The 112,877-nt window shown below is 37.0% G+C and overlaps 11 protein-coding genes, 1 non-coding gene and 1 pseudogene across 12 annotated transcripts; 6 read left to right on the top strand and 7 right to left on the bottom strand.

Moving 5' to 3' along the window:
• The first annotated feature begins 8,876 nt into the window (after positions 1 to 8,876).
• On the top strand, positions 8,877 to 9,935 carry LOC119990416 (transcription factor SKN7-like). The gene has a single exon (XM_038836318.1). The coding sequence runs from the start codon at positions 8,897 to 8,899 to the stop codon at positions 9,338 to 9,340; it is 444 nt and encodes a 147-aa protein (XP_038692246.1). The 5' UTR covers positions 8,877 to 8,896; the 3' UTR covers positions 9,341 to 9,935.
• LOC119990410 (protease Do-like 7) lies at positions 9,639 to 34,646 on the bottom strand. The gene is made up of 24 exons (XM_038836305.1): positions 34,169 to 34,646; positions 32,364 to 32,434; positions 30,496 to 30,630; positions 28,988 to 29,046; positions 25,679 to 25,715; positions 23,147 to 23,272; positions 22,722 to 22,811; positions 21,820 to 21,885; positions 21,658 to 21,714; positions 21,494 to 21,559; positions 21,290 to 21,397; positions 20,774 to 20,854; positions 16,822 to 16,871; positions 16,208 to 16,373; positions 14,383 to 14,895; positions 13,553 to 13,735; positions 13,373 to 13,478; positions 12,863 to 13,033; positions 12,708 to 12,787; positions 12,407 to 12,631; positions 11,677 to 11,892; positions 11,374 to 11,531; positions 11,106 to 11,217; positions 9,639 to 10,171 (listed from the first exon to the last, which is right to left on the bottom strand). The coding sequence occupies exons 1-24, from the start codon at positions 34,455 to 34,457 to the stop codon at positions 9,995 to 9,997; spliced, it is 3,342 nt and encodes a 1,113-aa protein (XP_038692233.1). The 5' UTR covers positions 34,458 to 34,646; the 3' UTR covers positions 9,639 to 9,994.
• Positions 26,528 to 27,400, bottom strand: LOC119990425. Its single transcript, XM_038836330.1, has 2 exons — positions 26,922 to 27,400; positions 26,528 to 26,815 (listed from the first exon to the last, which is right to left on the bottom strand). The coding sequence occupies exons 1-2, from the start codon at positions 27,222 to 27,224 to the stop codon at positions 26,771 to 26,773; spliced, it is 348 nt and encodes a 115-aa protein (XP_038692258.1). The 5' UTR covers positions 27,225 to 27,400; the 3' UTR covers positions 26,528 to 26,770.
• Positions 34,647 to 35,352: 706 nt separating the features above from the next.
• On the top strand, positions 35,353 to 37,851 carry LOC119993305 (annotated as a pseudogene).
• Positions 37,852 to 38,158: 307 nt separating this feature from the next.
• LOC119986082 (ATP-dependent DNA helicase RecQ-like) lies at positions 38,159 to 49,209 on the bottom strand. Its single transcript, XM_038830634.1, has 20 exons — positions 48,971 to 49,209; positions 48,751 to 48,863; positions 48,569 to 48,644; positions 48,341 to 48,483; positions 47,445 to 47,531; positions 46,785 to 46,868; positions 46,412 to 46,619; positions 45,810 to 45,895; positions 45,474 to 45,705; positions 44,366 to 44,489; positions 43,402 to 43,538; positions 42,713 to 42,821; positions 42,442 to 42,484; positions 42,035 to 42,206; positions 40,872 to 40,942; positions 40,660 to 40,753; positions 39,379 to 39,591; positions 39,074 to 39,295; positions 38,555 to 38,914; positions 38,159 to 38,474 (listed from the first exon to the last, which is right to left on the bottom strand). The coding sequence occupies exons 1-20, from the start codon at positions 48,986 to 48,988 to the stop codon at positions 38,349 to 38,351; spliced, it is 2,718 nt and encodes a 905-aa protein (XP_038686562.1). The 5' UTR covers positions 48,989 to 49,209; the 3' UTR covers positions 38,159 to 38,348.
• Positions 49,210 to 51,087: 1,878 nt separating this feature from the next.
• LOC119993310 (putative transcription factor bHLH086) lies at positions 51,088 to 52,928 on the top strand. The gene is made up of 6 exons (XM_038840381.1): positions 51,088 to 51,190; positions 51,298 to 51,380; positions 51,710 to 52,228; positions 52,314 to 52,415; positions 52,564 to 52,695; positions 52,806 to 52,928. The coding sequence occupies exons 1-6, from the start codon at positions 51,088 to 51,090 to the stop codon at positions 52,926 to 52,928; spliced, it is 1,062 nt and encodes a 353-aa protein (XP_038696309.1).
• A 10,808-nt stretch (positions 52,929 to 63,736) lies between these two features.
• LOC119995202 (probable serine/threonine-protein kinase PBL7) lies at positions 63,737 to 66,932 on the top strand. The gene is made up of 6 exons (XM_038841630.1): positions 63,737 to 64,520; positions 64,612 to 64,869; positions 64,956 to 65,128; positions 65,244 to 65,323; positions 65,410 to 65,557; positions 66,324 to 66,932. Exons 1-6 carry the CDS (start codon positions 63,935 to 63,937, stop codon positions 66,666 to 66,668), a joined length of 1,590 nt encoding a protein of 529 aa, XP_038697558.1. The 5' UTR covers positions 63,737 to 63,934; the 3' UTR covers positions 66,669 to 66,932.
• Positions 66,711 to 68,855, bottom strand: LOC119995205 (polcalcin Syr v 3-like). The gene is made up of 2 exons (XM_038841632.1): positions 68,719 to 68,855; positions 66,711 to 67,567 (listed from the first exon to the last, which is right to left on the bottom strand). The coding sequence occupies exon 2, from the start codon at positions 67,463 to 67,465 to the stop codon at positions 67,214 to 67,216; it is 252 nt and encodes an 83-aa protein (XP_038697560.1). The 5' UTR covers positions 67,466 to 67,567; positions 68,719 to 68,855; the 3' UTR covers positions 66,711 to 67,213.
• Positions 68,856 to 68,917: 62 nt separating this feature from the next.
• On the bottom strand, positions 68,918 to 76,062 carry LOC119995203 (probable fructokinase-6, chloroplastic). The gene is made up of 7 exons (XM_038841631.1): positions 75,600 to 76,062; positions 74,138 to 74,346; positions 71,926 to 72,138; positions 71,199 to 71,396; positions 70,946 to 71,083; positions 70,154 to 70,270; positions 68,918 to 69,328 (listed from the first exon to the last, which is right to left on the bottom strand). Exons 1-7 carry the CDS (start codon positions 75,742 to 75,744, stop codon positions 69,194 to 69,196), a joined length of 1,155 nt encoding a protein of 384 aa, XP_038697559.1. The 5' UTR covers positions 75,745 to 76,062; the 3' UTR covers positions 68,918 to 69,193.
• Positions 76,063 to 82,239: 6,177 nt separating this feature from the next.
• LOC119995738 lies at positions 82,240 to 82,344 on the top strand. Its single transcript, XR_005467699.1, has one exon. It is a non-coding gene; the product is annotated as a small nucleolar RNA R71 (small nucleolar RNA).
• A 4,219-nt stretch (positions 82,345 to 86,563) lies between these two features.
• Positions 86,564 to 87,437, top strand: LOC119985986 (calcium-binding protein CML24-like). Its single transcript, XM_038830498.1, has one exon. It carries the CDS (start codon positions 86,622 to 86,624, stop codon positions 87,063 to 87,065), a length of 444 nt encoding a protein of 147 aa, XP_038686426.1. The 5' UTR covers positions 86,564 to 86,621; the 3' UTR covers positions 87,066 to 87,437.
• Positions 87,438 to 88,616: 1,179 nt separating this feature from the next.
• Positions 88,617 to 91,544, bottom strand: LOC119985996 (GDP-L-galactose phosphorylase 1-like). The gene is made up of 4 exons (XM_038830509.1): positions 91,254 to 91,544; positions 89,969 to 90,396; positions 89,402 to 89,860; positions 88,617 to 89,271 (listed from the first exon to the last, which is right to left on the bottom strand). The coding sequence occupies exons 1-4, from the start codon at positions 91,363 to 91,365 to the stop codon at positions 88,936 to 88,938; spliced, it is 1,335 nt and encodes a 444-aa protein (XP_038686437.1). The 5' UTR covers positions 91,366 to 91,544; the 3' UTR covers positions 88,617 to 88,935.
• Positions 91,545 to 101,460: 9,916 nt separating this feature from the next.
• On the bottom strand, positions 101,461 to 103,489 carry LOC119986460 (DELLA protein GAI-like). Its single transcript, XM_038831021.1, has one exon. It carries the CDS (start codon positions 103,336 to 103,338, stop codon positions 101,569 to 101,571), a length of 1,770 nt encoding a protein of 589 aa, XP_038686949.1. The 5' UTR covers positions 103,339 to 103,489; the 3' UTR covers positions 101,461 to 101,568.
• Between the last annotated feature and the right edge of the window lie 9,388 nt (positions 103,490 to 112,877).

The raw sequence follows: 112,877 nt of genomic DNA on the forward strand, positions 1-112,877 counted from the left end.
CATGACAAACTACTTGATCTCTAACGGCATATCACATCAGACTAGCTGTGTTAGTACACCTCAACAAAATGGGGTTGTAAAACGTAAAAATCGTGATTTGCTAGAGAAAACTCGTGATAATGCTTCAAATGAATGTTCCAAAACATTTTTGGTCTTATGGAGTTCTTACTGCCACTTATCTTGTCAATCACTTACCCAACCGAGTGCCGGATTTTAAATGTCCTCTCGAAGTATTGCAGGACAAAGAGCTGGATATATCTCATCTTAAGATTTTTGGCTGTACTTGCTTTGTGCACTTATCGGCAACTCACCGTGACAAGCTTGATCCTCGAGCAGTTAAGTGTATATTTCTTGGCTATTCTCAAACACAAAAAGGGTACAAGTGTTATGATTCTATCTCCAAGAAACTATATGTCACTAGAGATGTTCGTTTTGTTGAAACAAGTCCCTATTTTGTGGCTTCTAGTCAGGGGGAGATACTGCTTGAGCAATTTCCTTTAGCCAGCATCGACTCTTGTCATGAACGTCCTACTGACTCGCTTACTAGCCAGGCTACAAAAATTCAGGATTCAACTGAAAATGCTTCACCTTTTGTGAGTACTTCTGATGACCACTCAGATATTGTTGGTGGTGTATCCCAGCACGCTATTATCGAATCCAATGAGCAAGAATTCTCTAATGAAAAAGGCACATCATTATCTCCTCGATGTAATCCTCCCCGGACTCGTCACCCTCCAACAAAGTTGCAAGATTATGTTGCTCATACAGTCAGGTATCCAATTACTAAATGTTTTTTATCAAAGACTATCACCTTTGCACACAGCTTTTCTTACAGCTATCTCCAATGTTCATGAGCCCAAGAATTTTCAAGAAGCTCAATCTCAAGCTGTCTGGAAGAAAGCTATGGATGAAAAGTTGACAGCTCTTGCGGAGAATAAAACTTGGAGTATAGTTCCTCCCACACGGCAAACATGCAGTTGGTAGTCGATGGGTGTTTAAAACTAAATTCAACTCCGATGGATCTATTGATCGACATAAAGCACGCCTTGTTGCTCAAGGCTTTACTCAGCAGTACGGTGTTGATTACAAGGAGACATTCGCCCCAGTTGCCAAGATGACCACTGTCAGAGTCCTCTTATCTCTTGCTATTAATAATGGGTGGTCCCTGTCTCAAATGGACGTAAAAAAATGCGTTTTTGCATGGAGATCTCACAGAAGAAGTATTTATGAAGCTTCCTCCTGGACACCCTCAAAGTGGAATGGTTTGAAACAAAGTCCTCGTGCATGGCATGCGAAGTTGAGCTCTGCCCTTGAAGCTCTTGGTTTTTCTAGGAGTTCGGCTGATTTTTCACTCTATGTCCGACTTGATACGGTTGACAAATTGATGGTGCTTATTTACGTGGATGATCTCATTAATATCGGAAATAATATTGCTTCTATTGCTCAGTTGAAGAAGAACCTACAGCACCAATTTCCAATCAAGGATCTTGGTCCTTTGAAGTTTTTTCTTGGTATTGAAATGGCAACTTCCAGCAGAGGGAGATTCCTTAATCAGCGTAAATACATTATGGATTTACTTCAAGATGCTGACATGTTATACACGAAATCCACTGCTACTCCACTAGATAGCAAATTAAAGCTTGACTCTACAGGAGAACCCCTTGATTCACCAAGTTACTATCAAAAGCTTGTTGGCAAGCTTATCTATTTGACTATCACGCGACCTGATATTACATTTGCGGTTAGTCTTGTTAGTCAACACATGCATGCTCCAACCATTCAACATTTGAGTATGGTGAAACGCATCTTGCGGTATTTGAAGGGCACGATTGGCCGTGGAATAGTTTTCACCAGAAACGGGCACACTAATATTATGGGATATACGGATTCTGATTGGGTCGGAAATGCACTTGATTGTCGATCTACTACCGGCTATTGTATGTTTGTTGGTGGCAATCTAGTTTTGTGGAAAATTAAAAAACAGCATGTGGTAGCTTGTTCAAGTGCCGAAGCCGAATACCGCGCTATGGCCTCCGCAGCTTATGAGCTCATATGGCTTAAAAGTCTTCTTGCTGACTTAGGTTGCCGGTGCATTGTTCCAATGGCACTTTTTTGTGATAATCAAACCGCCATGCACATTGCTTCTAATCCCGTGTTCCACGAAAGGACAAAACACATTGAAGTGGATTGTCACTACATTCGTCAGCAAGTTCAATCTAAGCTTATTGAAACTTATTATGTTCGTACACATGACCAACTAGCATATGTGTTCACCAAAGTTCTGTCGTCTACTCAGTTTCACCGGCTATTAAGCAAGCTTGGATCCATCAATCCTCTGGATCCAGCTTGAGGGGGAGTATTGGAGAATATTCTGTGTATATATGTCATTATTAGTTACCTAGATTAGTGATGGTAATTAAGGATAATTTATGGATATACGTGAGTCTAGGAGCTACTGGTTGTATAGACATATATTTAGGCTAATTACGTGAGACATAATCAATTACGTGATAGACAGAATCAATAGTTGTAGCCAATCGTCCATATATACTTGTACTCTGTATGTATGAGATTAATATGAATGAAAGTTCTTCTCTCTATTAAATTTCTTCACTGTGTTGTTTTTCTTATGTATATCCACTTGTATTTGGATACCCATTCCATTCAGTTACTGTGGAGGTGGGAAAATGCTGGAACTTGAAACCTTGTTGATTCTCATTAGGTTCAAGGCAACATACCAGGGGCAACAGATTTTCTTGTAGTAAGAGTGTAAGGCTTGACAGTAAAAATATTGTTATTAGACAGCCTCCAACTTAGCTTGCCTTCCTATGATCTAATAATATTCGAACCATACACAACATCCCAGAACTTAGTAAAAGATTATTCTAACTCCCAATCTTGAGCTGCTCTGCACCTGAAAATCGAACCAGGTCTTGTATCGTTGCCCCTTTTTGAGTGCCATCACCTACAAATTTTGAAATGCTTCTTTCAGTGGAGATTTCCCTATCCAATGATCCTCCCAGGATCTAATAGATCTTCCTTCCCCAACTCTGAAATAAGTCAAGGAGAACCAATCAACCTTCTTCTCTTTTTTCCCCAAGAGAGAGTATCCCCCCCTAGAGAGAGTATCCCTAAACTTCCAAGTTACCTAGGAACTTAACAAGTTTTTAGTTGTGATGGAGATGCCATTTCTTCTTCTTTTTTTCAGGGTGAGGGGCATTTTGAACACTGCAAATCCTCGTGATTCAACATTTATCACTATTTTTGTTCTACTTTATATCCAGTATCTTGCCATTGTCGCTCAGTCTGTATGTCAGCTTATGAATTTGTAAATATGGTCTGAGAGTACTATTTGAATGTCGACGTACGAAAGCAGCTCCTCTTGGAAACATTTTATGTAGGATATTTTGTTGATATTAATAGAGAGGATAATTCCATATGACATGATGACTATTAATTTATTTTAGAGACATATCCTTTGGTGTCGATAATTAATTGTCTTTGCACTTATTTGTCAATGGTTATCTCTTCCTCTAAAATATTGGAATAAACTGTTTTGACAGTTAACTTCTAAGAGTCACCATTAATGAAGAGTTGCAATCTTTTAGATTTTGAACTGCACATCACACCCCTACAGGCTCTATAAATTATCCAGGATGGAGAGTTGAGGTTATCTAATATTCCTCTCATTTTCTATTGTCAGTTTTGTTTTACAAAGAGAAATCCAAGAAACATTCAGAATTGCTATTTAAATGTTTATAGCTTGGTTGTATCCTGGAGGGGATTTGCTAGCTAGAAACCTATTAGCAAACTAATTTCAAGTAGGGGCAAATATCTCCTTAAAGAAAACGATATTCACGCCTCAAAGCTGTGCTCTTTTTCGCTTCCGTCATCCAATTTTCTAACATTTTATACATGACATCTTTAGCAAGCAAGATCTTGTGAGTCTGGAAATTAATTAGGCACAGTACATTGTCCAATGATTTCAACTAGTAGAGAAAGAAAAATACAAGTGTGCAGTTTATGAAATATTGTACTGTTGCGAGACCCTATATCTTATTCATGATTTACCAAAGACAAAAGTGAGAAGCAGTATAAAAGAAAAACAAAAGGAAAATCCTTGTAAGATTTAGACAATGGAAGGGAACTCTATGATCCTTTCAAAATCCTACAATGGAAGGGAATTTTATCTTTTCAAAATCCTGGCAGCGAGAAGACTCAGTTGAGCATGATATATGCAAATCTTCATGAGAGAAGCATACTGCAAACTCTTAGAATTGTAGTTTGTTTCTATGGTTTCTGCTACAAAATATTTGGACCCTTTTTCCCACAGCATTGCTTAGCGCATTAGAAATGCGGTATGCTCGATATCCTGTCTTAGGCTTAGGGACGATACCAGCTGTATCATATTATAAAAGAAAGATCGTGTAAAAATGTCTTCTTCTTTGATGTGTAGGACAAACGTGGTGTCGTGTTTCAACTAGAACAAATTTGAGAGAAATCAGGAACGTTCAACTAACAGACTCCCGTTTCTCTTGGACTCTCTCGGAGATAACATTGTTGAAATATCGGTTGTTACTCAATGAATCACTTTTAAAAGGAATTATCCATTAAGACCATAATTCCCTGATTTGTAACTTTTTGGACAATGAATCTTGGATAACCTTGATTTATGAGAACTAATTGTTGGATTTCAAGTCAACAACTAATTAAAATCCTGCAAAATGAGTAATGGCTAGTATACAACATCCTTTGCCTCTGCCATGTGTCATCAGGAGATTGGCTACTTTTACAAACTGCGGGACCCGCCTTACCACGTGTCAACTGACATGTACAGTTTAGTTTTGTTACAAATAGTTCCAAAACAATCGAGTATGATGTGAGATCTATACAAGAGGTTGAGTGAGATCTATACAAGAGGTTGAACAAAAGCCAACAAAAGCCATTCATATCTCAATAACTGAACAAAAGCTACTGATATCACTCATATCAAGAATCAGAGAATCAGAGAACTGAGTGAGAGAAGCAGAGAGGGAAAGAGAACAAGAGCTTTGAAAGCAACAACTTCCGCGAAGGCAGATAGAGGAATGAAACTATTTCAACTTGATCCCCCACTGCACTGGCTACAAAGTGAATCAGTCAAGGAGTAGATATTCCAAGGAAAGAAGAATTTTGCTTTGAAAGACAAGGAAATCACTCAAAGGGCTATTGGGTTTAGTTTTTTAGTTTTTTAATTTTCTTTAATCTCAGTCGTTGATGAGATCAACAGCTGAAATTATGGGGTGCAGACTGCAAAATTGAAAAAAATTTGAAATTGGAGTGTACTCATAAATGTTATATTTTTTACTAGGATTTATTTAGAATGGGGTGTACTTAATTAAATAGGGGGTGTAAATAGTCCTCATCTATAATCAATTAATAGTTTTTACTTTACACAAATATCTCAAAAATTTTGTGTAAAACTTGATTTGAAATTTAGTAAGCTTTTTATCCAAAAAGAATGTAGTAAACTTGGCGATAATTCGAGAGTTCAATTTAGAGTCTTATAGAGAAAATATTCATGATTGAATGCTAATCATAAAGTTTAGGTTCTTCTAAAACTGATTGTTACCATTGAAAATATTCATAATCATACTAATCATAATAATGTTACCATCGAAAAGATGGCAATTAGGGCAAGAAAAAGTATGATGATGGGTGTAAATGGGGATTGAAGGTGGTTTAGGTTTGCAATTAGAGGCCTTGCCATGCCAAGAATCAAGAGATAGTTGTATGAAGAGAAAGTAGAGGATTTGATGAAGGGAGTGAGAGCCTTGTTTTGTATATTAAAATATAAATCTTTCATTTTAATAAATAAAAATACTTGGGGTGTGTCATCTTCCCCTACTCGTGGAAATTATCAAATAAACCATTTGAAGGTATAGGCGAGTTGACTGAACCAAATTTTTTCAAATTCTAAATTTTAATTCTTCACACTAACAACTCGCGACTCGTGGATATAATTAGAAAAAAAATGAGCCAATCCAAATTATCTAGAGATATATTCAATAATCATAGAAAATTACAAAAAATATTCTTAAATGGAATTAGCTAGGGGTGATTGAAGTCTCATTTTTGGTGGTGACATGGCAAAATCCATAGATTGGGTTGAACCCACCAACCGTGAAGAATAGGGTGACATTGGCTTGACCATAATAAGACATGGGTGTTTTGGTACAACTTGAAATTAGCCCCAATTTCTTATAGAAGAGTACACGAGACGTTGAAAATTAAGAATATTAACTCTTGACGAATCAATTCCTAATTAGAAAGGAGTTTTCCCTCAAACTTTCATATATAGATATACACCAATATTGGCATTATATATAGTTCATGGGTTTGCCAACCAATACAAAGAATTGACAAAAATTCCATCATCTCTCAAGTATTCACTCTCTCTATACTCCTCTCTAAAGACAACACAAAATTTTAATGCTTCATAAAAGCATCAAAATTCCGATTCTTCTTTTTCCACGTTTTAAATGTTTCATTTTTAATAGTACAAACGCAAGTGAAAAACAAGATTCATTATATCTTAAAGGAAATTAGCCGGTATCATGTTGTACTGTCACTACAATAGGAAACATTTTTACTGACATTTATTTTGACCTTTAACGGCGATTATATTAGTCACAAACAGTTTTACCTACAAATAAGCTTTCGTCGGTAACGATAATTGCTAATGTCAGGAATAATCATCTCATAATGAATTAAAAAAATCTTATAGTGGCGAATGACTAAAACGTCGGTAAATAATTGTCGATAGAAGGTTATTCTGGTGTAGTGTGTTGAATAGGTAGAGATTAATTTACTCTTAAAGAGATCAACATTGTAACGTGCCTCAAGTTTTCATCTCTACTAAATCTATCTTCCAACTATATTATCCCCAATTTTTCCTAACAGTTGAGGAGCATGAAGTTTCAGAGTCATGTCCCATATATTGGGTTGATAACTAAATAAAGACAAAAACTTGAATGAAAGAAAAACAAAAATAATGAATTTCAAGGGTTAATTTTTTTCTTCAATATACTTCAACTATTGATATTATTAATATTTAATAACATAAGCCTCTGGTAAATATTAGTAAAAATTTTGAAGATCCAAGTCCTCCCATACATGCATTTCTATTTTAATTTGTACATTTAATTTTCATATCCGTGTTTGACATGCATGATTTGCAAACTATTACACAGACTTATGAATTCATTAAACGCTTACTCAAAAGATAATCCGTGGGAATTTCTATAAATTAAAAATGTATTTATAAGGAGTACCTTAAAGACACTTGTTAAAGATTAATTACAACATATCACAAAATATCATGTGTGTTAAACACTCTCTCACCTAATTTTTTAAACCTAAAATACATATATTTTTCAGATTTGAATGCATATATTTTTTTATTCTTATCTAGTACGCTGAGCGCACTCATTATCATTTTCCAATAATTTAAAAAGAGAAACACACAAATAGTGAATTCAGTTGGCTAAGAATTGATTGTGCTAAACAACATAACATTCATTTCAAAAGAGTAGTGTTGCTGTTGCATGCTACTTCATCTTTTGACGAAGAATAGGATTCTCTTTTAGGGTATACTTTCCCAACATGTCGGTTGCACCATCAAAATTTCTCTCTTTTTAACTTTATGGTTTAGGGAATATGAAGTGAAGAATACTATTCTTTACTTTATTCTTCTCACAAATGTACCACTAGTGGTGCAAACACTATATACATCTCTTTCGCACTCTTTATAAATAACTTTATTTTTTTTTCATATGAGGCTCCCTGTTACTATCTTTTGGATGTGCATTCGATAAACTTTGGATCTGCGTAATTATTTACGGACCACACGTAGGAAGAAAATATGTACAAATTTGAGATATAAATCGAACCCACAACAGAATAGACTTTCTCCGAACATATTAGGTTAAGAATGATTCCCAAACGAAGAGTAAGTTATAGAAAAAAAGAATAATGCCAGCGTTTGCACTTTAGGGAAGGTGAAGGGTGCATTCACTAGTTGGAGAGATGTACAGAAAAGCAATCCTAACAAGCTGTTTCTAAGATAAAAGAAGATCAAATGATCAATTAACAAGTCTTGTTAACAAAATTACACTTTTCTTTTTCTTCTAACAAAATGGTACTTTTGTTGTGTCTTGCTTGTTACCAGCTCGACCATATAGAAATGTAGATTATTTATATTAAGTTATTCAACACTTTATCTTTTTGTAGGGTTTAACAATTTTTATTCCTCTCTTTTGATTTTAAATGTATAGAAAAGGAGATCCAAATCATTGCAAATATGTTTTCAATACTTTCATTTTGTTTGATGAAAACTAGCCCTAGTGATGCATTCAATACTTGGAAATAAAATCATTCTAACTTTCTATACTTATACTTTACTACTTAATTTGAGTAGAGCGACGCGATCTAAATTGCAATTTATGCAAAACTAAAATAATTAAGATCCTCACTCAGAATGATTAGCATTTATAAAAACACTTAAACAGTTACACTTTTGCACTACATAGGCAGAACATAGGCAGACTCACTGTAGCCTAAATCAAACGGTGCGATACACATACGTTTAGCGCAACACTTTCTTTGTAGTTTATAAGCTAGCATTGAAAATGACAAAATAAGCTCATACCAAAACGGGATCCACAGAGTAAAGTCGATTTTTATCACCCATTCACCCGAGAATTCACTCATGCATAATACTTTTACTCACTTGTAAGTTGTATCCCTCTTTAACACTTTCTGAAATTCTCTTCATCTATATATGTGGCATTATATGATCCTCTCTACCTCTCTCTATCTTTCCCTCTTCGTCTCTACTCCCTCCTCAACAAAGAAAATGTCATGGCCAAAACACCAATGGAGTATCTCAAGTACTCTTCTTCTGATCAGTTCCATTCTTTTGTTCATTTCATTTTCATCACCGATTAGAGCTAACTTGACAGATAAACTGGACCAAACATTGGTGCCAGAAGAACCAGATACTGAAATAAAGTGTGAAACATACCCTTGTATGAACCCGTGCGCCCAGCAGCAGCCTCCTCCACCACCACCACCACCACCTCCTCCTCCTCCTCCGCCACCACCAATGAATCCTTGTTGTACTATTCCATTACCCCCACCTCCTCCGAGGTTCACTTACGTGACAAGCGAGCCCGGGGAAGTGTATGATACAGAAACAACCACATGGTTCTATGCTGGTGCCAAAAAGAATGTAGCTCTAATTACAGGGCCGCTTTTGGTTTCTTCTGCATTACTCCAACTGATGCTGTTGTTCAGGTGAACTCATATAGTGTAATCTCATATGCTCCCTAAATTAGGAACACAGAATCAACATTTCACTGCTACAACACTCTAGTTTTTTAATTGACCTAATCATCGAAGCGATATTGATCTTTAAAGCATGGTTTACCTTTTTTGGGTATTTTTCATAAATCCATAGCCTTTTTTACCTGCTGGAGAAATATATTAAGGAAATAGAACAACATCATACTTAGCAAGCTATTTCATCATCATTTAAACATCTTTAACACAAAAATTGACAAACATGATACAGATTGCAAAGAATGAAAAAGATGCAGAGCCAAAAGAGAGAATTTATATTAGCACAGTTAATTCACATAACAATTCTGTCTTATTTGTCTCTCAATGTACACTCCGACTCAAAGCATGAAAACACTTGAGTCTTTGCAATAACTTAATTTCCCATCAAATTTCCAAGTATGGCTCCATTTGAAGATATCCAATGACGAGAGAGCAATGACAGTTATTTGATCCAGGTATGTATAACCCGCCTGTCCATCAATACCATATCTTCCACTCAAATTATCATAACACAACGTAACCAATAAGCAGGCATCTGTAATGAACTGGCGGAATAATATGATACTATTCAATGTGTATGCTACTTCTTTCGAAGCCAAGAGTGAATCCTAGTTCAGATATTAGTGCAATCCAATCCCTTGATTATTTCTCTACGCCATATTGCAGTATCGCGATCAAGTTTGAGCTCCCATGTAGGCCAGTAGTGTAAATCCTGCTTCAATGACATCACTCGGGGCTTCCCATTAAGGTGGATGGTCTTCACCCGGACAAATTCTCCATGTTCTAGACCCTGGAAAGTATTCAGGGATGAATGTAAGTAATCACGTCACTTTAAAATGAAACAAACTCACATGTACAAAAGGAGGGCAATTTTAACTAGATGGGTAGAACAATGTGTATGCACTAGTTAGTACAACATCCACTATTAGCACAGACAAGATTCCCTTAGTCCCACTACCCCATACCACTAGTCTTAGTGTTGTGATTGATAAGATTATGAAGTTCTTTTGTTTTTTGAATACAAAAGAAATCTTATTAACGGGAAGCACCAAGTAGATGGGATTACAAAGCTAAGGAGCTTATTAAGGGAATGAGGGAAATTTCTTGGTCATAATAGATTTTGCAACTCCTTTCCTTCCACACTAGCCAACAAGTAGCTAAGGTAGTGAACTGCAAGATCTTCCTACTTGATTTGTTCTTACCAAACAATTTCCAAGCACAAGCTCTAAGCACAAATCCAAGCTCATCTCAATACCACATTTTGTGATTACCAATGGTCAAAATTTTCCCACATTGATTCCCATAGAAAAAAGCCACTTTAGGAGGGACTTTTAACCTTCCCAATGGATTATTGCCAAGGGAAAAGAGAGTTTCCTAGATGGTGCTCAACTTCGTAAGGTAATGGATATTTGAAAGTTAAAATCTTAACCTCTATGACAAACACAAGGCATACTTCATAAAATAAGTGCCGAATCCCAGCTGATGTTCTTTAATATTATAGCTTAAATATCTTACGAACATATCTACAGCTATAACAGGAGCTTCATGCATATAACATTAAAAACCTTAGCAAAAGGTTCTAGCGACCGAACATCCAATATCCAGAAAATATGAAATCTTGGTAATAATAATAGTAAGTAAAGAAACTGAACTAAACATATTTTGATAAGTGTCAAATGGTATCAACAAATCAATATTAATATTCTCACAGGGAGTGGATATACCTTTGTAACATTAACAAAGGCATCTAAATCAGGAGTTGGTCTTCCATTAACTTCGACAATCCACTGAAGACCGTAGAGACCATATCTATGTACGGGACTTCCATGAGACCACCTGAATCAACAAAATGTCACATAAAAATCAGTAAGATAAACTCCGAAAGCATGAACTTCCATTATCAAGTATGTTAATGAAATGTTCCACACTCAGTCAACTGCCAAAATTTATTGATCACCCTGAGCTGCGCATAACACAGCCCAAAAAGCTTACCTTGCCACATACACGCCATGACCTTCTTCGGGAAGAAATCCAAGAGCACGAACGGCTGGATGAGGATCCTGGATAATGGCTCCACACCAATTTATTGCATGATTTGTGCCATTGCCATCCCTTACATCTGTTCCCACAAGGAGATCAATCTCACGTCCCTGGAAAATCATGCAAATCAAATATCAATTCAATGCAATTATACAACATATTTTTAACTTATGCAAGCAAACAAGAAATGATTGTTATAACGGAGAGTAGAAAATGAAAGAATAAATCTGCATTTGTACAAGAGCATTTTCCTACCTGCCGAAAAATGGTCAAGTTAAGCCTCCCATCAGCATCCTCAAACTTGTCTAACGTTTGGCAAGCATTTTCAATGTCACGGAAGCAAGTAACAGGTTCTTTGTTGATTGCCAACACCATGTCACCCTGTTCTAATAAATTCTCAGCCTTTGATCCAGCCAAACAACCTTTTACACGCAAAACTTGCCGTCTAATTGGGTCTTTCTTGACAAGAGCCTACAAAATGCAAACCAGCAGTCAATTACAAAAATTAAAATACAGTCATGGTATGTATGCATTAATTGGGGGGGAAGCTTAAAAAAGAATCAAGAACAGAATTGAATGTATTAAGGTGTAGTTTACATTTTCTGCAATTTTGATTAAAATTAAGTGACCGGATGAGTTACAGTGAGTATTCAGTCACTACTGCTATGGGAGCAACCAAAGCTGTAAACTTTATTGAGCTAAGTAGCTAACCAAGCTTTGAACTACCAAAGAGTCAAAGAACATAAGTTCACTGCTATATGTATCATATTGTTTTAGGTTAGGAATTAAAATTTCTATTGATACTACCTAAGGTTGAAGGTTTGAGTCATCAGCATTTAAGATGGCCCAAGCTTATGCACCATCACATAGATAAAAGCACTTCAAAGGCTAAATACATAATACATTGATACTAAAGATTAAAAGAATAAAGTAAGGACAGTGCTTTAATGGAAAAAAAGAAGAAGAAGAAGAAAAAAAAACGTACCTTAACCCAATCATCATTCAGGCCAAAGCTTCTAGCTTTTGAAAGCAATGTAGGATAGAGTTCAACCTCTAAGATCCTAACAAGCGGCATTGGCTTTTTGATGCAATTTATGAGAAGGGAAGGTCCTTTTGCACCAGAAATGATTTTGTCAAGAACTAGACTGATTGCATATATTGGAAGGCCTCTAACAAATTGATGATCTTCAGATGTATTACCAAATTTTAACTGAAACGAGAATACATGAATCAGAATGTAGTACTAGCATAAAAAATATCCCAAGAAGTAAAATGACTTCACAAACCTGAGTTGAAAAGCTTCCCCAAATAGCTTGAACCCTACCTCGCTCGTCAGTAAGTACACCCGAAAATGTACTGCCAAAATCTGTCAGGTAAAATTTTGTGCACAGCCATCATGTATTAGAAATTAGAACTTAACCAATACGAAATTCTCCCTTACCAGTATCAAGTTCAATTACTTCCATATTTGTTGCTCTGTACCGTGGAGAATCAGCTGAGTCGATATTCAAAGCAGCACAAGGGTTGGTCACAATGGATTTTCTTGACGTTGCTTGGAGACTTCTACTTAAACCCACAAGACAGACAGAATCCCCGCGACGTAATGCAGGCTCTGAATTAGTTATAAAACATTTTTGTAACATTGGAAGCATGGACCATGTGCATGAAGGTAGAAAGGAACAAGAAAATGGCATAAGAATATAGAACAAACAACCCCCCACCCCAGCGCATACATCACAGTCAAACATGCCCATACAGAGGAACACATTTACCACCATGACAAAATGTTTTCTTTCTATGTGATTGAGGTTGAAACAAACACATGATCAAAATTAACCATTCAATCAAATCATTAATGGCAATGCTGATGCACATACATAAAGGATAAAAAAGACAAACTATCAGACCCACCCAAACACAATTTTGAGGTAATACAAACATTCAAGCATACCAGGAACTAATTCTGCAGCACGAACAACAGATGCACCAATAGAACCGAGAGCAGAGGGGTTATAAGCAACAAGAGCATAATTGTGCACAGGATGGAGGAAAACCACCTACAATTAACCATTGGAACTTAATCTTGAGAGTTCACAAAGGGTACAGTACCATTTATGTCTCAGAAGTTTACCTCCCCAGGAATTTCAATAGGAAAAGCAGCAAATGAAAGCATCACATCCGATGCAGTTATTGCAACAGTATTCTTGTCAACTGCCACCAATCCCATGTCTTGAGAATGATAGATAATTACACCAGTCCCAAAAAAATGTTGTGAATGGACACCATCAACCATGCATGATTGTGGTATATGCACCTGCAAGCATAGTGTTAAGATTAGTTACTTTGCCAGTCAACACAATAAGTTAACTTGTTAGATTGGGGCATTTCACATCAGTTGTATATATTCTAACACTCCCCCTCACATGTGGGTTGGAAAATCCAACAGCCCAATTCATGCACAACAAACGAGGCCCAACACTAGGGTTATTCTCACAAAGGCCCACACTTGGACAACAATGTATGGGGGGGGGGGGGGGGTTAAGTTGCAGAAGCTAAGGTTTGAACCCAAGACCAACCGCTCCGATACCATGTTAAGATTAGTTACTTTACCATTCAACCCAATAAGTTAACTTGTTAGGTTGGGACATTTCACATCACTTATATATATTCTAACACATAGGAATGAAACATATTTTTCAACTGACAAGAATACGTTCACATGCGTTGTTCAGTCGACACAATATATATGAATTCAGCAACTCAGCATATAGTAGGGGAGTACAAAAGTTGGGAGGTTTTGCACCTCCACTAAGATGTAGTAAATTAACAATAGCCTTTAGCTGTGTATAAAGAGTAACATGTTAACAGAAAACTTAGCAAAAGAAAATTCACAAAGACATCCAATTAAAAGAGGGTGGTTTATTTTGAATCAATAACGATTAAAAAGCTCTCAGATTATACCTCGAGCATTACAAGAGTGGGCTCTATCACACGTTCTGCCAATGAAGCATTAGCAACTGCAGTTGTTGCACCCTGATAATCTCTTAGAAGTCCATTTTCCACAGAATTTGGATCATCCAACTTAAGTTCCACTGATTCATCTAGGGAACAATCAGTAATAAGTCCATCAGCAGATAAATTCTCCTCTACCCATCGTTTCTTTGTCTCGATATCAGTCTTGTCCCGGGAAGAGATTTCCTCAGAACCATGTTCATAACTCGTTTCCATACTAGTAATACCATCAGTCAACTCATGGATGTTACTATAATGGATATGTTCAACACAAGAAGCCCCACCACTGGATGGAACTGTTTGGCTTGTTAGGTGATGTCCAACATCAATGACAACAGATGGTTGCCAAACAGATGAGTGTTTATAAGCAGGTGTTGGTACCCATAAACCAGAACTATCATCACGAGCGAATATTTGAGGAGCAGCATACCATTCATGACGATCAACAGTGACTAGAACAGACTGCAAAAATTAGGTGGTCAACAAAAGTGAGCCAACAAAATTAGTTACAAGAAAAAAAAAATACTAAACTGAGAGAGATGAAAAACTTGCATGCAAAATTGAGGACAATTACGCATAAAGAGGGAGTACAGTGCACAAGGTTACATCGAATAAAAAGAAAACATAGGACCAGTAATCGATCAGACAAAAGAATACAATTAAGTCAATCAGGGCTAACATAATTCTTCATCTGACAATCAGGGCTTACAAGGATTTTTCAAACTATATTCTTCATCTGACATGACAGCAGAAACCTCCACCCACTCTTAAGTTCAGTAATTCCTCCCCTTCTCAACATTTTCAGAGTTTTAAATTGTTGAGCAAAGTTGCTTATTACAGTCAGCCACCTTTACCTCAAATTAAGCGAGCATAAAAAAAATTTTGAAACATAAACACTCATTTATAAAAGCCAATGAGCCATAGAAATCAAGTGTAGAGAGAGGGAAATAAATTTTGAATGAGAAGGGGAGGTTCATGAGAGGAGTGCCGAGTAGTGAAGAGTGTGAGAGGTGAAGGCATCTAAAATCATTGGACATGCAATTACGGTCTTCAAGAGAGAATATATCAACTACCAATCATTAGAAGATTCAAATTTTTAGATGGTAAGAAAACGTTAACGCAAGGTCTTTGAATCCAGTTACCCAGGCCATTTGTCAACTTCGAAGCCTAAACTGAAATGAGATGCACAAGTATCAAGGGAACAGTTGGCATGACATTTTGACATGGCCAAATACCCTCACTTCTGTTTTGGAATCCCCCTGCCACCCAAGTGCTCTTCAAGTGCAATAAACCTCTGATCATTTGAGGAAACAAAAATGAAGAAAAGGAAAACGAAAGGTCATCTACTAAGGTCCAAGAATATTAAAATAATGTCTTGCAACTTATTTCCCAGCCGTGGAAGCATCACCAGCCATCGCCATATCTCAGTAGTTCATCATCAGGAGCACTAAGCTGTTGTGCAACCCATGTCACACGTGTTGGTTGTATGTCAATATCAGTACTGGTTGGCATTTGGCAAGTCCATGAGAAACACTAAGGATCAGCGCATCTTAAAATAGAACTCATCAACTCACCCAATTTTCATCACCTCCAACAAAATGAATGATCCAGAGTTGAAAAGGAAAATATAAGAAAAACTTTCTTTTAATGAAAGTCTAAAAAAATATTAAAAAAATACAAATTAGTTATTTACATATCATATGACAAACTACAACAAGGAAATGACAATCATCAACATAATAACTTCCAGTTTGCCTGCCAACACCAATCATACCTTTCTTCGATGCCGATCCATGTAGCTGATGTATTCTAAAGGTACTCGAGCACCCCGTGACATCTTAGATAGAACCAAAATTAGCTCCTCAATTTTTGATATTTCTTCACCAGCAAACTTCTTAATTATGGCATACCGAGGAACTCCAGCTCTAAACAGCATATATCTGCAATAGAACAATAAGATTACCTTACCTCTATCATAGAACTACTTTGTAATCTAGTAGAATTGTTCTCTGGATTATGATGAATTAGTTTGGCTTCAAGAAAGAAAAAAAAAAAAACAGAAAAAGAAAGTACAGTCACCAACAATATCAGGCAATACAATATAAGACCAAGCAATAATAGTCGAAAATCATAGCAGATCTCTTCATTTCAGCTAAAATGCCAAAGCATATGTGAATATCATTTTGTGCCTCTCTATCATTTTTTTTTTCTTTTTTTGAATTAAAGGGTATCTATTTATCATAGATTCACATAAGCTTTCATCATAAAAAGATCAACTATTTCAAGCAAATGGTTGTGAGAGCAGAGAATACATGACAATATATCGCCAAACAATCCAAATATCCAATCAAATATGAAAACTTTGAGGTTGGCTCCAAATGAACTTACCCAGGATCCGCAACATACACAAGGCCACAGTGGAAACGGAAATTTCTTGCCTGCCGGAAAGAAAATTAAAGAAGCGTTTAGGAAGCCACAATCATCAGCTGAGTAAGTGGTCAAAAAAAAAGATTCTGCAACATCATCAAAGTTCAGAAGATCACCTTAAGGACTGGTATGTGATAAGATTCAAGTCCGAAGATAAAGGAAATATAGTAAATAACTGGACTACTAGCAAAAGATGTAGCACCAACAACCCAATATGGACCCTCTCAGAGAAGCGCCCACCCCAAAACCCTTACACCACAATTCACTACTCTTTCGATAAAAACCCCCTTTACAGAACCCTTACTCCTTTATTCTAGCCCTAAACTTAACAAGGATAAAAAGACATAACTATCCTCATAATAAAAAGACATAACTACCCTCTATTCTTTCTTGTAAAGACCTGCAAGTCCTTATCATTACCCTCCGCCAGAAGAGCCACCTTGTCCTCAAGGTGGAATTGGGGAAACTGTTGAGTTAAATCTTCAACATCCTCCCAAGTATTCTCACAAGCTGGAAGATCCTTCCACTGCACCAACACTTCAGTCCTACCATTGATCAACCTCCGTTTACGCAATATAGCCACTGGTTGTACAGCCAGTTCAATGTCAGAAGTGAGCATGGGGGGAAGAGGTTGGCTGTTAATGTGGGCAGCCGGGGCTCGTTTCAACTGAGAAATGTGGAAAACAGGATGTAGCCTAGCCGTGGATGGCAATTTCAGACGATAAGCAACCTTACCAACTTGCTCCAACACCTCGAAGGGACCATAAAAACGCGGGCTTAATTTCTCATTAGCCTTCGCCCCCAAAGACTTAAGTCTATAGGGTTGGAGTTTGAGATACACCCAATCACCAACCATAAAAGAAAGATCTCTGCGCTTACCATCAGCCACTAATTTCATATAATTTTGGGCCGCTGTCAACTGCTGTTTCAACTCCTCTAGTAATGCCTCACGTTCCTTCACTTGCTGGTTCACTTCTTCCACTGGGGATTCCTCAGAATATTTCAATAACACAGGGGGGTCGCGCCCGTATAAAGCTTTAAATGGAGTCATGTGTGCCGAACTATGATAAGACGTATTGTACCAATACTCAGCCCATGATAAGCACTTTAACCAGCGTGTTGGACAGCCCATAACGAAACAGCGTAAATATGTCTCCAAACATCGGTTGACCACTTCCGTTTGACCATCCGTTTGTGGATGATACGCAGAACTCATGTTCAATTGTGTTCCTGCCAGTTTAAACAACTCCTTCCAGAAATGACTCACAAAAATAGGATCTCGATCCGTCACAATAGAGCGAGGAAACCCATGTAACTTGACAATTTCCCTAGCAAAAACCCCTGCCACTTCTGTTGCACTGTAAGGGTGTCCTAGAGGAATAAAATGGCTGTATTTTGTTAACCGATCAACCACAACCAAAATAGTATCCATCCTTTGTACCCGAGGTAACCCACTAATAAAATCCATCGATACATCCTCCCATGATTGTTGTGGGATAGGTAATGGTTGCAATAACCCTGTTGGCTGTAGAGTAGAATGCTTCCCCTGAATGCAAACGGCACAATCCGAGACATACTTCTGGATATCTTTCTTCATCCCCTCCCAATACAGCACGTTTGAGACTCTTTTCCAAGTCCTAAGGGAACCAGAATGGCCCCCACAGGGCGTTTCATGAAATTCTTTTAACAACAGTGGGATACGAGCGGAAGACTTGGAAATCACTAACCTGTCTTGGAAGAATAGAACTCCACGTTTAAGAGAAAATTGGGGGTGGCTATCAGCAGATACAAGCAGATCTTGTATAATGACACGTAAATGTGGATCCCTTTGAGCTTCTTCTGCCAATCCAGACATATCCGCACAGTGAATCTGCGAGAGAGAATTCAATTCCAAGAGCAGACTTGTCAGCTGAGTCTCGGATTCTGTTAAGAAGTGGGCAGCAAAGTGCTGAGTCTTGCGTGACAGCGCGTCCGCTACTCTGTTGCTCTGCCCCGTTTTATATTGTATATCAAAAGTGTACCCCATCAACTTGGATAACCACTTTTGCTGGTCAGAAGTAAGCACCCTTTGTTCCATAAGATACTTAATACTTTTTTGATCTGTTCGAATCACAAATCGCTTGCCCAGTAGGTAGTGTCTCCACTTTTGCGTAGCAAATACTACCGCCATCAATTCCCTCTCATACACAGACTTCAATTGAGCTTTCTCTGAAAACGATTGACTCAGGAACGCAATAGGTCTTCCTTCTTGCATTAAGACTGCTCCAAAACCCTTCCCAGAAGCATCAGTCTCCACCACAAAGGACTTGGAAAAATCAGGGGCTGCTAAAACAGGTGCGGACACCATTTGTTCTTTCAACTGTTCAAAAGCATTATTCGCAGCCCCGTCCCAATGAAAGGCATTTTTCTTCAAGAGATTAGTAAGAGGTCGAGCAATAACCCCATAACCACCAACACATGACACCCAAGGCCCAACTCCCACCCACTCATGGGTTGAGCTGTCCCAAAGGCCCACAGGCCCAACCTGGGTATACCCTGGTCCAATCCTCCTTAAAAACCTTGGGTACCATGTGAAGGGGTGGGCACACTTATAAAGTGCACCCTCATGCCCACATCTTTCAATGTGGTATTTATCAATACCACCCCCTTCGAGACCAACGCCCACGTTGGTCGAGCACCATGGCCGACATTGGGGCGCACCCCGTCGAACACCATGGCCGGCCACTCCGCAGGGGCCGCCTCGAAGGTGAGGATCGACATGCTCCGATACCACTGATAAGATTCAAGTCCGAAGATAAAGGAAATATAGTAAATAACTGGATTACTAGCAAAAGATGTAGCACCAACAACCCAATATGGACCCTCTCAGAGAAGCGCCCACCCCAAAACCCTTACACCACAATTCACTACTCTTTCGATAAAAACCCCCTTTACAGAACCCTTACTCCTTTATTCTAGCCCTAAACTTAACAAGGATAAAAAGACATAACTATCCTCATAATAAAAAGACATAACTACCCTCTATTCTTTCTTGTAAAGACCTGCAAGTCCTTATCAGTATGCAACAGAATTCAATAAAGTAATTTCAAGCACGTATAGCTAGAAAGTGTACTTTGATAGAAAATATACCAAACAGTATGATGACATGATCTTGTCTACATTATACTACAATTTAAAATATTTTAATAATCAAGGAATCAGATTTTCCATTAAGGTTATAACCGAATATTTTCTAGAAGATATAATAGCAATGGGATCTTAGGTGTTTAGTTCTGGATTTTTACTTCAAAGGCATAGCACTAAAACTAACTTCCTTGGGACTACGTGGAGTTTCACAAGACATTATATGCTATATCTGGATTTCAGTTTTCATTTTCACGCAACTATGTGATTGCTTCAGAAAAATAAAAAAATTAATGTGTAAAGAACATGTATAGGCACCAGTCCAATTGAACATGTTGGGAATGGTGAACCTGTGGGACAATCATAAAATGCCTACTATGTGCCATATTTCATATGTTGATGCATCATCAATAGGCTGTAGTGTGCACAAAAAAGGTCTTAAAACATCCGTAAGGACTGGCAGATCTTAAAGCAGAAGGTAAATAAATACAAGGACCATCAAGAAGAAGGCTGATGTCTAAGAAAGAAAAATATAAGCTTTGAAAGCATCAAAGTAAACTGGAATTTCAGGAGCATGACCCAAGCAAGCTGAAGTTATGGACTGCTATTACTATTTAACACAAACATCTTATTAAATGTCAAAGAAAATTTAGTGGAGATATCGTAGACATGCAAGGCATTGAATACATATTAATGATGCTTCTTCCTGGGAGAACAATATATGCATGATGTTAGGCTTAAATGAATAGTGACCCTTATATATTAAGCAGAAGCTGCCAAAGCAACCTACCTGTTGATAAGAGAGAGGGTGTATGACTGCACCGCTTACTTCTAAGAAATAATCTGGAGTAATTGAGTGTAGATTCTGAACCTGAATAACAAAAGGGAGCATCCTATGAGCAATTCTTTACGTTCAATGAATGCACAAAAGATTGGTTCACTTGTTTGAGGGTGCATTCACTTGTTTCTTCTTGCTGCTGTGTGAAAATTGGTTCGGTATATGAAATTCCTTTGCCTAAATAGTTACTGCTATGATATGCAGCCATCATGAACGCACAAAAGATTCGAATTTTCATCTGACCTGTACCTCTTGGTCTACAACTTTGGAAATTTGAGAGCTAGAGTTTGAAGAAAAAAAGAAAGAAGCCCCCTAGTGATTGGGTAAGTTTGTAGGTATAAATTGGTTATGATCTAATTGCAAAAATAGTGCTTTGTATTTCAAACGAGTATCAAGTTATCTAGTTCGAGTTATAAACCAGAAGACCTAAACAATCAACAAAAAAGCTTCGAAAAACAAAGTTCATACAAGTAAGATTATGTTAAATGACGTGCCACCCCTTTCAATCTGCAATTCAATCTTCTGGTCAACACTGTCATCTAGCAAAATCTCCAAGGTCAGAAATTGTGTAACCACCTGCAATATGATTCCAGTTAATCAAAAAAGTTATGTAAGCCATGTCTAAATATTACAGACTTCACTAAAAAACATCAGCCTTAAGTAAGAACTCACTTCTCCATTCACCTTCACAAGAATATCACCTGGCTCCAGCTTCATATGAGCCGGGCCACCTGGCACCTGGTAAATTATTTATATTACGGAAATGGGCAGAAAATAGTACAGGATGAACATAAATATACAATCCCTACTCACAATCACAACAGAGATACACTCACCACTGAGTCGACAACAAGCATTCCAGTTTCCCCTAGTTGAGATGCATGTCGTACGATCTGAAACATCAAAAGCATAATATATCATGAATGAGAACCAACACTCATCGTTATAGTTAGTTACCCATAAAATTGACGCAATGCTGATAATAAACAACTAAATACCTGCTCTGTTTCACTTTGCAGACCAAGCCGGCGTGTTTCATCAAATCCTTTGTGAAGAAATGTGGACTACATTGCAAAATAATAAACACCAAAAAAAGTAATAAATTCTCAAGAATTTTGCATTGTACAAAACAGCAAGAACCTTCATTTTCTTTCTGAGGCACGAACCATTCATATGCCAAAATGAATCACGTGAATGATATATAAAACTACTTTTAAAACGTAAAGACAACCATCCCCATTCACTCATGTTGGAAGACCACCATTTTATAGTACTAACTTTCAAATCATAATTCACATCTTCACATTGCTTTGAACGAAATGGAGACATCTATCTATATCCTCCGAAAAGGATAGCCAATAGTGCAACGAACATTCTATGAGATTTTGGGTTTCTATGATTTTTTCTTTCTTTTGGGAATTAATTGGGTCACTAGCAACGACCCATCCTACTCAGGACTGTTAGCTTAGGCTGGTTTGTTATGAACAGGAGTTTGGTATGAACAGGAGTAAAGGAAAGCTGAGGGTTAGTTTAATTATAATGACTTGTTGGGTTTTTTCCATTGAGATAAGCAACAAGATCTTCTCTCGCAAATGAGCTTCTCTGGACAACTTAATCGAGAATCGGTTTTTCAATTGAGTAACTCTGGTTAGTTAGATACTGCATTTATTTTTTTTACAGGATTACTCTAGATGTACCTTAATCGGGTTTATTGGCCCGTTAGACAGCATTTTTGTATTTTCCTTTTGTTGACTTTTGTCAAGTTGCAGTCTTGTTCCCGCTTTTATGGCACTATATTTGTGCTCCTTAATATTGTTCTTTACAGTAAAAAAAAGTTTTTAAATGCTAAAGAAAATAGAAAGAAGAATGACGCTTGATTGTAATAACATCAAAAACAAACCTGAAGCGTACCACGAGGTATGGAAACAGCCTCCCACTTCTCTATATTAGAATCTTTACCCTTCTGGAGAAATTTTAATGCCCTAACAACCTGCAAATTGAGTAATAGCACTCAGTATGCAGATAACACTTCTATTGCAATATCAAAATTAAATATTCCCAATGTCCAAAACCGACACAATGACTAAACTTGAACAACATAATAAGGAGAATAGGATTCAGCTTTACAATTGAAGAAAATAGCCTAAGTGATATGATGTGTTGTTTTCTGCCAAACATATGCACTATAGATAAACTAAATAAACTAACAATGACTGGTATAAGTGAGGGAAAAACATTTCCTATAGGAGAATCTTCATTCCATTTCAGACAGTACTAAAGGCACAGATGAAGGTTAATTATATTAACACAAAAGGATATACCCACACGTTCTAATGGCAAAAAGAAGGCAGATGCACTAGATGACTTGCTTCCAGCATTCAAGGCCACTGCCCTGCCTTGCCAATCAATTACAGGGGAACCACTAGAACCACCCTTAGTACCAGATGCTGCCTGAAAGTAAAGTATAAGTCAGAACAATTAACTTGATACAGACAAACCTGAATGTAAGCGGGACAAATGCTGCTAAGCGAATATATCAATAGAAGGCATTAATGGCATACCAATAGAAGTATAAATTTCAAAGACACGAAACAGGGACACTAAAAACATCTATCAATTCCAATTTTCCATGAAAACTCACACAGCATATTCTATAGTGCACTGTTTTAGTAAGTACGATTAAAGCGTGTAAAACCTCTACTCTTTTCCATAATCATGCTTGTAGTCAAACCTCCCCTCTTGTTCGAATTCATTTCTTGTTTGCCCAAGATAAATGAGTTTTGAAGTGAAGTTGTATGGAGAAGAAACAAGCTGCTGACAGAGAATATCAATGTTCTAGGGCAAGCATAGAAATGAAGTGGTTTATTGGCGCCAGGGAGAAACTACAGAGTGATGTAGGCAAGGAAACAACTAGCAATAAGTGGAGATCTCCAGATAGATGCTTTGATTTTCAGTTGAAGAATAATAGGAATGGTTGTAGGTAACCTGCTGACAGAGATTATTTGGGGCAGGAAAGAGATTGGTAATTTTCCCAAGAGGTTCAGAGGCTAGCAGATGGCGGAAGGTCTTGAATGGTGTTGATACTCATAAGATATTAAAAACCGATGATACCAGCTAGAAGTTGACGTGATACCCAGGGCAAAATTTCAAGAATCCAGAAAAATAACAAGGAACTTATGTGGCAGCCTGTAAGAGGTGGGGCACATTGGTGTTTGACAGAGCGAATGATATTGAAAGAATGGGACGTGGGTGGTAGTGTGGCACTGTGATATAGATACAAGTGGTACAGAAGCTGTGTTCTGGATGTTGCGCAATACAGGAAGTAATGGACAAAGGAAAATAATCAGGGAGGAAGAGCTGAAAAGGGGGGGCAAAGGGTCATGGATCACCCTGGAATCAAAGGGTGATACTCTCAATGACAGCTTGGGGTTCAAAGTTCAAACACAATGTACAGGTAAATCAAATCTCACAAAACGCATGCGGAGAAGCTGCAGTGTTCTCAACTGATAAGTACCGCAAACCCTGCAGGGTACGTTGCCATGAGAAGCAATGGGCCACATTGTTCAAATTTTGAATTTACCATTACATGTCATACATTGATTTTGGCCCAGACCTAACAGGCGGGAAGTGGGCCCAAAAAAATGGTGAAGACAAGAAACTAGCAAAAATCAATTAAGAGCCAGACCGGCCAGAAATAAAACTAGAGAAGCAAAGCAGGAAAAATAGCCTAAGTCAGAATCATGAGGAAGCACAGAAATTGATAACAGTGAGAAAAGAATTTAGGGTTACGATACAGGAGAAGAAAGATAAAGAAAGACTGGCTGAGGAAAAGAAAGGATTTTCTGGTGGGATTTTGATGTGAGAACCTGATGATGAAGAGCTAATGGCAAGGAGGAAAAGGGCAAATAGAATATTTAGTCGAGGCTTCAATGAAAGAAAAAGATAATGGATTAAGGTAAGAAAAAAGGCGAAACTGTAAAAAGCTCATCTCAGAGAATGACAAAACTTATTTGGAGTAATTTCCGTTGGCGATGAAATTACCATAGGAGGAAGAAAAATGTGTTGTAGACACTATCAGCGTGGTGTCTGAACTCTGAAGGTCACACTTCGAAGTGGGTGGTGCAAAATATCAATAAATACGGAGGAGAATGGAAAATAGCTTGGGCGAAATGGAATATAAAGTGCTTGATTTGCTTCTGAAGTTGGAAAAATGTCAAAAGGATGAGAGAACTAAAGAAAGGATGAGAAGAAGAGTGGTAAAAGTACACACAGGGAGAGACTAGAAGACGATCAGAGGTTTTACCACATTTATGTTCTATGAAGTCAATTTCATGAAATGTGAGGGGTTTGAATGGCAGGGATAAAAGGAGCATAATCAACTACTTTCTCAAAGAACGGAAACCTGATATGATGTCTCTCCTGGAAACCAAAATGAAGAGGTAAATATCAAGGGATATTTGGTTTTCTCATGGGGATAAGTACACTTCTTTCTTCCACAGGATAGCAACTATTCATTGAAACTGTAACAAAATATCAAAGGTGTTTGGACGGAAGGAAGTGGAAGATCCTAAGGAGCTTGAAAAAGAAATTTGCACTTTCTACAAAGATTTTTTAGCACAAAATTTTCAACGAGACCAAAACTGGAAGGCATGCATTTTGATACCATTACAGAGGGTGACCAACACTCAAAACATTTTATGAGGGGATGCTATGCATGTTTCCAGTAAAAAATACAAAGTTAGACGCAATAATCTCACAAAAAGGTACAAAAGTAAGATTAGTGACTACAAAAAAACTCAATAATGACTCAAAGTAACATTAGTTCTTCAATCTTAGGTAAAGAACAAAGCTACTTACTTGCATGTAGAAAGTATTGAAATCGTTATACCCATCCCTGCACCAATCACACAATCAGTTACAGAACAGACCAAGACCAAGCCTAGAAATCCCAACAGTAATTGGCATGGCTAAAATGCACTTTCAATAGGATACTTGTTTGCAAGTTCAATTAAGCGCAGAGGCTACCAGAAACATAGCATGAACATTAAAACAAAGGTAGCCATTAGGATAAATGGAGACAAGTTGTGGCAAAGAGGAAGATTGATGCAGCAAAGATGCACATAACCCCAATGACCGTACTAAAATTCATCAGCTACAGAAATTCTATTTTATTTGAATGACAGGGCAAGAATTCCTGAAGAAAGAATCATAGAGATGAAAGATCCAAAAGCAGCGTTAACGAACAATTAATTAAGCTGATAAATTGCACAATGAAAGTGGGGGCTTAAGTATTATTTACCTTATCCTATTTAACAGAGCACTTCTGGGTAAATGGCTCTGGCGATTTAATAGTTGTAAAAACTATCCATGAAGAAATTAATTATGGCCAGATATAGGTTTGCTCATAACAGTTTGATAACAAGTTGGTGCAGAGAATCTCATTGTCGTGGCTTTTGGCTATCGGGAATATCAGGTATTTGTGGAAACAGTATACAACCTTCAAGCCAAGCCTCAAGGTAGGGAGAGCAAATAGTGTCAGCTTGTGAATTTATATTTGGAAAGGCAACTTACGTCTAAAAATGAAATTCCCTGGCCTTTACTGATTGGCAAGCGATAGGGAGGCCATGATTAGTGAGCAGGTCATCGGCTCAGAGACTGGCAATTCTTGGAATATATTTTTTTTGAATGAAAAAATTTATTAAAGCACCAAGAAAGTGCAAACCAAAAATTACAGGGAGGATAACTTCATAAGGTCAAAAATGTTCCCTGAGAAAGAAAAACACCATGATTTAAGGCATTCAAACCAGCAGTCTATGAAACTATCTAAATTAGTTTCGATGTTGTTGAAAGTCCTATTATTTCTTTCGATCCAGATCAGCCACATCACAGACATCGGGATCAGCTTAACAACACTCCTTTGATGCTTGTCATTGCCTATAGAGATCCAAGCTAACAACTCTTTGTCCACAGAGGAGTGCGAAACCCAGCAGATGCCTAATAACGACAGAGCATTAGCCCAAACCTTTGTGGACCAGGAGCAGTGCAAAAGAAGGTGATTTATAGATTCCAAGGCATCTTTGCAAAAGCAGCATCTATTTACCAGAGTAATGCCCCTCCTTTGTAAATTGTCCATTGTTAAAATTCTTCCCCAAACAACCTCCCAACAGAAGAAGGTGACTCTAGGAGGAGCCTTTGACTTCCAGATCCACCGCCAAGGAAAACCAGAGTTACCTAAATGAAGCTTGTCTTTAAGGAGCTCATTATAGAAGGAACTCACTGAGAAGAGTTTGTTACTAGTCAAATTCCAGCATATTTTATCTTCTGTTGAGGGATTAACCTTTGTACTGTAAACAAACTTCCAGAAATTGTTAAAATTCTTGGAATATAACATGATAGCCTTCATTATGGCGAAACAAGACTGGGAATTAGACTCATTCCTGACTTTCTGGTAGGGTTATATGCTCATCTCCCAAAAAGAACTCAAGAAGATAGGCTATGCAGATCCAATTGTGCAGGTTATATAGTTAACTTTCAGCATGGACCCTTCTAGCCAAGGACAAAACCAAAAGATCTGTCACTCAGCCGGTTCCGGTTCCTCTTGGAGCTTAGAGTTTTTAGACACACATGAGACTGGGAAATGAGCTCTTTACTCAATTTCCTGAACCAGATCTATGAACATCTTCCCATCTCCAACCTGGGCAATAAGAGTTCTAAGTCTTTAAGCACAGGGAAGCAATTCACTGTGAGGTCTTACTACAACCAGCTACTCAGAAGCAACTCTCAATTGGAAAATCAAAATTTTCCTTGGCAGAGGATTTGGAAAGCTAAATTCCACTAAGAGTACCATTTTTCATGATGGGAATCAATTTGCTCGAGGACAAGGAAAGTTTGGAAAGCAATATTGAAGGTTATTGGAATTAATTGGGTTATGAGCCTACCAACTTAACTTTCAGCATGGACCCTTCTAGCCGAGGACCAAAACAAAAGATCTGTCATTCAGCCGGTTTCTCTTGGAGCATAGAGTTTTTAGACACGCACGCGACTGGGAAATGAGCTCTTTAGTCAATTTCCTGAACCTGGTCTATGAACATCTTCCCATCTCCTACCAGGACTTTTAACTAGGAAGCACAGACACGAGACACAACATGGACACTCAGACACAGGAATTTCAAAATTTGCAAGCACGGGGGAAGGACACGTATACAAAAATATAAATAAAATATATATAAATCAGATAGATACTAACATAAACAAATAGTTGTCTACTGTCTCAATATTACAATAAAATCCAAAAACAAAGTCAAAATAGAATTAGAAAACTCACCACTTGTGTATTGCAAAAGAAAACCAACTGTGTGCATAAAAATGCTACATTAAGCGTGGATTTTTAAATAAGCTATAATTTTGGTTGTTCTATTTATTTTTGTAATTGAGTTTCAATGGGCTAAAACTTTGGGAAACAAATTTGCAATTCAAATCTTTTTGACTTTACTGTAAATGTGTGGTCCTAGGTCTTTAAGCACAGGAAAGCACTGTGAGGTCTTACTACAACCAGCTACTCGGAAGCAACTCTCAATTGGGCAATAAAAATTTTCCTTGTCAGAGGATTTGGAAAGCTAAAATTCCTCCAAGAGTACCATTTTCATGATGGGAATCAATTTGGGAAAATATTCTAATGATGGATAATTTGAAAAGAAGAGGACTCCCTCTTGTGAATAGATGCTACTTGTGCAAAAAGGAAGAAGAATCTATCAATCACTTAATGCTGAATTGCCCTGAACTAGGAAAGTTTGGGAATCAGTCTCTTTTCTCTTGGGAATAAGCTGGGTTATGACTTATGAGTGACAATCTTGTCTCCAAGCTAGTGACATGGAAATTTTGGTCTAGAAACAAGTGCAGCAGATCTTTTATACAGCTTATTCCAATGGGTATCAGTTGGCTAGTCTTTAAAGAGAGGAACAACAGGGTCTTTTGAGACCAAAAAAAACCTTCTTTTGATCACTTAATAGATAATTTCCTTAGTACTGTAAAATCTTGGAGTAATGCTTCAGATAGGAACTTCTTTGATAGCAATAGTTATATATCTTGCTCAACTGATTAGCAAGAGAATATGCAGCAATTAATTTATAGGTGCCAATGTCCAAATTATCCAATAGAAATACATACTTTTTATAATGTGGAGCATCTCTATCTAAACGAGCCAGTGTGCCAGCCAAAATGGAAACCTGCAAATTCAGGTTCAAATCAACAATAAAACAACGATATTACACAGACAGATCATGCTAAGAAGAGCGTTAAAAGAACTGATGTCTGGAAGCAGGACATTAAAAAAAGGAGCAGAAAAAAAGGGGGCAAAAACTAGAGAATGACATACCGCAGCATAACAATTTTCACGTTTAGCCAACAAGTTGACTACATATTAACAGCAATTCTCTACATACCCAGATTTTAAACTCAAAGCAATAGTAATTTTTTAGTTCTAGAACACACAGTTTCTAGCATCATAATCTTTCAGTATCTAGTTATCTACACCTAATTTTAAAGTCAACTGCATTGCTCTGGAAATTTATTAATAGCCAACAGATATGCTTCCAGCAAGGTTTATTCCATTCTACAGGTGTAACAACTCTTCGAGTCCCGAGAATTTTCATTTCCAATCTGCTGGCCTCAATTGCAACACCACACCCAGCCTTACGTATGATTTGCACTTGAATGGAACTTCTATCTTTTCGAATGAAAAAGAAGAATATTATTAAAAAAGGCACCCAGAAAGCCATGTTTAGACAAAAACAATTCTGCGCAAAATAGTCATCTTAGACACCCAAAACTAATCTTTACAGGGACAAAAGCTTTATTCTACCACCATGACCATCCAAAGACATTCTCTTTACAGTAAAATACTGCTATAATGAGCTACTACTTAAAGAGAATTATCATCTTGGAAACATTTATCCATTGCAAATTTTCAATTTATCTCTCCAAGGCTTTTCTTTTTCTGCTGGGAAGCAGTCAGGAATAATTCTGACTTGACACGATCTCTAGATAAGAGTTGTTGCTTACTCAACTGGTGTCACGGATGAGTTTTCTACTTAGCTTTGCTTCGATGAGAACATGCACGAACATAGTCGTATACTCATTTCCAGTTTTGACATTCCAAAGAAATTGTTAACCATAATCCATATTAGTTTACATTGACTTTGCTTCAATGATATAAAAGCATTTGAAGCTTTTCATATTTTATAATTCTACTCCATTTAAACACACCAAATTGGCATAATATGTAACTTATCAGTGGCATGATAACTCCAACTTTTTAAACTGCCAGCAAAAGGCTAACTGAAATAAACCACAGCTGGCACCAACAAATTGGAGTTATATAAGAGAAGAAAATTAGTCGCAAGCATACATAACTGGTTACCAACAACTTCATAGTTCATAGCTCTAAAGAAGCAATGATATTCACATATAAAACAAACTAAAATTTTCATTCTTTTATTGAGTGGTTAAAGAAAAATGCAATTATTAACATAACACTAACTAAAACAAGTACCAAGACTTCAGCAAAGAATAATGATTCAACCTTGAAATAAAAAAAGCATACATGTATATATAGCCCATGCAGTAAGGAGTAAAGAACAAGACCAATGTAAAGAGTACAAACTACATAACAGTACCTTCTCACCACTATCATTACCAACAACCCTAATTTCTAGTCCCACGCATGCAGCCTCAGGAGCAAGAGGGATTTCCTCATAGTTAAGAAATTGTATTGCACCCGGATCATAACGGAAGAAGCCAAAATCATGAACCTAAGAAACATCAACAGCAATTCAGAAGAAGAGAGAAAAATGGACACGCATGAGTCTCAGAATTGTATAGACAGCATACTATATTTAGGATAATAGAATTGCATCACATAGTCGATCCTCTTTATGGAAAAGAAATTCCAGTTAAGTTCACTTTTAATTTGTTTCATCTATCCTTACGTGATTGGAAGCCAAATATCAACATTAGAAACCAATCTTTATAGTTACGTATATAAAAGTATCTTTCATTACCAAAAATTAATCCATACATATATGGGTCCACTTTCGAATTACAGGATAAGCATTCCAAAGATCATATAACTAAAAAAATATAAAAAAAAAAGCGTAAACAACACCCATTCACAAGGCTCCCGCAATGGGCGGGTCGGGCACATGCAGGATGTACGTAGTCCTTAACCCCACATAATTTTTTTTTTGATTGGAAAAGAATTTTATTCAAGCACCAAGGGGGTGCAACCCAACAGAAATTACTAGGGAACCCCACATAATATGTGGAGAGATTGTTTCCAGAAATTCAACTGTGACCTCTAGGTTGCAACACTGTAACTCTACCATGGGCCATATGTTTGCCTATATTTTTCCGTCTTTCACAAGATTATTGTCGTCACTATCAATGTAATTTCGCTAAGCACCAAGATAAACCACCAATATGATTTCTACATGTGCTGCTATCTCCTCCATTACAACTAGTACCAACCACCACTCCATCATCTTAAGGCACTCACAACTACCAGATGACCTCCGCTCTACAAATCATTCAATTGCCCCAGTAGCTTCCTAATCAACATCTAAAGTTCTTCGTATCAGAATTCCGCGGCAGAGAAGGAGTACACTTTTTTTGTATTCCTTTTGTCTTGAAATATAACCCAATCTTAGGTAAATATAGAGCCATAAGGCACTAAGTAAAAGTACACTTTTAACACTATAAAGAGGTACACTTTTGAGTCAATAGAACCATGTTTCTAAGGCAGTAAGGCTCATCGGATCTTTTTTTTTTTTATAAGGTAAAATTATAGAGAATATCAGAGCCTAAGCCCTGGTAAACAAGTACATAAAGATTGCATGAAAAAATAATAATAGAGAAAGAAGCAAAAAGAAATTCTTAGAACTTCATTTTTAAGCCAAAACATCAAAAGTTCCATGATTTAAAAAGTTCAAGGATTAATGACGAGGTTAGCCCAAATCATCACCCAAGGGAAATTTAATTTTTGTAAAGTTAACAGTGCAACTTTTGTTGATAAAAGTTTCAACATTGATGTTCTTTGATATAAGATGAATTTACATTGCATTTCTAGGGATGCAACGCAAAAACATCTAGGGTAATAAAAATGAGAGACTCAACTTTTAGTAAACTCTTAATTTAAACATTTTGAGTTCAAATATACAATAGAGCAGCGTAACCTCCTTGGTTCTACTTAAGTCATCATCAGAGCTCCTTAGGCAACAATAATAGGGACTAACTACAACCAGTAATGCCAAAGATAAAAACTACGACTAGTAATGAAAGAATATTAGTTTCATTCCAAAGTTATGAATTCTAATTCAAACAGATAACTCCTGCTTTCTATCCATTTGTTTGAAAGCACATACTTCCTCTAAAAGTTGAACCGCACAAGTTCTTTCCCAATTCTAAGCCATTTATTCTTACGTATTTCTGTGTAGTGCCCATTATAATAACTACATGACCACATTGAATTCCAAAAAGAAGCACTTACAGGATCTCTATATATGGGGTGTACAGGGATTTCTTCACGGTTTACAAACATAGCCTCTGCAACCACAGGTCCTTCAAAACAAGTAACATAGAACTTAATTAATAAAGTATGTCATAGAATGCCACAACCATATATATAAAGATATTCAATAAGGGATATTAAACCTTTAGTTTGATTTGCCTACAAAAGTAAGCAGAAAATTCTTAGGAAGATCAAGAAAAGTCATAATTCATCGAACTCAAAACAATTGAAAATTCTTTTCTAAAACGAAAAATAGGATTTTAATTTCCTTTTTGAACAGAGAAAGAATGTCACCAACCAAGGGGGTGCAACTGAGTACGATCAAATACAAGAAATTAGATTTATCACATTGAGGATAATGCTTTCCTCAATGTTACAAGACCCACTGTAAAGGGGACCAAAAAATAGGAAAACAATCAATTATATAGAATATCAAAGAGACTCTCTACTCTCTAGTCAATCAAAAGCCCTGTTGTAATTCTCTTTCCAAATAAACCAAGCTACGAATAGCGAAATGGCTGGAAAAAAAGTCCAACCACAGTTTAATCCATTCAGAAACACCAAGCTTTTGGCTCACTATTGACAGATCCTGTTACTTCCCAGTTCACAACCATTAATTTCGATGCCATGTTTCTCAAATTACAGCGAAGAAAACATCTGCTGGCCAGAACAACTCTTGCTGAAAGTTATCGCATGTCAAGAACTCAAGATTCTCTTCCATGCCATTTCCCAAGCAAAGAAAACAAAAGTTTGGAGGCATTTCGTCTTCCAAATCTCCTACCATGAAAAACCAAACATTCCACCACCTCCCTCGGCTTTGCGAAGTGGAGAGAAAAAAGGCTTTACTCTGTAAGTCCCACCCCTACAAATCAGATTGTGCTCCTCCCTCCTCATGATTGTAACTTTGTCAATGGTCTCAAAAAAATTAAGTGAATGAATTTACCTCCCAATCCATTCCTTATTAAAGGAGATATCTAAAAAATTATAATATGGTCTTTGATGATAAGGGAATCTCCTTTTTGACATTTCCACCGATAATTGGCTTAGTAATTTGAAATTCCACCTCTCAAACAACTGCAACAACTTTCTAGATGCTAGAATTTGGGCTCATTGCAGCCATTGCTTCTTTGGCTTGCAACCCTTTGGTGTTGCTTCAATAAAACACAACCCAATATTTAAATTCCAAATATCATGTCTTTAGGTTTCGAATTCACGGAAGCAGTTGGCGGGCTCCTACAAGTACTAATTCCTAATTTTATGCTCAATTGAAAATCACAAGGGCATGAGTAATTTTAAAGGTTAAGACTTAAGAGGTGCAATAATAAGCTGGACATAAATAGGCAAGGTCTTAACCATTTCTAAAGAAAATTTTAGCTATTTCAATTCCCCTATAATGCCCATGTACTTTCACAATGTGCATTGAATTCTTTGGCAGAGTTTCTGGATGTAAACTAACCCCTGACCACCACCTGATGCATACTCACCAAGAAATATGTCACCGGACCTCACAAAGTCAGTTTGTCTCAGCCAAGGTCCATTCATCCTAACATCTCCAAGCATGAAGAGAAGGGAGAAGCAGAAGGCAGGTCCATTGATATTGATTTCTCTCTATGTTTTTCTTTCTTCTCTTTTAAGCATTAATTTCTAAGCCGCAATTTCACAACCAGCAAAAGCAAATGTCTTACCTTGCATCACTGTTTTCACACTGATCATAAGCCCATACAACCAATAAAGACAAAAGAACAAATCAAATAAAAGAAGGTTCAGATGAAGAATAATAGTACCAGGCTTAACAACATGGCGATTGGTCAAGATGATCCCGCGGCGCTTGTCGACAACGAAGCCAGTAGCATAGCTGGCGCCAGCGGACTCGGTGTCGAAGGCCCGACAAGCCGTAGTCCTGAGCACCACTACGGCGGGGACCACGTTGTTGAGGGCCTTCCTCCAGTCCTCAGCGGTGGCGAAGTTATCTTGAAGCGGCGGATCGATCTCCATAGACAATTCCTCCTTCATGCTCGTATCCACACCTACCATCGTCTCCTCCGATCCCAGCCTCTCCAACGCATCTCCCATATTAATCCCTCGCTCTTCACTTCCCTGGATTTTGTTCTCCGGGAACCTAATGTTTGGTAGGAACTAGCAAGTCGATTCGGGTGTGAGCTGTGTGCTGCAACTACTACAAGACTAGACAGTTGGATTTTGCGGCACAATCCAAACAAAAGAGGATTCAACTCTATGAATTTTGCCGTCTCTGTCTGTGCCTCTGTGGCATACTCTTAAATCTTAATTTCTCATCTCGGCGAATCATGGTGGACCAAGGTTTTGAAACCGGACCGGACATTGAACAGGAGAATTCTTTCGTTCACGGTTTAATGGTTCAATCAGATTCAAACCGAGTTTAATATAATAAATTATTATATATATTAAAAATATTTCATATTTTATAAAACTCACAATATTATAGAAATACATCAATAATTAAAAGTATTCATATTTTATAATGCTCAAAATAATATAAAAGAGAAACACGCAATCCAACCTCATACAACGAATATTTTGTTAAAATATATGACTAAGTATATCTCAAAAACTCAAAAAAAACTTCAATCTAACAATACCTTAGGGCTAGCCCGTTTGAGGTATTCAGGTGTGTTGGGTTGGGAAATGTTCATTCTGAACACCTCTCAACCCTTGACCGTTTCAGGCGTTTGAGAATGTTGGAACAAAACCTCTCTATAAGGTTATATATAAAAATCTCAATCCCAACCCAACACCTCCCAACCAACACCCTCCAACCCTCCAAATGGACAAACCCTAATTGACCCTATCATTTGCCCCAAATTCTTTCCCACCTCATCTCTCCCATCTCGCCTTCTCTTCTATCATATCTATGCTTCATGAACTGTTCAGAATTGGCTGGTATAATTAAATTGACCTCCATTGTTGGCACCAATGTGGCGAATGTCATATGTCCTTGTCGTTTCTGACCATCAAATGTGTTATATCTCCAATCATCCCTTCTTGGAGTGACAGGCAACTACTTTGCCAATTGCCATCCACTGACCGATGTGAACAATTCAACCTTGTGTACACTCACAACTACCTGTCTCTATTTCTATAGCCTACTGCCTCTATCGTTATTCATCAGTGCCTGTCTCTATCGTTATTTCAAAGCAACCTTCACTCTATAGACATCAACTTCATTGCTCTGAGCACTGATTTCCTCTCTAATGCAGCTCTGTTGGAGGTGTGAGAGGATTACTTTATTATTGCTGGGTTCATGATTGTGTGGCTAAAGCATTGGAGAATTTGGGCCAATTTGGTACAAATCTAAGTTGCATGTAAGATGTTTGATAAAATGCTTGAGAGGCTTATGCATTGGGGTGTAGAGCGTGATTTTTCACAAAACACAATGTACTCATAAATGTTATATTTTTTGTTGGGATGTGTTTAGTTAAGTAAGGGGTGCAAATAGTGCTCATCATTTGAAGGAAACTCTAGCATACATGTAAATTTAACATTCTATCATATTTTGTATGAAATATTTTTTGCAAAATGAAATATATACCAATTGTAAAGAACACAATTTCCCAAGGACAAATGGTGTGTATATTCTCATGAAAAGTTCCTACCAAATGTGAGACTTACTCACAATTTAAAGTAACAGCTCTAATGACAAATACCTAATTAAAAATTGATAATCTAATTCCATTTAGAGAAGTGTGGTATTATACTTGTCATAAGCTAAGTGGAATTCATCTTGCATAATAAATTGGTAATTCTTCCAAAACACACACCAAAAGACCCACTAATGAAGCAGGACAAAAGCCATCCTGATGGCTTCTCCGTATACGCAAACTGTGCGAAACAAAGCATCTAAAAGGTACCCACAGCGAAATTTATAGTAATAAAAAAAATAACACAAATTGATGAACATGAATTCTTAAGAAGACATGGTTAGTGCTGCCTCTAAATATCTGAAAATTTATAGTCTCTTGTCGATCATTACATATGGAAATGGTGTCTCTGTTCTTCTGTAACTTGGACTACTATTAGGAAATGATTTAAGAAAGCAACCTATGGGACTCATGTCTTGATGATCATTAAGGGTGGTGACTAGCCAGGCTCTATGTGGCTTTACTAGTATAGGTTGTAATTGTTACTTCTCTATCTGTCTCTCCATATCAAGTTTCATCTCTTTTTGATTTTCTGTTCATGTGATCCTAAATTGAGGCAGATGCTGAAACGTTGATGCAGCTTTAATACTGAAATTTACAAATTTATCATTTTTTTTTTATTTGTGTTTGCAGGAATAGGATTAACATAATTGAAGCCGGTGCCTTAGAACCAATTATTAGCTTCCTTCAGTCACGTAATACAAACCTGCAGGAGTATGCAGCTTCCTCTTTGCTCACATTGTCAGCAACGACCTTTAACAAATCGATAATAAGTTCTTCTGGTACCATCTCCTTGCGGAAATCCTTAGACATGGAAGTGCACAAGCTAAGGTGGATGTTGTTATGGCTCTTTCGAATCTCTCAACACACCTAGAAAATCTCTCACTGGTTCTTGAAACAAAGCCAATTTCTGCATTAGTTAACTTACTCAAAACATGTAAGAAATCTTCAAAAACAGCTAAGAAATGCTGTGCTCTTATAGAATATCTCTAGTGAGCTTTGATGAGTGCAGAACAACATTGAATTCTGAAGAAGGTGGAGTGCTTGCAGTTGTTGAAGTTCTTGAAAACGGCTCTCCCCAAAGTAGGGAGCATGCAGTCGGGGCACTACTAACTATGTGCCAGAGTGACAGATGTAAATATAGAGAGCCAATTCTCGGGGAAGGTGTAATTCCTGGTCTTCTTGAGCTCACCGTTCAAGGAACACCCAAGTCTCAGGCAAAAGCACAGATGCTGTTGTGATTACTGAGGGACTCTCCTTATCCTAAATCGGAGCTTAACCTGACACACTCGAGAATATTGTTTGCACAATTATCTCTCAGATAGACAGAGATGATCAATCCAGTAAGGCAAAGAAGATGCTGGCTGACATGGTGCAAGTTAGCATGGAACAAAGCTTGAAACACTTGCAGAAAAGAGCTATGCTATGCACCCCAAGTGATCTACCTATTGCAAGCTGTACTTCTGAAGTTTCTTCAAAATGATGTTTTTGGTTCATTAGCTTTGTTTTCTGATTATGAGCCTCTGACATAAAATTTTCAAATATAGGAATGTAAAAAGAAACGAAAAAAAGAGCGAAAAAAAAAAAGACATAGATACAGTGAAGACATGTCTAGGACAGAAAAAATAATGTATAGTGAAAAATGCCAGTCCTGGCCATCATGAGGGGGCATCAGGCGACTGGTGAATGTCAATTATCTGAAAATTGTGATGTTTGAACTTTGAAGTATTGTTAGGTAGTTGGGCTGCATAGAAGCTGTTGTATCAAATGTTATACAATCATTGAAGCTTTCTTTTTTCTTCTTTCATTTTTTTGGGGTTTTCCCATGGTTTCTCTGAGTTGATTGGGCTGTAAACTAATTGTCTTTAGGTATGCAGCCTTTAAGTTGAAGCTGGATGCATGGGCTCTTGTCTTACATGCATGTACTCTACTACTAGTTATTTGATGTGGTTTTTAAACTAATGGTGGTTTGTTCAGAAGTATTCCTGGGTCTGGCTCCATGGGGTGTAAATCAGGGTTTGAGGTTCACAATTGTAGCAAAAAGATTTGATTTTCAGCATTGAAGTAGTCAATAACCAAGTCAACAAATAAGTGAACAACTACACAATAGGTCATACTTCCCATTAGTCGGATTCTGTGATCAATCCACCACAATTGGTCTAACAAAACATGTTTCCATCACCAAGCCATTGGTGAATAGCAGCAGCACATCAGTCATTCAAACTCAGAAAGAAGTGACCTAAGGAAAAATTTACGGAGTGCTGCTCTCATGCCAATGTCATATTGTTTACATAAGCCTGTACATACCATTCTTCTTAAAAACCATAAAGTCGGCTTCGAGGCCAGTCAGGAGATGTATAACAGATCCCTCTTTCGATCCTCCAAAGTGCTCTAATATATCAGACAGTGGAACCTGCAATTCACCAACATCAGGAAAACCCAATAAAAAAATTAAGTTAACAGCTTAACCATTTCATAGAGTTGGGTTCTCACTCCTTCCTCATAATTCTCGAGCCAGTTTAGTAATGAGCTCTCTGTTGCCTCAAGGGGAGTCAAAATTGTGGGTACATCAACTCTTTGTCGTTTCACTGGGGAGAGAAGTTCTTTATGGACATTGAGAATCTCTACTTCATGAATACTGGTATCTGAGGATGTACCCTTGTTATCGTCTAAGAAACAAGAAGCAGCAGTACCATCAACTGATTTTTCTAGCTTCTGAGATTCTTTTATGGGGCTTACTTCACTCGTAAGTTCATCAGCTCTACTAATTCCATGGCAACCATGTTGAATCACCTCTGGAGAGACCTTAAAGCTTTGCATTGCCAGGCAAGCCTTAATGTGCGCATAACTTATCTGGCATCATTAAGCAAACATTCACTTTCATAAAGAAATAAGTTGCCAAGAAATAATGGTCAGAATGTACAGCGATGAAGCGCATTGACAGTACTAAAACAAAACTAGAGAGTTGTGGCAATAACAAAGAAAAGTATACTTTGAACACATCAAACTCACATCTTCTGGTAGTTCATTTTTAATAGGTTTCAGTTTATCAGCAGAGCCAACTTTTGAGATGGCACTCTGGATATCTGAGATCACCTCACCCGTCAATCCAATCTCCTTACAGTATCTCATCCATTCCTTCTCTAGTCCTTCTTGAGCAGCCTCCACAAGATACTCCAGAAGATACTCCATAACAGTTTGTTCCTTTATAGGAGCTGTTCTACCAGGTAATTTCTGGAAGAAAACTATAAGTAATGATATAATTGAAACAAATCTGAACTAGTAAAATATTCTGCTAGGCATTCATGAAGACATACAGCGATTTGTTCAAATGATAGGCCATCTTTATGCCACATTCTCCAAGCTTCTAATTTTGCCGGGATCAATTTTTTCTTATTTTTGGGTACTGGATCCACATTGCTCGCAACAGCATCCTGCGTGCTTACTTCCCCATCTAAGGAAAGGTTCAGAACTTGCGAGAGATGCCGAACAACTTGAAGAAGATGATCCCCGTGTTTCATAACAAGGTGCTGCAGCATTATAAGGGCTTAATCTCAGCTTTCACAAACCACAATGTTGATATTTCTATTCCCCAACAGTGTACACATTCAAAAACCAACAAGAAAATAAATGTTGTGTTAAGTCAAGAAAAATCATATTATTATATCCCATCGTCAGAATGTAGCAGAAACCATAATCTTGGTTCATGTCTCGATTTCTGAATCAACTCCAGTTCTAAAGCTGTGGTAACTATGTACTGCCGTTTGGACAAACCACTTCTATTGCTCACTAATTGAATATCAAACAAATAGCACAGATGAGTGTGTTCCTTGAACTATATACTTAGAGGGGAAAAAAATGATAAGAAGAGAGAGAGAGAGAGAGAGAGGAAATAGCCCAGGGCTATGGCTGCCACATTTCATGAAAAGTGGCAATCTCAGATTCTCAATGCTCCCATATCTCTCATTAAAAGTAAGGGCACTAGTGTAGTATATTTTGCATTCATATATTCAACCATGAAATATGATGGAAACTAGAAACCAAAACGTCCATATTGAAAATTTGGAAGAGGCACAACAAATCATGCACTGCAGCACATGTTAGAATCAAAATTTAAAATGTCAATCTAGATCAGACTGTGAAAAGTTAAAAGAGGGGGAAATACTAATTAGAATTCAGAAAATGAAAAAGCAAATGACATGGCCACCTATGGTGTATACTTTAAAAGTTATTGAGCTAGTACATTCACCATTATTCTGTGATAACTTTATTGATTGACATCATCATTAAAGCCTTTTTCCCAACAATGCTGGGATCAGCTATCTGATTCCATATGAGAAATTAGAAAGAACCAACATGAATTCTCTCATTCACCATTTGTTCCTATCGAAACCTACACTTTTGACTAATCCCATATAGTTCATATTATTCTTACGACTAGCATCCACATCTTCTTCATTCTCCCTCTTCTTTTAAAATATCCTACTTACATATCAAAATAATTTATATACTCCTAGTAAGCGAGATATTAAGTTCAAAACCCCTAACAAAATAAGTATTTGGTCAACATCTATTATAATCACACTGTGAAGGCATACCTGATTGACACCATCAATGTTAGCTAACCTTGCTTTGGTGGATGGCCTTACCAATGCAATCTTTTTTATTGTTTGATCACCACATATAGCATATCTGCAAAGCAGAAAATATGAAAGGGGGACAAATGAAATATACATTTTAATTGAATATTGTCTGTATGAGAAAGACAACACAAATACAGTCTTCAATATATATGCAAAAGAATACTAACGGAGCAGTTCCGATGCCTCTTGCAAGCTTCATTCGCTCTTGTAACAGCATATGATAGAGTTGTGACTCAGCCTGAATTAGAAAAATGACGTAAATGTATTTAGCAACATGCAGATAATTTTATGCATATGGTGCTCATGACAAAGAATTGAAAGAGAAGCCGACCTGAGAAAGCAAAAGATTTCAAATTAACGGTTACAAATTTTAATAAATATTTTGAGAGCACTATAGATAAGAATAACGAAAGAGGTCGGTTCTTCATTGTAGATTATTCAATATAGATTTGGAAAAGAATGAAAATGGTCAAAATAATATTGAAAGCTACCCACAAATTTCTTTTTCAGATATTATTTTCATTTACTTGCTGAAAAAAGCATATAACCAGACTACTTCATTTGCTTGATTCAACTCGTTTTCAATTTGGCTCATCTATCTGCTTTTACTCATTATTTATGGTTCAGGTGCAAAAACAGATGTGGGCACCTGAAACAGAGCCACAATAATTGAGCTTTTTTTTTTGTTGTTATTATTGACCTTATGTTTCAGCAAATTTTTACCTGGCTAGGATCTTATGCAGTGAAAGTACTTTTGAAGAGGGTATGATACCATCAAAAATTAGGAAGGCATCTGATCCTTTACAAACAAAGAAAAGCTATGTCCAAGCAGGAAAATAATTATCTGCAGTCTCCTAACAAACGGAGGCTGGTGGATATTCCTATTTTATGTCTGTATCTATGTCAGTGCAAGAAAGTCAAACAGCCTTACGGACAGATATTTTACCAGGAGTCACCCTAAAGTATGGTCAGCTCACCTATGTCAGCTCAACAGAGCACAAAATAAGCAAGATTATGTCTGCATGACACTCTAAGTTGGTGGACAATTCAAAATGGGACTCTGACCCATAGCTGCAGCTAGTACTGAACTGCTGCTTGTCTTCCTAAGCGTTGAACTACTGCAATCATATGCCAAACAATCTTACCAAAACACCTTGATGTTTTCATTTTAGAGTCACTATGGTCATAGCATGCCACAAAAGTACCGTTCATTCAGCATGACCTCTGACCAATTATGTTCACTGGCACAGTTCAAAAATATAATGAAAATAACATAATGAGGTTGCTAACAGCAATGAAAAAGATCATAACATTGGTTTCTTCCCCACACCTTTGAAAATCCATCACATTCAGGAGTAGCTAAACTCTTAAACTCTCCCACTTCACTCGATGTGCTTTGAAATTCTCTGTCCTTTATCATCTCACTGGTCATTGTCAAGACTAATGGCGGTTGATGATCAGGCCTTGCAGAACTAAGGTACTGCTGTCCTTTTGAACTAACACTGGCAAAGGAATGCACATTTTTATATTTCTAACAGTTCCACTGTAGCTAGGAAAGTTGAAATTCAAGGTAGAATAATGACATTTTATGAAATGATAGCAAGTGATGCTAGACATACATTAAGAAGTGGCAAAATATCAGCCATTAGATTGACAATGGCCAATAATCAGAGAAGAGGCAATATATCAGCTTTTTAGATTGACAACAGAATAAACGGACAAAATTACACACTCTACCTTACAGTTCTATATAGATCTTTAAAGGTCTCCACCAAATAACCTGCATCAGTGTACAACTTTTTAGCACAAATATATCACGATTAGTTTATAATTTAAAAGGAAATTCAGAAGATAGCAATTTTCTTGTCCACATTAGGACAACAGATCATGTCGACAATGCATGTAAAGGCAAGCGATAAAATAAAATTGATCATTGAATAGAGGTAACAAGAAGGATGAGCACACTTTTCCAAATGTCATGCATTTGCAAAGTGATCACTTCATGTACCATGGGAAATTAATTGGTAAGCCAACTCTTTCCACCAATTTGATGAGTGATCCTTTCCAAGCCCATGAAGAGGAAGCTTGTCAAAGTGAGCATCGAGGATCTTTTTTGACTGTAAATCACATTGATAGATGGCATTTAGTAATAAAAGTACAACGAGGAACTGAAAAGCAAAAATGAGTAATGAAACAAAGAATGCCATCTGATTGAAATTCTAGGCCACATTTAATTTTAAAATGAACATAACTAGTAATTTCAACCATTAGGGTGAGAACTCTGGTCAAAATTGAGGTACTTGAACACTACCTAACATATTCTTCATAGTATATACTATATAAGCAGTAAACTTATCTTATCTACAGACTGATCTGCATACGAGGAGAACAAAAAAAGTGCAGAAGAATAAACATACAGTTCTAACAGTAATGAGAAACATGGAATCTGACGGCTTTCTCCGGGACAGGTTGTAGAAGATGAATGAAGATTTTATTATAGATGAATGAACATTTTAGTATAGAGCACAAATTCATTACCAAGAGGGGAAAAAAACAAAGACGAGGATTGAAGATATTTATCACATATGTCCTAGGTTTTTTAGCCAGCATATATTGGAAAACTGGGAGTTCAAATTGTACCATCTATTGATAGATGTACATCAAAAAGTTATTGACTGTCGTCACATAATAACTTACCCGAGAACCACGGAGAACATCTATTGGCATATTCAGTCCCCGATCACCCTTACAAGATTGAATACAAGTCATTAACAGTAAAGCTTCTCTAGAAAAATCATGCTCCTTCCTTGGGGCCATGCAGTTATCACAATTTCCTGCCAACATACACATGAAATGCATTGAACAAATACAGACATCAGGAAAATCAATGACAATTTTTCTGTTATTTTATCTTTGTTGTAAGCAGTTTGTGCAGGAATTTCTCTATGCCACATAAATGGGTATCGGAGCAAGCCATTACAACTTTTAAACTATGCTCAGTCATGGTTGATCCCACGGGGTTAGAGTTGCTCAAGACCAGCAGATAAAGATGGCTGAGACAAGAATATAAAGGATCATTGGTAAGGAGAACATAAATCCCTTATGCTTGGGCTTTTATTTAATGGATATCCGAGGTTTTGAAAAAAAAGAGAGTATATATAACACCTCTAAAGGCACAAAAAAGTAAAGTAATCCAGACGTATAGTCAAAACAAATAGACATCTCAAAAACCTAAGAAACAAAGAAACAAACAAGTTCCATATGAGGTATCCATGTCAAAGGAATAAGGAAGTAATGGAATGAACCAATTTGGGCGACATACAAAGAGTTTAGAACAATTGCCGTAAATCATACAACCATAAAGTGAAGGAGCAAGTTCTCAATCACTCCAAAACTCCCGCTTCAATCCAAGCCCAAATAATCACTAAGAAATAATAGATCATAGCTCTATGATAGAGGAGAGATTGAATGAGGAAGACTACATCTAGAAATGTTGGGGACAAAGGATAACATGCTCTCTTGAAAAACCCACTCCATTAGACCCCCCCGGGGTTCCCTATCATGTGTGTACAGGGAAATTATCCAGTTTTAACAGATAGTAGAACAATAGTAATATTAAAACCATCATAAAATATAAATCAAGATTGAGTGAGAGCCAAACCACATCCGGAAGTCGAATATGCTTCCCCAAAGTGAGAAAGTAAGAACTTTCTTCTGCAAGTTGTCAGTACGCAATAGTGCTGCGCAGCCATCAACGACTCCATGATTGCTCTTCTTTGATTTTCCTTCAGAATAGCAACAAAAAGTCCTCTCAAGTAAAGAAACAATTTACAAACATTAAAGGAAAGAAAACACATAACAATACTAAACAGTTTCAAATGCCGAAGTTCTTTTTTTCATTTTTTTAAAAGAGTATTGCTTCTGTGAATCATTTCGTTTAGAATAATGCAATTAAGATCGAAAATCGAGGAAGAAAAATGTGCAGAGATACTTATGATTTCAAAAGTAAGGATAATGTGGCACATAGAACCCCCACCATCCACAACAATCCCACACAAAAAACTCTCAGTCACACTCGTGAGCACACTAATCACCTTCACTGAACCAGCAAATCCGACCACATAAGGCACTCTTGGGCTAAGGATTTAGTTTTAGTTTGTACAAGTTATGCAAGCCACTACCAACCAACGGAAACCTGGTTTAATTTGCTATCCAAATAATTTCCTCAGCCCCGCCCACCTGCCTAGAGGGAGGGAGAGGCACCATAACAGCCATCATCATCTTCCCTGTGACCATTGTTGTTGCCATCACCTCTAGGAACAGAAAATCTTGTTTTCTCTTAGAATATGTCCTACTTCCTTTCATCATCACTCTTCACACCAATAAACCAAATCAGATTTAAATAGGTTGAATTTGCCTTTGGATAGACAAGATTTGGCTATTTAACATCAACCTTTTCTTGGCTGCTACCACCTACCCTACCCATCTTTCTTATCCCTTGAATAAGATTGCAGAAGTACAAGAGTGTTTCAATAAAGTGATGTTAAGACCTCAGTACACTTTCTGGCACATGAGAGGAGCAGTATTTCAGTTTGAGCTCTAAGGTCTTCTACATGCAATCAAGTACAAAAAAAAGGCACCAAATCTTATGGTTTCTTTGGTAGCAACTTTCAGCAAACTACATTGTATAAAATGTAATCAAGTTTTTAAAAAATCTTGTAAAAGAAAAGCTTCATGACGTTATCCAGAGAAAAAAGAAGTTTACATACTGATTGAATGTCACCACAATAGAAGTCAGCTTTTGCAAAGTCGCTTCTCGTATAATAAAGCCAGCAGACAGAAGCTATGCCATCTCGACCACAACGTCCACTTTCCTGATAATAAGACTCTAGGCTCTTTGGACAACCATAGTGAATCACATGCCTGATGTTCGGCTTATCAATTCCCATGCCAAAAGCAACAGTGGCCACCATGACTTCCAGTTCATCCCTTACAAATAATCTGTAACAATGAATAAAAGTTAAGATAGTTGAAGCGCATATATAATGTAGTCCAAGTGAATTGATAGTAAAGCAGAGGGAAGGAAATGCATGAAATTCAACAACCTGTGGGACTCCTCCCGTGCTTTATAGCCCATTTGACCATGATATGATCCTGCCTTAATTCCTGCCTCCGTAAGTGACTTGAAAATCTAAATAATAATATGTAAGTTGTGTACGTAATAATTCAAATCCAACAATAATCATCATATAAACCCATCCCGGATATTTTATCACAAGGTACATGAGGTTGAATGGGAAAATGAAAGTCAAACTCTAAGACAGTAATAGACCATTCATTATCATACCGGCCAACATTAGTTTATGGTTCATGTGCATAAAGCTACTTAACTCAAAATCACTTCCTTTGTCTTCCTATTGTCCAAGATAAAGTATATCTATCATGAGACCATTAAGTCTTCCAATATAGTTAGGTATCAAATTGATTTGCTGGTATATCTTTGGAATAAAACATTTATAAAACAAATATTTGATCTACTTAGTATTGTCTTTCTCCTCTCGGGTCCAGCTAGGCTCATATCCAATAATATTTGCTGCATAAGCTTAGCATTGCAGTCCAATCTATATACAATTGCAACAAAGTAGAGGCAGCAACCACAAGTGCAAACCATCATGTAAAGCATATGATCAAAAAGAATAAAAGGGACCTGCTCAACATCTTTAATTGTCGTGCAGTATATGATAATTGAGCCACCACCAGCAACGAGTTTGGAAATTTCTTGCACAAGTTCATCCACAAACAAAGGACCACGGTTGAAATATTTGACGCCATAGAAGAGATTTTTACGATCAAAAGACCCAAGAGCAACATAAGGATCTCTCATACTCAGGGAACTAATTATGTCAGCTCGCACCCTGAGTAATTGGATCAAAATAAAAATATGAGAAAACCTCTTCCACTAATAATATCTAATGAAAACAAGGTACAAAGAGAACTTTTAAAATCATATAACAATTAGCAGCAGCTTTATAGATTAATCAGCAGAGATCGACAATCGTTTTAATGAATAAATTGCCTACTTTTCAGTAGCAGTTGCAGTTAAGCCAACAAATGGAACGTCCAAGAGTATGCCACGTAAGTTGTGTAACTGTTTGTAATCCACCCTAGAAAACCAAAAAGAAATCTATAAGAAAACGATCAATACAATAATGAGAGAAGGAGTGAATACATATACAGAAATGCATTTGACAAGGCTAGTATTGATATTCCATACAAAGAAAATGTTCGATGAATTTTAACAAAACTCCAGTAGATCAATCAAGTGACTATTTTAGTAACTGAGCTGACTATGATATGGCTCCATGACTCAAAGTGAATTACAAACGAATAATTTGATACTAAACGACAAGTGCCACAAAAGAAAGTATTCTTTCTTAAAAATGGAAACACATTTTTTTAAGAAAATGAGAAGATCTCGTGTTGGATTAAGAAATACTCTGACAAAAGTGCATATAGCTCCAAGAGAATACAGAAACCATTCCCCAAAAATATTCCAAAAGGTTAAAAATTTTAAGCTCTAAACAGTATGGCTACAAAATTGTATGATGAACCACCATGCTAAGTGGTCAAGAGCCTCATCTTCATGACTACTTAATCCCAGAACAACTTCCATAAATCATGCGAAAATAGAAAAAATGTAATTGTATCTGAAGGAAGTTTACTATATGTGGTTAAGTTACCTGAAATCATGGCCCCACTCAGAAATGCAATGTGCTTCATCGACAGCAAACAGACAAATCCCAGCCTCTAGCAATTTAGACCAGAAGCTACAAAAATTTGATAAATTACTCATAAGAATCCATGGAAAGACAACATATATGAAGGTAGAGTGCAAATTGCTTTCATTAAAATTTAATGATGAAAATATTGTCTTTGGTATTGAAAATCAAGTCCTGGACTAGAGAAAAGCTTGGATACTTCGTCAGAAGAGAAACTATGGCTTTCTCACATGCACATGGATTCATGCTCTAGCAAATTAACATTAATAATCAATATTTTTTGAACACAATTGTGTGTCCACATTCCACAACAAAGTAATCATGCTGATAAGCAAATTGAAGATAAAACATTGGGAAAACTATAAATGAAAAACAAAAATATGGCTAGTCAAACGATGAATCGATAGTAAAGTAAAATGCACATTATAAATAATTTCATGACATCAACGTAGCAGACACTACTTGTTAATATTTCTGAACACATAGGTAACAACTCCCGTGCACAACTCCAATCAAGGACAGACTAGATGTACGCAGACTTTGCCCCCACATAATATGTGTAAGAGGCTATTTCTAGGAATTGAACATGTGACCTATAGGTTGCACCCGTGCAACTCTATCACTGGGCCACAAGGTTCGCTTGTATTTTTGTACACATAAAGTAGCAAAAACAAGAAAAGCATGTACCCTCTCCTTACTATTTTATGGCAACAAGAACATCAGAAGGTATCTTAGAAATACCTCATGCTTCTAAAGCAAAAACTGAAGCAAGTTAAAACCATAAACATAATTAGTAATATAGCAATCCTTATGAAAATGCACAAACAACTCTCAAAACATGGGTGGCAGGTAACTACCTAACAGGAAGTGAACAAGCCTTCTCCGGAGTGATGAACAGCAAGTTAAAATAACCATCTTGGGCTTTGTCTTGGACAGAGTAATCAGTCTGAGCACTCCCAAGATACTCAGCCTTGATGCCCAACTGTTTCAAGGTCATGACCTATTGATAAATCACGGATAACAAATCAGCAATAAGTCCAAATATTACTACAAGAGTGCGAAGATGGTATCAAGCATTGAAGTACCTGGTCTTGCATCAAAGATATAAGAGGGCTTACAACTACACCAGTCTTTCCAGCAACCAAAGGAGGAACCTGATAGCTGTTAACAAAACAAAACCAACAATGAAGAAATATATACTTAACACCACAAATACCCACCCAAAAAGATTAAAACAGAAAAGAAATGTGAAAAGAAAAACCAGCACCACAAAGATTTCCCGCTACCCGTGGCCATGACAACCAAACAGTCCCTTCCTTGAAGAATTTTATCAATCACTTCCTTCTGATAAGGCCGGAAGCCAGAATGGCCAAAGTATTTCTGCGACCATATATTGATACACAGTATTAATAGCAATGTAACGTAATCGTATAAGCAATTGAACAGACTAGAAATTGAGGGGACAAATAGAAGTGATTCAGTTTCACCTTGAGTGTAGCCAACATTTCTGAGCTTGGCTGTCGATTCGAATTTCGTTTTGTGATTCACACGGAGTGTTTTTGGAGGAAAACCCTACAAAATTTTGCTTCTCCCGATTTTCTGATTAGTATCAACAATTTTCTTATAATTTTCTGGGATAATCTTTCCCGCTCTTTTTCTTCCTCTAGCCTTCTAGGGCAACCGGGCATAGTGCCAGTGCACTTTATCCACTAGTTCCTCTGGGCTCTGAGGCTCTGACCTCGTGTCAATGAACTGGGCCGAGAGATTTATACCCCAACATAGCATCCAATAGAATAACACTGTATTTCAATTTTTATTTTTTACTGATGATACCAAATTCATCTCTACCAATCAAGAGCTGACACGTGAGATTATTAAAAATAATTGAAAGCTCATCTCGGATAGATTCATGTTGGCCTGACTCTGCCTGCATAACAAATTAAGTATGCAATGCATACTTTGGTTCCGAGAAGTCCACCCCAGGCCCAAGGAGCCTATCTCGGCCCAAGACAGTTACAAGCAGTCCTAGAAATATAACTGAATTTTTAAAAGAAGACTCCTAAACCCAACTGGAAGAACAAAGGTGGATATCTCCTAGTTAAAAAAATGAAGGACTTCGACTCCGGTATGGATTAGAATTAGCTCACTACTATAAAAGGATACCCCAGTCAGGTAAAATATTCATCCACAACTCTCATACTTTTCTTCCTCAGATTTCTTAGTTTTCTCTTCTTAATTAATAATTGAAGCATTGAAATGTCTTTCCTTGAGAGACTCTTTAGCTTATATTTGTTCATCTTTTAGTCCAAGAAATCTCACTAACAACAATCGGAGCAATCTGGTTTGGATCAAACTTAGTGCGTCAACAAGTCAAACCGAATTTGTACATCGTCATTTACCAATCTAACAATTCACACTAATAGTGTGACTAGTGTTGTGTTTTTTTCAATCACAACACTGCAAATGCCGTGATTAACTTTTACAAAATGATAACTCCTTTCAACATTGAGCTAGTGTACAGAGAGATGGAATGGAAAATTGAAGAAGGAAAGAATAGTTCATTCAATTACCGAAGGTCTATCTTACAAACTAACCCCAATGGGCCTTAAATTCTACTGACCCAAGTATGGTCTTATAGAAAAAGATTACAAAGCTAGGGCAATATTGACAATTCAATATGTAAAACTAATTAACCGCTCTTAAGTACTAATAATAAAACTACTAACAGAAGTTGTAACCACCAATTAACAGAAAGGGTTCCTATCAACTCCTCCTTTCTTCACACAAATCCTTGTCCCCAATGAGAAAAAACACAGCTTCTGAACCAGATTCTTGCAACACTTGAGACAACTTAACACCAAAAGAATAGCAGAATAAGTGCAACCAGAACTGAACACAAGGCATCATCCAGATTTGTTTTTCTCCAAAAAGTTGTAGCTGCAGTAGTAATCAGGATCCTTTTGCGTGTGATTAGTGTTTTGTTTTTCAATCACACTACTGTCAATGACGTGGTTAGTTTTTGCACAATCATGCCACGACATGACGTGATTAGTGGGAAAAAAAACAATCAAGTCACTGTCAGCGGCGTGATTAGAAAATTTACATTAATCACGCCGTTGACAGTGACGTGGTAATAGATCTAGAAATATTTCTCGTGTTAATGGATTGGGTCGAGTTTGGTGGTCTATAATCACATAATATTCCCAATAATTTGGATGTCTTTTATGTTGTATGTTCTTTTATGTTATGCTATTCCAAAATGCAAAGTGATTATATAAACCTATGTTGCATTAAGAAGTCAAGTGTGGACTAATTGATAGAGAAATTCTTGAACACATTAAATTGATATTCTAAAACACTGCATGATATCCCCATCAATTAAAACCTTCGTAGCATAAATGTTACAAAAACATGTACAAATTGGGTGACTAAATTATAACTTTTGAACATTAATAACTAAGTTGAACTAGGTCATATTTTTATGGTCAAACATTACGCTAGCTCGACTTGTATACTCTTGATTCCCTAAACGAGCTTAGAGATTAGAATACGAGACAAAGCAAATGTAATAAGAGTAGCCCAATCTATTCATGGACTCTCAATTATGGCTGCAAAGACTTTCATTTGGTTTCAGCTTAGGACGGACTATTCTGACGACCCGCGATTTATGCCTACTCAGTCGTCCAAAGGACGTACTGGGCTAGATGGTTCCTCAATTACAAAAACAAAAACAAAAAAGGGGTTGCAGCTTCAATAACTCTGATATCCATATTAAGAATCTGTTTGTGATGATCTTAGTTGTAAAAAAGAATAGAGAAATGGAATGTACAGTTGGGGGTTGAAAGAATTGTTACAATTAAGAAGCTTCAACCACCAGCTTGGAATGTAGCAGAGAAGGTATAAAATAGAGCAATGAGTCCACATGCTGAAGTTGAGAAGGAACCATCCTCACAATATATATAATTCCATCTTCCTCATCAACACAAATATGAAATATATATATATATATATATATATATATATATATGCATACACATATACATATTCAAATCATTGATAGACGTGTGCCATGGCGAAAGATCCGCCGAGGCTTTTGGCTTCTCTGCTCTGCTCTCTTACTAATACTTCATCTCTGCCAGCTAACACTCTCAATCCAAAAGGATTAATTATATAGAATGAATGCAAGCTAAGCCATTTGCAGGAGTAGTGAACTTGTCTACAAATAGGCCTTCTTCTTCACTACTCTACTTGAAACAGCACAAATAAGCCACAATATTCAATTAGTACTAGCTAGTTCATCGATCACTCACTCTATGACTTCAATGGGAGATCTCTCATCCCCGGGAGCTCACGGGTTCGACCACCACCACTATCAGAAACTGATGCTGGAGGAGGAGAACGGACGCGAAAAGCTCTCGACGACTCTAAGTAGTCCAAGCAGCTCTAATTCTGATGGGTTTGTGCTTCAGGCCAGTAACTATCAACTAGAAGAAGTTCATTCTCTGATCAACTTCAAATCCGGGGGCTACGACGATCATTTCATGAATGTCAACGGATCCTTGCTCAGCTTTGGTCAAGACGATGGCGGCCATCCGCGCCTGTCTAACAACAACAACAACATCAATTGCTTTCAAACTGCTAGTAATTTCGGCGAAAGCAATGGAGACTGGTTGTATTCTGAATCGATCATCGTCGCTGATAGCATTAATCGTGAAGAATCGAGCAGCGTTAAACGTCCACATTCGGTATATATATACATAGATAACATAATGTAATATGTGCTGGTAGTTACAGGGTCATAAAATTGACAATTTATTGTCTCCGTTACAGGAAGAAAGCATGATGCAGGCTCCCAAGAAGCAATGCACAAGTTCTGCTAAGAATCCTAAGCCAAGAGCTCCATCAAAAGACCCACAAAGTATTGCAGCCAAGGTTGATTAATAATTAATTTGCTTGATTTCTAATCAAAATCAGTTTTCTTTCTTTCTTTTTTTAATTATTCTTTGTCATGATTGAAAATTAAGCAAAATGAAGAAACACACTAATTTTAGTTTTGTTGGAATGTCTGTCTGTTTTTCAGAATCGACGAGAACGGATTAGCGAGCGGCTTAAGATACTCCAGGAATTAGTGCCTAATGGTACAAAGGTTGATCTGGTAACCATGTTAGAGAAAGCAATAAGCTATGTCAAGTTTCTTCAATTGCAAGTAAAGGTAATATTCTATATATATATACATATAGTATCATTGTGGGTCTATATATATATCATGTGTACATATCTCTGTGCGACCTAAATATTCCAAATTTATGTATGTGGTTGCAGGTGTTGGCAACAGATGAATTTTGGCCAGTTCAAGGTGGGAAAGCCCCAGATATTTCGCAAGTTAAGGAAGCCATTGATGCCATCCTTTCATCTCAAAGAGATGGAAATTCCTGCTCAAAGTGAGCTCATTGGGTTTGCCAAGAAGTAGATGAAGAAGAATATTGGGAAAATAATAATACTATATAATGCAAGGTCAAATTTGCAATCAATCAAGAAAAAAGCCTTGTTTTGGAAGTTCTATCACAACACCCAAAGAAAATATTTCTTGGATTTGTACTTTCAAGAGAATCTGTCTATTTTGTTTTTTTTCCTTCTCTATTCTAAACTATTCCTATTGAGATGTTGGAGTTTCCTATACTTCAATCTATACTAGTTTTAGGGATGTCAACAGAACGTATTTGGGGACCTCTTTATCCGTCCCCATCTCCGTTAAAATACACCCCATCCCCGTATCCATCGGGTGGATAATCCACATCATTTTACCTGTTATCTGGCAACTTTAAGAGTGAGAACTCTAGTAAATTTAAAAATCAATGAATTAAAAAAAAACTGAATGTATAAATCTAACAAATAGAGTTTTAAACTAATAATCGTCCAAAAAAATCAAATAAGGTGAGTTGGATCATGAATTTTATTTTAAGTAAACTATAAATATTATAATAGTATATATGTAATTGATAATATATGGGTACGGGGCGGTTTGGATTTCAACAAACCTGTCCTCGTACCTGTCCCGATTGTTTTCCCATATAAATACACATATTCATGTGAGTTGAGATGGGTTATGCAGATAACCACCGAGTATGGATATTTTTGACATCCCTAATTAGATTAGTAATTCATAATTTACAGATGAATTACTTAAAGATAAATGCTTTCAGATTCAAGTTCACATTCTTTAAATTAATATCCTACAACTTAACTATGTCTTTGTAATTTGCACTTCATTATAAGGTGCATGGTACAACTTATAAGTTGGGGACAGACGCTCTACTAAACATCCTAGATAAGATCACCTATACGTTCTAATAAGCCCAAAAATAAGTTTCAAATTAAAGTTTATTTTAGAGCTTTTGTTTCTTTTTCGTTTCTTCTTTTATTTTATTATAATTTTTTTAAAATGTTAATTTCTAATTTTATTTATATAAAAATATATTGTAAGTTATAAGTTTAAACCTAAAATTAAATTTAATGAAAACATTTATGATAAAAAAATAAATTTACAAATCATAAAATAACAAACTGCAATGATTTGTACAGCTTTTTTTTTTTCTATTTTTTAAACTAAATTTAAATACAAATTTTCACTAGTTAAAAAATAGCGTCAATTATAAGTTTCATCAAACACTAACAATTTGTTTCACTTCTTATACGTTAACTTATTTTTTTACAACAAATAATCTATACTAAACAGAGTCAACATTTCAAAATAGGCATTTATTAGTCTCTTTTTTAAGGATTTAGTTGTCTCTCCTTAATATCAACATTTTAGGCGTAAACTTGTCTGATATTGTCCTCGCTTGGGAAAATTTTGCGCAGAGGATTTGATGGCTCAAATTTAAGCATATATTAGACGTCCAAATGACAAACTTGTATGATATTGTTCTCGATTATATAAATAAAATTTTGTACAGGTTTAATTAGAATAATGTTAATGTGCATATATATATTTTGAAACCTATTGTCAATTGGCTTATTCCAATGCGTATATATGTATATCGCATTAATTCCTACGTATATGTGTTATTAATACACAAGATTATTACGTAAATTGGGTGAGTGTTTAATTCTATCATCATCAAAGTCATGTCTCGAACGGTTTGAGTTTGGTTTACATGAATTTATGGAAGAATTTGTTAAAACATCTCACATCGATTTCGGATTTGCAAATTATGTGTTTTATAAAAAAAAATCCAAGCCTCACAACTATTCGGAGGCCTTTTGCTGGGTCTAAGTGTCATTAAGTGTGATGATTCAGGAATAACAAGGTTGTGTGGATCTGATGTATCAACAAGAACTGGTAAATGTAAAGTGGACAATATCTTTGATGTGAGTTGAGTTTAGATTTTCAACATGGTATCGGAGCCTCTACATGTGGGGTTTGACATAATCCATTTCACAAGTACAGGGAGAGTGTTAGATCATCCCACATCGGTTTGGGATGTTCAAACCATGTGATTTACAAGGAAACGCAAGTTACTAACCACTATTAAGAATCATTTTTTTGAACCTAAGTACCATTAAGTGAGACTATTCATGAATAACAAAGTTGTGCGTGTTCGATGTATCCACGGAAACTATCAAAGCGGAGAATATATATATGGCTGAGATTTTCAACAGAATTAATAACAAAGGGGGACAAAAAAAAAAACTAAACCTATTTTTCATCAAGCAAACGTGATGAGCAGCATTGGATATGGTTGTTTGTCTGCGTTCCCATGATAAAGTGGGGCAGCATGACGCACGTGTAGGGTTTTAAATAAGGATTATCACATGGGTAGGACCTAAGCACACATGCCCCCACAAGCCCATGTCAACTGATTTGCACTACACATAAATCACTTAGATTAAATGGCCCAATCCAACCCAACCCAACCCAACAGAACTGAATTCCAGATCAATTAAACTACATTTGTTTTTGTTCCTTCTACATTGAAATTTTGTCAAATCTACATACTTTATATCTTACATTATTAATTTAGTGTCACTGATTGCATGGAATATTACGCTGTACTTGCACCTCAATGACCTCATGCACAAAGTCAAATGTTCATATACACATGCGTATATGTATATGTATGTGTGTATATATATATGTATATATGTATGTATTATAGTACACCTCTTTGAAATGATATTATCGATATACATTTAGCTTGATATGTGATAATACTTACAAAGGTGACTTCATCTTTAATGTCTTTTTCTGTATTCAAATTGTAATATCGTGACACTAAATCAAAATCTCAAAAAACTTAGTGTCTTTTTGACTTTTTGTTCATTTTCTTTCAGCGTAGTTTGTATTGTTAGAGAATTTTCATTTCTATCAAATATATTTTGGAAAAAAAAAGAGATGAAATAATATTGTTGCGTCTGAAAATTCCTTTTCAAATGATGATTTGATCATATAAAGTTCATAAAATATGACATGGTTTGATGCTAATGAGACTCTAAATTAAAGCTTACTCGAAATTAATACAACCCTCTTACGTTTGAACAATCGTGCATGCATGTCTTAATAGTACTTATATGTACTACAATATTGTCGATTAATATAAATATAATTCCTCTATATATTTTATAATCTGGAAATTTGCATGTTGTAAAGTTGAATCTGGTTCAATCGATCTTGTCATTTTGCTTGTATGGATCTTTTCTGGAATTCCATGCAGGCTAGGAATCCATGAATGGCTTGAAATTGTCTTGGTTCCTCAAAAATTGCGATTTGTGGATTTGTTTATAGTCCAATCATTGCATCGTTTGTCTTTTTGACCATTTTAATAAGATAAGATTCCATATGGCTAGTACTACTAATTTATTACACTCTTGGCCACCACATAATTCAACCAACATTAATGCATTGCATTGCATTAATTAATTGTTTAATTTTTTTGTGTACATAATTAATTGTTTGGCACTACTAATAAAAGATGACTCGGTTGAGAATTGATTGGGTTAGGGATATTTATGCCCAATATTCAATTCCAATGAGAAACATATTTCTCAATAGGTTTCAAAAAAAAAATTAATTGTTTGAGAAATTTCAAACCATGTTTCTCATTAAAATATTTTAACTAGTTTAAGGAGCAAAAAAAACTTTAAAATAATTCTCTCATATTTTTTTTGAATAAAAATACCCTCCAAGCAACGACACTACATTCGTTGCTTCTGAAACACGATACGCGCCATACCTTCACATCTCAATGTTTTGTGTACTAAATCTAGAATTCAATGTATTTTGTGAGATTTGATAAAACCATTCTTATTTAATTGACAAGATATCTTTATTTTGCCAAAAATACAATCATATTTGAAATTTCACTGTTTTCTTAAAAACCAGAGATATTGGATATAAAAATAGTGAAATTAGAGGTATATATAGACTGTGGAATTGATCAATTACATTAGAAATATCATTGTTTTTCACAAACCGTGAAATTGGAAGAAAAAAAATGGAATTTATCAATTCTAATTGAAATATCACAACTTTTGAAAAACTCTGAAATTTCAGATAACGACAATTTTTTTTTTAAATGCTCATAGGTCACACACACGTTAAGTCATGCTCGAGGGACATAAAGGTCACCACAGCGGATGGAAACTACCTAAATCCCAACCCCCTAGTGAGAATAAAACCCTGGACCTCAAGGTCCTGGACAGACAACCTGACCAATCAGGTTATCTCTCATTCTCCAGATAACAACAATTGAGTTTGAGATAAATACAATGGAATTGATAAATTATATTAGAAATATCACCGTTTATCCAAAAAAAAGTTGAATTAGAGATATAAACAGTGAAATCGGTCAATTTTAACTGAAATTTCACTTTTTTTATTTTTTATTTTTGAAATTTTACATAAAAACATTGAATTAATAGCATATATGTTGTCTAAAATATTGTTACTGTTGAATCAATTTCTGCTGATAGCATATATGTTGTCCAAAATATTGTGCTAAATTACACACTTGTAACAACACATATCTTTATTACATTATTTTCGGCCTCTTACTATATTGTTTCAGCGTCTTATTACATTGTTTCAGTCTTTTGTTACATTGTTTCAGCCCCTTATTACATTTTTTGTTTTAGTTCTTTTATGTTCTGACAATTGTGGGTTCACAAAGCTTTTGCCATATTTTCTTCCTCATGCAAGTGAAAACAATAACCATGCAAGCAAGTATCCAATGATGGAAAGCCATCAAACATATTCAATTTCTCGATCCATGCCAAAGTTTCCTTTGATACCAGAGTTATCAAAAGAGTAATTACTGCTACTCCAACCACAATCTTGGTAACGAGTCCTTGGGTTCTCCATCAATGTGAATCACAGATCCATCTTTGTTGCCGAGTATAGACCTACCATCCCTCGAGTGGAATATCGAATGACGAATTGGGAGTAAAAGCGAATACCAACTCGAATACGTACTTTTCAAGGATGTCTCGTACCTCCACCTGGTCCTGGTCCCGGTCCCAGTCCCAACCTCTTAAGGTCGACTTGAAGATGTCAATTGGACCCTTGCCCTGTCAGTACAGGTGGAGATCCACCTTCGACTCTTTCGTCCTCGTAGAGCAATACCAACTAACGTAGAGCGTGGTAGAACAAAGTGAATTTGATAACAAGGACATCTTCTACTTGTTCAATTTACCAAAAACTGAACGAAATAGGGTTAGAGAATAATCTCTGATCTTCTATTAATTTGACAAAAGCTGCTCTCTAATGAGAATTTACAACCTTAAATAGTAAAAGTCAAACAAAACCCAAGAAAACCCCTAATTAAATAAAAAGGAATCTCCTAATTAAATAAAAAGGAATCTCTGATTAAATAAAAGGAAATAAAAGAAATTCCAATAAACTTTGGCCTTCCTCGAGGAACCTTGTGACCTTCCTTGGGGAAGGGCAATATGCCTTCTTACAGTGCGACCAAAGTGCTATTCATGGAGCAGGCTTGAGAAAGATTGAAGAAGGTAGATTGCCCTTTCTCAAGGAATGTCACGTGGTTCTTTGAGGAAAGTCAACGTTTATTGGAATTTCTTTTATTTTCTTATATTTTATCAAAATTTTTTTATTTAATTAGGGTTTCCTTAGGGTTTTGTTTTGGTTCTACTATATAAGCTTGCGATCTCTCACTAGAGAGAGTTTTGTTGAAATATGATAAAAATCATATATGTTTCTCGAAACCCTATTTCATTCTGTTTTTGGTAAATTGAACAAGTAGAATCCCGTCCTTGTTATCAAAATCGCTTCATCCTACCATGCTCTATATTAGTTGATATTGGAACTTTGCACGTTGCTAGTCATGCCACCAAAGAGACAAGTAGTCGGAAGCATGCAATCGACTTTGGAGGAGGTGTATGCAAGGAAGGATACATATCTGGATCAACGCTTCGAGCAGTTGGAACGAAGATTGGAAGGTCGATTTATGAAACCATTGGAGTTGTTTGCACAACGGCGGAAGGCCGCGCTTCATCTCCACCAACAAACTTGTCACCGAATCTGCAAGAGAAAGATAAGGCCAAATTTGATGAAGTTTTTACTAACCCTTTTTGACGATGAGGGCGCAAAGGAAAGGAGACAAGTCAGAAAGAGTTCCTTGATTGTGTGATTGCTGAGGAGGGAAGATTGGATGCACCATCGACACCAATCTTTGATGAAGAGCAGGGGTGGAACCACGGCTAAGCAAGTGTGGTCAATTGACCCCACCGAAGAAAAAAAATTCATATACATATATAACAATTTTGAAATTTGACCCCACTAATATTTGAAATTTGACCCACTATATAACTGAATATGTCTAATGTAATTGAAAGCCCATAACTAATAAATTCTTCTCTGGGCTTTGTCTTTGATTCTTTAGTGGAATTTTGTGGTGTAAGCCCGAAGGCCAAAAAGTATTAATGTATTTTAAAGCCCATGACCCATAAGAAATTTTAAAGGGCCCAATAAATGGTAATCTAGTCTTGTAAATTATTATTATTATTATTATATTTTAAAGACCCATAATTTATCCTTTGACAGAATCATTATAAAGTCCTTATAAAAAAATGCCCGATAACACACTTTCAAAATATAAAACAATTACTGACAACATTTGTAGATCAATTTTCAATTATTACTTACCTATGTTCTATAATATTTTATTTTTGAAGATATAATTAATAAATAATCGAAAAAAATTCAGGGGACGCTGCCCTTTGACCCAGCAAATATTTTTCGCTTCCTGTATAAACCCGACCCAAACGCCTAAGAGTCTAGGTCCGCCCCTGTTGAAGAGGAACAAAAAGTGATAGTTTTAACCAAGCCCTTCGTGGATGAACAAGGTGATGAATTATTGCTGCCAATATTCGATGTTAGAAACACAGTTCCGATGAGCAAACTTTGAGCATTGATTTGACATTTAAAATGTTTGAATCTGTAAAAATGTATTAGACACAGTTCTCTGAGTCTTCGAATCTTATTTCGAACATTATAAAAATCATCTCAATAAGAACTCAAACGAGCAAGTTATGGATGTCTGATCATACTGATTTCAGTAAAGATATTTGATTGTTTAAAATTTAGAAGTAAAACAAGAGTTGATGGTACTTTGATCAATAAAAAAAATATTTTAAATAATTTGTCCTTAATGGAATAAATCTTATCTACTTATGGACCTTATGAGTTGAAAACAATTAGAGTGGACCTATTGGAATAAAAATTTATTTTGAAAGACGTATTGCTAATTAATTCAATGAATTTTCAATTATTCTCTTTTGAATTTATTTTAATATAGGAGGTTGGGTTCAATTTTTTTTTGAAATACCACAAAGAATTACACTTATGGTAGGAATAGAACCTTGGACACACATATACCTAACCCAATCGATTGCCAACCAAGCCAACTCTTGTTGGTAAACTAGGATCGCAAATGGGCTTTACAGGATTTGGACTTAATGATTTCAATAATGGGCTTTTTCTTTGATGGACGTGTATAATATGTCGTTGATGTTATTTCCATTTTACTAGCCTTTTAATTTAAGCCTAAAGTGTTTGGTGGTCTTGAATCCATTAGCTTAAGGCCTACTAGCCCATTTCAATTGCTGGGTTTTGCTGCCTCATTCTAAGAGACTCAATCCATTTCTTGCTATGTTGAAAAATCTACCAATAGTTGGTAGCATTTTTTTAAAATTTTAACTCAACAATAGTTGGTGATCGAAACCATTCCATTTCTCTCATAACATGGCCCTTTTGGGAGAATAGTAAGGGATAGGAGGCTCTAATTCTGGGCTCTAATTCTCCTCCAAAAATTAAACCTTAAGCCCTAAAACCTAAACATTAAACCTTCAACACTAATTTATAACTCCTAAACTCTGATAAGTCATTTTCAAAAAAGAAAATCATGATTTAACATTATTTTTTAGTGACAAATGGAGTCGGGAATTGGAGCCCCTCCCATCTCGATTATTAATGTATGTTTTTGTTTAGAGTGTATATGTCGAACCATGTGGCTGGCGATAGTCACTAAGAAAATATTTTATTAAAAATAAAATATAAATCTATGTGATTTGTAAGGTAATTATGTTTTGACTCTAATACTAGGTTGATTATCATTTCATTACTATAAAGTATAGTTTTATTTATAATTGTTAGAAATTAAAAGAATTATTTTTGTTGGCACTTCTCATCCCATGTATTGTAGGGGACGCCCTTTAATTGTTTTAAAATCTGATTAGCTGGCGAGGTCGTTGGGTTTTGAAGGTAGTTGGATGGTCACCAAACTACTATTAAATATTATGGCATGTCATTTTTAAGTCATATAATTTTCATGTCCCTACATTTGTCTCCCCAAAATCCTCTAAATCACACAACCTTTATGTTTCCCCAATTAAATAACACACACCCCTCCCCATAATAAATAAATATATTTATTTATTTATATTAGAGTAATTCTCCTATAAGGTTCTAAAATGAGGTATTGATTTTTAGGGTCAAGATATTTATATTTTGTTCGGTTTTATGAGCCTAACAATTTTTTTTGTTCGAAAAAAAAATCAAATTCAATCAAAAAAGTGTATGAAATATTTTTTGTTTTATATCTAACGATCTAGAATTATCATGCACTTTTCATGTTGAATTTGATTTTTTTTTGGAACGAAAAATATGTCATTGGGTTCGTAAGACCGATCAAAATAAAAAATATATATTTTTCAACCTTTTTGAAAAAAATTTTGAACCCTAAAAATCAAAGCCTCATTTTAAACCTACAAAATTGTGTCTTATGCATTTTTAGAGATTCAAACGTTTCAGGAAAAATATAGATGTTGGAAGTTTGTGCAATGGAATTGGAAATTGTATAATGGGCTATTGAGTCTCGGACAACCACACACTCACTTGTTTGATTTCTGATTGAGATGATTTTTGTGGTGTTAGAAAGAGGACTCTAATATCTACATAATTGTGTGTAATACATATTTGGAGATTTAACATTTTAGATGTCAAATAAAGGCTCAACGATGAGTTGTGAATCATATATTTTTGTCACTGGACTATGAAATTCATTGTTTTACGTGTTGATACTAAAATACATTGTTTTTGAAACAACGGATTAGATATATAGACAATGGAATTGGTCAATTTAAGGTGGAACTTCATTGTCAATATATATTAAAAAATATATACCACCAAATTTATTCTGAAATTGATTGTTTTCCTATATACATATCGAAACGCATTGTTTCTGAAAATAATAGATTAGAGATATTGACAATGAAATAAGTCAATTGAAGGTGAAATTTCATCATCTAACATATGTACCTCTGATAAAAACGATGGAATTGACAAAATATACTATGAAATTCATTGTTTTTTATATTAATACTGAAATACCATTGTTTTTGAAAACAATGGATTAGAGATATTAGCAATGAAAATTTTCAATTTAATAAAGGTGTAAATGGCCAGTTTTTTGACAATAATTTAACCAATAAATTGGTCGGTTAACGACTGTTATTTGGGTAATCAATCGGTTAACCGTTCGGTTCATACTAAATATTTTTTAAAAGTAATCGATCATTTGGTCAATTAATCATTCGGTTGGTTTTTCGATAATTGCTTACATCCCTACAATTTACGGTGAAATTTCATTGTCAATATGTTGATCAAATATATTCTGAAATTCATTGTTTTCGGTATTCATACTGAATTTTTTAAATGTTTTTAGATAAAACAATTAGATTTCTCACACTATACCTATAATTCCATTATTGTTAAAAACAATGACATTTCAATAAGAACATATGACATAATTGATTATGTAGTACAATTGGTTAATTCCACGTATTTCTCAATAATATATATGTTCAACTATCAAATTTCAATATTTAAAAAAAAAAGAAGAGATTTCTCATGTTATACCTATAATTACATTGTTTTCAAAAATAGTAGAATTTCAGTAAGAACGCAGGACACAATGAATTATCTAGTACAATTGGTCAACTATCAAATTTCAATATTTTTTAAATAAACCAATGAGATTACTCATTCTATACCTGTAATTCCATTGTTTTAAAAAAAATAACTGTTTATATTTTTTTTGGAATGTGAATTTAATATAATTTTATATTTTAAGGCCTAATTTCAATGTTTTAATAAATTCTATTATTTTTTGAAAAAAGTGAAATTATATTATTTAAAAACAATGTAATTAAGAATGACCAAATAAAAATATCGACAATGGATCTTGTTGGGGAGAGTTTTATGCGTTGATCCTGAATATATATATTTTTCTGAAATTGAACATGTATTCTGAGAGATAAAACATGTTGAAATTTCATTTAAGGAAAAAAAAACCAATGATGTCATTAGTTGATATCAGAGTGTGTGGGATTGGTATGGTAGTTTTAAGGAAATATATATATTTTTGTCAATGATATACCTGTCAAAAAATGAGGAGTCAACATTGTCATATCCAGCTTGAATGGGTTGGGATATATATAAAGTTGTAATAGCAAAATACTATCATTTTTAGAAGGAAAATGATAATGGGTGTTCCTATGATCATAAATGCATTAAAATCCAGAAAAATACGTATTTTAAATTTAAAAATTAGATGAAAGAGTATTATTCAGCAATAATATATAAGATATATATATTATGATACGTTGTATTCAATTTTTAACAAATCGCCTTACCACACCTGTTATCAATACCTTTTTAGAATATATCTTTTGTATGGATAGTTCGTACCCATTTGATGAGCGCTCTCTCTGTTAGTGTACACTGGGGAAAAATTCTCTCCAACTCTTGAAGCAAATCAGCTTTCACTTTTTTTTTTGTACTCTCGCTCTTTCTTCACCTTTTCTTTTTTGTCTTTTTTCTTCTTCTTTTTGGTTTGTGGGTTTCTGGGCTCCTCATTGAGATCTGCTAGAAAATGGGTTTTTCTCAACGGACGACTTGCACTGACTTTGGAGAGGCAACATATTTTCCTGCAACTGCGATATACGCTAGTTCTCCCTGTGTACAGAGAGGTGACTACAGTGAAGAAGATGGTGATGAAATCAAAATAAAAACCCTTTTGAGAAGAATCGTTTTTGATTTTGGCTTTGCCTGTTTTCGTCCTTCCCGACTCAAGAATCGGAGGGACAATGATGATAACGAGCAAAATGATGGCGACTCGAATTGTAACAACCATTTGGAGCACAACAAGGCGTGGTTGCTTGCAGAGTCAGGTGGGTGTGGTGGTGCGGAGCTAGGCAATGCTGATCCACAATCAGTGCACTCCTCTTTTAGGTTCAGTCTCTGCTCTCAGGTTGAGCTCGAGTCCTTAAACATGAACCCAAGCACTGTTGCTACTGTATTGATGGTTAACTTGGACGGTGGATTGAATGAAGACAAGGCAAGAGAACTCAAGTGGCGTAGAATTGAGTCTTTGGAAAGGAGTATTTCTCCAGTGGCCAATTCGTTAGTCAGATTCAGTTATGGTGAAATTCTTGCTGCTACTCGGAATTTCTCCAAAGGTACTTTAAATGGGTTTTGTTTTCTTCTCTCTGAAAGTTTCAATTTTGCTTTTGTTGTTTTGATTATAACCGAATTAATTGAAATGGGTAGGTAGAGTTTTGGGGAGGGGAGCTTTGAGCTTTGTGTTCAAGGGAAGAGTTGGATTCTTGAGGACCATTGTGGCTATCAAGCGGTTGGATAAGGAAGATAGGGAGTCTCCGAAGGCTTTCTGTAGGGAATTGATGATTGCCAGTTCTCTTTACAACCCAAATATTGTGCCTCTTCTGGGTTTTTGCATTGATCCTGAGGAAGGCTTGTTTTTGGTCTACAAATATGTCTCTGGTGGAAGCTTAGAGCACCATTTGCATGGTATGTTTGGTTTGTTATGGTTTGTTATCTGTAATTTGATTTGAATTTTAGGCAATTCTAGTGATTTGTGAAATACCCATTTGCAGAGAAGAAGAGGGGAGTAAAGGGTAGATCAACACTCCGTTGGTCGGTAAGATATAAGGTCGCCATGGGAATTGCACAGGCAATATCTTATTTACACAATGGGACAGAGAGATGCGTTGTTCACAGAGACATTAAACCCTCAAATATACTTCTATCCTCCAAGAAATTGCCCAAGGTGATTAAATTTGTATCATATATTACAGTCTTTTATTTCAAGATTCTAGAAGAACAATTCACTTTCAATTTGTTTTCATTACTCAATTGTTTATTGTTATTGACGGCGTTTGCAGTTGTGTGATTTTGGATTAGCTACTTGGACATCTGCACCTTCAGTTCCTTTCCTTTGCAAAACTGTTAAGGGAACATTTGGGTATGATTACCAAAGAAACAATTTTATATTTTATTTATGTCCAAAGGAAGTGTGTTCCATGACTGAAGTTGAATCTGAATGTGCAGCTATTTGGCTCCTGAGTATTTCCAACACGGGAAAGTTTCCGATAAAACTGATGTTTATGCTTTTGGGGTGGTTCTACTGGAATTGATAACTGGACGGAAACCAATTGAGGCTAGAAGGCCTCCAGGGGAAGAGAATCTAGTTCTATGGGTAGGTTTTGGAACCTTTACTCTTTATGGACTAACCTTTGCTTTATTGACTTTAACTCTTTATGGACTAACCTTTGCTTTTATTGACTTTGTGATAGTTGGATAAATGATCTCTTATTAGCTTTGTTAATTACTTGAGGGAGTTCCTCTTATTACCTGATCTTGAAGGCAAGAATAGTCGAACAATGACTGAATACTAGATCAATGAACTGTTCTACCAGATAAAATTTTTTGCTTGACATAGCTGCATGTACTGCAAAATAAACCTTTATGCACTCGAATTAAATTAGTGCACTTGTTAACCACTTCAGATATCACTGTTGTCTGGGATTCATAGTGTGCGCACAATAGCAGCATTACCAGTTTTGTAGAAGTGCGATTGCATTGATCATTTGTTTAAGAGAACACGAAAGGGGGAGGTTTTCTTGGGAAATGCCATTTAAGAGAACACAAAAGGGGGAAGTTTTTCTTGGGAAATGCCGTCCATAGTCACTTTAGGCGTAATGTAAGTGCAAATGTTTCTTGCGGAAAAATTAGGTGAATGCTAAGAAGTAAATCTGATACACCGATTTATTTGTTTGGGTATTCATAACTATTCTTGTGACAGTTTATTCCAATTTATAGAGTATCCAAGTTAGATTTTCTCAACTTTGCTCTGCTTGTTATTGTTTATTCAAGCAGAAAACTTAATCCTTATTCTGCTGTAGGCTGCTGACATAACCATCAAACTTGAGCAGTTCATTAATTGACTCCAATTTCTTCTGCAGGCAAAACCACTCTTTCATAAAGGGAAAAGAGCAATTGAAGAGCTTCTTGATCCACGGCTAAAATGTAAGAGGAGACAGTCAACCCAAATAGCCCGGATGATCCAAGCTGCAGCGGCTTGCATAAATAATGAAGAATCTCGGCGGCCTGGCATTGATGAAATCATTGCCATACTAAGAGGTGAAGAGGAGCCCATTTTATCTGGTAGGAAGAAATCCAACTTTTCCGGTTTTATTGATTGCTACCCTCAACTACAACAGTCAAAAAGTGCGATGAGGAGTCACTTAGCTTTGGCCATGCTAGGGGTTTCAGAGTTTGAGGATGATGATCACCTTTACTGTAGGTGAAAAATCAAATAACATCTAACCTCATTGTTTTTCCTGTTTTCCTTTTTTTTTTTTTTTTTATCGAGTTGCTTGCTTGAATAGAATGTCATAGGATCTAGAATTGAAAGAAGTCTTGAAACTGTAAATAGGATCATGAATCTCTGCCTGACTCAGCAGATGTTGCCATTTAACTTTCCCTAATCTCATAGTTGTTGGGAAAAATGTGTCAACAGATTTTTCATTTCAAGCTTAGAAATTCCAAATTAATGGAGTTGCATATTTATACATACATACATTCTCTCTCTCTCTCTCTCTCTAGTCTCTAGTTAGATAAATTGAAGAAACATGAGGCTGATATATTTCTATTTGATCTTGTCTATCTTGAAAAACGTAGTGTGAAAAGAAACAGAATGCAATGGAACACTCTCTTCCTCAGAAGACCTCATATGATATGAGAGAACTTTAAAAGACAAAAAGAAAACACTTATCTACCATAAGACATCTTCAGTTGGATTGCTATCAAAATGTGGCTCTCACATGGTCACCAGCATTGGTGGATAGAAGTATCAGAATATCTTGGCAACATCTTTCATGAGGCCACTGTTTGCCTTGGCAAAGTCTGTGAATTCCTCAAAAGAAATGTAGCCATCTCCATCGGTATCGATCTCAGCCATCATTCGTTTAATCTCCTCCGGTGTGACTGAACCGAGCGTCTTCAAGCAGTCTCCGAGCTTTGCTGCAGAGATCTTGCCATCGCCATTCAAGTCGAAGCACTTGAATATGCGCTCGCGCTCTGCCTTTGCCTGTTCATCAGCCATTTTTGCATATATCTCTTGTGCTTGAACTTCTTTCTGATTGGATTTTGGATTTTTGAAGGACTGGTTCTTAAAGAGATGGATAGTGAATAGTGTAAGGTCATCCTTCAAAGTAGGAAACAAAAATGCTTTAGGACCGGATCATCAAGTTGTTCTTAACCAAATAAATTTCAAGGCATAAGGTAAGTGCATATTTTCATTCTTAAGAGGTCAGTAGTGGCTATTCTTCCATGAGTTATGTAATTCATTACAATTGCTTATCCCTTTTTAACATACAATGAAACTAATAGCGGAGCCCCCTAATCCCTTGTACATGGATGAACAGGTATGCTGTAAATCATAATCACCAAACAAAATTTTAAAATAAAAACAAATATCATGAATGTGTTTACGAGTACGACATTATTTTCTTTTGTTTCAAACAAAATTACATCGAATGTGAAAAGATATGAATATCTTGACGATTGAATATAAATTCGAAACATTCTATCTTTTTTCGGACAATCTTTAGATAATTTAAAACATTACGTTTGACAAAAATGCTTTATAACATCATATTTCCCTTCAAGGGGTGTGTGTATATACATACAGGCACGTATATCAGTATATATTTAAGTGACTAGAGATTGATCCTTAGGGTCCTCCTTACAAAAGAATATGCAACTGCCCATGTTGGACCATCGCCACAGCAAAAGAAGCACAAATCCCACTTTTCCTTTTGCCCAAAAGAGTAAAAAAGTGGGTTTCTCGCACACAAAAGCAGAGGCGATGGGTTTGATAAAGTTTCAGAAATTCGATTCTCCTTGGCCTAGTACAGGCCAACTCCCTACAATGGCATAAGCTGCAAAGTTTGATTCTTTATAATCTCATGACCTATCGTAGACGTAGACCGTTTCAGAAATTTGTCACACAAGAATTCCAATCTTATACCAAAAGAAGCCTTGTAAAAATCACTAGAAGAAAATTGAGATATAAAGAGAGATTTGCACCATCACCAAGTAAAGCAATTCCAATGTGCAACATTCCTCAAGAAAAGTAAAGCAAATATGCGAAAAGTGCTCCATAGTTCACCAGCAGATACCCAGTAGGGACCAAAAGAGGGTCTCATCAACCATGATAAGGAGCATTGATAGGAATGGGGGAAATATTTCTTTATATACAAATAGAGAAACACAGGGAGGCAGTGATAGAAAACAAGCTACAAGGTGACAAAGTCTAAAACAGATCATAACATATGGGTGTCTAGTGGAATTTACCCCCTAGTTAGAGAACTTCAAATTGCAGCAGCTGTGCCTATACATGAGGCATTAGGACTAGAAGGGTCAAACTACGACTATTGCTCGGACAACTTGTAACCTGCTGTAATTACATTTCACAAACCGAGTGTGGCATCAAATCAAGAAGCACTAAAAAAAATTGAGGACATAATGAAATTGCCAATTGAAAAGAATGCCGTTAGATGCATAAAGTAATTGGGCTATCACATTGATTTTATCCGTCAATAGAGTTTGCAGTATGGTGATGTGAAACAAGTGGAACCATCTTGCCAGTAGGATGCAAAAGTTCTCGTACAGCTAGGCTACCTTTACAAAAACATGAATCAGAGACGATGACAACCGAATCATTTTAGTTCTCATACTACCGTGCTCTCAAGAATTATTAGTTGCCAATTCAAAGATTTGGCAAGGATCTTAAAAACTATTACCTACTTCGATAGACAAGGAGGCCAGCTTAAGCAACAGATTTGAGGAGCGAGTTTAGGACAGCTTCTCTAGTTGGCAAAGCTGGAATGGCGCCTCTCTCCATCACAGTCAGGGCACCACATGCATTGGCGAATTTTAGAGCGTCTCTTAGTCGGTCTTCTTCCTACAAGATTAAGAATCCAGGGTGACTTACTGACGCCAATACCAAAGAACAAGTATACGACACACACTACAATCAGCTAACGAGATTTAGCAGCCTTTCCTTCTCAACTTCAAAGGACTCAGGATATCAATGAATAACACGAAATCTACAATTGACAAAATGTGTAAACTAGAAGATTCGAGAAATGAGAAAAGTTTGCATTGTAAGATGTGGACAGTGTCATAGAAATACCATGAGCTAGGACATTTTCATGAACGACCCTCCAATTGCAGGCAATTGAACAAGCTTGTGGTAGCTTGACAGATGAGATTGAAGTATATAGATCATCAATTGTATGAGAACATATTTTCAGTTTGCTACAGGCTCAGAAACAAGCGTTGGTGACTTGGTGTTGATTTAGCATTTTCTTCACTATTGCTTTTTTATCACATCATGTTCGGTGCAAACCTTGTTGCATATGGTTTTCAACTAAATTTCATTGAAGCCTTCTCATTTATTAATTACTGGAGGTGCAATGCAATAAGAACTAATTACATTTTCAGGCTGTCCATATGGGAGAAGTAAATTTAATGACCAATGGCACCTTTAAGTGGTGGGGACAAAAAGGTTGATAAAACATTACCTAATTTGCCATGAATTTCATGAGCAGATGCATAAATATCAATACCAAGGTCTTCAAGTAAATATGGTGCTCAAGTAGCATAACTGATGTTGTGTATTAAACAAAAACATTTTTTTCACGAATTGTGACAAGTAAAGTATATGTACAAAAAAAGATATAATAGCATAGAAGGAATCAATATTATCTGTATCTGATGAGTATACCTGGAGCAAGGACAAATCAACTGCTAGCTGTGATAGTATTCCAGCAACAAAAGCATCCCCAGCACCAGTAGTGTCTACTGCATCCGCCTTCAAACCCTTGACTCTGCCACTGAACCCCTACCGAAATATAACCCACAGAAAAGCTAATAAGTTCAAAACTATCATGAGTAGACAACCATTGCAATAGAGAGAACAACACTCTAAAAAGAATAATCGCCACTTTAGAGAAGCAATTATCCACAGCCAAACCCATTCGACTTACAAGATAAGTATCCATAGTATTTGGAAAATGAGTTTTTTTACAGCCTCTATTGAAAATGAGTATTTGGCTGGCTGGAGGCTTAATAGATAGGGAATGCTTATAAAGGCAGAGGGTGTCTCCTTGAAACACAATTACCAGGCAAAGTTTGTAACAAGCATCATTTGATTTTGAGTCTTTGACCTTAGTACTTCAACTCCCTTAAAAGTCAGAATATCAGAAAAAAGGCTATTTATAAGCCATCACCACGAGAAAACTTAATGATAATTGAATGTCTTTGATGCCACTATGCCAGTATTAAAAAGCTTCCAGTTCCTGTAATGCTCTAAAACTCTATATAGCCATTTGCGATATTAGCACACATCTTATAGGCATCAAATTCCTATAAGATTCTGGAGTAAGTTTTGCAGGGGAAAAAAAAAACTCCTCTCAAGCTGTTTACAGTTTTACTTCTTTTGCTGGGATACACAACTCTGTGAATGGATTTTTTTTGTTTGAAGGGGGGAGCTCAAATTTCATTTCAGGTGGCTCACCTTTGTGTAATACCTGCAACCATCTGGGCCCTCAGTGACAAGGAGCAACTTGAGATTCGGATGGTACAATTTACGAACAACAGCATCATCATACGGATCTTCACCTTTAGTTAGAAAGGAAATCTCTTCTTCACTTACCTGAAATTCTAGAAACTTTAGCAATTAGAGTCTGTAGTTTCTTTTATTTGTTGCATGGTTTGCACCTCTATTTTCTATATGAATCCACAGGCACAGCACTTAAAAAGGTGATGACCTTGATAATATCAGCAGTCTCCCATATGCTCAAAATCCCCTCTCTGGCACTCTCTGCGGAAGGCCAAAGTGGAAGCCTCAGGTTGGGATCATAGGACAGAACCACACCAGCCTCCTTCGCAATTTTTGCTGCAGCTATGTGGGCTGACTTGCATGGTTCTGTAATAAGACTAATGGAACCATAATGGAAGATTTTTGCCTGTCACATGGACGAAGAAATGTTTATAACTTAGAAGGTTAACTGGTTGTATCCATAAACAAATACCATGAACTTTCGAATAGTGAGGAGGATCCATGCAAAAGCTGAAGACAGGAGCAGCAGTAGAGTCCAAAATAGATAGAAGACTCCATGGGCATAGTGCTGATGTTTGGAAGGCATATAAATAATTATGGGACAGAGACAGAAGCTATTGAAAAACTGAGTTCCTAATTATACAATAATCAAGGGTCTGCTCAGAGAGTCAACAAATTATATGGGGGGAAAAAAAACAGCGTGCAATTTGTAAGTGTTTATGAAAACACTAGACACCAGCAGATGTAGTGTCCAACATAGATGAGAGGTATGTAAGTGTAACACAGTGAATGCAAGAGCTTCAAAGCTGGCATTGCTGAATGGTAAGAATGATGTCCTAAATGCATATATGTAGATGTGGTCAGAGATCAAAATTGTTGACATCTAGGTGGATACTACATAATTAAATCTTCCAATTAATAGCATCCTTGCATACCTTCCTAATTAGATTATAATCAAGTTCAGCTTCTCGAAGCAGCATGTCAGCACTGGGATTGCGATAAAACATGAATTCACGCTCCCCATCGCTCCTCAATGTAACAAACGCTAAAGCAGTTCGTGCACCAGGATCAAACCGCATTCCTTCATTGTTCACATTATTCTCCTTTAATATATCAGCAAGCATGTATCCAAATTCATCTTCTCCTACCTGCATACGCTCCAATAGTTCACCAGCGAGATGATCAACATAGAATACCATAATGTCAAGGCTGTCATCACGAGTGTACAACAAGATTTAACAGTTATTGGCATTATAAATACACCACTCCTGTGGATAGTGGTTAGGTCTTGCTGTAACCAAAAGGTGGGCATCATTTCAGAAGTTGATGGGAAAGTGGCAAGTGGCAACCTAATAAACTTCCAGTTACTACATTTTCAGAATGTGATCTTTACAGCAGTAGATCTACTAATGCATATAAAACAGCTATATTCTTCTACAAAAAAGTCGTAAAAACTCCGGCAGCTCTTGAACCAGTCTGCATTAGGTAATAGAATTACCAGCACCCAAGAGATGCACGGAAGTATAATATCCAAAGGAAACAAAAGAAAAATTACTTGCATTATGCGAATTTTAGCAAGTCCAAGTCCAAGAAGAAATCCTAGGCACACTTAGATTGAAACCCATACACAAATTCCCGAAAATAAATGAAAATAATGCAGGGTTGATCAAAACCCAAAAAAAAAAAAAAAATCCTCATCTCAAGGGGAGTTTCCTTGTTAAGCAGGTGTTCAGACCCATTTTCAGACATCACTTCTTGTATAGACCCATCAATTGGACAGAAGGGTGACAAAGCTACTCACACAGATTTCTGAAGTTTTTAGCAACAACCATATCTTAGTCTATTAAGGTGGATTTTCTATTGTCCTATTATTTTTTAACCATCAGGAGAGATTCTTTCGATATCCTTGTCATGCTCTTTGGGATATCAGCAGGAAATGATGTGCCTCAACATGATTCAATAAGCCCTTGCTTTATATGATTTGAGTCAACCACTTGGAATTACTATGTAATTTTTTGGGCAAAGAGATTGCATGATCTAACACCATTTTATCTGACACAGGACTTGTATCTTGGACATTAAGAAAAAAAAAGGGAGAAAATATAGAGTATGTCAGGTTGCAAACCTGCAAACTGACCATGGACTTGGTAAGGATTTTGGTGGCCCATAAAGAAGGAAACATTAGATATTTTTAGACAACTCATCCATATTTCTCATGCTAGACTGGATATTGCATACGCAGTAGATGCATGGTCCGTCAAAGCCTCATCAAGAAAGAGTGGTTGATTACTAGAAATCTTTGATTTCTCAATATCAGAATGGTTGTCCTTGGGAATTGTTGGTTGGCAGGTTGAACACAGGAAGTGAAAATTGTGCTGTAAACTGCTTGTTTGGCTGTGTTAAACTAATTGCTGCACTTTGCTAGTTCTCCCATTGAAATACCCTCACCCATTAGGTTAGCCTTTTGGTTGACATGACAATTTGACATGGTATCGAGCAAAGGGTCATGGGTTCAATCATTGCCATACGCGACTCTCTCACATGTGGGCAGGACTATGCTTCTTTTGGGAAGCCCAACAAGTGGAACGTTTAATTGTTTTTAACTGGGTGGAGGTGGGCCTTGAACCTAGGACCTTGGTGGTTACCTAAGCGCATTGATACCATGTGAAACACCAATTTCTCTAAAACTCAAGCTGATGGAGGACTAAATCGATGAATCTTAATCTTTCATATACTTAGTAGGTCTGTTTATATTACTCTAACATGTTCAATAAAAGGCTTCACCAGTTCACCATATGAATCAACAAAACAGAAACCTTAAAAAGCTTTAGAAGGGTATCACTTTGGACATTGCATCGAATGTGTACACACTACATACCAAGTAGAAGAATCTAGCTTAATTCCCGAAAAGGTAAAAACATAAAGAGGGCAGGGGAAGGACATAGAATAGCTAGTCCAGAACATAAGTTATAATTTGCTTAGTAACCATTAAGGAAAATGCCATAATATCCAGCACAACCAGCAGTAAACAGTATCAGGCAAGGGAGAAAAGGGCAAGGTAGCAAAAAACAAGTAGAAGTAAGTTAGAAATGGCTACAAAGCCATCTGAGAACAGCTTTCGAACTGAGTTCATATTTAAAATGATACCTTCCCGATAAAAGCTGATGAGCCACCAAGGCGAGCTATGCCAACAGCGACATTTGCAGGTGCACCTCCCGGAGCCTTTTTAAAAGCAGGTGCGTCAGCCAGTGAAAGCCCACTAGTTGTTGGGACAAAATCAATCAGCATTTCACCAAAACAAACCACAAGGGGGGAATCATTTGTTTCAGATGACCCATCACCTGAAATTGCTTTTCCTAAAATACACCGCAATAGAGTGAAAGAAGAGTTCAGCTCGAGCTAGAAACAGTTAGGAAAAAAAATCATCAGTAAATTACATAAAAATGTTCATCATTTCACAAGGAATGAATGCTTATATATCTTCGACTTTTGAGCAAAATTTCAGAGTTTGAGATCAGAGAAGTTCAAGAGCCATACTGCCTCAAATCACAACCAAGCATGCAATTATCCTAATAAAAATTGACGATGAAAGGGAAATAGAAAGTAATTACCACTGATAAACATGTTCAAGAAGCAAGGAAAATTAAAGAAATGCATATTGTTAACATTATTTATACTTTTTGCTTAATGATAATAAATTTCGCCTGACATTTGAGATTTACAGAATAAAGAATAACAAATATCGATTATTCATCTTGTTCTTCCACTTTAGAGTCTACTAAAAAAAATGTTAATCGGACTCAAGAAAATAAGAGAGAGAAATACTGATGTAGACAGAATGGTTAGCTCCTCATACCATCATGTATATAGTTGTGGAATGCAGCCAGTGGACATTCTCACACTTAAAAACAGCAAGAGGAATGTCGGGTTTTGCCCATCCAAGTTGGTGAAATCCCCCAAAAAGTGCTACCGAAGTTCCGCATCCTTTGATAGCGTTTTCAAAGGATTCAAAATGAATTGAACGCTTCGCCACCAGAGATCAGTGACAAGATATTTAGCCAATATGAGCTACTGTTTATAGATACCCATTAAATTACTTTCATTCTTGTTGACGAAAGTTCTTTGAAGTTTGTTTCCCTCTTACACGTTCAGTAATGAGTAATGACTAACTATTTTCTCCCCCCAAGAGTTGATTCTTTGTGAGATAAAAAATTTATGAAAATTGGTATCCTCTTAATGTTAGCACTTGATAAATCTCTGTAGAAATTTTTTTGTGTGAAACATTTCTACCTACATAAAATTTCAAGGAGCACAGATGGATCATGTACCAGCTTAACATCCTTAAATGATCTGAACTGTCTTTCATCAAAAAGCATTCGCTCTCTAATTCAGAATACTTTGACGTTTTTACTTCTCTGAGTTGCATTACAATTTCCCTCAAGGAGTTGCTAATTACAAATGATATATACTAGAAGACCTCCTAAACACACACACACATATATGATTTCCCACAATTTGCTCAAAATGCGCCCCATCTAAACTTACATAACAAAAAATGCAGACATATAGAGTATCTTTTACAAGCAATTCCAAATTGAATATGACACACCTTGCACACTCAGCCGAGGCACTGAAACCAGTGGTTGGAAGCAAAACCCAGATGCTCTGACCGGCCGACGACAGAACTTGACTGGATTAGCTGGATACGAAGCAAACCCACCAATGAAGCATAAAGCACTTGAACAAACAGCCATTAAAAGCAATCACCCAGAAGCTCAACAACCTCAATTCAACTTGCGAGTTTTTGGGAGTTTTTGGTTGTGGCAAAACCAGCTAGTTCTTCTGCTCTGGTCGAGCCTCCTGCAGCAGCTAATAACTGTTCTTCTGTCTCTTAGACGGACGGCTGTTTAAGGCCTTACCAACACGATGTTAGAGATAATGAGAGATGCATCGGAATTTAGTGGGACTTTGTGTGGCTTTCTTGTTGTTAGCGGAGGAAACGAAGTTGTGAATTTGTTTTTTTTGTGTTGTCACGAAAGTGGCGAAGTTGATTGTTGTTCCACAAAAACGCAATTCACATTCTAACCGTTTGAGAGTGCTCTGAAGTATTTTGTTGTGTTGTACTGTAAGGTGAGTTTAAACGTAAAAATGATTTGGTGTATCGTTTTTAAAATCGTGGTGAGTTATTGTGAGGTGCGTTTGACGTATCTAAATTATAGTTATATTAAATGATTAATAATATTAATATAAAATCACTTAATGTTTACATTATATATTAATCTAAAATAAAGTATTTGATCTAAAATATTTTAGGTTAAGGTATAAAGCGTTTGAGAGTGTTTATATTTTGTTGGTATGAGGTAAGGTATTATGAGGTAAAAAATTATGATGCTGTGAGATGAGTTCTATTGATAAAATGTGTTTGACGTGTCACAAAAAAAAATTATGATGCACCTCATCACAGAAAAAAAAAAACTATGCAAACACTGTAATTGGAATTTGGGCCCTCGATAGAAATCCTTTAATTTCTTTACCGCAAATTTTTTTAGGGCAACGGCCTCTGTGGTTATAGTGAATATTATTATTAAAAATAAATAAATAAATTTGTGAATTGTATGATAATTACATGTAGAATATATCAATATATTGTATATATAAGATTCTACTCGGATGATCCTCATCTCCATGATATGACTTCAAGTGGCTAAGACAGAGGACCCAATGTATCTTGAACTTCAGAGGAAGGTTTATTTGGAAGAAATCGACAAAATGGTTTTTTTTTCCTCTCTTTTTCTTCCCCCAACTATGGCGTCCTATTGCTCATCATATCAAATTTCTCTGACGTGCCACATAGATGTCATGTAAGTATTTTCTAACCCCAATCTCATTTGAAGGACAAAAAATGGGAGAAAAAATCTTAAGGACGAAAATGAAACTCACTCCATAGTTGAGGGGACAAAAAATGCATTTTTGTCGAAAGAAAACCTTTCCCACCTTCTTAAGTATGGAGAGGGGCCTTCATATTTTCTCACCCCCCTTGTATACTCCCGTAGGGCCTTGAATTGTTGTGAAAAAAGTTTGACCATCACCAAGTCTCCAGTGTCGGAGCCATGAATTTATGGAAGGGGGTGAAAATGTGGACGAGGGTTAGGGGACAACGCCTCCGAAATTTTTTTTAAAGACAATTTACTGAAAAAGTGATCAAAAACACTTAGATATCTATATAATCATTAAATTAAAAGTCACAAATTAAAACATAAATATCCAAAATAACAAAAATAATAATTTAAGTTGTCCTCAACGATCTTTCATTGAGTAGAAATCATCTATAATCGACTCTGAACTAAAAGTGTCAGCAATCTCCCTTTCAATATGAAGAACCAGACAATCTACAATAAACTCATCATCCATTTTGTTCCAAAGTCGCGTTTTGGTCACATCAAGATGATTGATATGGATTTAATTGCAAGCGCACAAATCGCACAAGTAATATAAAGATGAGTAAATTATCGTTTCCACTAGGGATGTGTTGGCAAAAGAAATCAATGTCAAACAAGCTACAATTATGTAAATTGGAGAAAATGATTAGCGATTGGTTTTGATTTTTACTAAACTAATTAAAAAGAACAAAAACAAATCAAACACAAATATGAAATCAAGGATGGAAAGCACTAGGGTACTTAACTTCACCTCACCTATCCAATTCAATTCCCTTGATTCCTTAATCCCTAATTCATCTCTCAATAATGACAATCAATTTCTCAACCTATTCAATGTTCTATTCCTAGATACATCAAATGTATTTTCAATATAAATCCCTGTTATTCCTAACAATTGGATTAATATATCAAAAACTCATTACGAACTATGGAAATCATTTAGCAATTGCATAAGTCACAAACCTATATTCATATGGTTCATGCACCCTATGTCATCTATGGCTTGAGGCAAACCCTAGATATCTCCTTCCGGTCTCAATCTAGGCAGCAAATCAATTGAATGATGGCCAAACACTCAAAAACATTAATCACACCCATAGACAATCAAGAGAGAAAGAGAAATCAAGAAATAAGGAAATCAAGTTTATTGAATCTTCAAGGTTTGGTTACATTAAGACCCTAGTAGGAAATCTAGCCACTCATGGAAGCAAAAATACATCATTAAACAAAGGAAATCAACCATAGAAACTAGGATAGAAAAGGAGAGAGGAAACCCCCTTGTAGATCCTCTTCTTCTCCAAGCTCCAAGGTGACCTCCAAGCTCTCCCATGGAGGCAGCACGAAATCTAGCTCCCCAGCCTCCCAAATCTCCTCCAAAACCCTATCTTATGCCCTTTTATACTTCTCCAAACTCTTATGTCGTTTCCAAAACAAGTTGGGGTCGTTTTGGCTTAGAAACACGTGAATTCGGGTCTTTTCCGCGAAACTGCGCAGTGCTGTGAATAGTACTCCGATCGATCGGGAATAGTCCGATCGATCGGAAATACAATCTGTCTCGATGATATTTTTAGGTGTTTTGGCAGGTCCGATCGATCGGAAATTATGGCCGATCAATCGGAAATTAGTCCTGGGCTCCAAGTCTTCATTTTGCACTCTTTTCCTCCCTTTCTTGCCTTGACACCTACAATATGCAAATATAGCTTTCTTAGGCAATATTAACTCTTAATCAACTCAAAATGCAATGAACTTATGTGTAAAGGATGCACAAATGTATGTATATATTTGACACATCAAACACCCCCACACTTAACCTTTGCTCGTCCTCGAGCAAGTTGAGAATGAATAAAGGAGGGAAAGAGTATTTTCTGTTAAGCTCAAATGAAAAATAAAACAACAAAGACCTACTCCAAATAAGCAACTAATCTATGCCACTTTCGTAGGGCTCACGATGACACTTAGCACGTGCCACAAGCCTTTAAACCCCTAGGTGCCCCTAGTAGGAGGAGTTGTGTCTCCTGAGGGTTTACCAGAATGATACCCACAAACATTAAACAAATTCAATGCCAAAATTCATGTCATCAACAAGAGTATAAAACGGATTCACAATTGCAACCCTATCCACATTAACAAACCAAACATTAGGGCATTCAAACCAATAAAGGCATTCCTTCAAGAATCTTATCTCATCCACTTTGCTTATAAATTCTAGAATTGATGCACATAATGGATTTCACTTGATATTTGGCTTCAAAGTGACCTAAACAATGACCATGTAGTCTTCCAAGAACAATAAGAATCCAAAAGCAAATACAATGAGCATTTATTCAAACTTCATTCTTATTCACATTTTTTTTTCTTTTTCTTCTCAAAGGTGACTTGTGCAATGTTCAACCTCCTTAAGCTTTCTAAATGACTCATGTAACGAGCTTTCGACCAATGACTCCCAATCCAGTTGGCTTAGGGCACTAGGTGTTAAGACACCCCAACGGATCTAATTACCCAAGTCAAAAAGGCTACGAGGTTAAACTAGTCACCAAGGTACTCGAACATTCATTTCCTACCTTTTTACGCGAAACTCATTGCTTGCTAGGCAAGAGGCCCGGTTACTCAGCAGAGAACTTATGAAAGAAACCATTTATTAATAAACACAATTTTTTTTCTTCTCTTTTCTATTTTTTTTTCTTTTCTATATATTTTTTTTCTCTTTTTAATTGCTCAAGTAGTGCTACTTAGAATCAAATTGATCTCAAACAACCGCAAATGCCAAAGTCAAGTCATATTTCATACCCCACAATCAAGTGTTCCATATTCACAAAGGCACAATGGACAAAACAATGCTCAAGATAGGAACAACTCAATTGGAAAGAATGTCCATAGCAAGATCCATCAATGCTTCAAAGATCACAAAATTCATCCAAATACACTCAAGAGTGACATGGCACAAGGCATTTGAAGTTAAATTTATTTTTTTTTTACGAAAACGAGACATCTAAATTCCCACCCCCACACTTAAAATATGCAATGTCCTCAATGCATGGAATAGGTGAAAATAAAATAAAAAGATAGGGATAGAATAATACAACCTGGGTTGCCTCCCGAAAGCGCTTGGTTTAAAGTCTTCAGCCCGACACCCCTTTGTGAATTCAACCGGGATCCTTGAGGGTTGTGGTGTAGACTCCCCTTGATGGCTTCTTAGGATTGACATTTGATTGCTTAGGTGCCATGCAAGGAGCATAAGCTTTCATCACCACCATTTCCTTAGGATAGACATTTTTCTTCATTTTCTTGGTTTTCCTCTTCTTCTTTTTCTTGCTCTTCTTTTTCTTCTCCGTGGGATCTTCAATTTGAGGCTTTTGAACTTCAATTGCAGCTTGTGAGGCTGTCTTGGGAACTTCATGCTCAACCTTGGAATTTTTGCCTAAAAGAACTTCCACCGGAATATATGGAACTTCCTTCTCAAGAGTGTCGGGGATGATCATGTCAATATACTCTACTTGGAGGCATTGTTGAGAAATCTCCTCTTGCCTCCTAGTTCCAAACACTTTAAAAGTGATTTGGTCACCTCCCGCACCTCTCAAAGTAAGCTTCCCTTTTTCAACATCTATCAAAGCTCTCCCGGTGCTCAAGAATGGTCTTCCCAAGATGATAGGAGTAGTGGGGTTGGCCTCCATATCCAAAATAAGAAAATCAACCGGAAACATAAGATCACCCACCTTCACTAAGACATCCTCTACCATGCCAATAGGATACTTGATAGATCTATCCGCCATTTGCAAAGACACTGTGGTTGGACTAATCTCATGCAAACCAATGAGCTTGGCTATTGATAGTGGCATCAAGTTGATACTAGCTCCCAAATCACATAGCGCCCTTTCAATTACCGTACTACCAATGGTGCAAGGAATGGTGAAACTTCCTGGATCTTTCTTCTTAATTGGAAGCTTTTGCTGCACGATGGCACTACACTCCTCCGTTAATTGGACACTCTCATAATCCTTCAACCTCCGCTTCTTAGAAAGAATTTCCTTCATAAACTTGACATAGCTAGGCATTTGCTCCAAAGCTTCTGCAAAAGGTATATTGATCTGCAATTTCTTGAACACCTCAAGGAATTTTGAGAATTGAGAATCATTCTTGGTTTTCTTCAACCTTTGTGGAAAAGGAATTGGAGGCACATACGCTTTAACCGGAGGTGCTGGCAATGAACTATCGGGCCAATCCATTTCAATTGCATATCGAGACTCCAAATTCTTGCTTTTCTGCATTTTTTCAACTTTCTCATTCTGGGCTACAGTGGTCCGATCGATCGGAATTGGGACCGATCGATTGGAGTTAGGCTCTGTCCCATTTTCAATTTCTGATGTAGTGGTCCGATCGATCGGGGTTGAGGTCCGATCGATCGGATTTGAGCTCTGTCCTTCCTCAACTGCATTTTTCTGCAATTCTTCATCTTTCAGTTTTTTCGCTTTTTCAGCATCTAGATCGGCAGCAGTTTTCACAAGATTACCATTCCGTAGAGTAATAGCATAACAATGATCCTTCCCTTTCGGATTCACTTCCGTTTGGCTAGGAAGTCCCCCTTTTTCTCTAGAAAATAAAGCATTAGCTAATTGCCCCACTTGTATCTCAAGATTTCTAATGGAAGCCCCTTGATTGTGAATCAGTGATGCTTGGGTTTGTAATGCAGAATCAGTCTTGCTGATGAAGTTGTTTGTGTTGTTGGCTAATGCCTCCATACTCCCGACCATCTTAGCAAACATTTCATCAATGTCCCTCTTCTTCTCTTGGGGCTGCATTTGTTGAGGAGGAGGGTTTTGCACGTTTTGATTGTTGCTCCAAGAAAAATTTGGATAATTTCTAAATCCCGGATTGTAGAAATTTGAGTATGGATCATTTCTTGGCCGATTGTAATGCCCACCTCCAATATCATTAGCTTGCTTGCTTTGAGAAGAAGATGCATTAGTAATCAAACATTCTCCGGTTTGATGGCTAGCACCACAATAATCACAAGATACGAAAGGCATTCCTTGAACCGCATGCACTCCTTGATGAGAATTCACCGTTAAAGCGTCAATCTTTTTAGCCATAGCGGCCAAGACGGTCATCACATCGGCATCTCTTGAATTACCTTGCCTTTGTGGTAGCCTCTCCGTAGGCCAAGAAGTATTTGTCTTGGCAACCTTCTCAAGCAAAGTTCGAGCATCCTCTTGAGATTTAGTCATAAATGAACCACCCGCAGCTGCATCTAACATTTGCCTCGTGGACATACTCAATCCGGAATAAAAAGCTTGATAAACAATCCACTCCGCAAGTCCGTGATTGGGACAACTCCTCAAGATAGCTTTGAACCTCTCCCAAGCTTCATGGAAAGATTCAAGATCAAATTGGGAGAAAGTCATGATATCATTCCGGATTTGAACCGCTTTCGCCGGAGGGAAAAATTTAGATAGAAATTGCTCTGAAAGCTCATCCCATGTAATGATGGAATTGGGAGGAAGTGACATCAACCATGCCTTAGCTTTATCCCTCAAAGAGAATGGAAATAACCTCAAGAGAATAGCATCCTTAGAAGCTCCGTGAATCCCAAAAGTAGTGCACACATGCAAGAAAGAGCGAAGATGGACATTGGGCTCTTCATGAGGAAGACCATAGAAAACCACCGAGTTAGAGATAATGTTGATGATAGCCGGCTTGATCTCAAAATTAGTAGCATTGATAGGAGGATAGCGGATGCTTGAAGGGTTTGTATCCCAAGTAGGCTTAGCACAATCCTCAAGAGATCGAGGATCAAATTGCCTAGGAGGGTTTTCAACCGCTTCATCACCATTTCTTCCATTAGCACCTCCACCATTACCATTACCATCATTCACAATTAAAGCTCCACCAAGATCACCAACATTCCCCCTTTCTTGATTGTCTCCCATGCCTTCCATTTGATTATTAGTAAGCTCCCGTCTAAGATTGTGAAGAGTCCTTTCAATCTCCAAATCAATACCAATTAATTCCGGATTAATAGAACGTCTTCCCAAGCTCATACAAGAGAAAGAATTTCTACAGAAAAATAAAAACCAATTAACACAATTGAAAACCTAATTTGACACAAAAAACAATTGCCTCGATCCCCGGCAACGGCGCCAAAAACTTGATATGGATTTAATTGCAAGCGCACAAATCGCACAAGTAATATAAAGATGAGTAAATTATCGTTTCCACTAGGGATGTGTTGGCAAAAGAAATCAATGTCAAACAAGCTACAATTATGTAAATTGGAGAAAATGATTAGCGATTGGTTTTGATTTTTACTAAACTAATTAAAAAGAACAAAAACAAATCAAACACAAATATGAAATCAAGGATGGAAAGCACTAGGGTACTTAACTTCACCTCACCTATCCAATTCAATTCCCTTGATTCCTTAATCCCTAATTCATCTCTCAATAATGACAATCAATTTCTCAACCTATTCAATGTTCTATTCCTAGATACATCAAATGTATTTTCAATATAAATCCCTGTTATTCCTAACAATTGGATTAATATATCAAAAACTCATTACGAACTATGGAAATCATTTAGCAATTGCATAAGTCACAAACCTATATTCATATGGTTCATGCACCCTATGTCATCTATGGCTTGAGGCAAACCCTAGATATCTCCTTCCGGTCTCAATCTAGGCAGCAAATCAATTGAATGATGGCCAAACACTCAAAAGCATTAATCACACCCATAGACAATCAAGAGAGAAAGAGAAATCAAGAAATAAGGAAATCAAGTTTATTGAATCTTCAAGGTTTGGTTACATTAAGACCCTAGTAGGAAATCTAGCCACTCATGGAAGCAAAATACATCATTAAACAAAGGAAATCAACCATAGAAACTAGGATAGAAAAGGAGAGAGGAAACCCCCTTGTAGATCCTCTTCTTCTCCAAGCTCCAAGGTGACCTCCAAGCTCTCCCATGGAGGCAGCACGAAATCCAGCTCCCCAGCCTCCCAAATCTCCTCCAAAACCCTATCTTATGCCCTTTTATACTTCTCCAAACTCTTATGTCGTTTCCAAAACAAGTTGGGGTCGTTTTGGCTTAGAAACACGTGAATTCGGGTCTTTTCCGCGAAACTGCGCAGTGCTGTGAATAGTACTCCGATCGATCGGGAATAGTCCGATCGATCGGAAATACAATCTGTCTCGATGATATTTTTAGGTGTTTTGGCAGGTCCGATCGATCGGAAATTATGGCCGATCAATCGGAAATTAGTCCTGGGCTCCAAGTCTTCATTTTGCACTCTTTTCCTCCCTTTCTTGCCTTGACACCTACAATATGCAAATATAGCTTTCTTAGGCAATATTAACTCTTAATCAACTCAAAATGCAATGAACTTATGTGTAAAGGATGCACAAATGTATGTATATATTTGACACATCAATGATAATGCTGCAATTGAAACTTCAAAAGAAGTCTATCTTGTTCCGTAAAATCCTCAGGATAATATTTCTCAACAAGAGTACAAATATTGTTTGCATCAAAAGATCTATAAACATCCTTAGGATCCAACAAGGAAACTATATTAAAGAGAGGAAACCAACAAAGAAACTATATGAAAGAGAATTGGGCGTAAATTGATTAAAAGAGAATGGAGCCCAGGATATTGATTGAGTTTTCATATTATGCCCATAACATTGAAAGCCCATAGTATTATAGTGAAAATGAATTATAGTTATATATTTACTACTATTATATTAAAAAATTTCAAAAATTTTTGGAGGGCCCAGCCCCTTCATTGTTCCGCCATTGCAAGTCTCCCATTAGAAACTCTCTGTCTTCTCTTATTATCGCCCATTTCTTCATCTTTTTGGTGGTCTTATCCAAATAAGATATGGCAACATCAACTTACTCTTACCAACTCCTGGCAAGCCTGAACCATGTTGGACTCCTTCCTAGCTATGTAGCTCATGGCCACCCAGCTAGGACTAGAGACTACTGACCCATTGCTAGCTCAATCGGACTATGTTTTGTCGACAAGCTCTTTTGAAGATTGTAGGAGAATTGGGCCACGTCCAACAACTTTGCCCAATCCTTGTGGTTGGCACTCACAAAGTGCCACACCCTAATAATAATGATCATTTGTGTCACACCTAATGCTTCACTGTATTATTTAGGAATAGTTGAGCCGTCATCTCCGCCGTACAATCCTTAAGAGGTCGCAATGAACACCTTCTACTTGAAGAATCGGTCCACCACCACCATGATAGAACTATATATTCCCCTCAGACTTGGGGAATGCCAACATGAAAGCCGTGATCACATGCACTCTCTCTTGGGATCTCGGGTGTACGAAGTGGCTCCAACAATAAATTTTAAGCACATAAATTAGAAACAAAAATCATTGAATGCTCCCCAAATTGAATAGCTTGCAATATTCATGCTAGGCTACATCATGCCCTAGCAAAATGTTTAGTTACAAACCATCATCCGAGAAGTAAAAACAAAATCAAAATAAGAATACATAGGGAGAAGATGAAGAAACCCCTTGAGAATGATGAAATTGAGTCTTTGGAGGAAGCTTTGAATCTTTGAAACCCTTGCCTAAGCTTTGAGAGAATGAGGTTTGCTGTCAAAAACTCAGAAGAATAAGGTATCCTTCCAAATTTCGTGGCCCCCTTCATATACTAGGATTTTAAAAATAGGAAACCTAAAACTATCAAGATTCTAAAATCATCAGTGTCTGGTTCCACTCGAGCGCCCCCGGCCGCTCAAGCAGCCCATAATGATGCCTCTAGTTCTGTTGGACATTTTCAGCACACTCCCATGACCACTCCCCTATTATAGTAGTCCCCTTTTTGCATGCTCGAGCACCTGAGGGCACTGGAGCGGCTTTCTAGGGTCTTTTAAGTCAGTTTCATGCTAATTCACCCATTCGTAAAATAAAGTACTTTGACCTAAATATTTTATGTTACGGTATAAAAAGTTTAGGAGTGTTTATATTTTGGTGTTGTGAGGTAATGTGCTGCGAGCTAAAAAACTGTGATGTTGTGGGTGAGTTCTGTTGACAAAATGTGTTTGGCGTGTCACAAAAAAAAACTATGGTGCATCTCATCACAAATAAGAAAAACAGTGCAAACACACCGCTAAACAGACACAGTACTATCTGTTGTTTCAGAACATAATAATTTCTCTTTTTTGCTTTGACCTCTGAATGTATTAACTGCTTAACTGCCATGGAGACATAAGTACAACTAACTCCCAAGTCATGTCCTTTTCAAGCTTGCTTATGCTTTGCTTTGCTTTGCTTTGGCTTGTCTTTCTGGTTTACGCGCTTTCAAATTTCAAGAGAGAGACATCATCAGCTAACATCTACTCACAAAGTATTATATTAAACGCTAGTCACCTTCTATCATATTGCCAACCAGTAGCCTGGCACCCAACATCGATCTAAGCCAACAATCCATCAATGGCCACAAAGATAAGGTTCACTTTAACTACCATGTACCATTGGACATATAATTCTACCTTGCCACAGGGAAAAAAAAATTGCTTCTCTCCCAAACGCGTAAAGGCAAAACGCGTGAACAGTATTTAATATATATTATATGACGCGTGAACAGTATTTATTGTATATATATATATATGGATGGACGCCGTTTATTGTATTCCACACCAAAATCAACTCAATATCTCTGTTCTTCTCTTCCATGGCTTCGATGAGAGAGATCAAGAAGATCTTCGACAAGTTCGACAAGAACGGCGACGGCAAGATCTCTTCCTCGGAACTCGGAGGAGTGCTGCGGGCATTGGGGTCGGAGACGTCGGCGGAGGAGGTTGGAGTGGTAATGCAGGAGATAGACAAGGACGGTGACGGTTACATCGATATTGGGGAGTTCGTGGAGTTTTACAACTGCAGCGGCGGAGGAGGAGGAGGAGATGAGGAATCTCGCGACAAGGAATTGAAGGAAGCGTTCGAGTTGTACGATCTGGACAAGAACGGATTGATATCGGCGAAGGAGTTGCACGCGGTGATGAATAGGCTGGGGATGAAGTGTACGGTGAGTGATTGTGGTAGAATGATTAGTCAAGTTGATAAAGATGGTGATGGTAGTGTTAATTTCCAGGAATTCAAGAAGATGATGACCAAGTAAGTAATTAAGTGATTATTGGATAGCAAGTGAGTCATTAGTCGAATGACAATCACATTGTATGTAAGGGATCATCCATCTATTAGGTCTTAGGTCGTGGGTTCAAATCCTATTTTCTTCCCAAACTCTTGTTTCAAAAAAAAAAAAGTGATTATAGAATAAGGATTAGATTAGTGCATTCGCGGAAATCACTTGTGTTTGTAATTAATCAAAAACTTTCAATTTGTTTGTCAAATTCTAGATCGGTGAACAGATTGCACGTTTGCGATTAAAACTGCAGGAGTAATTTCTACCCTTGACCTAATAGTTTTATGCAATGTGTAAATACTTGTTAATTTAGTGTTAATAAAATTGGCCCACTAGTTTATGGCATCATGCTAAGCTCAACACGATATTCGTTTGTCTTATTTTCTTACGATAATACTTTAGGTTCAAAAAGTGACTCTAAAATGCTTATTTAATGTAGAGGGTTGATTGTAAAGTGCGTTCTTATATTTTTAACACGGCATGTGACTTTTAGGATTGACTTTCTATTTAATTGATAAAATAGGAAAAGGGCCTTATTTAGTGTGAAATAAGATCTTCCTCTTGCTTGTGAGTTGTGATTAGCAAATCTTATTAGTGGGTGTTGCTTTTCATATACTTATAATGAGAGAGAGAGTTAAAGGATTTAGTGGGAGGGAGGGAGGAGGCGTGGCAAATGGGTTTGAGAGAGAGAGTCAAAAGAGAGATGATAAGAGTAACCATCATCATCAAACCCACTTCCTACACAAACCCAACTCACTCACAATTTCATATTGCATTTTTTCCTCTCGCTTGTGATTAAAGCACCTTCTTTGGAAAGCAACCATTTGTCCATTTGTTTGTTTGTCTTTTCCGTTTTTGGGATTTTTTATTTTTTCAAAAAACGTCTTTTTTTCATCTTTTTTCTTGTCAAATGTTTTTTTTTTCTATTTCCATCTTTTTTATAATGAACAATCAAACGTGTTTTTGAAATTTTTTTGTTTTTGAAAGAAGAAATATTAGAAAATGCATGTAAAAGGCATACGAAACATTAGTTATGCCTTTCTTATGCACATGTTTATTTCATACTCACTTGACCATGAAATGCATTGTTAGCATTTAGTTGATAAGGAGTTTTTAAGCTCGGAAAATATTTGACACCCTCAATTAATATGAAGTGTTAGATGTTAAGTGGACTCTACATGTGTGTTTTTAATTCATGACAATTTTCATAACACATAGATTTATGGATTTTTTGTGAATCACATTTTGAGTTAGGTAGCATTGCCATAATCTCAAGTAAGCTTTAATTACTCTCATTTGAGGGACATAATTTTTTAAGGAGTTTTTATTATTGCTGCTCTCTTTGTTTCTCTATGCTTAATTACTCTACTTTCAATGGGGCAGAACTTTCAGTTGTGGAAAAGAAAACATTTACATTTATTTTACTTTAAGTCATTTTTGTATTAATTATAATATTAGTTCTGATATTATAATTTATAAACTAATGAAATAAAATAATTAATAATAAATTAACAAATGTCATATAAATGTAAAATTCATACTAATAATTTATATTATAATGAAATAAAATAATTAATATTTAAAAAATACAAAGAAAATATATTTTAGACAATTTAACCACTAATAATAGTTAACCGCTCTACCAAACACCTCATAATTTTTCAGAGCTTAACAGCTAACGTATCAAACGGAGCTTATATATTTAAGATCCCATTAATACCTACAAACAATCTTCATGGATTCTCAGGGTTGCTCTGATAGAAAATCCAATGATGTGTAACCTAAATGTGAATGGATTTCTGTTGTTTCGTTCATCCGGGAAAAGAAAACTGTAAGACATTTTCTGTTACAGCAAAATCATACAATCTTGAGGCAGATGCTGAGCAGATTCAAAATAAGGTTCTTTACAGATGATTTCTTCATCCTCACTTCTGCTGGTCTCCTCCGTATCAACCTCCTCCAACCTCAATGCTTCCAAGATAAGAGCCTTAACCTCTCGAAACCTGGTTTCCGACAAAGAAGCTTCAGCAAGAAGTCGCCATGCATATGCTTCTGATGCATCGTCGTAATTCTTCTTCTGCTTTAGAACTATATGTCCACTTATCTCCCAAACTGCGGGGTTAACGTGAGTATCTAGAATCTCCTGGTTTACTTCTCCCAGCGCCTGTTTCTCCGAATAACACTGCACATTTATCAGCAAGCAATGATTTAACATTATTTTTTCCCAATTTATCTAATCTGTGATAAAAAAATAAGAAGGTACTAGTTAAACAAATGAACAGCATCATATTAGGAAGAAGAAAGTGGATTACCTGAGGAAACAAAAATATTCGGTTCCCGCAATCAGAGATGAGGACGTTGAAGGGTATGTTGTTGTTCTGTAGGGAAATGCAAGAACTAGCAACGGCATTTGATAAATCCCTCGTCGTATTCTCACCCTCACCCTCGAAAACAAGACCACGTACAGGGTAGTCCAATAGATTAGAAACAATCACACCTCTATCTTGCTGTCCTTGTCCTGCCATCCTCGTTATTATTTGTGTTGGTGCTTTCTCAACCGGGAAGCGAACTGCTAAATAATATGCCTGGAAATGGAGGTGATTAATAGTGGCGAAAGCACCAAAGCTGTTGTAACCTAACCTAAAGAAAGGATCTGCCGCTTCTCTGGCCATGGTAAGTGCAAGTAGGAAGCTCTCGTGATCAATCCTCTGATGCAAGCATTCTGAAACTCGAGGTATGAGAAGAACGTGTCCATACTCAATCGGGCTCACCTAGTTGTCAAAATTCAAAACATAATTATCCAATATAGACATTTAAACAATCTAAATGGATTACTAAAAGTGAAAGGACAGAACAAAGGAGATTGAATTTTTGCTTACATTGATGGCAACAACGTTAGGTGAGCTTGAATCGGCGGTGACAGGCATGCAGGGGTAGAAATGGCTCTCTCGGTCATTGCTTCGCTCAAATCTGAAAAGTACTTCCTCTTGCCCAACTTTGGTGAAATTGAACTTGCTGTCATCAAAGGGCTGAAGGACCTGGTCGACCCTGAACTCAGTGGGTCGTTTCTTGAGGTGCCTTCCCTCATTCAGTTGAGCGATAAAACCATATTTTCCAGAAATAATCTTTGAGTCACATGCTGTTACATCATAGAGGAAAAGGCCTCTGCTCCTTCGGTCCTCCCATTGTCCCAGCAACAAATTGTGCAGGAATGATGTGAGCTTCTGCCTCTCCATCAAATTTTCAGTCCCATTATTTGTCGAATCCTTGCCATCATTCTTGAACGCATACAGTGGTAACTTTGATGCTGAAATCATCATTCAAGTCAGGAAAACAACTGTCATTACACAAACAATTTGAATCCAACAAAGAAAGAACTAAACGGTAAAAATTTAAGCTTTCTGCTTCATATGGAACACTCTACAGTCTACATCATAAACACTATTTTCTCATTGGCGCACTCAACATTACAGGTTTTAAGAAAAAAAATGCTGTTGAATACAAGAAGCTTTCCAAATGTTCTATCATTCATCTTTTATGATATCATAAGGAGAAAATTGCGAAATTTTGATTGCTATTTCTGTAGTTTTAAATGATTTTCTAGCAATAGAATTTAGACTGGGATTGGGATTGGGATTGGATGGTTCAAAAGGGCTAGGAAGGTTACATCAATAAAAGGGTTCAGATGGTGAGGATTTGGAAGAGTAAGGGTCCAACCCTTGTTTGGCAAACTTAGCCACATAGGTGGTTGGGGAGGGTTGAAGGGTAGTGAAATATTATCAAAATAACCCTGGAAATTCCATATGAATCCTCCTCTCAACGATGTTTGCAAAATCAAAACCCTCCCTTCCCGCAACTCTTCCCAATCCTTACCAATCATGCATTAAATCTCTTGAATCTAAATTAAGAATCATAAGCAAGCAACAAGAATTTTTTTCTTTTTTTGAAATTCTAGAGAACTTTCACATCTTTAATTAATTTGTCATCTCTGCAAAGTAAAATCAAATTGGAATGAAATCGGACTCAAAGCCTATTATTTCACCCTAACGCAAAACCACCAGTTGCTTCAAACTCAGAAAGAAAGAATGGTATTCAAACACCTAAACAATTATCATTCAGAACAATGTCGATCAAGCAAGAACGGAAAACAAAAGAATTGCATACATGGTAAGCAGCATTTTCCAAGGCAATTCCGGCCGCAACCAACTGTTGAAGTCTGAGGATTCTCCTCCTGGTAGTTGGAAAGGACCGTCGCAACCCTCTTAATCGTAAGCATCTCTTCGTCACCAATAACAGCTACTACGGTCAGTGACAATGTGTATTTGTGTGTCTATAGCAGAAACAAAAAAAAGAAAAAGAAAAAGAGGAGACAATAAGGACAAAAGAGAAGGTCGGTGATGATGGTGATAGTGCAAACAAAACAAAGCAATCGGGGGTTTTCTTGGGCAACTGGTAAAGAGGCCGTTTTAGCTTCTCAGAGAGTATTTATATATATATATATAGCTATAGTTTTTGTGTCTTTTCCGTTTCCTTCTCTGATTCTGATTCTATTTCAAGTCTTGTGCGACGGCTTTATATAGATGATCAAACGAAAACAACACAGGTAAAACAAATTCCATAAATAAAAATTTAGAACCCAAGTCAAAATGGTATTAATTAGTCAAACTACAATAGAGTTGTCTTCTTTTTGTTAGGATATTTAATACGGGGTTAAATGAATTTTTGATCATTGAAATATGTGCAAGATTTTATTTTGATTACTCAAATATCAAATGACCCAAAATTTAAAATTGTTTCATATTCATAACTCGAGCAGATTTTGAGGATTTAGGGCAGTCAATCTACTGGGGTGTATTCCATCACCTCAGAATAGATAGTATTTCACGTGGTACATTCCTACTCGTGTTTTCTATTCTATCACCTCAAAATAGACAGTGTTTCATATAGTACGTTCCTACTCGTGTCCTATTGCGACCACCTAGCAAACAGGCAGTGCATTATGAGTAAATTTATGCTCATATCCCCTACTAGTTCCCTCCATTCCATTCCCTCTCTCAAGCGTTTCGTGCCATAGTCTCCCGAGTAGACCTCTACTCGGATTTATTTCATTTTGTTTATATTTTTCGTACATTCATATAGAGTTGCTTTAATATCAAAAGGCTCCAAGCCTGCCCCTGGGCAGTCAAATTACATCCTTCATCATAGGATTATATCGACTAAGAGTGGAACATTTGACCCAACAGTTCACCCCCACGCATAATTAAACCACTGGACCCATATGAATATCTGAAACAAGTGAGACCAAGCCAATAAGACGTCCAATTGCGTCTATAAACTTCAAATGGGGGCAACTTCCAATATGTACACGAGTGAGTTGTAAACTTGTAATGACTCTCTCAGCTGCACCTCCATGTTGTGATCTTAGTTACGACATCTGCATAACGAGATATGGAGAAAGAACTCCGATCAAACATTGCCAAGCAACAATTCTCCACATAACAAGATCAAGAGAAAGAACTTTCGATCAAATATTGTTGAGCAACAATGCGCGCTCCGCATAGGCTTTAGCTACACTGGCTAAGGAAATAGTTAAAAGGCAGCTTTCCATAAGGTCTGGTGAAGATAAATGGGAAATACGTTCAATCTCACCTTCTTTCGCGCCTAGAAGGTATGGATATATCATCAAGTCAAATTGCAGAAGCTAAGCTGTCGAATGGACCCTTCTTCTTCTTCTATTAGTTTACCTCTTGTTTTCTGATGACTGTGATAGGCTAGTACAAATGTTTGCAGTTATAACGCAGTCATTTCAAGGTTTAAAAGTGAAATCCTATTAGTTGCTCATTTCTAAGGAGTTATCTAGCTTTTTTAATAGCAACGTGTTAAAAGCGAAATCCACAAGTGTAAGAATCACATAAGTAATAAACTGATGAGTAAAGTACGATATCATGAAGATTGTCTAAAATTGTGACTATCGATTATGACTAATTCTAACGCTATTTGAACAATTAAATTTTGGATTTCAGTTAACTAAACTAAAGCTATTGAACTAATGACTAGAAAAGAACACATAGATTATAGTTGATTAATTCCAAGTAAGAAAGCACTATGGCGTCTAATTTCACCATAATCAATTCTATTCAAATTCGTTCGGCTGTAAATCACAATAATTATCCATGGTGAGAGTCAATTTCCCTAACCTGTTCAATACTCCATGTCTGACGGATATCAAAAGTATTCAAGCTATCAATCCCTGTCATGTCTAACATTCGAATCAAAACAGCAAGAACTCATCAAGAATTATAAAAAATTATGTAATGACCACACAAGTCATACTCCTACATGTCTATGAAGCATGCAACCTATGATATCTATTACTAGATGTAAAGCCCTAAACATAATCTTTCAGTCTCACTTTAGCATCACATTAGTCAAATATTGGCTAGATATTCAAAAGCATTAATAACACCAAAAGAATGGAATAATAATTGTAAATTAACATAAATCAAATTCATCGAATATTCATGGCTAGACTACATTAGAACCCTAGCAAGGAGGACTATTTCCTCATCATACAATCAATCAAAGAAATCAAAAATAGAGAAACCAAACACTTGGAAGTTGGAATAGAGGAAACAATTGCGAAGGTTTGCGCCTCCAACTATCCCCTGTTTTTGTGCAAGTCTTTCTAATCCTAAAACAATTGAGTATTATCCTCTTTATAGTTTAGGTCTCTTTTATAATCCAAATTGCTTCGTTGATTTGTTGTAAAAGCTTCTTTTTAAGTCTCTTACGTTTTTGCTCTCTAAGCCTATTTTCTTTCTTCACACATGAACTTCAATTTCTACCAGAAGTCATGTCCTTTCTCGAGCGGATACTCTAGGAAGGGCCTTTTGGTCCCTTTTTGTTTCCTCTTAAAACATCTTTTGTTCCAAAACCTAACTATCAAATAAAATACTGACTTTAGGCATAATAATAGCAGCTCAATCTAACCCAAATGAGACAAAAATAAGTGTAATTATGAATAGAAAATAATGTAAATAATGAGTATATCAGAATGCATGAGGTGGAAACTGATAAAAGGTATGCTCGTCGTCAATACCTTGGATAACAAGTAAGCTCAGAGTAATCCTGAAACAGTGTGTTTATTTTATTTCAAAGTTACCTCTCAGCGGAGGTTACAAAACCTTATATAATAATTCATAACCCTAATTGCAACATATTTAGGAAAGGAAAATAATATAATAAAGCAACAAAATAAGGAAAATCCTAAAACACACCGAAAAATACCAAAATATGCAAGAAGGACCCGAAACCCATCAAAACTTATGTTTTTGAGGCAAAAAATGATGCCTAACAGCTCTGCTTTAGCCCCCACGCAGTTGGACTCGAAACAAGCTTCGATTTGATATATTATGGACCCAAACGGACATCCAAGGCCCAAGTTACGGCCATTTTAGTGAAAATTGGTCAAAGACCCTTGCTTTCGATCCCAAGCCTCATAGAACTCAGTTGCAAGCTGTTCTACATCATCTACCACAAGGGCGGAGTCACGTTTGGGCTTGGGTGGGCTATAGCCCAGGTGAATTTTTTGGTAAATATTTAGTACTTATATATCTTCAATAGCCCAACCCAATATTTAAAACATAATACCCAAGTAACCCAACAAACAGAGAGCCCAAATGGACAAATGGTATGTCCACAATCTACCAGCTCCAATTGTTGCAACTTGCAGCGCGTCCTCCGGCTCCAATTGTTGCAAGTCCTCCAGCCGTCCAGCGGACTAACTCGACAGCTCCAAGTCTCGGAACTCAGAAGCTAGACTCGATGACAGTTTGCCAACACTACCATTTTGATGTGTTTAATTCAACAGTAGATTTTTAGCAGGAAGAGTTGAATTCCATATTTAGTGACGGAGCAGTGGAACTCCTTATACTTAACTCTGCTTTAGAGCCGAATGACAATTTTAAATCATTCAAAGTTGATAATATTTGCAAGCTTGTTGAGAAATTTTATCCAGAAGATTTTAGTGAGCAGGAAATGCATCATTTGAGATGTCAGCTAAAGCATCATAAAATTGATGTGCTCCATCATTAAGAGCTTTCAAAATTTGTCTACCATCACTGAATTGTGTCGCGGATTAGTTGAAACAAATAAGTTGCAGCATTATAATTTGATTGAGAGATTGATTCATCTTGTTTTGACTCTACCCATTTCCACTGCCACGACAGAACGAGCATTTTCAGCTATGAAACATGTTAAAATTGCTCTTCGCAATAAAATGGAAGATGAGTTTTTAGCAGATTATATGATGATTTACATTGAACGAGAGCTTGTTGAAGATATCGATTCAAATTCGATAATAGACGAATTCTATTCTACGAAGCATCGAAGGCTGCAGTTTAAATAGTGTGTTTTGTTTTTCTTTTTTCTTATATGTTATGTAACTTTGAACCTTACTACTATGTATGATTTTGAATTGATGATTAATCTTGGTGGGACAATTTTTTGTGTATATGGTTGGTACTTGGTAGCCCAGGACGGAAAAATTTTCTGGCTCTACCCTTGATCCACCATGTTATGATGATGAATGAGTATTCGATCTGCCTGATTAAAAATCATTTGGTTACATTGGCCAAAAATGATGATGGAACTTTTTCCGATAAATAATTTTTTATTGTTATTATTATTTGTTTATTAATGTGTAGGAGGGATTACAAAACCTAAGCATCATTTTTATCTGCATCAAAAGGTATGAAATCAAGTTCTTGGTGGATGAAGATCTAATGGTAACTGTCTCCAAAATTCCCCACTGCTGGTGAAGGATTAACAGGGCATTTTGATTGTTAATCCAATGAGTGTGAGTGTGAGTGTGAGTGCGAGGCGAGCCTGAGACGAATGTGAGGTGAATATGAGATGAATATTACCATGTTTTGTATGAATTGAAGAGTGGGCATGAGTGTTATAATTTTAATTGTACAATTTTCATACTATCCATTTTTTTTACATAAAAATAAGAATGGATTAATTTAATGGTTATGATTACTTCTTAATAAGGGGTATAATAGTCTTTTCAGTATCAAACTCATTCTCCCTTGTAGAGATTAGTCAATCTCACCCATCTAGTGAACTTGACTAATCTCCATAAGGAGAGAAAGAGAGTAGGATAAGTTTGGGATTTCACCCTCCCAAACTCAACCAAAAGAGAGAATGAGTGATTCTCACCCTCGACTCTCGTCATTCCCCCCTCAAAATGTTAACCACATGCCCCGTAAAAGAGAATAACTTGCTCCTAGTTGACCCGCTCTAGTGGTAGTAGTAGTAGGGATGATAGATTCACGTATGATATTCTTAGCCGTTGGATGGAGGCCAGTTTCTTTTTTATCTTGATCATGAATTCATGATCCTTGTTCATCTTTCTATCTCTATTCTCATCCTTGTCTACCAGCTCTCTTCTCTCCTTGTGAGCCTCCATTCTCTCCCCTTTCCTTTTCTCTCACTCTGTTTTTATGCCTATGTGATGTGCGGACACGACACGTACATGCATGCGTGGCTAATCTTGCCTGAAAGAAGCAATAGCTGTTACATAAATAATAAATTCAATATTGTCTACCTGAGACTGTCCCTTGGCCGTCAAAAATGTTAAGGATCTTAGTAATCAATCTTAATCATTGATTGATATAAATATAGAGTCCACAAAACATTATGTATATCAATCACAATATATGATTGATTATTGGGATGACTGAGATCCCTATCACTTCTGCTTGGGTCGTAGGTCTTGACACAAAGTCTTGTTTAAGTAATTATCCTTATATAGCAATTCTTCTACAACAATTTAAACCCAAATCCTTGACAGAATGTGATCAAAATGTCCACGAGAAATTTTATCTACACACCACTAATCTACTATCTTTACATCACTTTTTAAATTTTTGTGGTTTACATAAATATCCTTGTAAACCACAAAAATTTACACCGGAATTTTCCAAAGGAAAAAAAAAAAACAACAACAGGATGTCGTTTTTCTTGAAGAAAAACAACAACACAGGAACATGACCCTATCGTTTTTTTTTTAAAATACAACACGACCCTATCGATTTCTTGAGAGATTACAAACCGACAGAGGTTGTCGTTTTTTTGGAATAAAAACAACGGATTGTGTCATTTTTTAACAGATAAACAACACAATGTTACCGTTTTATAACCCTAGAAACGGACCTGATGTGCCGTTTTTTATTTCAGCCATTTTCTAACCAGAAATCGCCCAAAGTTTAACAACTACGCATACTCACTCATGCTATATACAGAAATTGACAAACCCACATATTCAATTTGAGAGATTTCATTAGATATAGAAATATTTAAGAGAGAATTCACAAGACTTTACCTCTCCTCTAAAGCTTTTTGACGTTGACAATGAGAAATTTTTGGTCGTCTACTCGTACGATTTTGGACGTCGATTCAGGTGTGGGAAATCGGTGGCAGTTAGAGTCCCAACATGGAGAAGATCGGTAAGAGACTTGAAGTTTAAATATGTGTAAACTTAACACTAATACTTCTAATATTTTATACAGCAAGGGTAATTTGGTCTTTTCACTATAAAATTGTGTGTAAACTTATAAATTTATGATGTAAATTTATCGTATATGTGATGTAAACTTATCATACATGTGTAAAAAGTTGTGTGTAAATAAAATTTCCTAATGTTCAATAGAGATGGTCCGCAGTTTGTTGGCCCAATACAAATAAATGAAGTCCAATCCAGTAAAGTAGATATGAAAAGGCCCACAACAATATGAACTAACTTGGGTTGATAATCTTAGAATGAGTGAGCTATAGAGATAGAGCCCATTGATTCCTCTCAACGGTCAACTTAATATGAGAGTTACAGTTGACAAAACCCTCCTTGCCACTAATTCCTTCTTCAAATCATTTGCAAACACTGACTGACACGTGGCACCTTAATGATTAATAAGAGACCCACGACTCAATTATTTCAACACCCAAATATTAATAATGTTTAGTAAACTTTTCATTGTCTATGTGTGTTGGTGGGTTTGGATGTAAGTGGGGCTATGTTGCCATGAACTATTAAAAAATATATGCTATATATTTAGAGATATGGAACTTTTATAGGCATACCATTAATATATTATTTTTACATTATTTTTTAAAATTTTTTTATTTTACATAAATATCCTTGTATACAATGACATATTAACCGTTAAACTAAAAATTTAAAATAAATAATTTTTACATATTTAATTAGAGACTACTAAGTTTACATCAGAATTTTCCAAAGGGAAAAAAAAACAACAACAAGATGTCATTTATCTACCAAAAAAACAATACGGCCTGTAGTTTTTCTGGAAGAAAAACAACACGACTCTATTGATTTCTAGAGAGATTAAAAATCGATAGAAGATGTGGTTTTTTGAGAAGAAAAATGAGGGATGATGTCATTTTTTTAACAGATAAACAACACGAACACGATGTTATCGTTTTATAACCCTAGAATCAGACTTGGTGTTGCCGAGTTTTATTTCAGCCATATTCTAACCAGAAATTGTCCAATGTTTAACAACTACACACACTCACTAATGCTATATACAGAAATCGACAAAGCCACATGTTTAATTTGAGAGATTTCATTAGATATATAAATATTTAAAAGATAATTCACAAAACCTTACTTTTTCTCTAAAGTTTTTTGACATTGATAATGATAATTTTTTGGTCGTCTACTTGCACGGTTTTGGACGTCGATTCAAGTGTGGGAAATCGGTGGCAGCTGGAGTCCCAACATGGGGAAATCGGTAAAAGACTTGAAGTTTGAATGTGTGTAAACTTAACACTAATATTTCGTGTAGACTTAACACTTATCATGTGTAAAGAGTGATGTAGAGATAATAGATTAGTGGTGTGTAAATAATTTTTCCTCAGAGATATTGACACCAGACCCAATAAGTGGCTACTTCTGTAGAATTAGATTAGATAAAAAGAGAAGTTGCCATGTTGGAATGCATTTACTTACTTAATTATTACAGTTTGCTATCAACACTAATTCATTATGGTGTTGGTGTTCAACTTTACCCGCCCATGGACACCAGCAATGAATTATTATTTACAGCTCTTACAATTGGAATATGTATTATATAAACTTATGATATGTGCAATATCTCACAATTCACGCATGTGGAGTAAACATATCAAAATTACATGTACACTAAAAATCAAACTCACAACCTTCAGAAAATGAAGACTCTCCTCTAACTATTAGGTTAAGAGTTAATTTCGGAACAATGAATTGTATTGTTTTTTTTACAAATAGGGAGAAAGAATTCGAACTCTGATCATCAAAATGATACACACTGTTTTTATTACTCGTATTAGTGCCTCACCTGTCAAAGCAATGGATTGTTGAACGGTGAAATGAAACAAAGGGGGGAAGACAACTTTTGGTCACTAAAATATCTGACCACGTTCAACTCAATCACCTGTTTTTCAAATGTTTCAATTTGGGTATCCAAATTTTTAAATGATTTCAAACAAGTCATACAGGTAGTTTTTAGCTATTTTGGATAGCTAAATTACCTACATATGGCATAAAAAATAAAATAAAAAGAGCTTACCTGGAGTTAAAAATTAAAACAAACATAAAATGTATAAATAAAACACATTTGCTCTCCCAGCTTCTCATCTTCTCTCCGATAAAACCCACGAATCCTAACCAAGTTTTGGTGTCGCAACTTAGCAGTTGACCTCACTTGATGCTCGAAATCCCTGAGTCTCTCCAACCCGTGCTCTCCAATGCGGCATGAACAGGTGGCAGAAATACGAACAGAAGTTTGGCCTTGGAGCTGGGTCCGACGGCTAGAGAACAATTTGGGTTTTTTGAATTTAATTTTTTATGTTTATTTTCTTAATATCCAAGTCATCAATTTGTCAGCCCACATCAGTAAAAATTAATTGAATTTGACTTTTGTCTTCCATATCACAAGTTTGACTGATTGAAATAGTTAAAGATTGCTCGTGTGACCTGTTTGAAACAATTTAGAAATTTGGATACCCAAATTGAAACATTTGAAAAATGAATGATTGAGTTGAGGGAGAAAGACAATTTTTGGTCATTGAAATATCTGATCAGGTTCAACTCAGTCACTCATTTTTCAAACGTTGCAATTTAGGTATCCAAATTTCTAAACTGTTCCAAATTAGTCACACGGGCAGATTTTGTCCGATTTGGGCAGTCAACCATCTCACGTGGCACAATATAGTCAAAATCAACTAATTTAGGCTGACATGGCTTGACACTTGTAATGACAGTTGTAATCAAACCAGAATTGATCACTTTGTTCCAAACAACTCACTGGAATGGTAATTCCATGACATATCGTTGCACAGATCTTACGTCTTTGTCGAACTTGAGAAGGTGTGATGTTGAGCACTGGTTTACAAGATTTGTAGTGGTAGAGTGATTTTGCAGGAATGATTTTTTGGGTACTTTTTGCCCACCTAGTAGTTAGACTTATGCACGTCAGAAAATATTACATGATTTTAATTTTTATCGTCAGGTCAAAGTGTCAAGTGGGATGGTCGATTGTCCAAATTGGGCGAAATTGACCCGTGTGACTAATTTGGAACAGTTTAGAAATTTGGATACTCAAATTGAAACGTTTGAAAAATGGGTGATTAAGTTGAACCGATTAAGATATTTTCAATGACCAAAAGTTATATTTACCCATTGAGTTGAACCTGATCATATATTTCAACGATCAGAAGTTCCTCCCCAAACAAAAGAATTCATTGATTAAAAACAACCCTAAGGTGGTCCTCCTAACAACACATGTTCTCTTAGGGCATCCCTCCAATCACTCTTCTCCAAAACTGTGTAGACTCCAAACAAAACATCCACAAATTCGACCTCATAATTATCTCTTTATCATCTTAATTTATATTCTAATTGTCCACTTTTTAATACTAATTGGTTAGGTAGGTTTCAAGGTGTGTGAGGCATGCATATATTTGCCTTACCATGAGCAGAGGACTCCCCCATCCAGAATCCATAATCGTCACCCAATTTGTTTCTGTAACTGCTCAACGACTTAGGAAGAGAGACGACATATTATGTGACAAAAGCCCTATGCTGACGTCTCAAACACCTCCATGAACGCAATGTTTTTTAAAAAAATAAAAAATCTTTCGAACAGTTGGGTTGACACTAACATCAGACTGAGGAAAAAGTTAGAAATGAAGCTCCTAATCCTCTCCGGACTCCCGGAACCAAAAAAATGCGTTTCTTATCTAAAGTAACGCCATAATTTAACAAATAAAATTGAAATTCAGTTATTAATTTGTTTTCTTAAAAAAAAAAAAAAAAAAAAAAAACAGGAGTTGACTAGTGTAAAAGAGCAAGAGGTAGAAGGGTAACAAAAACTGGAATTTCACAACTGGTTTTTAACCCCGCTCTCAACTCAGATTAAAAAGTAGACGAGTTATGTTGAGTCAGTCCGCTCAACTCGCTTGACTCGTTATGGAGTTGCCAAGCGGAGGTGGCGATAAGCGGCCGTGTGTGCCACCCCAGCATTAAACACCCATCATTCTCTTCCACTCTGTACCCATCACCGCCACCGAACAGAGCCAACAACATGCTTGCTTGCTTGAAAGCGTTCGATCCCAAATGAACCGCCTCGAACCCCGCCGATTCCATCCGACTCCGCCACTGAGTTAACGTCTCGTGTCGTTCAACTCGGTCCGGCCCTTCACATGCCACCACGTTGCATATCTGTCTCCCCAAGTATAACTCCGACATTACCAGGTCTTGACTCGGCGCCGCCAACCCGGACGACCCCTCCAACGAGTCAAACAAGCTCGAGTAATAATGCAGTGCCTCCGTGAACCGGTCTACAAAAACCGGACCGTTGTGGTTCGCTTCTTGTTCGACCACGGTAACGATTTTGGGTTTCAAGGCTTTCATTGATGAAAGTACCTTCTCAATCCCACCGGGACGAGTGAGTAAGGGGTGAAGCTCGAATACCGAGTTAACCGCCACCGCCTCCACCTCTGCGGGTCGGATCTCGAGCATATTCGCTTCCAGATCCGCCAAGCTATTCGCGACGAATCCACGAAACTGGAATTCGACCCCAATTCTTTCGGCGAGTTGGGCTAGTTTCCACCCAACTTGTTGTAGCGCATCGGTGTTATCCTGCTGTGGTGGTCCGATCCCCGTCAACCGAAAAGACGGTGGGCCGCCGGGTCGTAATGCTAGTGCTTGCATGAGTGCCGGCCATTGCATCCCCTGTTTGAGCCCGAAATCGATGACGTGGACGCTGTTTGCCGTTGCAAAAGCTTCGAGAATGGCTTGATTGGCGGTGAAGTGAGCGAATTTTAGATACGGACAGCTCTCGTAGAAGTGCATCTGGAGTATATCATTACTTGAGGAATCGAGGCAGTCTTGAGGGTAAATCTTGTAAATCCGGCGAGCCAAGGCTTCGGCGAAGTATGTGGCGACCTTCCTCATCGCGCCGGCTTGTGAAGCCGCCAGGATCCCAACGTGCTTCACCAGTGCATCCGCGAACTTCAAATTTTCCTGTTGAACTGCCTCTGCACAAGCCATGAGGGTGTGGACCAGCCGGACACCTGTCTCCTGAGAGTCAATTAACACCACGGGTCGGGCTGATTCGGACGAATCATCAGTACCATCGGAAACTGCAATTGTTGAAGCAGATGAGGATTGTATTTGTGGTACCACGAGCGCCGCAGAATCAGACCCAATTGAAGTTCTCATTCTCTTCCTGCCATTTTCAATTTCTGATTCAGGTTGGGAGAGAACGACGGGACCAGGGATTGCACTAAGATCAGAATCATCCGGATAAACGCGAGAGTGATGTTGCCGTTGAGAAATGGAGGAATTCGTTGGGCCAAGCAGAGGATCCAGACCCGGATCAAGATTGGTAGTGTTGAGCTCGGAGAGCATGCTATGCACCCATCCAGACAGATCGGAAGGATTATAGTGAATAGTATCGCAAGCAAGATGAGAAATCCCATCCTCTTGAGCAGAATCCATGACCATCTCAAGCCGCTCAAGCTTCTGTGCCACATCAGCCATGTCAGAGGACCGAACCTTGTAACCCAAAACCGCCAACAACTCATCGACGCCACCTGCATCTTGGCTTTCCTCCCACATCTTACCCTTACTGCCATAGCTAGTATTACCACAACTATCTGGGTCTGGGTGATCTCTCTTCATATTGATTTATCTTCCTCGTTCCCTTTGATGGAGATAGGATTAATTGATCATGGCAGATATTTCTGGGGTTTTATTTTTTTTAAAAAAATTGATGAAAAGGAGGGGAGTTCCAATGAAGGAACAGAATATACTGAGAGTGGAAGAGATAAGGGACAATGGTGGCCATATTATTAATGGGACTTTTTATTTTATTTTATTTATTTTAATTGAATTTTTTTATTTATAAGATGTATAATAAAAGATCAGCTCCGGCAACCACTTCAAAAAAACATAAAATAAAGGAGACGTAGCAGCACCGTAATGCTAAAAAAAGATGCTGATACTGATTGGATATATATATAATATTAATAATAAAAAACACCAAATCAGGTGGGCCTACGCTTTCTTAATCAATCGAGGGTTTTTGGGACTCAGAATGAAATGTGGGTCCATCTCTGTATCTGAATGCTTTCACAACCGCCTTTTTCAGCGCGTCCCTCCACGCTCACTTTTTCCATGGACTTCACGGCAAAGTCACAAAGCTTAGTGGCTTTACGGATGCATTATTGATCAGTAATGAGTAATGATAGGAATTTCGGTTGCTGGTATTCCAATTATCCTAAGTTACATGTACATGATTTTATTTGTATCAATTATGAGACAATGTGTAGTTTACGAGATCATTTGAATAATGTACATTCAATTCAATAATTGAGATAATTGAGAGGATTTTTATTATTTTAATAATATATTGACACAATTAGGACCCGTGACCGTCACGCACTTCTAAGTGGTTTGAGTAAGAGAAGAAGAGCACATCATCATGATTAATGGTATAAAATGTAGGAGTTTTTTTTAAAAAAATTTGTAAAAAGAGAAAGGTGGGGGGATTCAGACGTCAACATCCATAGATAGGACCATCACAAAAGTTAACGGCGTTTGGAGTCAACAGTCACCGATGGGGTCATGGCCTGCCTCGTCCCCGCGGAGTGGGATAACGGAGATGTCCACATCAGGTCACGTCGTGGGCCGTTCTTTCTTCTTTCTTTCTTTCTTTCTTTTTTTTCGTATTTCTTATTTTTAAATTAATTTAAATTTGTTTACGAAATAAAGAAAGCAGAGCCCCTGACAGCTTCGCTTCGAGCTCTCATTGTTGGCGTCGATCGCCATGTGATTCTACCACGTTCTCATGTTGGCCTGGATCATCAGCTGATAAGAGACAAGAGGGGGACCGGCCTCTTCAATGTGGTGGTGAGGTCCCTATTCCTCCTCATTGTCCCATCCGTAGAGCAGAGAGCAGGACCTCTCGCATCAATGAACAGAATTGCATGTGATTCGTGAGCTGGTTTGTTTCTCTATGCTCCACCACCACCTGCTCTAAACTCCAATTATGGTTCTTACATTCTTGGTCGGACAACTCTTTCATCTCTACATTAATGATAGTAAGAGCATTTGTAATGATATTATTTTTATTGGGTCAATAAAAATATATGAGATTTTGTGTTTTGTTAATATGATTGTATTAAAAGATGTGTTTTGTAGATGTGATTGTATTGAGAGACGTATTTTACTGATGTGGTTGTATTAAGATTTTATATTTTGATGTAGTTTTGTTGTGAGCAACATGAAGGCATGAGATATTATTGGTCTCCATGTTGGGTGGGAATGAATAATGTATAGGAATTTGTGTTTTGTTAATGTGACTGTATTGGAGCCATGTTTGGCTTGACTTTTTGTGTAATAGAGGTGAGATCCAATATTGATTTTTGTTGGTCCATTAAAAGTACAACCATTGAAAGTGCCTTAAATCTTGCATACAAATACAAGAGGGGCCAACATGCACCTAAAAAGAATAGTAAGAAAAATTAGATTCTAGAATTCAATTTAGAATATATTTTGTTGTATATTGGGTTGGGCTTAGATCACTTGCGACTTGTACCATTCTTTAAGAATGAAGAGTTTGTAGCCACAAACCCAGCAGAGGTCCATTGAAGTTTTAATATTAGGTGAATTCGAATTTGGCAAATGTCATACTAGTATCACTTTGTAAACTAGCTGTTGGATACAGATCAACCTAAAATTCTTTTTTTTTTTCCACATAAGTACCTGTTTTTCACAATTAAGACTTGTTTATTTTCAAAATTATTCTTCTTCCAAATAAGTTTAGATATGAGATCTTCTTCCTCCTCTTCTTCTTATTCATGTATTAATGAATATAAATCGAGCCCAACTATATCCTCTTCGGTGTTTTTTACAGTTGTCATTCTTCCAAATAAGTTTAGATCTAAGATCTTCTTCTTCTTCTCTTTCTCCTTCGTCTTTGTCTTCTTCTTATTCATATATTAATGTGAATATAAATCGAGGCCAACTATGTCCTCTGCGCTTACTTCTCAAGGATATTTACTGTGGCCAATTTGTTTTTCCTCCGATGACAAGATGCGACTACGTATAAATCTTAAGTGTGATTACTGTTTTATCATTTGTTTTCGGGATAACAATCGTAGAAGCCCCTAAACTTACAAAAAAGGGTCAATTGAGCCCTTGTCCCTTTTTTCAAGCCAAACCAACCTCTCGACTTCAAGAAATAGGTCACGTTATCGCTTCCATCTACTTACCGTTAAATAATGTTGATGTGGACATGGAAATGTGACATGACATTTATTTTATTTTATTTTTTGTATCTTGCAATAGAAGCACACACATGCACCACTCACACACATGCAACCCACACACACTCACATAATTCACACAAATGCTACCCACAAGGATTGAACCCTTAACCACCGGATATAAATACAAAAATGGGAACCAGCTAGAATGTGAAATGACATTTATTTGAGAAAAAATAAAATAACTTGTAAAAAACGACATGCTTAAAAAAATTAAAAAAACAAAACAAAACAATCCTAATTATTTGTTCTCTCTTTTTCGTTCCAGCCGTGAAAACTCCAACGAAACCCTAACAAACAAACCTATTAAATTGGAATCTTCGATTTCACTTTCAATACATGCATTTCTTCAAGTTAGTCTACTCCGACGATCTATCTCCACTTGATTCACCCAATTTGATTTTTTTTAGTAAGTTTAGGGGCTTCTACAATACTTATCTCTTTGTTTTCCTGTGTTCTTAGAATCGGTCGAGAAAGTTGCAATCATTCCGTTTGATAGAGCGGTTGTATTAATTTTCAACGCTAGTTATTAAGCTGTGAAAAAAAAAACTGAGCTTAAAGTTATGAAATAAGCTATCAGGTATTTGGTGAACTAAAAGTTGTTTGTAGCTTATAAGCTGTGCAATGAGTTGTGTAGTGTTTGGTTAATTGAATTAATTGACTTCACTATTTGCCATATACATATTAATAAAATCATGATTTCTTAAAAAAAATTGTTCTCTAAATATAATTTATTAAGTGTAAGTAAAATAATAATACATTAATCAAAGATTTTTATTATGTTCTTCACAAGAACATGACTTGCATGTGTGAAAGAAAACTAAATTAAAGTGTGAAATTAATGGGTATTTACCAGCTTGATTTATTATTTAATGAACATAAGATATAATTACATAATATAAATCTATGTTTAATGAAAATATAAATCTACTTAAGTGAAGAAAAACTCATCTATCAAACAAGACTTTGACCATTACAATCAAAGCATGACCCCACCTAATTTTTTTTAAAAAAATACAAACCACGGTATCGCTAGCATATTTGCCTGTTTGGCACAACGGTCCCACTTTGGGAACCGCCCTCCCAAACAGACATAATATCTTTTATATTCAATTTACTGCTGAGAAAGCACTTGGAAAGTAATTGTTCCTTTCCCAGATGATATTCTAAAGCTGAGTTCCATCTTGCAAACTATAACCCTAGTTTACAAGTGTACAAGTAGTTTGCAATTGGACACGAAGTTTGCGGCTGCTAATGAATGGAGATATGTTTTAGGGATGAAATTTAAGTGAAATTATCTTATCATTATAGAATAATATGGAAGGGTCATTATAAAACAAGTGGTACATAACTCATGGTGGGGCGAAGCAACCCATTATAAGAAGCTAAGATGCGAGCACCACTTTAAAACAGTAACATTAGAACAATAATGTTGCACGTCATAATCGAGTAAAATTTGACTATTCGTTTCGACATGGCGATCAAACCATGTCAATGAAAATAAAAATATTAGAATTATATCCAAGGGCATAGTCAAGGGGGCTACACTCCTAAATTAATATATATATATACACACTTAGTTTTTTAGGGTAAACAATATATTTAACCTAATAATAAAGAATATATTTAACCTAAATTAAAATATATATATATATATATATATATATATATATATATATATATATATATATTATACACTTAGTTTTTTATTTGTGGAGTAAATAAGTACACCCCGTATGTGCGGTTCTCCCAGACGGAAGGACCTTATCCAGAAGCAGTTTACAGTCAGTCACTCCGTATATACGGTTCTTCCAGACAAAAGAACCGAAGCAGTTTCATCCGACAGTCAGTTACAGACGGTTACCAGGAGCAGTTATAAGAGAAGTTACCAGAGGCAATTAACCGTACCAACTGACATATCCCAAGCCTATAAATACATGTCATTTGACATTTGTAAGCAATCATCGACAATCGACTCTAATAAAAGATCAGACTCCGTGGACCTAGGCAAGTTGCCGAACCACGTAAATTCTGTGTTGTTATTCTCTTGAATCTTTCTACTTAATACACATTCTAAACTTCGGTGCAAATTTAGCATCGACAATTGGCGCCGTCTGTGGGAAATCATTCATTAATATAAGTCATGTCTCAAGAAGCGGAAGTATCATGACAGGAGGAACTGCCTCGTCCAGAAGAGGAGAGGCCTCGACATAATCATGATGAAATAGAAGAGCAAATTCCAAATGAATTGGAATTGGAAGAAGCCCTTCTTAGGGCAGAAGAAGATTTGCAAAAGAGACAAGAGCATGCTCAAGCTCTAAGGGAAAGACTCCATAGCATGAGGAGAAAGGGGAAGCGTTTGGCTAGTGAAATCCAGAGTGTTGTCCGAGGTGATAGGGATACGGATCCAAAGCGTGTTCGGGAGTAAGACAGTGGGAGCACTGAGAGGTCTCGTCGGAGCAGGGGACCAGTTACGGAGAGGAGAAGGCATACTCCTCCTCTAAGGGGTGTAAGGAACAAATCCCCACAGACGTCTAGGAGGATAAGACACCGAAGCCTTTCCCCAAAAATTCAAATGAAGAAAGATACTGGGGAGGTCTTATGGAGTGGTCAGAAGAAGGTCGAGCAAAGCCTTAGAAAAATGACTTCCACACCTTTTGTGCGGGCTCTGCGACTGGAAGATCCACCAAACAAGTTTTCACCCCCAACCTTTGCAATTTATGATGGAAAAACAGATCCTGTAGCACATATTTTAGCCTACACTCATAAGATGGCTCTTTGGGCAGGTCGAGACGGACTCATGTGCAAAATGTTTCCATCAAGTCTCGGGACAACAGCCATGAAATGGTTTCACCAACTTCCAGAGAATTCAGTTTCGTCTTGGAGGGAGTTGGCCCGGATCTTCGTAGCAAGATTCATAGCAAATAGTCGAGATCCAGCAACATTGGATACGCTATTTGCTTACATCTGAGGAGAGGAGAATCACTCCGGGCTTACGCTGTCAGGTATTCAGATACCTATGCGGATATAGAAGATAGTGATGAAAGGACCGTAATGGCTACTTTTCGCCTAGGACTCCCTCGTGATTATAAACTGCGAGAAAGTTTGATGATGGCTCCACCCAAGAATATGGCCGCGCTTCAAGATAGGATTAAGCAATACGTCAAACTGGAAGAAGACAAACAACGGGATCGGCAGTTTGCTTCTCAAGAAGGAACAAAAAAGGAAAATAAGAAGTTTGAAAAGAAGAACGGGAAAGAAAAAGACTCGAAGAAGGACCCAAAGCCCACTTCTTACAAGGCGATAAAAACAATATTTGAGGACCCAATTTTCTGAATTCTTCCTCAGATCGCAGACAAACCGTATTTTCGGCAGCCAAACAAGATGTCAGGGGATCCGTCCACTCGAAACCAATTCAAATGGTGTTCTTATCATAGAGACAAATGTCACAGGACAGAAGATTGCAGAGAGTTCAAACGACATTTGGAAGAATTGGTTCAACAGGGTCATCTTAAGGAATTTATTGACAAAGAAATAACAGTTGCCGAAAAGAAGGCAGAACCTCAGTCAAAGGAGCGGGGAGAACCTTCACACTACGTGGTTAATTTTATTGAGGCAATGGTACCGGATGCACAACTTGGTAGTGCGATAAGACGAACGTTGTATAGGAGGGTCCGACACCAATAAGAGGTAATGTAGATGGATCTTAATCCCAGTTTGGGAACTAAGAGACCAAGGGAGGCAACTGCAATCACTTTCACCAAGGAAGATGCAACATGAGTCATCTTTCCGCATAATGATGCTCTCGTGATCTCCCTGCAAATCGGAGCAGCAACAGTGAAGCGAATGATGGTAGACCAAGGAAGTTCTGTAGAGATCATATATTATTCACTCTTCCAGACGTTAGGGAAAACTCATGCAGATTTGATTCCTGTTCCAACACATCTGGTGGGCGTTAATACGACCCCAGTTTGGCCTCTCGGAAGGATATGAATGCCAGTCACGGCAGGTCCAAGAACAGTTGAGGTGGATTTCCTTGTTATAGATCTACCCTCAACGTATAATGCAATCATGGGCAGGACTTGGCTTCACTTAATGGAAGTTGTCCCCTCATCTTATCATCAGATGCTCAAATTCCCCTTCGGGGACAAAGTGGTGGAAATAAGAGGAGACCAAGTTGCCTCAAAAGAATGTTTTATGGCAAAAACAAAGTAAGCAGGAAAAATAATGATGATGGAAGAAGAGGCTCCAGTCCTAGAGGAAGTTGGAAAGGAGCCAGCAGCCAAGTCAATGGAAGAGCTTGAGAAGGTTCAAGTTACACCAGAAAGTCCTGACATATACTTTCTAGTTAGGATTAGCTTGTCTATATAAAAGAAGGAATCCTTAATTGGGATGTTAAGGAGAAATGTGGGCGTGTTTGCATGGACTCCCTATGAGATGCCAGGGGTGGATTCAGAATTGGCAATCCATAGGTTAAATGTCAAACCAGGTTTTAAACCTGTGATTCAGAAGGGGAGAAGGTCAGTCGTACAGCATACAGAGGCCATGGTTAAGGAGGTAGAAAACTTGTTGGAAGCTAAGGCCATCAGGGAAGTACAATATCCCGAATGGCTCTCAAACACAGTGGTGGTCCGAAAGAAGGATGGAAAATGGAGGGTTTGTGTTGATTTCACTGATTTCAACAAAGCATGTCCAAAGGATTTGTTCCCGCTTCCTAAAATCGATCAATTGGTGAATATGACATCAGGAATGGCAACAATGAGCTTCCTGGATGCATACCGATGGTACCATCAAATCCCAATGCATCCATCTGATCAGGAGAAAACTTCGTTCATTACCCCAAAAGGAATATTCTGTTACCAGGTAATGCCTTTCGGCTTAAAGAATGCAGGTGCCACATTTCAGAGAATGGTGACGAAACTCTTTGGACCTCTGATTGACAAGACTATGGAAGTTTACATAGATGACATGGTCGTCAAAAGTAAATTTCAAGAGGACCATTTGATGCACCTTCAGGAGGTGTTTGATGTCTTAAAGAAAAATAACCTAAAGCTCAATGCTAGCAAATGCGCTTTTGGAGTTTGTACGGGCAAATTCTTAGGCCATCTTGTTACACAAAGAGGAATCGAGGCCGACCTAGCACAGATCAAGGCCATTCAATGCTTGGAGCGACCCACTAAAGTGAAGGGGATACAGAAATTAACTGGAATGGCGGCGGCACTGAACAGGTTCATCAGTAGATCCTCAAACAGATTCAGGCCTTTCTTTCGACTACTTAAGTCGGGGAGAGCTTTCCAATGGGATGATAAATGCGAGACGACTTTTCTTGGGTTAAAGAGTTATTTGCAGAAGCCCCAATTGTTAGCAACTCCCAAGGAAGGAGACACATTTCAACTATACATGGCCGTGTCAGATCATGCCGTCAGTGCCGTAATCCTGAGAGAAGAAAAGAAGGTCCAGTACCCAATCTACTATATAAGCAAGACACTACTAGATGCTGAAACAAGGTACTCACCCTGGAAAAGCTTCTCTTGGCATTGGTAATGGCTTCTAGGAAGTTGAACCATTATTTCCAGGCATACCCAGTGGAAGTGGTGATAGAATATCCATTGAAGGCCTTGTTAGGAAAAGCGGACATGTCTGGAAGGGTCGCCAAATGGTCAGTCGAATTGGCTCAATATGATTTGAAGTTCGTCCCAAGGACTGCCATTAAAGCGCAAGTTTTAGCTGATTTTGTTGTCGAGTTCACCACAGAGCAACGGCCTGAAGAAGCCAACCAAATATGGAAGGTACAGGTAACTCCTTCGCATCTTTGGGAATTGCAAGTTGATGGTTCTTCAACAAGACGAGGATCCGGAGCAGGAATTGTGCTAGTAGAACCGGAAGGAGAAGTATTAGAGATGGCTATACGGCTAGGGTTCCCAGCAACAAATAATGAAGCAGAGTATGAGGCATTGTTTCAAGGAGTCCAAAATGCTCTAAGACTTGGGGCAAAGGAGTTGGTGATTTATTTCGATTCTCAATTGGTAGTTAATCAACTCACTGGACTCTACAATGCCAGGACGACAACTATGGCAGCTTACATGGAAAAAACTAAACAGTTGCTTGACGACTTCATGACTATAAGGTAATACAAATTCCAAGGGAGCAGAATGACCACGCCGATGCTTTGGCTACCTTTGCGTCGGCCGACCAACTAGGGTTGAAGAGGGTTATCCAAGTGCAAGTGCTCAAACGACCAAGCATATATGAGATGCCAGAAGAGATACGATGCGCAGAAGAGCAGACGCCAAGTTGGATGGATCCCATCGTTGCTTACCTAAAGGATGGCATTCTTCCCGAAGATAAGAAAGAAGCCAGAAAATTGGCAGTCAAAGCAGCGTGCTTCTGGTTGTCTCCTGATCAGAAGCTCTATAAAAAGTCTTTCTCTGGTCCATATTTATTTTGTGTTCACCCAGCAAGAGTGGAGGACTTGTTGTTTGAGATTCATGAAGGCTCTTGTGGAGCACATGCTGCGGGAAGGACACTTGCATTTCTAGCAATTACCCAAGGCCTTTGGTGGCCGTACATGCAGAAGGATGCTTTGCAGTACATAAAAAAGTGTCAGAAGTTCGCACCAATCCCCTACCAACCGGCTGGGGATCTTTGTCCTCTTACAAGTCCGTGGCCTTTTGCCCAATGGGGGTTGGATATTGTTGGACCACTTCTGCGAGCTACTATCAATAGAAGATTCTTAATTACTGCCACTGACTATTTTACGAAATGGATCGAGGCAAAGCCTCTGGCAGCAATCTGAGATATAGAAACAAGGAAGTTCGTTTGGGAAAATATCATAACAAGGTTTGGAATCCCTCATTCCTTGATTAGTGATAACGGAACTCAATTTTCAAG

The sequence above is a fragment of the Tripterygium wilfordii genome, chromosome 3 (assembly GCF_013401445.1).
Source record: "Tripterygium wilfordii isolate XIE 37 chromosome 3, ASM1340144v1, whole genome shotgun sequence".
Classification (NCBI taxonomy): Eukaryota; Viridiplantae; Streptophyta; class Magnoliopsida; order Celastrales; family Celastraceae; genus Tripterygium; species Tripterygium wilfordii.

What these genes read in the sequence shown, in the direction of transcription:
- LOC119985996 (XM_038830509.1), bottom strand. Translation starts at nt 91,365, where the DNA reads ATGCTTACGATTAAGAGGGTTGCGACGGTCCTTTCCAACTACCAGGAG. An exon ending in TGGAAAATGCTGCTTACCAT is followed by an intron (nt 90,397 to 91,253) that starts GTATGCAATTCT and finishes TGATGATTTCAG; the next exon opens with CATCAAAGTTACCACTGTAT. An exon ending in CTAACGTTGTTGCCATCAAT is followed by an intron (nt 89,861 to 89,968) that starts GTAAGCAAAAAT and finishes TTTGACAACTAG; the next exon opens with GTGAGCCCGATTGAGTATGG.
- LOC119985986 (XM_038830498.1), top strand. Translation starts at nt 86,622, where the DNA reads ATGGCTTCGATGAGAGAGATCAAGAAGATCTTCGACAAGTTCGACAAG.
- LOC119995203 (XM_038841631.1), bottom strand. Translation starts at nt 75,744, where the DNA reads ATGGCTGTTTGTTCAAGTGCTTTATGCTTCATTGGTGGGTTTGCTTCG. An exon ending in ATTATAATCTAATTAGGAAG is followed by an intron (nt 71,397 to 71,925) that starts GTATGCAAGGAT and finishes TCCATGTGACAG; the next exon opens with GCAAAAATCTTCCATTATGG. An exon ending in GTTGCAGGTATTACACAAAG is followed by an intron (nt 70,271 to 70,945) that starts GTGAGCCACCTG and finishes ATATTTCGGTAG; the next exon opens with GGGTTCAGTGGCAGAGTCAA.
- LOC119995205 (XM_038841632.1), bottom strand. Translation starts at nt 67,465, where the DNA reads ATGGCTGATGAACAGGCAAAGGCAGAGCGCGAGCGCATATTCAAGTGC.
- LOC119995202 (XM_038841630.1), top strand. Translation starts at nt 63,935, where the DNA reads ATGGGTTTTTCTCAACGGACGACTTGCACTGACTTTGGAGAGGCAACA. An exon ending in ACTGTTAAGGGAACATTTGG is followed by an intron (nt 65,324 to 65,409) that starts GTATGATTACCA and finishes CTGAATGTGCAG; the next exon opens with CTATTTGGCTCCTGAGTATT. An exon ending in AAGAGAATCTAGTTCTATGG is followed by an intron (nt 65,558 to 66,323) that starts GTAGGTTTTGGA and finishes TTTCTTCTGCAG; the next exon opens with GCAAAACCACTCTTTCATAA.
- LOC119986082 (XM_038830634.1), bottom strand. An exon ending in GATCTATATAGAACTGTAAG is followed by an intron (nt 42,207 to 42,441) that starts GTAGAGTGTGTA and finishes TTCCTTTGCCAG; the next exon opens with TGTTAGTTCAAAAGGACAGC. An exon ending in AAAATGAACTACCAGAAGAT is followed by an intron (nt 38,915 to 39,073) that starts GTGAGTTTGATG and finishes TAATGATGCCAG; the next exon opens with ATAAGTTATGCGCACATTAA.
- LOC119986460 (XM_038831021.1), bottom strand. Translation starts at nt 103,338, where the DNA reads ATGAAGAGAGATCACCCAGACCCAGATAGTTGTGGTAATACTAGCTAT.
- LOC119990410 (XM_038836305.1), bottom strand. Translation starts at nt 34,457, where the DNA reads ATGGGAGATGCGTTGGAGAGGCTGGGATCGGAGGAGACGATGGTAGGT. An exon ending in TACCTCGTGGTACGCTTCAG is followed by an intron (nt 21,886 to 22,721) that starts GTTTGTTTTTGA and finishes TTTGCAATGTAG; the next exon opens with TCCACATTTCTTCACAAAGG. An exon ending in TGGATCGGCATCGAAGAAAG is followed by an intron (nt 14,896 to 16,207) that starts GTATGATTGGTG and finishes TAATTTTTGCAG; the next exon opens with TCTGTTCTAGTCACTGTTGA.
- LOC119990425 (XM_038836330.1), bottom strand. Translation starts at nt 27,224, where the DNA reads ATGAAGGCTATCATGTTATATTCCAAGAATTTTAACAATTTCTGGAAG. An exon ending in AAAGGAGGGGCATTACTCTG is followed by an intron (nt 26,816 to 26,921) that starts GTAAATAGATGC and finishes TGTCGTTATTAG; the next exon opens with GCATCTGCTGGGTTTCGCAC.
- LOC119990416 (XM_038836318.1), top strand. Translation starts at nt 8,897, where the DNA reads ATGTCATGGCCAAAACACCAATGGAGTATCTCAAGTACTCTTCTTCTG.
- LOC119993310 (XM_038840381.1), top strand. Translation starts at nt 51,088, where the DNA reads ATGGCTGCAAAGACTTTCATTTGGTTTCAGCTTAGGACGGACTATTCT. An exon ending in CACAAAGTATTGCAGCCAAG is followed by an intron (nt 52,416 to 52,563) that starts GTTGATTAATAA and finishes TCTGTTTTTCAG; the next exon opens with AATCGACGAGAACGGATTAG. An exon ending in TTCTTCAATTGCAAGTAAAG is followed by an intron (nt 52,696 to 52,805) that starts GTAATATTCTAT and finishes ATGTGGTTGCAG; the next exon opens with GTGTTGGCAACAGATGAATT.